The 144,179-nt window shown below is 36.3% G+C and overlaps 1 protein-coding gene and 1 long non-coding RNA gene across 6 annotated transcripts in view; both read right to left on the reverse strand.

Moving 5' to 3' along the window:
- Positions 1 to 61,381: 61,381 nt before the first annotated feature.
- LOC141379072 (uncharacterized) lies at positions 61,382 to 112,981 on the reverse strand. The gene is made up of 4 exons (XR_012395040.1): positions 112,895 to 112,981; positions 111,898 to 112,512; positions 73,597 to 73,735; positions 61,382 to 62,838 (listed from the first exon to the last, which is right to left on the reverse strand). It is a non-coding gene; the product is annotated as an uncharacterized lncRNA (long non-coding RNA).
- A 16,284-nt stretch (positions 112,982 to 129,265) lies between these two features.
- Positions 129,266 to 144,179, reverse strand: part of znf516 (zinc finger protein 516) — a 72,376-nt gene continuing 57,462 nt past the window's right edge. For 2 of the 5 annotated variants that reach the window (XM_073930385.1, XM_005169991.6), the window contains exons 3-6: positions 144,029 to 144,179; positions 136,376 to 136,480; positions 132,698 to 132,761; positions 129,266 to 131,470 (exon numbers count right to left, since the gene is read on the reverse strand). The exon at positions 144,029 to 144,179 is cut by the window's right edge and continues 1,082 nt beyond it. In XM_073930385.1, coding sequence (XP_073786486.1) covers positions 131,467 to 131,470; positions 132,698 to 132,761; positions 136,376 to 136,480; positions 144,029 to 144,179 — 324 coding nt within the window. In that variant the 3' untranslated portion in view covers positions 129,266 to 131,466. The remainder of the gene's footprint in view (positions 131,471 to 132,697; positions 132,762 to 136,375; positions 136,481 to 144,028) is intronic. The other 3 variants (XM_073930384.1, XM_005169989.6, NM_001159669.1) reach the window with 2 other exon arrangements.

Below are 144,179 nucleotides of genomic sequence, written 5' to 3' on the forward strand. Positions count from 1 at the left end.
AGGTTTTCGTTCCCAAACAAATGCTTTAGATGCCATTTATCAAATGCAAGTTTATGGACTGATTCTTTTACTATTTTAGACTCGTCATGATACTAAATTTGGTGCAATTTCACTGCACTTCACCAATGTTTAACGAGTGAAAACACAGACGAGCTATACACTGATGAATCGACTGATCTTCACGGCTTTAAAACATGTATCTGTGTTTGCACTCGTTGAAGATCCATGAACTGATTACCTTTACGGCCAATCACAGTCATTTTTGATGAGCACTGTTGAATGCTATGACAAATCAGCTGTTTAAGAACGCACTCAACAGCAATTAAATGTTAGCGGAAAATTGATGTTTTTAAAATTTCAGTACTGGGACAGCACTATTACAGACACAAGGACACAAGGATATACTACAGATGACTGCATTGTTTTATCGCTTACTGGGTTACATAGGCTGAAGAAGGGAAGCAACCCCACTGTGTTTACATGGTGCCATGAAGTCAAGTTCACTTAAGCGTATTACTCTTAAAGATATTATGATTTAGTTTGATGCCTAATATGCTTTTTATTGTTTAAATTAAACTTCATTCAATTATATTAAAGTGATGTTTAAACCATATTGGCACTTTAAAATCGTGGCAACAGTTGGAGGTTTGTAGTCCACAGCATGTTGCTGCAATGTTTACAGTGCTGATCCTATACTTCCTTTGTTTTTGTTTTTTTTTTGTTTTTTTTTGTTTTTAAATGGTGGCCGCTTGAAATAAGCATATGAAGCCAACATGTTTTACCAGAAATGTTGCCTTTCGTATCACGTCAGGTACATGATGAGCAAACCTACTTCTCAGGACTCTTTCTGTCAGATAACAACATAGGTAAACTTTTGGTTCCTCACTTATAATTTAATAATTACTGGATTCACTGGATATTGACTAAAAATTAAACAAAATAAAGACATGCCACTAGTTACACAGCCTGGCTTGTTGTGTGACATTTTAATATTTTACACGTTAAGTCAGTATGTTATCATTTACATTCGCTGTATAGTGAAATTAATTTAAAGTTACAGCCTATAAACAATAATAATGTGATTTTATCTATTAATATAAGGACATGACATGGTATACACTGGGATTAATTCAAATGTATTAACATATCCTAATATTAGGTTTAAAAGAGTTAAATATGTGGTTAGATTAGTAAAGAAAAAAGTTACCTTATAGCCAAAATGCTAAAAATAATCTATATTGATTTCGGTTAATTTTTGCGTAAAGAAAATGGAGCATTAAAATATGACAATTCTATTGTGTGTGTGCATGTAAAGTAATCCTTTAACCATAAGTTTCACATTTTCCCAGTAAAGTTTGAAAACTTTTTTTCTTATTTCAAGACTTTTAAATAATAAATTGAATATTTTTTGTCAGGTACTACAATCAAATGTTTCCGCATAAAATCTGTTTTGTTTATTCTGATGTACATTGCGGTGTTTATTATACCCCATACTAGTATGTATGTGTATTATTTTAGCAATAAGACAAAGAGAGAGTCTATAGAGATGAGATAGATAGAATAAAAAAGAAGCTGGGGAACATTATTAGCTAGAGAAGGTTTATTATTCTCTGCAGCACTCAATCAAACATTGGCCCTATGAACAGAGAGTAATGCAAGAGAATCAACCTCAGGGCTTCTGTCTGTCTCTCTCTCTGTCTCTCTCTTTTTTATTCCTTACAGTGTGTGAGTGGTATCCATCTGTCAACTGTCAGTGCCAGTGAGAGATATCCAGAGCTGTCACATCTTGTCAGCCCCGTGAGCTGACGCCTTTTGCAGCTGCCTGGCCAACACACACACACACACACACATACACACACACCGTCCCTGATGACGGCCAGCATGCAGCAGCACTAAATGGGGAAATAATGTGGCTGAGAGAACGAAAGCAGATAAAAGCCGTATGGAGAAAAAAAATTTAAAAAACGTGAGCCGGAAGAAAGATGGAGGGATGGCAGGAGCAGACAGATTGTACAGAGGGACGATGAGTCAGATCCCGGCTGCAGAACTCTGTAGATGAGAGACTGTGTTGGAGAACCATCAAAGTGGTGTGGACGGGGGGTTAGACGAGGGGCAGTGGGCATACGGGCGGCATGAGGAGGATTAACACAGAGAAAAGCTCAGAGATGACTGTTTGAATGGCCACAAGATGAAAGGGACGAATAGATATATGACAAATATATAGCCTGTCCCTCTTCGGCACGCATTGGTCGTCCGTTTCTCCTTCAGTCTGCAGATTAATGTTCTCGATAGAGTTTCTAAGACCCGCATGACTTTGGCGTTAGTCTGAATGGCTGTTAAACGGCTTGATGTAGCTATTTGGCTCTTGTCCCAGCTCTTAAAATGATCTCCTTCTCCTTGTCTACTTTCCATCATTAGTTTGGATGTTCACAGTATCTGGATAAATAAAAGCAAGATGGCCTCAGCGCCTTTAAAAACCCACTGTCGTCTTCCCAGCATGTATAGACAACCGAGCAAAAGATCGTTTGGGATTTTGGAAAGGAGCCAGGGGGGTGTTGAGAGATCAGAGCAGGACGTTCGAGGCTGACTTCCTGTCTTGACTTCACTCAACAGTAAGCGAGAAGTCAGGTGTGGCTGGAGAGAAACAAGGCTACAGCTTATGTTTATGACATCCATCTTTGGGGCCCAGATTTGTAAGCTTAGTTCACCCAAAAATGTACGTCCCTAATTGATTTACTCATGCTCTAGTCAGATTAAAGGTTACACTACACTTTGCATTCCATTTATTTCCATTCAGTAAAAATTCACTGTATGATGGAGCGTATCATTAGAAATATGCCCCTAAAATTGAAGATACTAAAGGCCCCCTTCATGAGTTTTTTGTCTCAAATTTATATAACATAATATAGCCAATATCTCACAAGCAGTGAAGTTCAAAATCACACTAGTACTGTAATTGTCACACACAGGGCACAGATCCGGCATTTTAATAAATTCTAAAAATATAAAATTATAATAATACAGTGCATCCGGGAAACATTCAAAGCACTTTTCCCCTTTTTTTATGTTACAGCCTTTTACAAAATAGCTAAATTCATTTATTTCCTTCAAGTCCTACACACAATACCCTATAATGACAATGGGAAAAGATTTGTTGAAATTGTTGCCAATTTATTAAAAATAAATCCCTGAAAAATCACCAGAACATAAGTATTCACAGCCTTTGCTCAAAACTTTGTTGATGCACTACTGGCAGCAATTATAGCATCAAGTCTTTTTGAATATGATGCCACAAGCTTGGCACACCTGTCTTTGGGAATTTTTGCACATTCCTCTTTGCAGTACCTCTCAAGCTCTATCAGGTTGGATGGGAAGCAACTGTGTACAGCTATTTTCAGATCTCTCCTGAGGTGTTCAATACGATTTAGGTCTGGGCTCTGGCTGGGCAACTCAAGGACAATCATGGAGTTGTTGTGAAGCCATTGATATTCTGGCGGTGGGCCTTGGGTCAATGTCCTGCTGAAAGATGAACCGTCGCCCCAGTCTGAGGTCAGGAGCTCTCTGAAGCAGGTTTTCATTCAGGTTGTATCTGTACATTGCTGCATTCATCTGTCCCTCTATCCTGACTAGTCTTCCAGTTCCTGCTGCTGAAAAACATCCCCACAGTATGATGCTGCCACCACCATGCTTTACTGTAGGGATGGTATTAGCCTAGTGCCTAGTTTTCTCCAAACATAAAGCCTGGCATTCACTATAAAGAGTTCAATTTTAGTCTCATCAGATTACAGAATTTAGTTTCTTATGGTCTGAGAGTTCTTTAGATGCTTTTTGGCAAATTCCAGGCAGGTAGTGGCTTCTGTCTGGCCACTGTACCATGCACGCCTGATTGGAGGATTGCTAGACAGATATTTGTCCTTCTGTAATGTTCTCCTCTCTCCACAGAAGAAAGCTGGAGCTCAGACAAAGTGAACATCGGGTTATAGATCACCTTCTTGACTAAGGCTCTTCTACCCTGATTCGGCCAGCTAGAAAGAGTCCTGGTGGTTCCAAACATTGTTCACTTATGGATAATGGAGGTCACTGTGCTCACTGGAACTTTCAGAGCAGCAAAAAAATTTCTGTAACCTTTCCCAGCCATGTGCCTTGAGACAATCCTGTCCCAGAGTTCTACAAACAATTCCTTTCTCTTCAGGCTTAGTTTGTGCTTTAACATGGACTGTCAACCCTTGACCTTATATAGACAGGTGTATGCCTTTTCAAATCATGTAGAATCTACTGAATTTACCACAGGTAAACCCCAATAGAGCTGCTAAAACATCTTAAGAATAATCAGTGAAAAGAGAATGTACCTGAGCTTAATTTAGAGCTTCACAGCAAAGGCTGTGAGTACTCATGTACATGTGATTTTTCAGGGTTTTTTTTTTTTTTTTTTTGCACAGTGAAGTTATGATTCTGAATTAATCAGTGTTTTAAATTAATCGGGTGAACCAATAGTTTAGTGGGTCATTCAGCAAGGCAGATGTTTTGATTAATTTCTAAATGAATCGCAGGACTCGGGGAACTGTTCATTAAGACATTTACATCCACCTACTGTCAGTTTCAGTTTATTATTATTTTTTTTATGAAAAAAAGGGACATCAAGGTGGTGCAGTGAGTTGCACAACTGCCTCATAGCAAGTCACTAGTTCAAGCCCCGTATAGGTCAGTTGGCACTTCTGTGTCAAATTTGTATGTTCTCCCCGTGTTCGAGTGGGTTTCCTCTGTGTGCTCTGGTTCCCCTACAGTCCAAAGACACGTAGTACAGGTGAATTCAATAAGCTAAGTTGGCTGTAGTGTATGAGTATGAAGAAGTGCTCCTTATGGATGTTTCAAATATCCCTGTAGTATTTAAATTTAGATTTTGTCTTTCCTGGATCATACAAAATAATGATTAGAAGAACTGTGTTATAGGCAACCCAAGCTCATTCTGAAAACGTAGCCCCGCGGACGTTTCTGGAGACTGCGATTTACGTGGCCAGAGGTACGTATGGCCGCATTTAGTTTTTTTCGATCGAACGCTATGGGGTGGTGTGACGACGCTCCTCTTCTTCGCACTCACCGGCTGATGGCTCACCTCTGTGTGTCCGCTTAGCTCGCAGTTACGTTGGCGAAGGTGAGCCCTGGAGAAGGAGGAGCCGGCCACGGTGATGACCGGGATCGAGTCCGGAGAAGAGCGGTTCCAGAAATCAGGTAAGATGAAAAACAGAATCTGAAAACGGGGTCAAAATCGGACAAGGGCTTTTGCTATTTTTTCTGGACGGCTTTTGCAAATTGTCGCTTAGGTTTAGGGAAGGAGGAGGAGGAGGAAGAGGAGGGCGGCTGGCCGCCCGGTCGATTGTTCAGCCAGTCAGTCAAACGGACGGTCGCTCCACAGCAGCCTCCGGCGGCTTTTCACGCGAGAACAGCGCGGGCGCGAACGGCACTTGCTCCCAAGAGGCGTTCGAGACTCGCTCGAAAACTGCTCGAATAGTTACCTCCCAGGACCTATTTCGCGGTCTGCAGAAACTTCCGTGGGGCTACGTTTCCACAATGAGCCTGGGTTGGTTATAGGCCTGTATTAGAAAGAGGATAATTAAAGTTTAAGAGACAATGTTGATTTACATGTTCGTTTTGTGACACTTGACAGTTCAAACTCAGCAAAGCTGCAGACAGAACTGAAGACAGTGTATATGTGTGTGTGTTAACAGGGCTGATGGGTGGTTGCCTTGACATTAAGATACACACACAGACACACATGCGCATGCACGCACACTTACACACACACACGCACACACACACATACACACACACATACACAAACACACACACAAAATGAACTTGAAATACAAAAAAAAATCTGACTCATACTTATGTGATGTGACTTATGAGATTTATGGGATGTGACTCATATTTATGAAGCACTTTTATGCTACTTATCATTTTTCTCTGGGTGATATATCCCTGGTCAAAAGCCAGGATCATAAAAACCCAATTTTTGGCCATTGAAATTGGTTCTCGTGACTTGGAATTTTACCACAGTGGGGGAGCCTGAGCTTGTTCATGCAGTTGGGCTGTACCAACTAGACTCACACTATGACTCACCTCCACACAGTGAACTGAACATCTTGAGAAGAACTCTGAATTTACTCATAGTTGAAGTTGGCAGGCTGGTGTGGGTTTTCCCTAGGATTAAAGAGGGTCATCTCTATGCACCTTTAGGTTGGGATGGGTCTATCACTCTGGTTTGTTTACTCACAGGCCAAATACCAATGCAGAGTACTAAGTTTTCTTGGGTCCTTATGAAGGGTGCTGGAAGTTGCTTTGACAGGGGACACTGTAGATCTACTGGTGGGAATTCAACACTCACATGGGCAAGAACAGGGATACCTGGAGATATATGATAGTGAAGAATGGTCTCCCCAATTTGAATCGAAGTGATGCTCTGTTGGTGGATTTCTTTGCTAGCCACAGTTTGTTGATAACAAACACCCTAATCAAACATAAGGGTTTTTATCCATGATTGTTTGGTCATTTCATCTGACCTTCTGCTGTGTGTATTGGACACTTAGGGTGACAGCTTTTCCCCACTCCACCCCACATCACCAACTGGTAGTGGACAGACCCAGCAAGACCAAACACACTGTGAGGGTCTGGTGGAACATCTAGTTAAATCATGTGTCAGAGAGATTTTTATTTATTTCCCCTGGGAGAGCTTTGATAAGATCCTGAGGGAGGCTGGAGATATGCAGTCCAAGTTGTTTAGTCAATCTTATCTTCCTCCATTGTCAATGTGACTCGTAGGAGCTGAATTGGTAAGGTCTCGGGTTCCTGTCATGGACACCAGAACTAAAGAATGCCGTCAAGGTTAAGAAGGAGTCCTACTCTGACTTGAGAAATTTGATGGTTACCAACCAGGAATTCTTTTAGGGGCTCACCAAACCCACACCCTGCATTCTGTGAGGGGTGATCTTGGAAGTATGGGATTCGAGACTCTCTATTAAGGGCTGTCTGGTCTCTGTATAACAGAAGCAGGAGATTTATTTCACATTGCCAGCAGTAACTTATTTTATTTACATTACATTATACACCGTACATATTTATAACTGGTTGGTATATATGTCTTCTGCAAGGCTGCAATGTATCCTATTTGCTTTATTGAGCCTGCACCTTCAATGTGTACTGGGATGGTTTGCATGTAAGTGTGTTGTGGTGGGGATGAGACTCGACACCTCCAAGTCAGAGGCCATGGTGTTTGACAGGAAAAAGGTCGGTTGCTCACTTCAAGGAGAGACCTTGCCTCTGGTGGAGAAGCTCAAGTAGGCCTCAAAGAAGACCCAGAACACACTGGAGGAACTATATTGCTTTGCTTTCTTGGAACTACCTTGGGATCCTCCTGGAAAAGCAGGAGAAAGTTTTTGGGGAGAGGGAAGTCTGGAGTTCCTTGCTGGGATTGCTGCAAGGGGAAAAAAAACTGAGGTGGAATCCTGCTCACAAATATTTTTCTACTTGAAAGAAACACATTTTTAATTAGTCTGTCATTAGCCGTGACTTCCTGAATGATTTTGTCAAAAAGTGAAGGTGGTACAAAATTTGATGGTGGTAGCCACCTGATAAAATAATGCCGGACAAAACCCTGTAAGCTTCGCTTTTGGTCTTTCTGCAAGTTTTATGTAGGTAAATTTGGGACTTTTAAGGCCAAAGAAACACAATCTAATGAATAATTTTAAACATTTTTTACTATTTAAATAGATTTTTTTTTTTTTTTTAAGGGAGCATACAATGATTTGTATTAGCAACACTTGTAATTTGCATTGTGGGATTGTGCACGTTTGTAAAGATTTACTACTTTTTAGGTGTTTTTTTTTTCTTCTTTATTTGTTTGAAATCTTAAATCACCATACACTTTAACTGAATCCAAAACAACACTCTGCAAAATCTCCTCTTTTGTGCAACACAGAAGGAAAAAATAGCTTTTTCTATGACAGTCAATGACAGTTTTTTTATGTTTGAGTGAACTATTCCTTTAATGTTTCTGAAGATTTAAGAGTATTTTTTTAAGGGTTAGAAAGTCTACAAGAAATAACTATAGATGTTTGTGTGGTTTGTACATGGAATAATGTGTGATTGTGCATATTTTCTTAAAGGCTCTCACATACACACGCACGCACCAGGAGGGATCTGAAGCCCACGCGACACAGACACCTCAACCGAATGTAAAACAAACACACTCGATTTCACTCTTCAAAAAGATGTTCACCACCTTCAAAGCCTTACGACGAAAGCAGAGCAGAACGCTCCAAAACACAGGCAACAAACAACTCGTTTATACATTCTCCTAATTCCTCTCCGACGGGCCTCGATGTCTTTCTTCAGCAACAGACTGCTGGGGATCACGGCTTCACTGTAGCGGTTTTAAGACTCTGCCGTCTCCCCTCCCCGCTCCTCTGCTATCACTGTGATAAACGCCGGAGCAAATTCAAAGCCAAACAAACACGGATTCAAAGAAAGATTTTCGTGGCAACTTAAGGAAAGCATGCGTTCATGACAACGTGTCGCCGGGGAGTTTGTTCAGTCGGTGCTCGCTCAGATAGACCCTGGCTGCTCATCCTGAGCGGGGAAGTGCATTTGCTTGATTATCATTAAAAAAAGAAAGATGATGTCTTCAGAAGTCAGCGGGGATATTTATCAGACTCGCAGTAGGAGACGTGATGGCGTGTCTCTTCTAATAGAACAGCCTCAAGGCTCTGGGCCTGTGTGCGCAGGTTATGATCCCATGTGAAGTGAATAAGTAAAGCGCTGACTGATCACATGTATTTACTTCATGTGTGCCTATTGTCCTGTAATGAATATCAATGAAAGAAAAGGCAAATGTGGATAGATAGTGTATGCTATTCAGATGAACATTACTGCAAACTTAAGTGGTGTAGAAGACATGACACAACAGATGAGCCATTTACCATTATAAACTGAATAACATACAAAACTCATAATAAACATACTCCTTCAATGAGGTAGCTTAGCTGGTTTAAACTGGTCTTACAGCCTGCTCTCAAACAAGTTTCTCAAAGTCCTGTTTCCACCAAGTATTAACATTACCAGCGCTCGTTCCCAGCAGGCACAAGACGTCAACATGACGTCAGATTGACGTTGTACCCCTATGTCGTGGAGACATTGCATTTTGTTTTGACAATGTCTAGTGATGTTACAGCTTGAAGTTGTGTGGACATTACCACTATAACGTCTATCAGACGTTGTCATGCCTGACAAATAAATGTCAGTATTTAATGTCAGTATAATGTTGGTTTAAGATGTTAGCTCAGCGTTGGATTTTGGTGACTTTCCAATGCCCCTTAAAGCAACCAAATATCAACGTCATTTGACATCGTTATTAGACTTCAAAAATAGAGTTGTCTTTAGACACTGGCTAGACATTGAATTTTGGTCATCTGATGTCACGACCTAAATCTAACCTCATATTAATGTCTTATGATGCTGTGGGTTTTAACACAAACTCACAGCTTTTAGCTACATTTTGTGGTTACAGTACAGTACAATTTAGTTCTGTACGCTTTTATGGCTGTTTCCACTATCAAAAGGTACTAAAAAGCTAATCATACTGTACCACTTTTTGAGCACCCTTTCCAAAATTTTGTGCACCCTAGCACAACAAAAGGGTACCAAAAGCGGAGCAAGTTGCACAACTGAACACTATTGGTTTACAGAGATAGGTCACTCACTCGTGCAACAAGCAAAGGAACCGCCCTTTTTAAAAACACAGCCGAGACATTACACCATAAAAAAATCTATACGTATAATAAGGAACCATGGTCAGGCCGAGCTCAAACAAACCTTGTCGTCGTCTGGATGAACAGCCACAAAGCCAAGTTGGCACCCTGTGCCTTGTAGTTTTGTACAAGGTCGTCTAAAGCGGGAGTGGTTTTGCTTTCTTGCTTGCCCTTGTACTTAAAATAGTGATCTTCCTGAGCTGATGATAATAACATGCGTGTGATTAGTCAAGTGCTTCTGTCATCCAATCCTTTCAGAAACAGGCAAATGCAAGAAAAAACAAAGGAGAAGCCAGAAAAAACAAAGGAGCAAATGATTGTTTTAGCAGCCTAAAATATGAACACACTGCCATGTTCAACTTTTATCATCTCCTTTAGAACTATTATGAACTCAATATGACAGAATTACTTTCTAACGAAAGGTTACAAGTGTTGGTAACGATTAAAGGGTCAGATGACAGGTTTGCTTTGACTGGGCAATATGTTTTGTGTTGTTTTTGTACCCAAACAAGGACTAAATCTATGCTGTGTGTGTTTTTTTTTTTTTGTTATTCGTAACATGTCGGAGACTGTAAGAGTCTGTATGTGTTCATATATGTTGTATTTATTTATTTTATGTAATTGAAGATGTTGCACAAGACTATTTTGGATCAATGATCTGCAGTTATAATCAAATCATGTTCATAGAAAGGTAAGAAATGAACATTTATACAGAACTATTTATGTGTATAAAACATCTGTTTTGTGTTTCACATATGATATGATGTATGCCTGATAAAGGTGACCCGTACTGACCTGTGGCCTTATCCATACATACATACATACAAGCATCGGATGTAAATCAGACAAGTATCAGATGCAAATTTGATTACTTAGTGGTCAAAAGTAGATAATCTTAAACTGTTTTAGGCTCTGTTTAAATCTGTATTTTACATACTCCATTTGTCAACAAATGAACAAAAAAATGCAATTTAATTGGGCGATGCGGTGGCGCAGTAGGTAGGGCTGTCGCCTCACAGCAAGAAGGTCGCTGGTTCGAGTCTTGGCTGGATCAGTTGCTGTTTCTGTGTGGAATTTGCATGTTCTTTGCATTTGTGTGGGCTTCCTCCGGGTGCTCCGGTTTCCCCCACAATCCAAAGACATGTGGTACATGTGAATTGGGTAGGCTAAATTGGCCATAGTATATGAGTGTAAATGAGTCTGTATAGATGTTTCCCAGAGATGTGTTGCAGCTGGAAGGGCATCTGCTGTGTGAAACATGTGCTGGATAAGTTGGCAGTTCATTCGCTGTGGAGACCCCGGATTAATAAAGGGACTAAGCTGAAAAGAAAATGAATGAATTAGTAAATGCATCCTAATTGCAGGTGTAACAAGGCCTAAGAATGATTTAAACAATTTTGGTGAGCAGGATTTGTCAAAACACTGCTTTACATTTCAATTTATTTATGACTTTGACATATTCATGTGTATTAATCATGAGAATGAGTGAATGCAAGATGTTATCTATTTGGAATTGGTTAAATGGAAGCAAATCATTTTTTTTAAGAAAATGATTTGCTTTTAATGCCTGAAATGTGTAAGTGTACCTATACAAAAAAGCCCTCAAATAGGTTGATAGTGTGTTTTGACTTGATGTAGGCCTGCTTTACTTTTCTGGATAATGATGGTGGCTAACTTAAACCTACCACAGTTTAAAAGTAACTGTGAATACCGTAGCAATTTTTCTTGAACATGTTTAATTGTGGCTAAATTTAAGATTACATTTCTGTGAATGAGAAATGAATTCATAATGATGTAATCAAAGTTAGCAAGATTTACAACGATTCCCTTTTTATTATGAGTGGTGTTCTCTTACAGTCTAGGAGCCGAAAGCTCCATAAATCACTCTATTTTTAAAGGGGTGTATATTTATTTTATTTCCACGACACACTTTTACTACCGCTTGCTCGAACTTCATACAAAACAAAAGGAAAAACAACATGACCTGTTATCAGTTCTTATTCAAAATCCCATACCTGTCTGATAGCAAATGTTCAGACAATAAAGAGAAGCTCACAAAGACGGAGAGGAGGGAGCGCCGCAGGAAAGTTCCACATGCAATCTTTTTTGTTTGTTTGCGAGTGTAAACGCAGTTGTGATGAAATATTGATGCTCCCATCCAAACTGTCTTGTAAGTCGTCTCCGTTCTTTCAGGCTTTCCATCTGTAGCACCTGAGGAAGAGGACGGGAACGCCGGGCTGTCAGGAGAGATGAGCTCACGCTCTCTGCGGCAGGCTGTCAAATGCGACACATCCTCTTCAAGAGCAAACTTCCGCTACTGCTCTATCTTTGTCTCTTTCTCGATGCGTGTTGCTGTTTCTCAGGCTGTACTTTTCTTTCCTTCTTTCTCTGTTGTTCTTTGCATTGGAAGACAATAGACAGCAGACTGTGGAAACCTGTGGAAACAAAGACATTCATCAATTGAAGGTAATACATGTTTTTCATTTAAAGTGACTCACCAAAGCACCTCACTTTCTTGCTCATTAAATCACAAGTAATCGAAGAGATCGAAGAAATTTTATATTTATATTAAATCAAAAACAAAAAGCCGTTTTCAAGCTTTTTGCTTTGCACATTCAAGTTTTCTGTTGTTTATATATATATAATTTTTAGTTTTGTTTTTTTACATTTTTCCAGAATGTTTTTTGTGATTTACAGAAAGCACAAAATGCCATAAGGTGTAGCAATAGTTTAGAATATATACATTTGTGCAAAATGTACAATTCAGGGATGCGTTTTCCAAACAATGGAATAACTTGCGGCTGAATTATCATAGTATGATCCACCATTTTGGAAAAGAACGTAGTGACGACTGTTTCGCAAAAAAAACGTAGTTTCAGCCAACATTAGTATTTGAAAATCCGGGAGATCTGGGGGGGTGAGGGTGAAGGGTGTTGTGTGCGAACTGAATAGCGGGGGGTGGGGGGGTGGTGTGCAGTTACGCGAACTGAAGACTGAGAAGCGAGGGGGTGGGGGGATGGGTCTGAAATACGTGAGACTGCCAGGAAAACTGGAGTGTTGGCAGGTATAGTCGCAGATCTGTCGTTTGAACCATGTTAGTTATAACGTTAAACATCCATAATGACCTTCTAACATGGTGGAGTAACTTCTTTAGAGAAATAAACTTTTTTTGTTTGGTGCAAATTACACACATTTAAAGAAATTGCAATATTAGTTTTGGTAAAACCATGCACTCGTTTTCCATATTGAGACCATTTCAATGTGGTGATGTCCCTGGCCCATGAACATTTCCTGCTTGTTATCAAACTATTTAATGACTGTAACAAGAGGCAATTAATTCATAACGGTAAAACAGCTATCAGAACCTTATTTGTCAATATGTGGCTCTTTTTTGGATTCTTGGAAGCTTTAGAAATTAAAAATGACAAACAGGAAATATGTTGGGACCATTGTTTTTGTTTACATCCCTCAAAATGGTCTATATGTAACCGAAACGGGACATATCGGGGCTGTGTTTCCTTTACAAATACTATTGGGAATATTCTATATTCTAATCTAAAATATAAAACTTCATAATCTTATATATAAATCATATAAATCATTAATGACTGTAATTTACAGTAGGCTATTTATTAAGAAATAAAGAAAAATCCTATTTAATAATACTACTATTAATAATGATAATAAAATAATAATAATTATTAATATTCTTAATATTATTATTATTATTATTACATAGCACCTTGTTTATTTATTTATTTATTTATTTATTTATATTTTATTTATTATAAAAGTCTACTTTTACAATTTGACACATTCAAACCACGGCAGAAATTTTCCAAACCAACAGACCCATGTCATATACAGACACAATTAACGTATGCTATTTGTTTTGAAGGCGTAATGTAAATTCTGCTTTAAGATAATAGGTCACATATAGCTTCTATCATAAGCCACGGCTGTGTTTAAAATGGCATAAATGTTTTCAAAGTGCACTACGAAGGGAACGAAATTGTCAATATGAAGATCACAAAAATTGAACTGTAAAAATACTTTGAAAGCAAATTACACCTAAAAGAGATGACCTTGATAATTTCTTAATCATTCCGAGTTCAAATGCTATATAAAATTTTTGGATTATTATAGTAGAAAAAAATAACATTTTGTGTAACCAGAAATTATATTATTAATATATTTTATGACAATTATTATTATTTTTTTTGTCATGGTAAAACAGTCTTATGACTGATTGGTATAAGGTCTAGTAAAAGTCATTTGTATATAAACTTAATTGGACGTAAGCCAGTAATTTAGAATAAAACACTTTATTATTTGCAATAATTGTGCAGCTTAATTTTTAAACAAACAAGTAAATACATTTTTTTTTCAAAATCACATTTAATTGAAATTAAAGTGCATGTGATCAATTCTTCTAAAAAAAGTGTCAGATTTGACTTTAAATTATCATTGATCTTTTAGAAGTTAATTGCAAATTGTAAATGAAAGGAAGCAGTATCTTTCAGAAAAAAAGACAATCTATTTAAATGATGCTGCTACTGATGAAAAAAAAAATCTCTTTGTGATCCCCCGGCCACATATTTGATGGAGTCCAAACCTTTAGCTCTCTACAGAAGAAAGTAAGTCATACAAGTCTAGAACAACACGAGGATGAGTAAATAATGACAAATTAAATATTTCTCCTTTTACATCTCGAACCAAATATATTCCGGCATATATACAGATTCAAAAGCAAACAAATTACAAAAAGACATGAAACGGCAACAAAAAAGACCTATACTTCAGCTCTCCTGACATCTCTCTATTTTCTTTGTTTGTGCTCTCCATTATATTACTGCCGACTATCATTTGCAAAAGTGTTGTCTGGCATTTGTGCTTTTCTCTATTGGCTTTGCATGCTTGGCTAGTTGCGTTTGAACCTCTCAGCAGAAGAGACCTAGGCCTTTTTTAATAAGGTCCCTCATGAGAAATCTTCCTCATCTGAGCAGGAGCATGTCTAGAGGGCAGTTAAAGAAGAGGAATAGAAGAGGTAACTGAAATAAAAAGATGAGGAGATATAGACAGAAAGGAGAGGAGAGACTGATGAGGGAATGGAGGAACGTGATGCGTGATTGAGTTTGTGCGTTTCTGCCTCTATGAGAGGTGAGAGCTGCTCTATCAGGGGACAGGAAAAGGCATTCAGAGTGTGACATGTTTGTCACGGTGGGCGACATTGGCATCTGTCACGCAACCTTTGGCAACACTTGCAATAACCCTCTCCGTTCCAGAGAGTACGAGACAAAAAGAGACTTTGAAAATGAGAGAGATTTCAGAGGTGAGCTGCAGTCGGAGTGTGCAGCACACGCTCAAGGGCTGCCATGCTTTTGGGAACTCAGGTTTCAATCCAACACTGGAAAACCTGACAAATTCAGATTATTTAAAATATTTGCGGAAATGTGATGCCTCAAAATGTTTGCATGAATTCATTTTTTAAAGTCTCAGTGTGTTAATTGTGCCTCTAGACTGTGTCTACTTACAACAAACAAAGCCGTAGAAGTCCTCTTCGTTACATCCTATGAGACTCTAGCAGAAATCAATATCTAAAGTATTCAAAACTTATTAACTGGGTAGTATTAAGCAGAGTAAAGACCCTTTCACACGGGAGTCATGAGTGTCTAGTTCATTTTCAATCGGAGAAATATGACAAGCACTGAACTGTGGGTGGTTTTGCTGGCTGTGCAACGCAGGTGGAGCGCAAGCAATGCTCCTGCAAATATTCTACTCCTTCTACAAGCATGGCAAATGAGGGCCAGCGTAGCCATATTTTTTAAAACTGATTAATAATAATCAAACATGTCAAATTTACTGATTATAACTGCAGATCAATGATGCTGTACTGTATACTGTAACATCTGTGATTATAACAAATAAATAAATAAATAAATAAATAAATAAATAAATAAATAAATAAATAAATATATAAATAAATAAATAAATAAATAAGTAAATGCAATATATATGAACTCATACAGACCCCTACGCTCTCCAATATGTCAGCAATTACAGAAAAACTACACAGCATACATTTAGTCCTTATCTGGGTTCAAACACAACACGTAATGTAGCTCACAGTCAGTGCAAACCTCCCACCTATATCTTTATTCTTCAGCAGGACATGTTGCCTCTTCTTAGAAAGTAATTCTGTCATTCCAAGTTTATAATAGTTCAAAAGGTGATGATAATAGTTAAACATGGCAGTTTATTTATCTTTTGCTGAAAAAATCATTTGCTCCTTGTTTTTTTCCGGCTTGCCATTTGTTTTTCAACGTGTCAGTCTGGTGTTTGTTTGTTTCTGACAGGATAGGATGTCAGAAGCACTTTAATAATCACATGCACATTATTATAATCAGCTCAGGAAGTTTGTTATTTTAAATATAGACCTGCTGCAAGTGCAAGCGAGAGAGCACAACCCCTCGTGCTTTAGACGGGCTCATAAAAAACTAAAGAGAACAGGGTAGAATCTGCTCTTCTGCTTGGCTTTGTGGCTGTTCATCAAGACGACCACAAGATTTGTTTGAGCTTGGGTTCACCATGGCTTGTTATTATATGTATATATTATTACGGTGTAATGTTTCAGCTGTGTATTTAAAACATGGCATTATAACAATAAAACATTGTAAATGTATAGGGAATTATGGCGGTTACTTTGTTTTCATTATTAGTTGTTGCACGAGTGATTAACCAGTAGCATTCAGCTGTGCATCTACAGTAACTCCGTCTTTTGGTACCCTTTTGCCATGCTAGGTACACTTTGCAAAGAAGATTCAAAAAGTGGTACGGTACGGTTCGCTTTTAGATACCTTTTAAGGATGGAAACGGCCATTAAAGTGTACAGAACCAAAACGTACCGTACCATACCATACCATTCAGTGAAAACGCACCATTTACGTACTATGAGGTACACATTACACTTTTTAGGTGTAAATATATACCTTTAAGGTACAAATGTGGACCTGATAGGTATAAAACTGTACCTTTTGAAAAGATACACCCTTAGTAACAGCTTTTGTACCTTCCTTTCTGATTATATATATAATATATATATAACAAAATAAGTTATTAAAAAAAATAGTTTAAATTTAGCCTATATAAATAGTTTACAACAATTTAGCAAAAATAAATATTTTTAAGTGTAATAAAAATAATGAGGTACAATAATGCATATGCATGAAATATGATGTAATCTTTTAGTAAGTTTTGGTAGGGAAACAAAGCAATAAAACGCATACTAAATATTTAGCACTTTGTGTTCCTGAAGAGAACAAAAGGGCCAAAATCATCGTCCCTTCCTTATTCATGGAAATGGAGAAGTGGGAGGGGGGCCGCTGTCAGGGAGAGACGTGGAGCGCTGGTCAGTATATCAGGGAGTTTTAATTAACAGCTCAGTGATGAGGATTGAAACAGCCCTCATGCCGTTTACCACTCTACAGGACTGGATCAAACCAAACACAACACAGAGGGGTTTAATAAGTGGGTCAGATAGTGTCTACGTGTTCAGAATGTACCATTATTTGAATAAATATATACAGTGCTCAGCATAAATGAGTACACCTTTTAAAAAAATGATATTTTAATCCATTTCTTAGTGAATAAAGATCATAAATTTTGATGAATTTGAACCAAAAATTTTTTATTAAACAGTTATATTCATTAAAATAATAGTTTGCTGACCAAACATCTTTAGGAATTGAAAGCTAATACATTTGTTTCTCTTGATTTTTACATAAAAAAAAAAAAAAAAAAGAATAATAATAATATATATATATATATATATATATATATATATATATATATATATATATATATATATATATATATATATATATATATATATATATATATATTATAATTATCATTTTTATTATTATTTTATTACTATATGTTGGGTAAAATTATTTTTACCCAACATATAGATTTGGGTGCATAAAGTTTTATTATTAATAATGCATACATTTGAAGTCACAATTATTAGCCCCCTGTTTATTTGTTCCCCAATTTTTGAGATAAGTTTTTTTCAACACATTTCTAAACATAATAATTTTAAAAACTCATTTCTAATAACTGATTTATTTTAAATTTGCTATGATGACAGTAATAAATGTTTTACTAGATTTGTTTCAAGACACTTATTAAAGTGACATTTAAAGGTTTAACTAGGTTAATTAGGGTAACTAGGCAGGATAGGGTAATTAGGCAAGTTATTGTATATCAATGGTTTGTTCTATAGACCATCAAAAAAAAAAAAATATATATATATATATATATAGCTTAAAAAGCCTAATAATTTTGACCTTAAAATTTTTTTTTTTTCTAGCCGAAATAAAACAAATAAGACTTTTTCCAGAAGAAAATATATTATTAGACATACTGTAAAAAAAAATTCCCATGCTCTGTTAAACATCATTTGGGAAATATTTAAAAAAGAAAGAAAAAAATCAAAGGGGGTTTAATAATTCTGATTTCAACTGTAGGTGAAGTTGCTTAATAATAATAATAATAATAATAATAATAATAATAATAATAATAATAATAATAATAATAATAATAACAATAATAACAATAATAATAATTGTACTAATGTTATGTTCTAATGTGATCATTAGTGCAACTGGGCATAATAATTATATACAAATAAAATAAAAATTGGACCCTAGTTTGATTTTAATAAATAGTCACATATTGTTCCTATTTATATTTAAATGAGTACCAGAAATAATGATTATTATGATATTCAGAAAACCATGAAAAAGCTTCACAGCAATCAGAAATAATAACAAAAATAATTACTTATTTATAGTTTTTTTTATTTGTTCATATTTGTATTATTGTTAAATATGAATGAATTAAAAATAAAACCGTATGACATATTTCAATAGTTAATCTTGCATAACATACTTAACATCTGTTTGTTCTAATATTATATCCTTAACAGTTTGCACTATTCTGTGTCCAGTTATCCTAAATGGTTTTCTCTCTCTCTCTCTCTCTCTCTCTCTCTCTCTCTCTCTTTCTCTCTCTCTCTCTTTCTCTCTCTCTGATGAACGGCTCCACTCAGCCATCTATAAAAGACTGGCACTGAAATCAGCGGCATTTGCATACGGTAATTATTCTGCGAATCAGGCTACCTTTATTACTACCACAGAAATCTACTGTCAGCAGACACACATACATCACTGCATTGGGGACATACAGTACGTGTAGATCTACATTACCGAACGGCCCACAAGAGAAAGATGGAGGAGACGCATGCATGCAGACATGCTTGCAATATTTTATATTATATTCATATTCAAATGAGCAGGCTAATTGAAAATACAGCAGAGATCAAAATAAGAGAAAAATGTAACTGTTTATGAATTCTGAACGGCATTTCTCAGTGAATGTAGCCATTAATATGTGTTTCATTTAAAAAACATAAAAATAAATTTAAAAAATCTGTAAATTAAGAGTTTGTATATATATATATATATACCTTGCGCCAAAGAAGGCCTATACACCTAAAATCTTTAAAAATAGAGAGATAATGCATTTAATATCAAATTAGTTATTGGAAAAAAACAAAAAAAACTTCTTTTAGATTTTAGATTTCTGATCAAGTGATGTCAGATTTATTAATGTAGTGAGTCATCTGATCTTCATTGAGCAGGTGTAATATTCATTAATTATTATTATTCGAATTCTTATATTCACTAACCTGCAGGCTTTATTTTGCTCACAGGGCTGAGAGAAAATAAATAAAAAGAGCAAATCTGCGGCAAAATAATGAACAAAAAGAGTGAGGCTATGGTTAAATAAACAAATGAAAAAAGTGTGACTGCTGAGAGTGCAAGCAGATAGGGAGACCGTCCCTCGCGGCCAAAAAACGGACCGGCCCACCGAGAATTTTCCCGGTCCTCCTGATTAGCCAATCCGGGCCTGATGCTGAGCACTGTATATATATTTTTTTATTCATAAATAATAGCTTTCATTATTCAAAATTGAATAAATATTGATATTGCCACGGCCATAGAAAGATCCAACAAAAAAACTCTCAATCTTACTGTTTAAAGTGCCTTTAGTTGTTGAGTAGGGCCACTGAAAACTTAATATTATTTTTAAATGTACTAATAATAATGAAAATAATCCTATATACAACTAAAATTGTGCAGCCAGGGATAAACAAAACTAATATAAATTGAGTTAATATTTTAAGATGCATAACAAAATAATACATAAATAAATAAATAAATAAATAAATAAATAAATAAATAAATAAATAAATAAATTATACAGTTGCAGTTGTAATTTTTACTATTTCTTTTAAACAATAATCCCCTTGAGTATTATTATATGGCTGAATTGTATACATTATTATTATTATTATTATTATTATTATTATTAAAAATAATAATATTAATAGTAGTTGCAGTATAAGTAGGTGCAATTATTGCAGTAATACATGATGATTTTAATATTTTAATATGTAAAATAATTGGACCATATTTTTAATATTATCTATATTTTTTATTATGTTTCTTAAGTTTTTTTTCATAATAATAATCATAGGAGAAAATTGTTTTTTTGTAAAAAAAAAAAAAAAAAAAAAAAAAAACTTTCTTTTTTTATTTGAAATAAAGAACAGCCAGGGTTGTAACTCAAAGAATGATTAGTTTTAAAGTTTAAAGTGCAGTTAATGAGTTTAATGAGTTTCTAGAGTTTTTAATAACTGACCATCAGACTATTTATACAAGTGTAATATTATACCGCACATGCTTTTAAACACACAACAGTGCATTTATGTCCGTTGTTGGTTGTGCATATATCTCACACATCCCTATAAAAAAAGGATGCAGTTTGCAGTCATTGTCACTAATGGTGTTTGCTTTGTGTGCCCTGGAGACGGTCTGATCATTTACTGACAACATCATTATCCGGAGCTTATTGATCCTGTCATACTGCTGGGAACAATAGCACATACACACACACACACACACACACACACACACACACACACACACACGCACGCACACACACACACACATACATACACACACACACACAGTCACTGCCTTGCTTTAATTAATAATTAAAGCGACACTGTTCATTTCAGAAATTGTCAGTAAACATCTTGCTCATGTTTTCATTGTCGTCAGCGTTAAACACAATCATTACAAGCAGTCGAACAAAGACGCAATACCGCATATTCTCCTGTGACTTTATCAGATATTGTGAGATCTGTCAATATTAACAAAGTCCAGTGGTGTGACCATCAAATCACTTGGCCTGCGGTGACGATACATTCAAGGTTCATGCAATGAAGGCTTTTGTCAGAAAGCATCATTTGAACCAGGCTGTTTCATAGATTTCTGATTTTGTCGTGTTGTTGTCGGTGTCATTTGTGGCTTTGGTAAAAATTGAATATAATGAAAGTTCAATTTACGTAAGGCATAATGTATAGTCAGCTGTTATTATTACGAAATAAACCCACAGGGTGATCAGAGCTATACAATACGCATGTCAATATCCACTGAGAAGAAATTACCTTATTGTGGCAGATGAAGTCATGTAGAAAAAAAGTGGTGAAAGTCAATATATTGTTATTACTCTATAGATGCCTGAAGAAATGTGTGTATTTGTGTATGCTTTAGAAATATATTCATTCACTTTCCTTCGGCTTAGTCCCTTTATTCATCAGGGTTTGCTACAGTGAAATGAATCACCAACCTATATAGCATATGTTTAATACAGTGGATGCCCTTCCAGCCGCAACCCAATAATGAGAAACACCTGTACACACTCATACATACATAGTTTATACCAATGTAGTTTATTCAATGGACCGTAAGGTGACAATAGCTGCTGTTCCCCTATTGCGCCTACAGGGAGCGAGCCAGGTGAGCCAAGGCCAGTTGCGTTTCCACTGTCTCTTCCAGGGCTTAATCGGGCCTAATCGAATACATTGGGCCAAAGAGGGCCAGTTGGGGCTTCGGGGCGGAGTAAAAAGAGAGGCGGACTTTGCCCGAGTCTGGTAAAAATGGCATGCCGTCATTACACTCGTTTTCTAATCACACACAATTACATGCGCCAAACAAACAAATAAAGAAAACATATAGCTGGTCAGTTTCAGATGGGATATTCCATAAAACACCTTTTAGGCTGGGGGCCTTTTTGCTTATGATTTCCGTTTGTTTCCCTTTTAAATATAAGGCTGTTGCATAAAATAATAAAGTTTTAATTTATAAGTAAGTTTTCTTTGCTGCATCCTCCTTGATGTTTCAATAATGCATAATAACATATTACACCATACATTACTTTACACCATATTAAAGACACAGCAGCCATTAAAGGTTGTCGAAAGTTTTTGTCAAGTTTAAAAGGTGTGTTATTTGTGTGCGTTTAGATGCCTGTATGTGTGTGAGAGACCGGCCAAAAGAGCCCTTGCTTGACAGCTCTTTTGATGCTGCCAGCAGCTCCTTTCATTTTATTTCAATTTATTTTAGAGATAATACACAATAAGAATACAACAAAAAAACAACAAATTACGTGTCCACTTTTGTAGGCTCAACACACTAGTGTCATATCTCGATAAAATAGCCAAAGCTGTATTGAAATAATTTAAAGAATTACAAATATCAGACATAATAAAATCACATGAATTAAATAAACCATTAGAAAGCAAACAAAAGCTACCCATAACAATGTAGGTGTATTCACAATACATAAATTAAACCGTTTTTAAGCCATTTATATTTTTCATTTTACAAAGGTCTATATGATAAAAAGATTTTAGATATTTTCTAAAAACAATAAGCAGCGGAGAAGGTTTAAAATATTATTTATAAAGTATTTGGATACGGTATTAATCAAATTGTAAAAACAGAGCATATTTGAGTGAGTGAAAGCCAGTCATCCAGTCCTGCGCAGCGCCGCTTTACAAACGCATTGGCGAAAACTGCAAATACAAAATGTGTTCTGTGTCCTCAAACAAGTGTTTATGTTTTTATATAGTTTATAGTGTTTATGTTTTATATAATTATATGTCCATTATCTGCCTGATTCCTGTTGAACTGGGTGGGTTGTGTAAAGTTTGATTCTGGGGACGTTCTGGTGCGGGGTTTGCATGATGCGCTGAGAGCTACTAGCCTGACAATGGAAACGTAACATGATTTTAGTCTCACCACTCAACCTTCCGGGCGATTGGCCCGGCCCGGCCCGGCCCGATAAAAGCCCTGGCTTGCACAGGCCAGACAATGGAAATGCAGCTAGTGCTAACCACTGAGCCACCGTGTCGCCTGCTTGAGAAATGCATGTCATAAAATGGCAGCTGTGATTGCCAGTATAGCCATTAACATGTACCTTTAAAAATACAGTACAAACCGTTGACAATTTTCAGATTTTTATGTTAAATTATATTTCTTTTTTTTCTTTTTTTTTTTTTGTAGCAGTGTTTCACAACCCTGTTCCTGAAGGCACACCAACAGTACCCATTTTCAACCTTTTTCTAATCAAACATACATGAATCAACTTATCAGAACTCCACAACCTAACATGACTGGTTCAGATAAGGGCAACCCAGGATCATTCTGAAAACCTACCACTATATACATTTCTGGAGAGCGCCAAATACATCCAAAGAGCTAAGTTTTTTTTTTGCAGTTTTTGTTTTCAAGAATCCACCAGAGGCAGCTGTGTGCACTTTTTCAGATCTCAAATTTCTCTCGTGAGTGCCATTCGTGCCTGCTGTTCTCACGTAAATCCATCAGAGGCCGCTGTCGACTGACTGACTGACTGACAGACTGACTGGCTGACTTACTGAATAACTGACTGATGGAACGACTGACCCACCTTCCTTCTTCCCTAAAACCAACTGTTACTGTTTTAAAAAGCACTGATTGACCTGCACCTACCAACTTCCCTAAACTCAACCAACAGTGTTTTCAAAAGCAATGCAAAAAAAGAAAAGCCCTTGCAACAGCCTGTTTTTTAACACGTTTTGAGATTTTACCACATTCTCACTCCATTATTTATTTATTAGCTTTTGTTTTTGTCTTACCTGCTTTCCGGAACCGTTCTTTACTGGACTTAAACCGTGTTGTTGTGGTCAACTCCGCTCTCCGTCTCAAGTCTGTTGACACACGAAGCGAGCTTCTGGACAAACTGGGACAGAGGAAAAGCCATCCATATAGAAGCAGTCAGCTGGTGCAAAAAGGAACATGTCGTTCGGCCCTATAGCATTTGTTTTAAAGGTGAAATGCAACCATAAGTTCCTCTGGGTATATAGATCACGATCTCTAAACATGTATAAAGGGGTACATTTTTAGAATCTTGGAAATGGTTCTAAAGAACGAAAAGTGTCAAGAAAATTTCCCCCTCAGCATTATAACCACTAGTCTAAACCACTTATACACTGCTTTTTTACTATATATTCTAACTCTTCCATCTAAATGTTCCAGCAGAAATCAAGTCGCAACCAACCAAGCAACCTTTTCAAATTCTTCCATCATCAAATTTTGGTGCACCATGGTCAATTTTTTGCCTCAGTTTCCTGTTCTTACCTGACAGGCATGCCACTGTGTTCTTCTGCTGCTGTAGCTCTTCTGTTTCAAGGTTGAACATGTTCAGAAATGTTCCTCTGCAGCCATTGGTGGTATGGTGTGATTATTTGATTTTTTTTCCTTTCCATCAGCTCAAAATAGTCTGTCCATTCTTCTTTGTCCACTGGCATCAACAAGGGAGTTTCAGCCACAGAACTGCTGCTCGCAGAGATATTTTCTCTTTTTCGGACCATTATCTATAAACCCTAGAGATGATTGTGTGTGAAAATCCCAGTCGATCAGCAGTTTCTAAAATACCCAAACCAGCCCATTCGGCCCCAACAAGGATGCCACATTAAAAGCTACTTTACTCTAATTTCTTTTGCATTTTGATGTCCAGTTTTGATGATCTTGACCACATACTGTACATGCCCAAATGCGCTGATTTGATTGGCTGTTTTGACATTTGCCTCATGATGTGGCTAATTAATATGTCTTGAGTTTTTATCGATTAGTTAGGTCTGTAGCGGTTTAGTTTTTATCTCTTAAAGGATGCTTGTGTGCACTCATCACAGGGTAGCGCCTCTCTGGACTTATTATGGGATGGCATGTCTTTATGGTCTGCAGCGAGTCCTATATTGCCTCAGAGTTGTCGCTTGAAACATGCGCTCATGGGACTCCAGTCCAGCAGTCTTACTATTAATACACACTGGAGAGTTTTGCTAACATTCATTTACTTTCTCTTTCTCTCTGTCTCATCCTAGCTATTCCACCTAGACTAGTAGCTCTCAATTTTTTTTTTCCTTCTTGTGTTACTATGAATATTCTCTACTATATATGTATTCTGCTTGGTCTGCTGTCACTGTAACACATTTTTGTAGAGGGAAGATAATGTAAATGTACTTCATTTAAAAACCTGCTAATTGGTTAACTGTAAATCAATTTTATACACAAGTGAATATATATGCGAACCTGTGAACTGTTAGGCACTAAATTAAACGTGATGCCATGATGTTTATTATCTTCACTCTCAGAAATAGAAAGTGATACATGTTACATTTAGGTTCAAAACTGTGTATGTTTTTTTGTGATGTTTTTGAAAGACGTTTTCAAGCCCATCAAAGCTGCATTAATTGACTTAAATAAAGTCAAACTGAGTTAAATATTGCTATAATTTAAAGCAACTGTTTGTTATACATTTTACTCCTAAAATGTTTTTATCCCTTTGAATGATCAGAATTTACATTACATCTGTGTTCAGTAGCTATGTTTCCATCCACCTATTTTTTTGCGCATTTAGGACATGTGGTTGATGGAAACAGCAATATGCATTCACATTTTCAAAATGTGCATGCACATAACTGAGTATGATAAACTTTTTATTTTTTTAGATATATAGATAGATTTTATAGAAGTATTCATAGCGCTTCACTTTTTTTCTACATTTTTTTTTATTTTACAGACTCAATCCAAAATGGATTAAATTAATTTATTTCTTCAACATTCTACACAAAATACCCCATAATGACAATTTGAAAAAAAAAAAAATTGGAAATTGTTGTAAATGTATTAGAAATATAAACTTTGAAAAGTCACATTTACATAAGTATTCACAACCTTTGCTCAATATTTTGTATTTGTAAGACTGTAAATATTTATGTACATGTGATTTTTCAGTAGTTTTTTTTATATTTCATAAATTTGCAACAGTTTCAAAAAATATTTTTCACATTGTCATTATGGGGTTTTTTTTGTGTGTAGAATTGTGAGGAAACAAATAAATTTGATCAACGTTGGAATACGGCTGTAACACAAAAAATGTGGAAAAAGTGAAGCGCTATGAATACTTTCCGGATGCACTGTAGATAGATAGATAGATAGATAGATAGATAGATAGATAGATAGATGGATAGATAGATAGATAGATAGATAGATAGATAGATAGATAGATAGATAGATAGATAGATAGATAGATAGATAGATAGCATCTTTTTACCATGCATTTAACAGAATTTTTACAGCTGTTTTTTTTTTTGCTCTCAGTCCTATGTTTTTTATTTTTTTATTTCTCCATCTTATATTCATTTGCTGTTTTCATTCATGCTCCCTCTATCCTCTTTTCTTGCACTCTGTTTGTTCTTGGATTTCTCTCTTGTTCTCTTTCCCTCTCCTCTAAATGGGAGAGAGGAGAGCTCATGGCCTATATAGAAATCCCAGTGGGAGTGTATGAATCGCGGATCCTCTCCGAGTAGCTGTTTTGTCATGTTTTATATCATTCAACTAATAAAAGGCAACTCCGTTTACTAACGACTGGGCGTCCCACAAGAGCATTGTTCTAAATGTACTGCAAACACAGTTGTTTGCTTCAGAACATGTTCTCTCTCTTTTTCTATCCCCCGATTTCCCCTTCTTTGCGCAATTTGCAGTCACGCTCTCTTTCTCTGTCTCGCTCTCTTGATTTTCCTCGCTCTTTAAAGTGCAGCGCTGAGATAAAGTGTAATTGAAGAGTACTGAGCTACCATCCTGCCAGATGAGGAGATTTGGCTCTGAAGAACAAGATCTTTAGAAACATGTTTGCTTTTTTTTTTTTTTTTTTTTTGCAGTGGAATTATCTTGTCCTTTTGTTTGCATGACTGTTGTGTGAGTTTCGCGTTGTTTTCTGATTTCTTCAGGGCATGGTCAAGATCCGCTTTCTGAAATGGGCTAAGATGTCGTTTGCCCTACAGACTGCATTTATATGACGCGTCTGATTATTTGCAAAGCAGCAAACCCAAGTGAAGCCTTTCTGAAAGACGTTAAACAATATTCCGTCATTCCCAGAGGGGATGCGTTGCTCTTTTATGTCTGAGAAGATGTAATGGAGTTCTCAGTTGTGTTTCCTTTAAGCTTCGCTTCGCTTGTGATGTTTCTCTTCTTGTAATGCATTACATGGAAGCAATTAATCGAACAAGGATGCGTTGAATTTATCAAAATCGATGCATTGAGTTGATCAAAATTGACAGTTGAAGACATTTACGATGTTACGAAAGATAATTGTTTATAATCCCATCAGGCACACAATGTCATATGATGTTGATCTTTAGTTCTATTTTGATTGTGACATCAAGTGACCAAAAATTTACAGCAATTTTCTGTGTAATACTGACGTCTGGTGTTGATATTTGGTAGGTTTTAGGCATTAACTAACTAAAATCCAACATAATTTTAACGTTATGATATTGCATCCATACAATGTCAAAGCCTAACATCAGTAGACATTTATCTTTGTTTAGTTTTATGTTGTGTAATTATCTAACTAAAATTCAAAATAATTTTATTGTCATAATTGAATATCCATACAATGTCAAAATCTAACATCATTAGCCGTTGATCTTTGGTTGATCTTATGTTGTGTATTGAATTAACTAAAATTCTTTTTGATGTTAAAGTCTGACCTCAAACTGATGTAGGGTTGGGCGATGTCAACCAATTAGGCATCGTACGATGTCTAATGTGAAACATCGAGATTTTTTTTTATGTTACAGCCTTAATTCAAAATGGATGAAATGAATTTATTTCCTCAACATTCTACACACAATAGCCCATAATGACAATGTGAAAAAAGATTTTTTAAATTGTTGTAAATGTATTGTTGAACTGATGTAGGGTAGGGCGATGTCAACCAATTTGGCATTGTACCATGTCTAATGTGAAACATTAGATAGACAAAGCCATTGTCATCGTAGGTGGTGGTGAATGAATTATTTAAGAATAATTCATAAATTTATAACATATTACTTATTTGTAGCCTACCGTTTTAACTACCTGACCCACATGGTCTTTGTTTTACCCATAACCAAATCATAAATAAATAAAGATATGTTACACACAAATTACCACCTGCCAATCACTTTTTCTGTGGAACTGAATAGGCAGAGTGGTCAACAAACTTGGTTGGTAAAAAAGGTGCACAACCAACAGGAACCAACCAACAGTATCTGAGTTTTCAATAAAGTTACAAAGTACAAAGGTGAAAGCGGAAGATTGAAGCAGTGTTCTGACGCAGTGGCACGTTACCTGATAAATTTAAAGACTGAAGAGTCTTTAGATGGAGACAAGATTAATTAAATAGCATGTTTAACAACTTTGTGTGTGTGGTGACATGATGTGTGTTTTCAGGGGTATAGTGTTGACGAAGATCCGTTAAAAAAAAAAAAAAGCTAGGTGAAACGTCAGTGTGGACATTGAACATTTGATCATTAATCATCATAAAATGCCATTTTAAAACGAAAACGAATAGGTATTAGTGTAAATGGGGCTTAAGTGTGTATTTTTCAAGAGCGGGTTGCTGCTGTGACAGTGTCAGGGCAGAGGATCGCGATGCTGACTCTGCTGAGTCTGTCAATTCCATTTTAGTTCGCCACATTTTAGTGTTTTTTAATCATTTTAGTTTTAGTCTAGTTTTAGTTGAGTAAATTACATAAGATTTTAGTTGACTAAATCTACTGTACTCTTATCATGATGAAATTGCATCCCGCGTCTACTGTTTATCAGTTACTTTTCAATTGTATGTGTGCACCATGCATCACACACCAAGATTATTTCTGATTGTAAATTTTTCAGAAAACATCCTGCAATCACACTTTCGTCTCATTTTTATTAGTCAATGAAAATGTCAGTATATTTTTATTATAGTTGTAGTCATCATCACTTGGTGACGAATGACAAAAATTTACACTATGTTGGACTCCAATGTCAATTTTACGCCTGTGTGATGTCCAGTGCCTGCTCTGTCCATTCTTCTTGTTACAGAAATTAAATTTGTCTACAACACTGGTGACATAAATGCAATCATACTGAAGAACAATTAGAAAAAAAATATATATAATACTAGCACCACAAGACAACCACATACATCTTAGCTCCATACATAGTACTACAGATCATTCTCAGCAAATGCCTTATTCACATCAAACCATGATCTGAATCAGGACAACAACCACAAATAACCTTTTATAAGCACTTGTTTTGGCTCTAGGAATTAGCTCTACGTCCTGATGGTAACATTTCAAAATCGCAATTGCTGTTTTTTACATAAAGGGGTCAAATAAAATCTGCATTGAATGTAGACAATATTATATGTCAGAATACTCTCAATTAATGATCTACACTCACTGTACACTTTATTAGGTACACCTTACTAGTATCAGGTTGGACCCCATTTTGCCTTCAGAACTGCCTTGATTCTTTGTGGCATAGATTCAAAAAGGTACTGGAAATATTGCTCAGAGATTTTGGTCCATATTGACATAATAGCATCACGCAGTTCCTGCGAATTTGTTGGATGCACATCCATGATGCAAATCTCCCATTCCCCCTCATCCCAGAGGTGCTCTCTTGGATTGAGATGTAGTGTCCCTTTATTAATCTGTGGTCACCACAGCAAAATGAACCGCCAACTTATCCAGCATGTATTTTTTTACACAGCGGATGCTCTTCCAGCTGCAACCCATCTCTGAAAAACAAAAATATTTCTTCAGTACCAATAATAAATGACACAAAGTTCTCATCTCATTTTAATATTATTGCAATCATATTTCAAAATGTACCTATAAGTGACCCTGGACCATCGTGAGTTTACATTTTTGAATTTGTGTTATCTGAAAATGTTTGGGTTTCCCAGAGATGGGTTGCAGCAGGAAGGGCATCCACTCCGTAAAAACGTGCTGGTTTAGTTGGCGGTTCATTCCGCTGTGGCGTGCCCGGATTAATAAAGGGACTAAGCCTACAAGAAATTAATGAATGAATGAAAAAGTTTGTAAGAAATGCAAAATATTTGAAAATTTAAAATGTGGGAGTTAAAAAATCTAAATAATGAGAAAATTACATAACAATATGAATGTTAATAATCAAAAAAAAAATTGTGTTTAGCTGTGCATTTACCGAATGAGAACTGTAATACGTCAGACATTCATAATAATTTTTATTTCCTTGTTTCTGTTATTCGTGTTTATGTAAAGCACTTTGAATTACCATTGTGTATGAAATATAAATAAAATAAACTTACCTATACTATAAATAAACTTGCCTTGCCTAAAATATATTTCCATTAAGCTTACTTAAAATATTTTAACCTTAACAGACTAGACATTTTAAGTTTAATATTAAAATAATACATAAAGATAAAGATTTAAATATACTACATGTGTATTTTAAACAACTAATTTGAACTATCATGGTTACTGCAACTCAAAATTTCTCAGTTGTATTCAATTTCATGTATGAGGATCTGATTTATGTGTATAAATGTGCAACCAAAGGTTATTTTGGCATTTAATATTTTTTATATATTATGCAGGTTTTGTTTATACAATGTTTAGAGTCTATTTGCATCACAGTATTTGAGAAACCATTGAGATATTATACAGATTTTGAGAAATGTTTTGTCTCAGCGACGGATCACTGAATTGCTTGAACTAACAGCTCAGAATTCAAGGGAATTTACTTAAGGACACAGAGAGAGAGAGAGAGAGACAAAAACCATCAGACTGAAAGAGAAAGAGGGAGAGTTTAGATGCAGCCCAATCAATATGTCAGTCAAAGGCAGCTTTGATTGATTTTTGTGAGTGTGTGTGTGTATGTGTGTGTGTGTGTGTGTGTGAACTAAAATGTAAGGGAATGCATACAAGAGCACAAAAATGAGAGCAAAATTCTCAGAACCTCAAATACCCTCCTAATCCACTTAACCCAACACCGACTAAGCAGAGAAAACTCGCAATACCCTTAAATGAAGAATCTCTGCAAATCTCTTGTTTTTTTCCACACCTGTCCCTGTTTCCATTTGGACCAGGTGTGGGATAAAAATCTGTGCTTCTCTGTCCAAGTGACCCTGAGTCTTTCTCCTGTCTCAGCGGCGGTTTTAAAGAGAGCTTGGAGAGCTTTATTGCTAAGTGGGCCTAGGCACAGTAAAGTGGCCGGTGACTGTGTTTAACAGGACCATTAAGAACAGACAGAGCGATCAATACGGTGAGGGAACAGGAGAGAAAGGAGATGTGTAGTTAGTGCATGACTGTCCCGAGGTGTCGGCAAATCTTAAACACAACGATCCCTCTCTCGTCCTATTATTCTTTAATATACCTGACTCCGCTACAATTAAAGCAAACCCTCAAAGGCAATAATGCGCACTGACCGTAAAACTGAACATGTCAACCTTTCTTTATGTTTGATTTGCAATCGGATATTTCGTAAATCACCTTATAAATGCAGTCAATTCATTCTTAATTAGAGTACAGTGTGATTGAGTCTTTAAACAATCTGGGTTGGGTTGGATTCACAAGATTACAGATGTGTTTCAGATGTTTACAGATTAATCTCTATTTAGCAAATGTAGTTACTGATCAATTTATTTATGTACAGTATACACTTAAATAGTTTTGAAATTTGAAAAGTTTTGTTTATTTACACTTTAAATTTGACTGATCTATGCTCTGGCTGTCACGATCAAAAGCAATAAAACCATCATAGATCACTGAAGAACATTTACATGTACATGAACTACAATCCTGTCTCATATGAACTACAAGTCCTATCATGCAACACACATACAGACACCTGTTTCAGGTGTCCATTGGTTAGACTCACACAGCTGATGCTGCTCAAAGACTGATTACAAGGACTATAAAAACAGTACAAACACACACACTGAGTCTTGTTATACTGATGTTGAACATTAAGATGCAGTTTCCTTGCCTTGCCTTCTGTGTTTGAACCTTGCTTTGTTTTGTTTGTTATAAGTTGTCTGCTGCCTGCCTTTTGACCATCTGCCTGTTATTTGACTAAGACTCTGGATTCCCTGTATACAGATGTCACTACTTCAATTTGTTCCCTTTGCCGCTATTCTTACCGCTGCCGCGGCGGTAGTTAGTGCGCCAGCAGCTTTTGACCCCTTGGCTTTAACCACAGATTTTCAGCTTTGTCTTTTCACAATACTAGATAAACGGTACTGTATGTGTACCTTATGTGATATGATGTGTTCAAATAAAATATAATTTTTTTTTAGCTTTCTTAGTGATAAACATGCTTTTACACTATACTGTAGGTTTTAGAAAAGATACAATACATGGTGAGAAGTATAGCCCTAGGCTGCAAAAAGCAAATATAATAACTAAGTTCTTTACCCATTATAGTGCCCTAATAAATTGCGTTGAGGTGAAAAGAATGCTTTGATTTGTTCATTGCTATGTTATTACCTCAAATCTTAAACATGCACATATGAAAACCGCGGCACAGCACACACTTCAAAATAATGTGTAGTGTATAATAATAATAGTTTCCCAAAATCCTCGCTAGCCAACTAAGGTCGCAAGTTCAATCTGTTTGCTCCTGTGTTGACTGTTGCTTGCCTGACCATCTCTGTATAATAAACCCTGCATTTGGATCCTCATTTTGGATCCTCACTTCACATAACAGAGATGGTGATTGATGTTGAAAAGTTTAACACATTACATTTTATTGACATTTTTGAAACAGTATATCGTCTGGGTTGGTCAAATAAATTACAAACAATAAGCAAAACAATAAAATAATAAATTATATAATAATAATAATAATAATTAATAATAAGCTGCCAGTTAAAGGGTCCGCATTCAATTTGCAATAAATGTCTGAATAATATGCGATAGCTATCGGTCACTCTGGTGTGATCTGACCAGGAGCGGGTGGTCTAACAATAAAGCGTTTCCCATGTCCCGACATTATTTTGGAACAGCATATCTGTGATTTTCTCATTGTTCTTGAGCACCGGTACAGCCAGATTTTTATTTTTTTATTTATTTATTTTTTGTCTCACAGTAGGTGAGTGCATTTTAGCCACTGCTGCATTTTTTGTCATTAGTGCAGTTTTAGTCAATAGGTGCCATTCACACTAGTGTATTTTTAGTCACTAGTGTATATTTAGTCAATAAGTGCCATTCACATTAGTGCATTATTAGTCATCAGCGCATTTTAGTCAATAGGTGCCATTTACCACAGTAGTTACAGTATAAATAGGTGCCGTTTACATTAGTGCATTATTAGTCACTAGTGCTTTTTAGTAAAAAAACTAAAAGTCTGGACAAGGAGTATTTTCATTCTAGAACAAAATGCACTAGTGTAAATGCAGCCACAGTTTACGCAAATTTGGACTTCAGCAACCCAGCATTGTATAGAATGTAAGTGTAAACACCAGCCAAGTGTGAGCCATCAAAATAAAGTGTAACTCCCCCCAAATAAGAAGCATGTATGGATAAATAATTCACAGTAAGATCAATAACATTTCATTTGAGCTTTTCCAACATCTCTCAAGAGTAAAAAAAGCAGAGCCTATAGCATTTTCTCTATATCACAACCATAAACACATTCATGATTGTGTTTTGCTCTGATTTTGCAGGAAAAGAAATACAACAAATATATTTCCAATTATTAGACTAAGAGATAAATCCATGCGGCCCCACTGCAGTCTTTTTTTTTTCTGTCCAGCCCTGCCTTTTCTTCAGTGGAAGCTTGAATAACTCTCAACACTGTGTTTTTAGATGCTACAGACTCCACCAGCACCACCGCCAGCGTTTGTATCTGTACAGTATATGTGTGTGCGAAGGAGACCGGTAAAGAGTGTGCCTGCCTGTTTGACTGTTTACGTGCAGCGCTGGAGCTGATATATTTATTTCTATCTCTCCCGCTTCCTCAGAGGGTGGTGTATGAAGCTGTGTTTGCCTGCGGCAGATCCCCCTGGCAGTCTCTGAGAGCTGCCATCTTCTTCTGCCAGCCCTCCATTAGGCCTGTAAGGTGTGTCAGTCAGCGCTCGTACACAGGGGCTTATGGGAAAGACTGCGGGGTAGTGAGAAGTGAACGCTAACTTGTAACTCACACACACACACACACACACACACACACCACTCACCCACACATGCCAGCGTGTGTCAAATTAGGACAAGCAGGGGACAATTAAACTCTGTGTCTCTCACACAAACACATATACACAGAGTTGGCTGTGGATGTGCTTGTCTCAGGACTCATACTCTTGTCTTCTCCTCTCTTTTTCCAGGTGATTATATGTACTGACTACTGCAACTCTACAGTAACACGGTGTCCTAACCGGCTCCGATCAGCCGCGCTTCTAGACTGTTTACAGTGGGTGGCCAAAGTGAGGTGTGTGATTTGTCATGGTCTGTCAAGTATAAAACTAAGGTATAAAAATGTTTAGTGAGTTTGTATGACAAGTCGATGGGTATATACTCTTCACTTTTCATTTTTTTTTTTTTTTTGTATTTAGGGCATATTTTAGCAGTTTATCTATTCTCTGAGAACAGAATATTCACTGTAAAAAATGCTGGGTTTAACATAATCACTTTGTTTTAAGACAACATGAAGGAATTAAGTTAGCTTATTTGTTTTTACAAATTTAAGTGGATTTAACATAAAACAATTAAGTTGTCCTGCAAAAAAAGTGTTGTTTCAGCTCATTTTAAATAAGTTGTTTGAACAAACTACAAATGTAATTAATTAATTTTATATGGACACTGATATGAATATGACTAAGACAATACTTTGATTAATAGTCTACTGTCTATTAACAGCGATTTTTGATTAATTTAATCCAACTAAGGTCATAATCAAACAAAACAGAAATCTGATTAAGACGTGTGAAGTATGCTGATTTTAATCACATTATTAAAGTGCAGTACAGACATGTAAACACCTTAATTGTTGTGTAGGATTTTCGCCACATTTTTCAACAGGGTAGTCTATACACACATGGCAGTTTCCCACTATTCTCTGCACCTACAGAGTTGCAAAATGCAGAAGTTTTTTAGTTTTTTTTTCTCCTCCATACGGCATGCGATATCAAATTCCAGTAAAACTACACTCTTCCTGCAGTTCATACTCAAATCTAATATCCCGCTTGTCAAGGGGCCATGCATGAAATGTTCCTGAATGAAAGTGAAAGTGCCAAAACACATTTAAAGTCGGCAATGAAAAAGGAAACACCCACAATTACAGGAAACTCTAGAGGAAATGTGGAAATTCTGGAGACGAATGACATTAATAGAATTATGTGCTATAACATGTAAAACAGGATCATGAAAGGAACATTCGAAAGGCAACTCATGTAAAGACCTTAATCATATTATTGTCTTACTCAGATCAAGAGAAATAATTTAATTACTGATGTCCATGTAAACGTACACTTTAAAAAAAAATAAAAATCTGTAATTTTACAATTTATTTCTGACAACTAGGAAGCTGTTTACTGTAAAATAACGGGCATTAAATTACAGAAATTTCCTTAAATTTAAATTTCTGGTAAATTTCTGTAATTCAACCTCTTGTCATTTTACAGTAAATTTTTGTCATTCAACGGCCGTTACTACACTTATTTTATTTTATTTTTTTCAGCACACCAGCTGCCGGGAATAAACCGTAAAAGTATGTATTTTTTAAAAGTAATTTGTGAGTTTTCTTATTTATTCATTTATTGAATTTATCTATTTATTTATTTATTTATTTATTTATTTATTTAGTTAGTTAGTTAGTTAGTTAGTTAGTTAGTTAGTTAGTTAGTTAGTTAGTTAGTTAGTTAGTTAGTTAGTTTGATATTTAGTTAATTTGTAACATTTGTAACTTCATTTGTTTAAAATTGTATTTCAGTTACCAAAAACCATTTTAATATTAAATGATAACAACAACTCTGTTATGTTTGGTATTGCTAGAACCATGCTCTGACCTTAATTTACATTTTTATAATAAAAAATAAAACGAATTTACCAAATTAAATAAATCTATGTTAGTTTTAGCTTCGGCATTTAAATGTGATTCATAATACATACAATAGATAATACTGTATATGTAAGTCAACTGGGGTCCCAAAAAAAAAAAAAAAAAACATAAAATAAAATAACAGCCATTAAATTACAGAAATAAACTGTAAAAAAAAATATATATATATATATATATTAAATGACCAAAATTTCCTTAAATTAAAATTTCAGTAATTTAATATTCATTATTTTACAGTTTTTTCGGCACCCTAGCTGCCGGAAATAAACCGTAATTTTTTATTTTTTTTTTAACAGTATTTAATTCAACATCACATAGTGCCATAGTGCCAGTCCAATTATAAAAGAAGATGCTTCAACCCCCGGTTTGTGGATTTAAATCAGATTGATTTTGTACATTGACATAACAGATGTCCATACAGATGTGTAAATTAACTTGTATCCTGTCACATTTGCCGTGCAAAAAATGTGCAAAGCTAAATGTGTGTGATTATGACAACATTGTGCGTGACTCATAGGTGCAGAAACAAGTATATGAAATAACCGCTGAGAAAGTTCTTACTATAGTAAAACAAAACTGCTGCATTTTTGTCTGTCACTGTGCTGTTTATCACTGGAGTTATTCATGGCTGTGACATGCATGTGGGAATGGTGGGTGGGGAGAATTAGCTCATTTGCATTAAAGGCATAGGCAACAAAAATAGTTACAATATACATATCAAACCGGTATAATAAATAATCTCATCTGTATTTTGACCTGAACGTTTCCAGACACATTCTGGAGACACAAATCCTAAATTTAAATCCTAAAAAGAGGTGCCCTTATAATACCCAAAATATCATTGCAATATTTGTTTTATCTCACTTTTTTTTGTATTTGGTTAATATTATTTTGTTTATAAAAATGTTTTAATTCAATAATCATTATATATTGTTAACAATAATGTTGTATTAGTAAATGTTAAAATTAAAATTAGCTTTTAGCTGCTCTTGTATAATTCCTCATCAATCCATGTTAACAGATGTAGTTTACTCATGTTAACACAATATCTGTGACTTTGGAGTTGTTCGTGCCATGCTCTATTGTTAAAGCTGTGCTAAATAATAAGAGTAACAACCTTGGCAATGACAGAGGCAGTTTCTACTGTGAGCTGCACAACTTCACCTGAGTTTGAGAACAATAACATTATTCAGCCAAATTCTGCCAAAGTCTGCTTACTCTACTTAAAAAAGCACTTGCCGTCTTACAGACAGGGAAAAAGAGAGCTACCTCGGAAAAGTGGCTTACACCTGTGAGTTTGCTGAAAAGAAAAATCTCAGTGTCATCTCTCAGCAAGATATGTGCAGTTCAGCTGCTCGTGTTAGCTTGAAGAAGATGTGTAATGGTTTGTTGAAGTTCGTTTTAGAGGTCTTGTATTGTAGCAAGTGTCCCAGACTGCATTTACATTTAGATTTAATCATTTAGCGAATGCTTTTATCCAAAGCAACTTACAAATGGACAATAGAAGCAAATAAAAATCAACAAAACAGCAACGATATGTAGGTGCTGTGATAAGTCCCAGTTAGTCTAATGTAGTGCACTGAGCAAAACATTTTTTCCTCTGAAGATTCAAAACATTCAGCCTGTCTGGTTGATTTCTAGACAAACTGTTCCACTAGCATGGAAAAGTAAAAATTAAGATCTTGAAAAGTGATTCTTTGACCACCTTTTTCATTACATAAATGCTTTTTCTTTCTTTCTTTCTTTCTTTCTTTCTTTCTTTCTTTCTTTCTTTCTTTCTTTCTTTCTTTCTTTCTTTCATTCCTAACAAGCGTTATGGGTGTTTCATAGAAATATAATGCACTTTTAAACCCAGGTGCATCGTGACTCGTGTATTCAGCATTGAACACTATTGTATTATAAATGGGATTGCTTATGTTTTTTTTATTGTAAAGTATTAGGTCAGTATAAAATATAAATTTTTAATACAATAAAATATATTTAATATCAATAAATTAGGTAATTATCATGGCAACTATCATGTAATATCTTGGTATCCACCCTTTGGCCATCCACCCTCAATCAAGTTTGGTCTGTGGCCCGTCATAAGAACAAGTTTGGGCACCCCTGGTCTATATTATGATATATATATATATATATATATATATATATATATATATATATATATATATATATATATATATATATATATATATATATATATATATATATATATATATATATATATATATATATTTCTGTAATAGAAAAAGTGCTGTTATCTTGTGTTTTCCTCATCAGTGGTCCCTCGTTTATCGTGGGGGTTACGTTCTAAAAAAAATCTGCGATAAGAGAAATCTGCGAAGTAGTCAGCTTTATTTTTTACAATTATTATAGATGTTTTAAGGCTGTTAAACCCCTCACTAGATGGTTTATACACTTTTCTCAGGCATTAACATTTTCACACTTTTTTATCTTCTTTAAAAAGAAAGTTCAAACTTTCGTAGAAAAAAAGTCCAATATTATAAAATGAAACCAAAGATCCAAACCTGTTGCCAGAAGCAAACATTTATTGCTGTCAGCAAAAGGTTCATAAAGCTTTTTTAGCTTTTATGTGGATAATGTTAGCATCCAGCATAATGTTCTTTTTTCCTGCAGTCACAGATCCACAAAGTGAAAACAGACTCCATCTTTAAGGGTGTCGCACAGAGGATGTGCTGGACAAATGACATTTGAAAGTATACACTGGATGTGCATATTTGCATGTTATTTAAAATAAAATTATTCAGATGGCACAGCAGAACTATGTACAGTGTCCTGAGTCGTAACTGGGCACCGCATTAGCCTGCTGATATAAACTTATGTTTACAATTCTAAAATGCATGGCGCCATTGCGTTGACACTCTTTACAATGGTCATGCTGCAGTTTTGAATCCTTGATGGAACTCACACTGCTAGCGATCAGCAATTTTTGTTAATTTGGGAAGCTAAACGCATTCTGTACTGTGCAGGAGACATGGAGGAGATTGATTGACAATGGTCTACAGCCAATCAGGACACAGAACACAATGCGCTGTAAAAAAAAAAAAAAATATATATATATATATATATATATATATATATATATATATATATATATATATAWAAAAAAAAAAWATATATATATATATATATATATATATATATATATATATATATATATATATATATATAAATAATAAGCATGTCAAATTGCACTAAAATAGTTCCCATAACAGTGTAATATTCAACATTGAATAATTAACATTTCTGGACTACCAAATTATCATATTGGGTGATTAATTTATGAAGGGTCATATGACATTAAATGCTGGAATAATTAGTGTTGGAAAATCTTTAAAAAAAACAATAAATGCTTTCAAAATCTATTTTCTAATAACTGCCGTATTTCTCAATCTTCACAAAGGTGTGGACAGTATTTACATTTTTAAGAAAACGATTCCTTTAAATGATGTACTGTATACAAGCAGTAAAACTGTTTTGATTAGTTTGTTTTCCCCCTGAAGTATATGTGGGTGGTCTTGGTACTTGTTTGCCATTACTATTTGAGAGCCAGTACATCAGGAGTCAAGCAGAACAATGCAAACGAGTTTCGAATGGAAAACTTTCGTATCCTCTTCACACATTTACAGCGTCTCTACAGTCTCAACGCTCAAACTCATGACAGATCTCACTCTGTCTCCATCTGTGTCTCTCCCAGTCTCTTTTTCTCTCTTTCCCTGCGGAGGAGGCCTGCCACATCTCTCCTCTCTCTTGTTCTTCACTGTTGTTCATGGATGTGGGGGCAGTACAGTATCAGATAACTTTATCCTGGGCCCATGCCAGTATTTTGCGCACGCAAACGCGCACATACACACACACCAGCTGTGTGGGTGACTCGGCTCCCAGGCAACGGCAGGAGGTCAGGTAGTCCTTTGCATTGCATGCTGGGAGTGTAGGAGTGTGGGGGTGTGTGACAAGTTATTTCAGCTTTTGTTTAAAAAACATGGGCAACAGTTTTGCTAAATGTCCAAAAAGAGTCGCACACGAGTCCTCAAGTTGAACGCTTCAACTTTACGTTTCGCCTATTTATTGAAAGTTTCGACACTTTCAATTTGAATGTGTTAATTGTACTTTAGACATGTAAACAACATTTATTTTTATATAGTAATCTCTCATCAAAATTTAATTTGAAGATTAATTCAATTAGGCTGTTCAATCTATTAATGTTGTAATAATAATACCTTACCTGGGGGGAATCTCCACCATTGTGCAACATCCACCTGGATGATGTGACGGCACCAGACCGCACACCACAGACCAGCTTATTGGTGGAGAGGAGACAGAGTGATGAAGCCAATTGACTCTTCACTAAGCCGCACCCCAAAACCGCCACCCACCAATCGTGGCTTAGCAACCATAGCTACGCGCAGGAGCTCTGTCAAACTTTCGAGCGAGGGAAACAGGCCAAAGCACTGTGCATATGGATTGTGCAAATCTGATACCCGGTATCCTAAAAGTTTGGACAGCTCTGTGAGGGGCACTAAAGGCTGGGTTAATTGATTGTTTCGATATTCCTGACACATTCAGTCATAGACGGCAATAACTCACACACCTCTTACCCTACAAAGATCTAAACTGTGTTTCCTACAAAAATGCAAAGCAAAATACAATGCAAAGTTATGTTTCACAGCAGTCTTTTTTTTTCCGCTCGATATTATGAGCACTGCTCCATTTAAACCCTCGCCATAGTAGTCATACTAATAACAGCAGTCATATTTCCATCTGATTCAAGCTATGAATATTTAAAATTGCATATCAACAGAATAAAACCGAAATGTGATCACAATCTGAACACTTGCAATCAATATACTTCATCCGTCGCTGTTTTTTAGTATTTTATTAGCTTCATGTCCATGTCAGAGCTACAATTTACCAATGTTTTCGTCTGTATTTTGGAGATTTAGTCATTGGCGACGGTGTTATACCGGGTTAGTGTCTGCTTTTATATTTGGCGTCGGATTAATATTTGCTGGTAGGGAAAATCTATTTGTTCACTTTTGCTATTTATACTTTGATTTGCATTTCAATTCATTTATTTATTTCTTCCACTTAGATTAGAATAGAAACTGTAAAAAGAGCACACAAACATACTGACAGTAATTGGTACTGTACATTGTTTTAGGTCAATAATGCTAGCATTCGACACAAATCCATCAATTTCCCCTTTCTGGCTGCTCTTTCTATGAATGAATTATGTAGAAGCACTGTCCATGCGTGTTTTTTCGTGGGTTAGTAACACTATACTTCATTGCATAACAATTAATCTATCAGGCTTTTCAGTTATTAGTATAGTTATTTCAGTTAATTAAATCACAGTTTAATTTGTTATTTATTTATTTTTAATTTAATTCTTATTAAATTATTTTTTTAATTTCAAATCTCCTGCTGTGCATGAACTAAGCTGTTGAATGGTCAGTGTATGAGGCGGCTAGGCTAACCTAGCTTCAATTTGACTAAATTATTTTCTAATTGATTGCCTATTATATTGTGAATGTACCCCTGTAATGCACACAGCAGTCCTTTTCTGTCTGGCTTTCTTGGATATCTCACCTGTTTGCCAAAAAATTACTAATTATATCCCAGGTAATGTCTGACACTGCCACATACCCATTGTAATAGACGTGTCAGGCATGAAGGCTTGACAGGTGTAGCAACAGTAACTAAGGAGGGTGGGGCTTAGCGAAGAGTTATGATATGGAGATGGTTAGGAGGCCAGTGGGAAAATTTGGCCAGGATTATACCCCTATTATTTTTTGAATGACATCCTGGGATTTTTTACCTCCTCAGTTTAATGTTGCTCACTGAGCAGTATAAAGTCCCCATCAATATACTGGGGCATTACAACCCACATAGATGGCAGGTTGAGTGCCCCCTGCTGGTCCCACTAACACAGCAACATCCTAGCTTTCCCATGTTGTTTGCCATCCAGCTACTGACCAAGCATAACCCTGCTTAGCTTCAGTGGGTGACCATGTGAGAGTTGCAGAGAGCTAGCTGCCGGCTAGCTGTTGACAAATAATAATTCATTTTATTTGTAAATGGCACCTTTCTTGACACCCAAGGTCACCTTACAACATGCATTAACAGCCATACCAGAACAAATTAAACCAATAAAACATTGTCAAACTAAATTTTAAATGCATGTAAGGAGTTGCAGGTAAAACACATCGTGAGTATAAAATAACATCATAAAAGATAGTCTTGCTTAAAGAAAGCCTGCTTAAAAAGATGGGTCTTGAGAGGAGACTTAAGGGTGTGAAGACTATCACTACTCCTTAGGTCTAGGGGAAGCAAGTTCCATAGTCGAGGAGCCGTGGAGCCAAAAGATCTGCCTCCTGTTGTGCTTAATCAAGTGCAAGGTGGCACCAGGGATAAAGAGTTGGCTGATCCAAGAGTGCGAGAAGAGGTATAAATATGTAGGAGTTTGGTGAGATGTTGTGGAGCAAGATTATGAATTGCCTTGAAAATGAGAAATAGTATTTTAAAATCAATACAAAACTTTACCGTAGGCCAGTGAACCTGATAAAGAAGTGGTTTGACATGCTCCTGAGATGAAATCCTAGAGATGACACAAGCTGCATGGTTCTGAGCCAGTTAGAGTTTATGGAGAAGTTTAGAAGGAAGCCCAGTGAGAAGTGTATTCAAGATGTGAAGTAACTAATGCTAAATTAACTAAATTACTGTGTTATTGGTTGTGAATGAAGGGCAGAGACGAGTGATATCACACAAGTGGAAATTTGCAGTACGCATAATATTATTGATGTGACCTTCAAGCAAGAGTGTGCTATCCTAAATGACACCCAAACTCGCAAACAAACAGTCATTTAGGGATCATTTTATGCTATTTTGTAGGTTTTATGTTACTTGTACACATCAAATATCTCACTTTTCATACTGTGCTTAACCTCAGGTTATTTCTAAACTCACTTTTAACCCTGGGTAAAGATCAATTTTGCACCAGTAATTTTAGACAGGGTTAAGAAAGAGCAGAGTTAGTACCGCATGTATGCTGTTAACCCAGCATTGCAGCCCCCATACCAGTGTTTACTTGCTGCTGGATGCTTGGTGACAGAGACAGCCAATCAGAAAATGAGCAGTGACGATTACATCATGTCATGAAACACGGTGGTCATAGAATAATAATTCCATACATCCAAAGTGTTTTACACAATTTTAAGTGGGATCTCCTCATCCACCACCAGTGTGCAGCATCCACCTGGATGACACGACAGCAGCCATATTGGCGGAGAGGAGACACAATTCTGTTATGGGAATGGTTTGAAGGCAATGATGGACAGAGGCCACTTTGAAGGATCTCCAAGGGTTTTAAAAAGTCAAGACCTCAGTTTAACGTCTCATTCGAAAGCAGTACAGAGTCCCCATCAATATACTGGAGCATTAGGTCCCACAAAGACCACAAGTTGAGATCTCAAAAACACCACTACACACCACTCTGGCACCACGTAGCTTTTCCATGTGGTCTCCTATCCAGGTATTGACCAGGCAAAACCTGGTTAGCTTCGGTGGGGGACCATGTGAGAGTTGGAAAGAGCTAGCTGCCAGTGCTTGTGGTGTAATTAGCTTATTAAAGGGATAACTAAGTAAAAACTTCAAATGTAAAAAATATCAAAAGACTGCTGCCTGCCGTTCATCCAATCAGCAACAGTGACACTGCAAATTCGCAATTAAGAAGACTGACTATGAATTTTGGAATGTACAGTGTGAAAATCTGCTAATGAAAAAACAGGATTATTCTTTAACCCCTGGTATAGCTGAAAAATGATTACAGAAAACCCAGTGTTCTGTTTATTCAGGGTTTAGGATGACCCAGTGTTAACAATTTCAAGTGTAAAGCCCTAAGTAGGGTTTGGGTGTGTAGAGTGTTATTTTAGATTTTGTTTAAAAAACAAACAAACATCTGCCATGTTTTTTAATAATGTCAAGCTGAGCACTTTAACTTTTATTCAACTCTTGATTGAAAGTTATGACACTTCTTTTTATGACATGTGTTTTTTTTTCTTTTTTTTTTGTCAGGGCGAAGAACAGACAAGACGTCTAAGTGAATTCAGTTTGAACTGGCTGCTCTTTCAGCTGTCCTGAGTTCTTCATGAAGTCTTTGTACTAATCCATCACACAGGACTATCACGCTGATATATGACGTCCATTTCGCTCACAGCATAACCCCCGTTGGTCACATAAGGTTCATATGGCATCGTCAGCTTTGCTTTATAATTATCAAAACCTCGTCTGATCCCGCTGTTCACATCTTCCTAAATATTGATTTGTCTGAGGAGCCCTGCTAAATCAGTCAGTGCATTCAGAGCATTGATTATGGGTGGTAACAAAGGGGGAAATTCATTTGGAAAGAATTGTTTCCATTACCATGACAACCAACCATTCTTTAAAAAAAAAGGTCTGTGGCCTTCAGGTCAGGTTTGGATGAGGGTTTGGACAGGTTGATTTCGCTCAGCCTTGCCCAAAGCAATGTCACATTTGAATGCAAGGATGCTTGATTTATTTTTCCATTGAATTTAATCATATTTATAAACCACATTTCATTTTGCATAGGCTTCTGCGTATTAGCAGCTTTTTATTTACAATTATTTTGCTTGCTGTTTAAGGACCCATATATTAACTGCAAGACTACATACCATCCCTGCAGGCAGAGGACATCAACATGAAGTCATACTGATGTGGTATCCCAACATACCCCAATGTTGTAGGAATGTTGGATTTTGTTTGGAAATGAAAATTAGGTTGAACCCAACATCAGACCGACGTCAATGTCCAACCTAAAATCAACCAATTATCAACCTAATCATGTTACACCTTGACATTGTGTGGATGTTATCACTATGACATCTATCAGACATTGGATTTTGGTCACTTTCCAACACAACCTAAAATCTCCCAAATATTAATGTAATTTAAAGACGTTAATGGCTGTCAAAGTAGCATTGTCCTTGGACACTGGCTAGACATTGAATTTTGGTCACCTGACGCCATGACCTAAATCTAACCTAATATTAACACGTTATGGTGTTGTTTGCTTTTATGCTTTTTAAAATGAATTGATCAATATGAAATTAAAAAAAACTGATGAAGAAGAAGCTAACTTACTCAACTAGAACAAGTGAACTAATTAAATGTTGATTCTACAAATATGTATTTGACTATACAGGTGTTAAAGGAGTTGATATTCCCTGTTTATTGCCTTATCCAAAAGCAGACAATTAACAAAAATGGCAATTTCTTAGCTTTGTGTTGTTGTTTATTCATAAAACTGAATATTGATCCTGGAAATTAAAAAAAAATAAATAAATAAAAAAACTAAATGTTGGGAAAAGGGTTAACATTTGGGTTGATGATAAGCAAACAGTTAGTTTCTATAATCAGAGGGTCGATGAGGGAAAAGTGGACAGAAATCAAGGTTTGAATGAGGTCTTTGTTATTTATGCAAGGTTGCTGGAAGGGAGTGTCTTAGAAACACCAAGGCATGTGGTTTGCTCCTGGTCAGCAGTGGTCAGAATTTATCTAAAGTTGTCTACAAATTGGTGACAGGGAATATCATAGACCTATTGCTTTACAAAGACAGTAAAGAAGATCGTTCACACTTTATTTTGATGGTCTGTTTGTTGAATTCAAGTTACATTGCATCTACAGTACATCCCACCTTATTCTCATTAGATTGTTACCAAAAGATCTTGTCTGATCCAAGCCAATAGAAGGTCTATTGTGGTACAAGTCACACAACATTTTATTGATGGTAATAGGAGAAATCTTCTGCATATGAGGTCGTATTGCTGCAGTCCAATCTGAGTGCCTTTGATGCCCCCTGTCCGCTGTTGAAAGCAATGGCCTTGCAGTTGTCAAAACTTGATTTATAGAAGTGGAAAAATGTTACTTGATCTGATAAGTCTGCTTGCTTTTACCATCATCTGACATCGTTTGTGTACATTTACATGATTTACATGTGGAGTTGTTGGAAAAGGAAAGACCAACAAGAAGCTTTTGGAGGGAGTGTGATGATTTAGGTAAAGACACTAGCTACCTAATTGTCAGACACTTTGTCATGTTTTTCAATTTAGTGTATTACTCCTGTCAGTGTATGCATCAGTTGGAGCTCCTTTCTGCCAACTAAGAATGTTGTAGAATGCATAAGAAATTACATACTGTTATCTGGTGTTTGTCAGTTTTTGATTGTTTTGATTTTAACTTTCAGGTTGTTATAAGGTTTTGGCTTTATATGTAAACCTTTTGCTCCAACGCCCACACCACCCACTCCCAGCAAAGCTTGGCAATAGATGGCGAGCACTCTAATGAGGAGGTTTAAAACTGTGGTCTCTATTGTCTGTTGATGGAGAACCTCTTGACATCAGGGGAGTGAGCTTTACCTGCACAGCACTCACTGCTAGACATTACAGTTACCCCCCAAATCTCACTCCCGTTTAGATCATGGCACCAAGGCAATCCTTTCGGTCCGACAACCACTTGGCTGCTATGAATGGGGCTCAAACCAGACATGGGAGGCAAGTGCTTTAATTAGGAGGCTATAGACCACACTTGCACATGTCTTAATAATATTTCAGCAAAATGTCCTATGCAGAGGAGGTTGGAGACAGCTTCATATGGGTGGGACTTGAGCTCTAAGTGTGCTGTACATACCTCCTGGGGTTTATATTTATTTAATGTCTTGCTTGTGACATGAATAGAGTTCAGTCTATTGTTTCTATGAATATCTACACCTACCCCAAACCAAAAACTAACCTCACAGTAAGCTATTATGTTTTATTAATGTCTACTACACCTACACCAACCCTAAACCCAGCCTATTGCAGTGTAAGTCCCTCCCACTTAGAGGTCTCAGCAATACATACTTGGATAATTTCACACAGGTCAGGGGTGCCCAAACTCTGCTCTAAAGGGCCATTGTCCTGCAGAGTTTACCTCCAAACTCAACTAGACAAACCTGAACCAACCAATCAAGGTCTTTCTAGTCACAGAATCTTCCAGGCAGGTGCGTTGAGGAAAGTTAGAGTTAAACTCTGCAGGACATTGACCGCCCAGAACCAAGTTTAAGTACCCCTGAGCTAGATTATCTAGGCTAGTAATGTTAACAAATACCTATCTAAGGATTGTTTCAGACTACTTTTGAAGATTAGGCACAGAAATGTGAAAATCTTCACCTTACTTTGAGATGATATTCTCAATGAGTTTGACCTTTGAACTTGACTCCAAGTCCCAGTTTATCAAGAAATTGCTTTTAAATATTGCTTTGATTTCTTTTTTAACCTTTTTGAGACTTTTATTTCAGTATGTTGATGCACTTCCAAGTGAAACTAATTATTTAGCAAGGATGAGGCTTTCTTTTTACACAACATTATCTCTTATGGTGTGTTAACACCAGACCCACATGAAGCATCAATCGTGAGTGGTTTACATTTTAAGTCGGGGAAGTCCAGCTGCCGACACCAGACAACAGCTCATCAAACTGGCTCGGCTCAGCCAGAAGTACCGCTGAAAGCTTTTATCATCCAGGTATAGTTTCTGGAAAAGTTTAGCATTTAGTGGATTCAGAAACATCTCTGAGTGAATATACACTGTTTTTCAGCCTTCCTTCAGCACGTAAAGCACAGCTACTCTCTCAGTAAAATCCATGTTAGCCATTTAGCAACAAAACTAGAGTCACCGGGCAGACAGTAACTTAGCCCATGACGAGAATCCGCATCTACTGTGAAGTGAAGGGATTTATTCTTACAAGCCGTGTCTGGTGTGAATGGCATGTAAGAGCGTTGTGGTTAAGAATAAATAGGCTGAAGCCATTAAACTGATGTCTACAGAAAAAAGACCACCACTCAAAATGCAGAAGCAAATGATCAGACATTAAGGATTAAACAAACAGTTTTTTTTTTTTTTTTCAGTGGATTAACTAGCTTGGATTAATTGTTCATCTAAAGCACATTTTAGTTCCAACCCTAATTACACCTGATCAAACTAGTTTAGGCTTAGTAAAGGTTAGTCAAGACTACCTTTAGGCTTGTTTGAAACCTACAGGTAAGTGTGTTGAAGCAAGTTTGAAACTAAACTGTGCAGGACAGCGGCCCTCTGAGAACTGAATTTGACACCACTGACCTAAAGCATATCAATGCAGGCTAACAAAATGAATATTGTACTATGTCAAGTTTTTACAGTTTAATTCATACAAACTGACTAAAACCATAAAACTCTAGTTGTAATGGGTAAAATGGTAGTAATATGCCATTACTGATGTAAAATGAGCTGCAAATGGTTGACTTTAAAATCTATCTTGACCAGGAACAACATCACTTAATTTCATCAAATCATCTGACTACACTTTACATTACACATTACAGATCATTAAAAACAAAATTTAAAAACAAATATTGTTTTCTAGACTGGAATCTAGTTGCTTAAACAAAATACTTCAGCTTGCAGAAATGGCAACAGTGGCATTGCTCAGTAACTCTTGTTTTAAATCCACAATGCGGTGACTGGAGGCCATTGCTTCTTCAGCACATCTAGTGTCTGTCTAAGGGTCACCATGGCAACCGGGGGCCCAGAATGCCTCGAACTGCTCCTGACTGCCACCTGATGGCTGGGCCAAACACCTTCATTCACTGAATTAATTACTGTGCGTTTAACAAAGGGACCATAGTGTTACAGCAGCGGCTGTAGTTCAAGAACAAGACAGTTCTACAAAGTGGCCTTTGTTAGAAGAGTCGCAGTTGGTTTGAGTATCCAAAAAATAACAGATGGATTCAACTCTTTAAGCCTTGGGCAACAAACACGTCCCATTAAGTTCTGTCCCTCTATCACAAACACACACACACAAAAACCCTGCAGCTGTCCTACTCTGCCAAACTCCATGTGTTGCTGTAGATTCTGATAGTCTCTCTCTTTTTAAGCCTCTGGACATGTCTCTGTCTTCACTGAGGGACTGAAAGAAGAAGCTGTCATTGAGTTCTTGATGGCTGTACGCTAATTGCTGACCCTAACAGGTCCAATTAGAAGCTACAAGCGCCCCGCATAGGCCCAAGGGACTACACATCCCAGCATGCTGAGCACTGACACTCTCAGAGTGACATGAACAAGACAGCAACCAGACGTTCGGGCTTTCTTCTTTTCCCACCATGCTTTTCTTCATCGTAAGTCACAGGCTAGTTGTGAGGGCTGAAAAGCACATCCAAGTGACTTTTTATGGGCTGTAGATGCAGCTGTAGTAGGGGGTTTTCGCGCTTTTGTATAAACAGAGATGATGAAATAGTTGAGTATCAATCGTTTTGAAAAGTACATGAATACTAGTCAGTTTTACAGCTTTGTCGCTTGTGATTACGAAAAGAGAGCAGAGCAGTAAAACAGTAATATGGCTAAATGCCACAGGAATAGAAGTCCTGGAACTTTACACTTTTTTTGTTCAACCTTTAAATACACTCACTGGCCACTTTATTAGGAACACCTTACTAATACTGGGTTGCTCCCCCTTTTGCCTTCAAAACTGCTTTAATGTCTTACTGTCTGTGGCGTATATTCAACAAGGTACTGAAAATATGCTTCATAAATGTTGGTCCATATTGACATGATTATCTTTGCTGCATATTTGTCGGCTGCACATCCATGATGTGAATCTTCCTTTCCAGCACATCCCAAAGGTGCTCCATTGGATTGAGTTCTGGTGACTGTGGAGGGCATTTGTGTACAGTGAACTCATTATTACATGATGCGTTATCCTGCTGGAAGTGGTCATCAGAAGATGGGTACACTGTGGTCATAAAAGGATGGACATGGTCAGCAACAATACTCAGGTAGGCTGTGGCATTGACATGATTATCAATTGGTTCTAATAGGCCTAAAATGTACACCACCACCACCAGCCACAGTCATTGATACAAGGCAGGATGGAGCTATGATATCATGTTGATGCCAAATTCTGACCCTACCATTCAAATGTAGCAGCAGAAATCGAGATTTATCAGACCAGGCTACGATTTACATTTACAATCTTCTATTGTCCAATTTTAGTGAGCCTGTGCAAATTGTAGCCTTGATTTCCTGTTCTTAGCTAACATGAGTGGCACTTCTGCTACTTTAGCCCATCTGCCTTATGGTTTGATGTGTTGTGCATTCAGAGATGCTTTTCTGCATACCTCAGTTGTAACTAGTGGCTATTTGAGTTACTGTTGCCTTTCTGTCAGCTTGAACCAATCTGACCAATCCCCTCTGACCTCTGGCATCAACATGGCATTTGCACCCACAGAACTGCCGCTCAATGGATATTTTTTTCTTTTTCGGACTATTCTCTGTAAACCCTAGAGATGGTTGAGCGTGAAAATTCCAGTAGATCAGCAGTTTCTGAAATACTCAACCATGCGAATTTGTTATTTATATGTTAATATGTTACTCAACCATGTTATTCTGAAATAACAACCACGCCACGTTCAAAATCACTTAAAATATCTTTCTTCTCCATTCTGATGCTCGGTTTGAACTGCAGCAGATTTTCTTGACCATGTCTGTCATACTTTATAAAGCGACCGGTGAGTGTATAATATAATATAATATAATATAATATAATATAATATAATATAATATAATATAATATAATATAATATGATATAATATAATATAATATAATATAATATAATATAATATAATATAATATAATATAATAAATATAATAATTTATTTTCTTTTCAGGTTTGTCACTTCATTAATCCAGGGTCACCACAGCGGAATGAACCGCCAATATATTCAGCACGTTCTACGCAGTTGATGCCCTTCCAGCTGCAACCCATCTCTGGGAAACATCCATACACACTCATTCACACTTTTTACACTTTGGACAATTTAGCCTACCAAATTCACCTATATTGCAAGTCTTTGGACTGTGGGGGAAACCGGAGCACCCGAGAACATACAGAGAGAACATGCAAACTCCAATTAGAAACACCAACTGACCCAGCCGAGCTCGAACCAGTGACCTTCTTGCTGTGAGCACAGCACTACCTACTGTGCCACTGCATCACATAATATAATATAATATAATATAATATAATATAATATAATATAATATAATATAATATAATATAATATAATATAATATAATATAATATAATATGTGTCATTGTAGATTTTACTTGACATTGCCAAGTGGAAAAGTCAAAAATCTATTTTAAATACATTATTGATTGTTATCCAATTATTACTAATATTATATTTTATATGAATCATACTTAAATGAAATGTAGATTTATTTGTAAATGTAACACATTTAAATAAATTTTATTATTATTAATTTTTACTTTTAACATCTATGCACTGTGACTCTTAAGGGTAGCAGTAGTCAACCAGTCACAGCAGATCTTGTCAATTAAGAAAGCACTTGCTTGTATATGTAAAATGTGCATTATGTCTACTAGTTTGACAGAGCTGTCCTGATGGACCTTTTCTGGTACCGTCTATCTGTGATGCTGATCTAGCGCTCTCCAGCAGGCCCATATGGATCCCATTATGTCTGGGCTCTGTCAGAGAGGAATTACAGGGCATCAGGCATGAGAACATGATGACCGTATCAAAACGTTGTCATGTCCTCTCTGCAGAGCTCTGATGCGGGACGCACACATGCTCAGACGTTGCCCCAGATTGCAGCATGGTCGCTGTCCACACGATTCGCAAGCAAATCAATAGCATTATGTCTCATAGCCCCTCACAATCTGTACATCACAGACAAGTCCCCGGGGTCTGGAAACAAACAACTGCGAACGGAAGAAAAGCGGCCTAAAACTGTTTAAAAATTCTTCAAGACCTACAGTATAACTCTCTCATATCCAATCTTTCCAATTTGAAAATCCATCTCGCCTCTCTTGTTCCTCGCTCGAGCTCTGAGGCTGTTGAAAAATTCATTCAAGGGACACTGTTTGTTGATTGATTCTCAATATGGAAAATGAATCCGAAAATCGTATAGATATTTTATTAGATGTGAACGTTTAATAGTTTAATCTTGAAATAACATAACTGATTGAGCCGTTGAAGCTCATGCGGTATTACATTATGTATAGATGATAAATCACGCCGGCTGCGCAGTTAGAGGGAAAGCCGGAGATGTTAACGCACAAAAGAGGAAAGAGTTGAGAGATCAGCCCCATTTACAAACACCTTGTTTAGTTTGCCGTGTTTACCGAGCGGCAGCACGTTGATTCTCCTGACATTGACGCATCGCCCTGGAATAAAGAAGAAGAAGCGGAATAGATAAATAACACAACAGCGACACAGCTCCGTAATCCCTTTTGTTTCGCTGGATTTGTTCCTCTCATACGCTAAAGCAAACAATCCCCCGTAAAAAAAAAAAAAAAAAAACTTGGCTTGGAACTTTCCCCCCTCCCTTTACGCCCGTGTGTGAGAGAAAAAGATATTTAGTGACTTTGATATGTAAAGCTACAAAATCTTACCTGAGGCTACACAATCATCTCTCTTCCACAATCCAGTCAAATCAGGAGAGAGAGCGAGAACAAAAGAGATAGGATAGGACACCGAAGAGCAATGCAAATCTCGCTTTCTGATGAGAACAACAAAGAAGGGGGGAAAAAAGGAGTGAAAGGGATGGATGAGGAGATTAAAGGGAAGACAAAACCCACATTTGGCCGAGGCTGGATTGGAAACACCGCTCTCTCTCTCTCTCTCTTTCAGTACATCTCTCTGAGATTTCCATTAGAAGCACGTTATTAAATGCAAAGGGTTAAAAGCGAGCGCTGTGAGGTGAAAGTGGACAATAGACTAAATGCTACATGCGCTCAGGGCAACACATCAGACTAATTTAACAGAGCATGCCTCTGTGATGTAGAGGTCAGATCCAGAGAGTTGTGCGTCCTGAAGCCTACAATGCTTTTTTTTCTCTCTCTTAATGAAACGGGCAATGGGAAAAAATGCCCAGCCATTTAAAAGCGCCTGACCTCAGACTTTAACACAGCACTTGTAAATTAGCCGCACAGACAGCCTTAGCCGAAAGGTCACCGGCGTGTTTTTTTCTTTGACATAATCTAAAACGGAGGGTCTGAAATTAGCTTTAACCTCCCGAATGACACGTTTATTTACATAACCGCTATGGACAGAGCAAGCGCTTGTACGCTAGATCAAAATCAACACATTGTTTTTGCCACGTCGCGAGCAGTCGCCCAGTGACCATCTCGGAGCGGCCTGGGGATATTTGTTGTCAAGATGAGAGCTCGCAAAAGGGCTTCAAATAATCTAATCTGGTGCATCTAAGTGTGTTCTGTCCTAACGCGCCTCTGACCCCATTCTGTTCCTGAGGATCCTGGTGGTGGGGGCTGAGGGGGGCTCATGAGCCCCATGCTAATCCGCAGAGTCAATAGCGTCACGAATAAACCGGTGGCGCGGAGGTGGCACAATCGCGACTTGGCTTGACTCTAATGCCAGTGTCTCCTCAGGGGAAGGACTTTATTTCGCCGTCGTTAAGGGAGAGTTTCGGAAAAACATTAGCGTCAAAGCGCGTGAACAGCAGCGAGGAAGAGCGCAAGGAGAAAAGCTGTCACAGCAGTTCTAGTCTCTGCGATTGCATGAGGGCGACCTGCAGTTTTAACTCTGTCACGGCGAGAGTCTGGAGTTTTCTTGCATCTTTCTGCTTTTTTTTGATGGCGCATGTGAAATGCAAGAAGAAACGTGTCGGCTTGGCACACCATCCGTGTCCGCTGGGCCTTTGCGAGATGACCTTTGACTGGTGAATGTCGGACTGTTTTTTTAAGCATTATATGCATTAATTTGAGTGATTATTCATATTAGTGCATGTTCACATGGACTTGACTGCTTTTTGTTGTTTGTTTGCTTCCTTGAGGATGCCAAAGACCTTTATGCTGGGCATTTTTTTTTTTACTGTCACTACTAGTGACACTCTTGGTTCACTGAAATGACTATGAAATTCTTGTTTATTTCTTGTCATATTCATTTTTTTATTTTATGTATTTTTTTATTGATTGAATTAGTGATTAATGATTTAAAAGTAACGTTTTTAAATTAAACGTAAATAAACACGTGTGTGTGTGTGTGTGTGTGTGTGTGTGTGTGCGTGTGTGTGTGTGTGTGTGTGTGTGTGTGTGTGTGTGTGTTTTTCAACACATTTCTAAGATAAAAAAAAAGAAAAAAAGAAAAAAAATTAGTTCAAATGTTGTAGGTTAAAACTTATTTTTGCAATATTGTGTTCAAATTTAATTGCATTAACTTTCAATTTCTAAATATGTTTGGTCAATTATTATTTTAATAAATATATATTTTTAATAAATCTTGTTTTGTTTAAATGCACCGAAATACATTGCCTATATTCACTGAGAAATAAATAAAAAATATTCATATTTATATATCAGGGTTATTCCACCGAATATTGATTACATAACTCTTTTAGAAATGAACATAAGTAATGGTCTTAAAATTAATAAAAAGGGAGTTAGAGATTTAATTTTGAAAACTTTTTTTGACAGTTATAAAAATGCAATATTTTCAATGTTTAAAATGTTAAGTGGACCAAAAAAACTGCAACAATAATTAATGAGTAAAGCAAACAAAAATGCTATTATATTGTATTATATTATTCAGTTTTCTTTGGCTTAGTCCCTTTCTTCATCAGGGGTCACCACAGTGAAAGGAACCGCCAACTTATCCAGCATATGTTTTACGCAGCGTATGCTCTTACAGCTGCAACCCAGTACTGGGAAACACCCACCCACACACATACACACACACACACACACACACACACACACATAAAATACAGCCAATTTAGTTTATTCAATTCACCTGTACCGCACGTTTTTGGACTGTGGGGGAAACCGGAGAACCTGGAGAAAACTCACGCAGAAATGCCAACTGACCCAGCCTGGACGTGAACCAGCAACCTTCTTGCTGTGAGGAGGCACTGCTAACAACTGAGCCACCATGTCGCCCCTTATATTATATTATATTATATTATATTATATTATATTATATTATATTATATTATATTATATTATATTATATTATATTATATTAAATTATATTTATTTGGAAAATATATTGCTATTTTGTAATAAAAAATAAACAATAATTAAAAATAAATACACTTATGATTTAAAATGCCATATGTATTAGAGTCCTTCTACCGTTCACTGAAAACAATTAATTTGAAGTTAAACATTAGCATGCTGTGGTCATCAAATAAATATATTATTTTGTTTCCTATTATAATTGGCGCCTTATCGTGTTATCCATGGCGACCGATGATAAAGAAACAAATAATCTGAAGAAAAATTAATGTTTTTGATTATTTTATATACTAATTTTATTTAAATACTAAATTTCTAGTATTAATTATACTATTATTAATTATATACCATTATTAAATTAATATTATACACCATTTAGAACCCACATTTAGATTAGCATAGCTCACTAACAAGGGGGCACATGACACACTCAGATAGACTGTAAGTGTGTCTTTTTCATACATGTAGCAAGCTCTGCATCTCCTTGTGATTGATTAGATGAGTGAGTAATGTGTGTGTGAGTGTGTTTAACAGTTAGCGCAGCAGGGAGTGGACAGAAGGGCCAAGTGTGACAGGTGGACAGGCGTGATAAGGAGAGAGCGGAGCGGCCCAGCGCTCAGCAGAAGCAGAGCCCAGGAGAATATCCAGCCAAAAGCAGCTAATAGCTGATACTCATCAGAGATAGAGCCGCTGAAGATTTCCTGTCTCTGTGGAATAGTCTGTTCATTCAGTGCCGGCCCCAAATTCTCCTCCTTGAAAATGTGCTGTAGTTTTGTGTAGTCGTGACAAGATGTTGATAATCACATTTTTTACAAAAGGACAATTAAAGACTGGAGGAACGTGGTGGTATTGTCACATCGGGGCCTTATAAAGTGGCATTTTTGTTATTAGATTGTTTTACATTTACACTATGATGTGTCTGATTGACCATGGGAAATTAAAATTAAAAATTAAATCTTTCATTGGACTTTTTATGGTTCCGCTAGATAGGAATAAGATCAGATGGAGAGCAAATTGAGATTTTTCTTCTTTTCACATATTACACCAAAGAATAAGATCTCAGTTATAAAAAAAAAAGCTGCAAGAAATCACAGAGTTGGTATAGATTTTGCTTTCTCTGTGATTCAGGTTAAGTTTATTCACATTTTTTAATGTGGGTTTTATGTGTTTGGTTGATTTGCGATACTTGCACGGAACTTGCAAGAATTCATGTGTAAGCATAGGTAAGCTGATATCTTAACAAATTGTAGGTTTTCTGTCTGTGTTGTTTATTTATGTTTAGAAAGTGTAAAAGTTTTGTATGTGCTCCATGTTTATTATTTATGTATAGAGAACTGATACTTATCAAACTAGGGAAAATTAATAAATGAAGAGTTCACAGTCCTTAAGTGCCGTCTGAAATGTTCTTCTAAAATGAGCATTTTTCTGAGAGCTTTGTGTGTGGGTAATTCAGTATTTTTTCTTTTATGGCAATAGGTTATTTTCGTTGCCTTTCCTGAAGCTGAGCAGGGCTGAGTCTGATCATTACCTAGATTGGAAATCACATGGGAAAACTAGGTTGCTGTTGGAAATGGTGTTAGTGAGTCCAGCAAGGGGTGCTCAACCTGCGATCTGTGTGAGTCCTAATTCCCTAGTAAAGTGAAGGGGATGCTATACTGTCAGTGAGCGCCATCTTTCAGATGAGACTGGTTAAACCAAGGTCCTGACTCTCTGTGGTCATAAAAAATCCCATGGCAATAATTGTAAAGAGTAGGGGGTGTAACCTTAGTGTCCTGGCCTGGCCCTTAGCAATCATGGAGTCAAAATATACTTTTTTTGGAGAAAATTTTAAACAGTCTTTTAAGACTTTTGCATTTGAACTCTTCAAATATCAATTTCTAGTTGCATTATAGTCAATACATATCTTCATAATTTTTTAATATACATATATATTTTATGCAATTATAACTCGTTGTTTGCTTTTACACTCAAATATTTGCCACTTAAATGCCTTATAACAGTGGTCCACAACCACCGGGCCATGGACCGGTACCGGGCCGCACAAAAAATCATTAATTATTTCCGTTTTACTTATTATCTGAGTCTAAAAGATCTTTCATTTTGAAAAGACTTTTAATTTGGAAAATGACCGTGTTCTCTTGGTTATATCTCGGTCACCTGAGCGCCCAAATTTACCCAAAAAACAGTAAAATGAGTAAGTTTCATTGCTAAGTGGAAAAGTTAATGACATGCGAACTGCCAATGAATGGATCCGATAACCATTTGTCAACAAATCAGGTGAATCCACCATGGCTGTTCAAGAAGATCAACTGATGGAGACCGCAAATGATGGTGGCCTTTTAGGGGCCATTTGCATATTGCATCTTTTGTAGAGTTTGTGCAAGTCCGTTGTTTCAAAAGGTGGTGTTCGGCTTGCATTCACTATCTACGTGACGTGCTCGCTCATTCCGACGCACCCAGTAAATCAGGGGTGTCCAAACTTTTTGGGCCGAGGGCCAGATGCAAAAAAACAAACGTTGTTGCGGGCCAAATTTTACATACATCACACAGACACGTATATATATATATATATATATATATATATATATATATATATATATATATATATATATATATATATATATATATATATATATAAATACAGTTGAAGTCAGAATTGTTAGCCCCCCTAAATTATTAGCCCCCGTTTATTTTTTCCCCAATTTCTGTTTAACGGAGAGAAGATTTTTTTTCCACACATTTCTAAACATATTAGTTTAAGTAACTTATTTCTAATTACTGATTTATTTTATCTTTGCCATTATGACAGTAAATAATATTTGACTTGATATTTTTAAGACACTTCAATACAGCTTAAAGTGACATTTAAAGGCTTAACTAGGTTAATCAAGTTAACTAGTTAAGGTATTTAGGCAAGTTATTTTATAACAATGGTTTGTTCTGAAGACTAAAAAGGCTAATAATTTTGACCTTAAAATGGTTCATAAAAAAATTTAAACCGCTTTTTATTCAAGCCGAAATAAAACAAAAGTCTTTCTCCAAAAGAAAAAATATTATCAGACATACGGTAAAAATGTCCTTGCTCTGTTAAACATCATTTGGGAAATATTTAAAAAAGAAGAAATAAATCAAAGAGGGGCTAATAATTCAGACTTCAACTGTAGATAGATAGATAGATAGATAGATAGATAGATAGATAGATAGATAGATAGATAGATAGATAGATAGATCATAACAAGAACTGCTGCTTAATTGAATGCATATAATAGCGACACCCGGTGGTTATTTATTGAATTACGTTCATTTTTGTATAGCGGGCCAGATTCTATTGATATTTATAAAAAGCCTTGCGGGCCGCCACAAAACTGATTGCGGGCCGCAGATGGCTCGCGGGCCGTAGTTTGGACACGCCTGCAGTAAATGAATTCCACGACCGCACCAAGAGTCACGTGACAAGAACTGACCAATCAGCTTTAGCTTGTATTAAATATACACATTTCGGTACACTAATAATCTCAGACTAACACAGAACACCCAAACACTGCAGTATTTTGTAATTTTTATTCATAAATAAAACTTGTATCAAAGCTGCAGCAATGAGAAAAAAATGGTTAATGATCACCAAGCAACCTACGAACCCCCCAACACCCTGGTAAAATTGTTAAGCATTGCGTGTCCACTGTCATAAAAAGGTTGAGGACCACTGCTTTATAAAACAAATTTAGTATAAAATATGAATATTAGTTCAATGGTTTAATTAAACTCACGAGGTCATTAAAAGCAAATATTGTCAAATGTCCCCGCTTACATCACTTTTGGCTTCTTCTGTATGAGAACTTTATAATTGTTGTTGCTGTTCATCTCTTTAATTGTTTCTCCTCGACAAGAATAAGACAAATTTCCGCTACTCTGATTTTCTAGACTTTCCAAAAAAGAAATCACACATTTGAAATGAAAAGTGTACAATCAAAGGTAAGTAATTTCACTGAGCTCAAGTGATTCTTATTAAATTCAGAACAAATGATGCTACTCCAATTACAATAATTTTCACAGCACTGTGCTTACAAATGTCAACAATTTGACTCGTTTCTATTTTTATTCCTTAAAGGACGTGTCTTTACACTGCCTAGCCCACACTTGCTGCATAAACTCCATCCCAGCCCCTGTGAATTCAAGTAACTGCCCTGTCTATAAGACAAAAACATGCAACTTAATGAGATTTTCAGGTATGAAAAGACTGTGATTTTGATTGATATGTATTTACTTCTGCATCAAACGGATTGAATGAAGGATCAGATCGGAGCTTGTTTGTGTCGAGTCGAATGATGTTTACGGTACAGTATCGTTCGAGCTTAGTGATTTATCACAAACGTGGCAAACAGTGAGTCAGTCAGCAGTGTGGGTGGCAATGTGTCACCAACACACAGCGCCATCTGCTAGGAGTTTGTTCAACAAAGATCGATTGTGCTTCGAGACGCTCCCTCTCTCAGTCGGATTCTCTCCTGTGTTCGTTCTCTCACCTCCTCTCCTCTCCTTTCCTCTACTCCGCACAGAGGAGGACGTGCGATGCCAAAATAAGAACGAGATGTTGGAAGGCAGCGAAGAGGAAAAATGATCGGTTTGTCCTTTCATTGGGAGCGGTCCAAATCTGTAGCTTCATCTCAAAAGTTTGTTTCCGCAGTTGGTCATTGCTTATAAAGCCGTTAAACGCACACATAACATCCCCTAGAGGTCAGTCCAAGCAATTTGACGCGTGACTTTCAAAAAAAGCACTGTTTAGCTTACAAAAATACATCATTGTGCCCCTTGGAGAGGGTCAAGTACAAATGGTCGGATCTCTGGAGACGAAGCTCAGCTCTAAGCACTTCCTGCAGAAATCAAGATCTACGATACATGTCGGCCATTATGTGAGACGTACGAGGTAAAATTGCTAATGTAAAATTGGTAATGTGATTAGAACGGTCCCTGGCAGGCGAGACCAGGGCAGCGGTAAACAAGCCAGCGCTCCTTATGTGTAAGTGAAGACGATGGAGGAGACACAGACTCGACATGAATAACTTCAACCCGGCCTGTTTGCCCTGGAGCTAGAGGTCAGGACCCGTTTGGAAACAGCGTGTTACGGCGTTCGGACATACTTGTGCGGGTGCCGGACCAGTCTTCTGTGTTTTATGCCCTTTAGCTTCTTACAAGTCACCGAGGATAGCAACCGACATCATCTTTAGCGCCAAGACAGGGGATCGGTTTGTTGACAGAGCCGTCCATACATACGCCAGATTGGGATCTGTGGCCTCGGTAAAGCCAAGGGTCCTACCCTCATCAGACTCGCAGCGGTGACCCTCATTTTGGTGTTTACGCCCAGGCAGGTGTGCCCATGATTGCAGGGTGCGTGAACTGGCATCCATCAGGGCGTACGTTCCCTTAGCATGAATGTAAAAGAGCCTACAGCCTGTGGGTGAGGCCCTTGTCTGTTCACCTGCCAAAGGAGGGCAGAGAGGGGGCTATAAGCACAGAAGGCCTCCTTTGCCCTGGTGTTCCTGGTGGCCCATAGGGTCAAGGTCCATTGTTTAGCTCTCTTAAAGGACTATGGGTATGTGTTGGTGTTTGTTTAGTTTTATTGTCACAGCTTTGTGTCAAATGCAGCATTTGATTGCAAGGATACTAGAGTTTGAAGTGAGAAGTGAATGATTCTTGTTAGTTCTCTCTTTAGTCTTTGCTTGAAATTAAGAAGTGTCGACTCTGTGTTTTAAAGTTTTTCAGTCATTGTTTGTGAGCCAAACAAAATTTAATCTGGAAAGCCATGTTGGAGTCTTCCCAGAGAGCACATATTCGGAAATGGGGCTCCAGAATTGGGCCCGAAAATGCATCTTTATTCTAAGTTGTATTGGTGAATCGCTGCACAATTTAGTGGGTTTAATAATAATCTGCCAATTGGGTAAGTAAAATAATCTTGTATATTGTCATTTTATCATATTATTTAGCTTGTTTTATGGAAATGTTCACTTAATTTGGACATTATTTCTGAAAACAAAGCAATATTTGTGTATAAAATGCTTGTTTTTAGATATTTAGACTAGAAACAAGATGAAAACTGTTTTTTTGTTTTTCTTTTGCAGTAATTAATTACAGCCCTGTATCTGAAAAAAGTTTGATCAACATTAATAATAATCTGCCAATGGGGTAAGCAAAATAATCTTGTAATATTATTTTATAATAATATTTTTTAGCTTGTTTTATAGAAATGTTGACTTAATTTTACAGAGATACGTCACTCACTGGTGGACAAGTCAGAATAGAAACAAAGAAACCGCCATGTTTTAAATACACAACCAAGATATTATATATATCTTGGGGGGGTGTAACATTTTTTTTTTTTATAAAAAGTCTTAAAATAAAAAATTACTGTACTGTAACACTCAGTGGAAATGAGCCATAGGAGAATCTTTTATGAATCAGGATAATGTATTGTGTACCCAACTATGTTTTTAGAATAATGTGTGTGCGTGTACAATATGCAAACAAGATGGAACAACACCTTATTTTTTCCATTTCAAACAATGTCTGTTACCCCACCCTCACTGCTGACGATGATGGGAATTTGATTTGCAAACTTACAAAAGAAAGTGTAATAGCCTGCATATTGTAGTCATTAGAACTGTTTTTCTGGTTATTTCCTCAGGGACGGAATGGAAAGATACAGAGGGAACGAGAATAATAAATGCAAATTATGAATCCCTTTACCAAACAACGGTAAGAGCATCATTTTTTTCCCTCCCCGGTTTTTTCTAACACCCAAAAACCTCACCACTTCCTGCCTCTCCTTGGGGAAACGGCCACACTTCTCCAGTCCGCCTATGAACAAACATCTGCCGAGAAACACGGAAACGTTCCCCTGATGATTTGTTTCCAGCAGATCCCCTCATCCCATGTGCTGTTTAATCACGTGTTAAAACTGGCGACAACAGAGCAAGTCCCAGCAATCAGAAACTAGACAAAAAGTCAAATTTGCAGATTTTTAATGAAGTTTTTTTTTCTCTCTCTCTCTTGATGTACTCTCAGCAGCACCGCGATCCTTCTCCGTTAATTCAGTTCCTAAACACCTGCTTTTGCACCTTTGATAATTATGGCTGGAACGTTTGTTAATCCGCTCTAATAGTGCTCAAGCTGAGTCCGTTTGCAGCTAATAATTACGGCAGTCGGCATGGGGTTTGGCTCGTCTCTGGTGTAGCCTGTGTGATACAATACCGATCACAGCTAGCGAACTAACATCTCGACTGGGATAAGTCGACATCACGTCCCTGCCTCTTCCTACAGCTGTCTCTTAAAACTCAGCGCACTCTAAATGCAATATTCATCCCTCTTTTGGGACATTTATTTTGGAGATATTAGTGCAAACTTGACCTTAAAAAGAGATGAATTAATAGGATGGAAATATATCAGGAAAAATAAACGGATTCTTGAAGCCCTGAAGGAAGAGCAAACAAATCATTGGCACAGATCTCACCTTTGGGAGTTGTCATACTTTGCGTTTCTTTTTTTCTTCTTCTACTCTCCCTCTCTTCTTCCTTTCTGCAAAAAAAAAAAAAAAAAGTTAGCAAGCGCTTGCATATCATCATTAGTGTGGCTGCGGCTCCTTCAGAGATCAAATGCTGTTTTCTCAGCACTAGCAGAAAGTCTGTTGGTTTTAAACTCCAGAGGGTTTGCCCCGAGGCATTAAAAACATAGGAATGTCAATCTGTGCATGTCGAAAGCACTCTCACAGGCTGCTAGATAAAAAACGGCGATCATTTAAATGGTAAATAGTCTAAATGTTTGGCGTTTGAAGAGTGGAGGAATGCCAAAATAGATGCTGCTATGGTTCATAGGGAAGCAACGAGGGGCAAAGAGGCTTCTGCCTACCGTTTCATACGCTATGGCTAATCGTGCGTGTATCGGAGCGTCTGATCGTTAGTGTTGAATTGAAAGGAGAGTTCTAAGGCCGGATTTCCAGTCTTAGATCTTTCTGTATTGACATGTTGCAGCGGTGCAGACGAGAAAATGCAGGCAGCAAAACACAGTAAAGAGGAGATTCTCCAGTGATTTTGTGCTGACTGCGAATGCTTTAATATCTGGAAGATGAAAAAAAAAAAATCCTGAGGTGCAATCAGTGAGTGTGGAACATATTGTAGAGCTACAATGAGAAAAACAGAGTGATCTGTGCAGTATTGAGTACTGGTAAATGTTAAAGGTCACACTTTATCTTAGAAATAATTCTTGCTATTAGCAAACAGTTAACTATGAGTTTTATCTAATAAACTCTAAATTTGCGACTTTTTATTAGTTATGAATGTAGTAGTTTGGGTTTAGGTATTTGGTAGGGGTGTAGAAGAAAATCATTCACAATATGCACTGTATAAGTACAAACTAACAGCCAATATCTTAATGTAGGCAGATAATAAATCAAATCAAATCACGCCTTTATTTGTCACATACGTTTTCGCATAGTGTGTGTGACATATGTTTTGCATAATAAGTTACTAGTTAACAGTAAGAATTGATACTTAAACTAAAGTGTTTTAAAGGGCACATATTTTATCATTTTTGTAAGATGTAAGATACATTTTTGATGTCTCCTTAATGTGTCTGTAAAGTTTCAGCTTAAAAAACCCATGAGATTAGTTATGATAACCTTCAGAATATGCTCATTTTGGTGTCTCCCCGCTTCTTCACTGCTCCCATGTGTATGTCTGCTATTCGTGCGTTACGTCAGATAAACAGCAGTCAGTGATGAAAACGGACACAGATGAAGCTGAAATACAGTTCATTAGTCAAAAATACCAAGTAAGTTTATTTAATATATTTTAGTTTATTCAAGCCTTTCTGAAATGATGAGTCATACACTAATGCCAATTGCAGTATACACACACACACAAATCTATGTGCCCATTTACTGAAAGCATTAATATAGTGGTTAAAAAATAAATAGTGATTTCATTGTCTTAAATACAAACATGCGCTGTTTTAAAAAGTTTTTAACTTTTGCTGAAGTTTAAAGTTTAATAAAAGTTTATTAAAAATCACATAAAGTTGAAACATATTTTTAAATCCCAGTTTATTTGCAAATAAATATTCTGTGGACGTATATATATGTTAGTATAGAAACATGGAGCCTCTGAATCTATTTGGTGGGCAGGGAAAATCACACTCCTACGTAACACTGCCTATTTTAACATTAATGAATTAAAAAAAAAAAAGACTAATTGTGTTTATATCACTCCAATATAACAGTGGACACACTATACCTACACACAGTTCATAAAAGGTCAAAAAGTCTGATTTTGAATAAAACAAAAATAACAAAAAAAGTTTTTAGATATTTTATACATCACTATGGAACTTTGAGACTGTGGAGAGAGAGAAAAAACAAACATTCTGGGCTCAAATCAAATCAAAATCAAATCAATTCACTTTTATTGTCACATCATCAGCAGCAAGTGTGCTATGATTAGTGAAAAGCTTAGGTGCTGGCTCCAGACAGTACAAATACAACTACAGTGCAAAATACAGACTGTGCAAAATACAACAACATACTCCCAAAAAAACAGGACAATATAAAATTGACAGCGATATGTACAATGAATAGGTGTACACGTAGTTGTAGGCAGTATTGTTTTAAGTATGGGTTGGTTAAAGTGCAGTGCATGCTACATATTGATGGTGTGCAGTGAGGGGTATGGAAGAGTCTGTGTGAGGTGTGTTAAGTGTTCATCAGCCTGATAGTCTGAGGGAAGAAGCTCTCCTTCAATCGGCTAGTGCGTGACCGGATGCTGCGGAACAGTCTGTCTGAGGGTAGCAGAGAGAAAAGTCTATGGCTTGGGTGTCTGGAGTTGCTTATGATTCTCTTGGCTTTCCTTATGCACCGCCTGGTGTAGATGTCCTGGAGGGAGAAAAGCTCACCTCCTACTACGCGTCCAGCAGTTCGCACAATCCTATGTAGGCCTTTGCAATTGCTGCTGGTGCTGTTTCCATACCAGGTGGTGATACGGCCAGACAGGATGCTCTCCACAGTGCAGGTGTAGAATGAGCGGAGGATAAGGGGGCTCATTCCAAACTTTAGAGACGTCTGAGGAAGAAGAGGCGTTGTTGTGCCTTCCTCAGCACTGCGTCTGTGTTAGCAGTCCATGTCAAAACCTCAGCTTTGTGTACTCTAAAAACTTGAAAGTGCTGTCTCTCTACTGATGTACTGTTTATGGTGATGCAGTGTGTTCTCTCTTCTCTTTCCTGAAATCCACCACCAGCTCCTTGGTTTTGCTGATGTTTAGTGAGAGGTGGTTTTCCTGACACCACTGCGTCAGAGTGTGCACCTCCTCTCTGAAGGCCGTCTCATTATTATCTGTGATTAGACCCACCACCGTTGTGTCATCAGCAAATTTAACGATGATGTTGGAGCTGTGTTTGGCTGTACAGTCATGTGTGTACAGGGAGTACAGGAGTGAGCTGAGAACACAGCCCCGCTCTGCAGAAGACAAAAAAATTTAAGTAAATAAATAAGTGATAAAAAAATTAAAATTTAGTCTTGATTAAAGGGCAATCCTATCAACTAAGTTAAAGAAAAAGTGTTAAGTTTTGAGCATTAAAACAATAAAAAGTTGTGTTTTTAAGAGTCTGATATTTTAGATCATGCTAAATATGTTGTTTCAGTTTCAGTGTGTGTTCAAATAAAGGAAATTTTTAATTAGGTATTACTTACTTCCAAGGCCGTTTATATCGAAGTTCATATCTCACAATGTTGGTTTTTCATAAGATATAATTTTTATGAGGTGGGTCGTTAGCCCAACGTTCAACCCCCAACTTGGAGGACCAGACATATACACATACTCTACAGACAATTTAGCTTACCCAACTCACCTATATGCATGTCTTTGGACTTGTGGGGGAAACTGGAGCACCTGAAGGAAACCCAAGTGAACACAGGGAGACATGCAAACTCTACACAGAAATGGCAACTGACCCAGCCGGGACAGGAACCAGCTACCTTCTTGCTGTGTGGTGACAGTGCTACCCACTTCGCAGCTGTGCCACCCAATTTGTTATTACCAATGTAATTTTTAATAATAAATGTTATAAGTGTATGTGTGTGTGTTTGTACCTTGCACTTTGGGGACTTAATGTACCCACAAGTATAGCCATACCAGTACGTTTTGACAATGTAGAGACATGTTTTTGGTCCCCATGAGGAAAATGGCTCATAAATCACAGAGAATTGAGTATTTTGAAAATCTAAAAATTCCGAATGTTTCCGGTGATGTTTAGGGTTATGGGGATCTAAAGTCTAGATAGGATAAAGCTGCGGATATGAATATAAATCTAGCAATAGTTTTTGACACTGTATAACAACAAATATATATTTTTTCTTTACTGTGACGGATGGGTTTAGGGTTAGGTTAGGGATAGAGATTAATAAAATACAATTTATTGGGTAATTTAATAAACTGTATCTGATCTAGCAACAACCAGTTAAGGGTATGGTTGGGATGGGGGGATAGAGCATACAGTTTGCACAGTAAGTACCTTGGATGTGTATTTGATTTTGGTTTCACTTCATATTAAGTGACCTTAAATACTATTTACTTGCATCAAAATATAAATACAATGTAATTAATGTGTTCATAATGTATTGCAGAACACTACGCTATTGAGGTAAGATATGGGTTAAGGCTGATTTATTGTTCTGCATCAAGTCCACGCGTATGCATCAGCGCAGCCTGCACAGGGACGCATAAACTTCGCTTCGCTGTACCCTCTCAAAAAATGTAACTACATATTGCAACGATGCATAAAGCAAGCTTTGTCATTGGTAGGTTTGGTTGCACCGACGAGTGTGGGTGGCCGTGAGAGCCGTGTGAACCCAGTGGAGCAAGTGTTTTCAAGTGTGAAGTTTCATGAAGAAGCTTCAGATGGAAAGTTTTGTTTTGTGTTTACCTTATGATTAATGTTATTGCGCATCTGCTGGTTCCAGAATCAAAATGAACGAGTTTGAGCCACTTGTACATTATGGTAGCGCTCAGAAAAAATAAATAAATAAAAAATTAACCAGTAAATAAACTTGACACAGAGGAACATAAACCCCTACTGCCAGCTAGTGTTTTGGAAGTGTTATTGCAGAAGAACACTAACAGAACGCTGAAGTATAAATGCATGGCAACATGCAAGGCATGCACCGTTGGTTACGCCAATCACTCAACACTGAAGTAAAAACCAGGCTTTATGATTTAAGGAATGGTCAATAGTGTAATTATAAATTTAATTACAAAAATTAATTACAGATGTAATTACGTGCAGGTATTTAATTAAACTTAAGTACAATGTAAAAACATATATTATAACAATATGTAGATATTAAAGCTACTTAATACAAAGTGGGACCTACTTTATTACATCTTAATTAACATAGGACTCCTTGCTTGACACCTCTGGATACAACCACTCTTTACAAGACAATGTTTGGGGGAAGTTACGGTTAGAGAGTAAAAAAGAAGACTAAAAACACATCTTACACCACTTCATAAACTACGACTCTTCATTATTTTAAAATGTGAGTGGACGCAATAAAAAAGAAGTATGTGCTTTTGTGCCGGTTTAAAAATGCACAAGAGAGAAAGACGCAAAGGAGACAAAAATACGAGGGGTACGAGTCTGAGGCTGCGGTACGACTCCGGCCTGCTGTCCTCTCCGTGTCCTTTCCCAGCGGCTCAGAGTCACGCATCACTCATGGTGTCACAGTGAACTCCAGATGCTCTCACCCAGGAGAACCATCCCACCCCTCTCATCCCTCTTCATTCCCTCCAACAATTTAGTAATGAAATATTGATTTTTAGTTAGATTCATATTGATGCTATTAGCTTTGCATTGATAAATCACAGCTCTGTGCCCGTCGGTGGCAGAGCAAGTGTTTGCGGTGCAGTGCCGGGGAGATTACAATCAAGCCATTGATGTGTTAATTTGATGGATATCTTTGATTTCTGTGTCTTTTTTTCCTCCGCCGTCCTCTATTTCCACGAACCAAGTTTCATAACAATGCTTTAGCACAAATCACACATAGCTAGATTTATGGGACGTGCTGTCCATTGGAGCGCCTGCAGCTTCTCCACACTCTCTAAGTGTGTATTCAGCCACACCTTTGGTTTCTAATGTCTGTCTGTTCGTCTGTCTATACTGAAATGAAAACCTGAAGATAAAAACTGGCTTTGTAGGCCTGATTGTAAAGGTCGAAAATGTTTTAAATATAGACAGAGTAACTTAAAAAGACTACCATAGTTCTACAAATTAGTATTTATTAGCATTAATTGGCAATGTTACCACCTGCAGTGTGCCACTTTATGTTTGAAATTCTAACTATTGATTCATATTGATGCTATTATCTTTGCATTGATAAATCACAGTTCTGTGTCTGTCAGTGCAGAGAAAGTGTTTGCCGGGGTGATTACAATCAAGCCATTGATTTGTTAATATAATGGATATCTTTGATTTCTGTGTTGTTGTTTTTTTAATGCTGTCCCATGATGGCTGAGAGATCTTAAAGCACTGCAAGCACATGCAAATTGTCTATACACTAAAAAAATGCATCAGTTTGGCAACACAGATGCTACAATCAAATACAGAAGTCACAGCAAACAAGATTTACATATTTGATTGTTATGCTTAAGGTGAATTAACCTGCTTAATCTAGTGTTTAAAAAAATGGTTTTGGAAACCTGACTGATTTTCTGATTATCTGACCATTTGCTTTTGTGTTTGGAGTGGCGTTCCTTTTGTTGATGTCAACCTGAGGGCTTTCGTAGCAACTGCATATACCCTTTCTTACTAGTTTGTGCTTTAGGGAATGATGTAAGAACCCATACCCCCAACCCCGAACCCTAAAGGGCGTCACACACCGGATACCTTATGAAATTGAAAATAGTCACATCAATCTTTCGCCAAAAGAGTTCAGTGGCTGAACAACACTTCTGTGCACATAACCCCTTAGTAAAACAACAAAATTTACAGAAGCTTTGCGAGACTAAACTAGTTTTAAATTATAACATTACCTGTGTAAAAGAAATACTTCAGCCATGGGGTCTTTCCTCCAGCGTGCAAAACTAACTCCAATATTAATTCAGGATTTTTTTTACTGCTGTCACGTGAATGTGAAGCATGTGGACGTGCAAATAGTGGATCTGTCTGCATGAATGGGGTGCACAGTTGTACAAATTTACATTTGTTGACAAACAATTTGGACTATTTATCAGAATTAATGGAATTTTCGGCCTGCCAAATTTTAATTGGATGAACATTTTTTTTTTGTCTTATGCCTTACCCAGAATATAAAAATACATATAAACACATTTAGATCATTTACTTTAATCATTACTATTGGAATGTGAAGAGACTTTCAACCAGCACAGCAAAAATGGTAGGTAGGAACAATCGCTATGGCCATTCAAGTACTTATAGAATACTGGTAGTTTGACTCAAATCTTCACAGCTCTGAAAATACCACAATGCTTCAATGTTTCAGTGCGATGCAAAAAGTGTAAACAGGAAATGTTTCTGTATTTGGTTGTGCTTCAAGGATTTGCAGTGCATTTCAGTATTTGTGTTTGCATGTTGTTGATGCAGCATGTATGTAGTCAAACTATTTAATTTTTTTCAAAAACTTGCTAGAGTTTTTTTTTTTTTTTTATTTGCCTGTTTTCTTAAAGTGCATGTGAAACAGAGGTTTGAGACTTATTTAAGTATGATGATGTACTTCCAGGGCGAGACTTTCTTTTTGCGCATAATTTACTCATAGCAAACAAAAAGTAAGAGGGGAATGGTTTAGAAAATCGTTGCTGTAGCCTTCAAACTGACGTCAACAGAAAAAGACCACTATACAAATACAGCAGCAAATGGTCAGAATTTGATTAAAGACTACCAAATTTTTTTCTTTTAGTGGATTAACTTGTTATTAATAAAATAAACACATATTAATTGTTCAGCTAAATAATGACAAACTTCCACTAGCAAAATTAACATGATAAATTTTGATTTCACACAGGCTTTAGGTTGCAGCATGTTGAGCTTTCTTGGCCACCATGCCGTCCTCTATTTTCACAAACCGAGTTTCATAACAGTGTTTTAGCACAAATCACACACAGCTGGATTTATGAGACTCGCTGTCCATTGGAGCGCCTGCAGCTTCTCCACACTCTTAGTGTGTGTTTGTGGGAAGGTGATATCATACTCTTCGCCTCAAATCACCCACGCAGTATTTGAGTGTCAGCCTGCACACATCCCAATTAAAGCCCTTAGAGGAGAAGAAGAGGTGAAGCTAAAACTCCAAGCCCTTTTAGTGTGTCTCCACCCACAGAACGTTTCTATAAACACAGCTGAGCAATAACCGAACATCCGCAGTTCATGTAACTTGATTAAATGCATAATATTTTAATTAAAGGCAGTCTGCGCAGATGTATTTCTTCTAAAACAAATAAGCAAGGCGACTGTTGGTTGACGTGCACAGTTAGCAAGACGCTTTGGTCTAAAAGCACCTGTTAAATTAATTCATTTGATTTAAAAACATCTTTGTGAATAATTAATTATCATGCAGTTGTATAATATATAATTCTGATTGGATTAGTCGCTGTGAAATGCAGATAAAAGCATAACTGGGACCACAGATCATACTGTTAAACAAACTTGGCTGACGTGAGGTGAGTAATATTTCAGTCACAGATGCTAAAAAAGAGCAACGATATTCTCACAAATAATGTCTGAACTGGCCAAACATAGCTGTTTAAAGTGCCCATATTATGGATTTTTGAAAATTACCTTTTACACAGCGTGCAACACAGCTATAAGTGATTGAAAAGATTCAGTTTTTAAATGTGAAAGTGTACCATGTATAAAGTTATTGACTCTCAAAAAGAAAGAGTCGAATCATTAAGTTAAAACGAATCACCCTACAAACGGATTTTAGGCATTTTGTTTTGATGTCTGAGTAAAACGTCACTTTCCTAGTTTGTGTGTTTAGGCTTGGTCAAAGCACTGTTGTGGATTTTGGGGATCATATACAATGGGGGGGGTGGGGGGGTAACAGTGTAGCCCCAACATTTTGCTGTGTTCCTGTGGTTTTATGGATTCGCAGGCTATCGAATTAGCCTTTTATTAGGCTTTTGATTACTATCAAAGAAAGGATCAGTACAAAAGTATGGCGGCTGAGAGAGCTTAACATGCTGCAATTTAAGAAAACACATGCAATTACAAAAAACAACAAATTAAGAAAAGATCTTCATTCGTTTGAGAGCACACGTGCTGCAAATCCTCGTAATGCATACACATAAAAAGAAACGTGCTGCATTTTCACACAGCAAAGACAATTTACAAAAACGTGCTGCATTTTCTCACAAACCCAAAAACAACAGAACACAACAGAAATGTTTCGAGAAGACCCAAAACTTGACAGAAGCGGCTGTGCTGTGACTATTGCTCAGTGAAGTTGTAGGTGATCTTTGAAAGGTGAGTTTTTTGTTTATTTTTATATCCGGATTGCTTTGTTGTTTGTATTTTATAAGCCTAAATAACTATAACCTAAATTGCCAGGTCCATCATGTTTTAAAATCCCATAGAAACATTTTCATTGTGTTCCATGCTATTTAAAAGTGTTGTGAGAATATGCAGCGCGTTTTTTTAAGTTGTTTGAGTTGTGAGAAAATGCTGCATGTTTTATTAAATTGTTCATGTGCTGTCAAACGGATAAAAAATTTTTCTAAATTTGCTTAAGTTTTTTTGTAATTGTGCATATTGTCTATTGATGTAGATGACAGTCCTTGACAAGGACTTTTTATTCCTCCTAGTTTATTTGGGCCTATTTTCTCCCTTTGATTCACAACTGTAAATGTGATAATAATGATTCAGTTCTTGATTTTGTAGAATGCAAAATAGGTATTTAGTAGTGTGGATTGTATTTGCTCCGTGCAGCTTGTATAGTCACTGGTTAACCAGCTAAAACAACTTTTACACTAAACATGGAAAGCATTGCGCTGCACAATGAAACCCATTTATTTAAATGGCTGGAGCTTTTTATTTATTTATTTATTTATTTATTTATTTATTTATTTATTTATTTATTTATTTATTTATTTAGTTAGTTAGTTAGTTAGTTAGTTAGTTAGTTAGTTAGTCATTTTTTGCTGCTCCAACCAAACTGCACACACAGCAGAGCACAATTCCGACAAGTTTGGTTGCACATTGTGTTCAAATTATTTCAATTTTTGCTGCTGCCTAGAAATGGATTGATAAAAATATATATGTCTGTTATTGTTGATGATGAAGATGCTATGATGAAGAATACAGAAATATGCTGGTGCAATGAGTAAATATCTCACGGCAATCCGTAACTTTTTTGATTTAGAGGCTAATACACATGAATTTGTACAATCTTATTCTTACAATTTAGAACGATTTGCTTATCGCCCCATGACGGTGTGGTTTAGGGGTGGGGATGGGTGCCATGTCTCCATTAAAAAAAAAAAAAAAATATATATATATATATATACATTTTACATACATTGTATGAACTTGTTATGAACAAATTTGTACAAATTAGCCACTAAACTGACAAAATGTAAAATAGTTACGTTTCCTCATGAGATCAGGGTGGCTCTTAAGTGGCACTTAATACTATTTGTACCATTTAAAATTAGATTTGTTCCCGTTAGTTGCCACATTAGTTGGTGAAGCAAGTGATTATTATATTTTTAACAAGAAATCTGTGCTTTACTTTGATTGATTGATTACATTTTACATGTATAAAAAATGTATATTAAATGCATATGTTATATATTTGCTAACATGAATAAACAATGAACAACACATTTATCCCAGTATTTATTTATCTTTGTTAATGTTAGTTAATGAAAATAGAGCTGTTACTCATAGTACATTAACTATTAAGCACAACTTAGAATTTTAATAATGCATTAATACATGTTAAACTATAATGCCAAAAAAAAAAAAAAACATTAAATTACTGTTGGAAGAAATGTGTAATTTTGTTTGCTATATGATAATAAAATGCCAAAAATACGGTTTAAATATCTCTTCACGAAGAAGATATAAATATTACTACAGGTAACCAGAACCTGCCACCAGTGCTCAAAAGTAAAACATCCGCAGGAGCCAATATAGAGGAATTACATTTTCCGCAATGCCACTCAGTTAGAATTTAGTTTAATTGAAAATTATGATGTCTACATACAACAGTCCCCTCTCATAAGTGTATGTAAAATGTATAGGGGTAAATAAATGTAGGTTGTTAAATGTAATGCCTGCCTGTTTCTCTTCCTCTTTGACCCGTCCAGGCAAGTGGAAGTTCACAGTCTCCGAGGCACCAGATTACACCATTGATCCAAACCCAAAATGGCTCCATGTCTGGCATTTTCAGAGGCCGTGTCGTCCAATCGGCCCCAAACTAAAAGAGACAAATACGACTGGAATAAGGTATCTGCCTCATTATGAGGCTCCACAGATCAGAGCTTAAACAGTTTAGACTGATTCACTGACCAACAAAATAGCGCCAGGGCTTCAGCTCAATAATACTCTGCTGCTTACTTTCTGAGGCACCGTTTACACTAGTGCGATTTTGCTTTAACATGGCATTTAAAAATAAAAAAAGACCATTGTCTATACTGGCATTTCCACTGCATTTCAGAAAAGCCATCCATCCACACTACATGACCAAAAAGGCTGCTAGAAAGCAAAAGTGGCTTTGAGGTAATGCTTTATAAAAAGTAGTGATAAATTCCCATACAAGAGAAAAAAATAAGCTTGTTCTAGGTTTGCAACAAATCCTTTAAATGTTGCATATATTCATAAATAAAAATCCCAAGATATGTTTCCATACAATTATAGTACAAAAGTGTGTAGGCCTGTATTGTTCTTATGAACAGCGTCTAATATTTAAAATGTGTTAAAGGGGGAAAAGTCATGTTTAATTTAGCACCAAATCTTTTCATTTGAACCAGTTTTATGTGAACTCTTCCTTCAACTCTGCTAACATTGCAAGAATTAGATGCTTTGTTTCCAGTGAGGACTTAGATAAGCTTGTTCATACTTTTATCACCAGCAGAGCGGATTATTGTAATGGACTCCTCATTGGCCTTCCCCAAAAGACAGTCAGACAGTTGCAGCTCATCCAGAACGCTGTGGCTAGGATTCTGACCAGAACCAGAAAAGCCATGAGTTCAGTTAAAGAAGTGTGAATCCACCTTCAGCTACTGCTGTGTGCCTCCCACTGCTGGAATCAGCTTTCAGAAATGATCAGATGTGCTCCAACATTAGGCACACTCAAATAAAGACTTAAAACGCATCTGTTTAGCTCTGCTTTTACTGAATGATCACTTTCATTCTTGTTAATGTAAAGCACTTTGAATCATCATTGTGTATAAAATGTGTTGTATAAAAAATATGCCTTGCCTTGCCTAATGTCACTTAAAGTTATTTAATGTCCATTAAGTTAAGTTAGATAGTTAGCCCTACTGAAAAAGCGAATAGCTCTAAGCTGTTTGAATGGTTTTAACTGGTTGACCAGGCTGGTTTTTGAGAGGGTTTAGTCACTTCCAGGTTTATTTTGGATGGGGTTTGGCCACTATGTTTGTAAAAACGCAACTTGTGACCTTAGTTGGCTAACGATGGTTTTCGTAAATGCACCCCAGGCTGGTTTTAGAGAGTTTTAGATAGTTTTCTTTTGCCATTTACAAGCTGTTTTGGGTCACTTATAGGCTGGTCTTAGCTGGTAAGGCTTGGAGACCAGCTCCAAAAGCTCCAAAGCTTGTAAAAAAAAAAAAAAAAAAAAAAAATAGCAAAAAACAAAACGGCAAAAAAAATGACACTTAATTATAATAATATTGATAACAATAATAATTATAATAATAATCATCATCATCACCATCTTCATCATCATTAATATTATTAATGTTATTATTAAAGTAGAATTGTTTTCATTACCTAATAAATAATATACCAAATTATAAAAAAATAGCCTCATTATTTATTTATTCATAAGATTTATATATAATATTAGAATATGTGTTAGCTTTTGTAAGTAATTTTATTTTAATTGAATAGAACATGTAATATTCTCAATAATATTTGTAAAGGAAACATAGGCCCTATATCTGCCATTTATATTTATTTCAACTAATATGGAACATGAGTGCATTTTTTAGCAAAACTATAATTGGATTTTTTTTAAGGCAAGGCAATGCAAGTTTATTTATATAGCACATTTTATACACAGTGGTAATTCAAAGTTTTTTTTTTACATAATAATAAATAAATAAAAAAGAACAAACAATAAAATTATTAAAAACAGATTAAAATGTGTTAAAAGAATGAAAAAAAAGAAAGACCTAATAGTGCGATATGTCATACGTAGCACAGTGCTTATTCAGTGAAGGCACAGCTAAACAGATGTGTTATCAGTCGTGATTTGAATGTGCCTAATGTGGGAGCACATCTGATCAATTCTGGAAGCTGATTCCAGCAGCGAGGGGCATGGTAGCAGAAAGCAGATTCACCCTGCTGTGACTGAATTCTTGGAATGTCTAGTTCATTTGATCTTAATGATCTGAGTGATCTGTTGGGTTTGTATTCAGTGAGCAAATCTGTAATGTATTGAGGTCCAAGGCCATTTAGTGATTTATAGACAAGTAACATTATTTTAAAATCTATTCCAAAAGTAGCTGGGAGTAAAGACCTGAGGACAGGTGTGATGTGCTCTGATTCTGTGCTCTTTTTGTGCTCTGGCTGCAGCATTCTGGATGAGCTGCAACAGTCTAGCTGTCTTTTTGGGAAGGCCAGTGAAGAGGCTGTTACAGTAATCCACCCTGCTGCTGATAAAAGCATGAACATGTTTCTCGAAGTCCTCACTGAAAACAAAGCTGGAAACAATTCCTGCAATGTTTTTGAGATGATAGTATGCTTATTTTCTAACTGCTTTAACATTTATTGTGTTTTTATATAAAAAAATATAAGTTGCACAAATAAATTAGGAGGTTCTTTTCTAATAAAAAGGTTGTTACCTCCCCGTTTAGAGCATCATTATGGTTGTTACATTATATTGTTACATTATGGTAGTTTACATTATATCTAACATGGTTCAAACGATGGATCTGCAAAAGGGTTTTGGAAAACACTCATCACTACAACGTTCTTTTCCCAAACTCTGCATCGAACTATGATAGTTCATCAGCAAGTTACGTCATTGCTTGGGAAACGCACCCCTGGGGTCCGTTCTTCGTACGTGGATTACTCAGTTAGCTGGATTTGGATATTGACGATTTGACACGATCCAGGATCGTTTCGTTCTTCAAAGCTGATCCGAGAGTTGTTGTCATGGCAACAGATCTGCTAGGTCAAACCTGATCGGGAGCAGGTTCAAATCATATAAACAGGATTAGATCGGCTCAGTTCAAGCAAAGATAATACAGAAAGTATGTACCGAGTTCTGATATTTTCTTACAGTAGTAGTTATATACACTTGGGAAAATAGTAAATATTTTTTAACTATATATATAAAAGTTATAGTAATAAATAAAATAAATAAAGTTATACATATTAATAAAACGTATGCAATCTGCACCCTCGAAATGAAATACAAAGACTGCCACCTGGTGGTGCAAAGAGAAAACTTATTGATATGAACTTTTTAGATCGCTTTAGTACAAATTGTGTATAATAGAAATGCACTATATGTGACTTTTTTAAAAGCAATAATACATTTATGCAGTCATAAACATGTTTTGACAGTTAATATGCCAGTGATGCTTCACAAAAGTTGCAGACGCCTTTACCAATATCAAAATGCTTTTGGAAACAACCAGTTATTCTTTACACCGATTTAAAAAACGGCTACTATAATAAAGAAAATCTTTTCTAAATTAAGAAATAAATACATTGATTTGCATTGAAATACATGATGAATACTCTTGTCTTGACACATGAAAGTGTAAAGCCTGCAGCTCACAACAAATGTGAAGTTACTGCGTGTCATATTTAACAAGCCGTTTACTGCTAATTTTATGTAATTTTGCTCACATGGATAATTGAATATTAATCAGATGATGTCATTACGCTGCTGTGCCGTCAGCCAATCGTTGCATTGCTGATCATGATTTCGAGGATCGATAGATCTGTCCTTAACAACAAACGCAGCGATCTCAGATCAGTTCATCCAGACATTCTAATCTGATTCGCGAACTTGTTTGAAGAACCAAATTAGCGAGAGATCAGTTATCAAGATTAAAAGATCCAGGATCTGACAAATCATCTTAGATCATTTAAGCGAGGTACGAAGAACGGACCCCAGGTTGACCAAATAGCTTAAAACCAACCAAATAGCTTAGCATTGTTTAATCTCTTTTTTTCAGCTTGGAAAGTTAACTAGCTTGTTAGCTATTGTAGTTAAATGTAAATGTCACTAACAAAGGGAGTTGAATTAATTTAATATTAGCCTACCCTGCGATACAAGTCAGTGTTGTTAATTTGTTATTTAGATATCATGATTAATATTATATCCACCATATCCTCAATAAGTGTTTGTCCTTTCTTGTTCAAAATGTATCAAAAACATCTTAGAACAAGTTATTCTGTTACTAAAAGACAGCATTAGTAACAGCACCTAGGGGGATGGGGCTTAAAGCAATATGTTAGCTAAGAATAGCTAGACATCAATACCTTAAATGTCTGAATTTTGGTCCACTGAAACAAAATAAAATGGGGTTTTCAGCATTCCAGCATTTCTCAACTTTATATTTGAGAGTCAAAAACTATATTGGTGATAAACTGTATAAGTAACTGTAGAGAAGCAAATGTTGTGTGTTTTTATCAAAAACCCCATATAACTGCCATGTCTAAAAAAAAGTTAGCATTTATTAGCATTTTAGCATTAACTGCAGGTTGTTAGCACCCGTAGTGTGTTTATGCTTCACATTTGAAATGCTAACCATTGAAAACGCTTTAGCATGGCCATAACTGACGGCTTCTCTCGCAGGTAAAGATGGAGTGGTTGCCTTGCTGTTGTGCTGGTATCAGACATGGGCTCTTCATCAGATGACTAATGGAGTTGTGCAGCTAACCAGGAGGCCCAAGGCTGTTTGTTAGCTCTTAACAAGGTGAACCAGCTCCTACAGAACAGCACACTAGCGCTGAAGGATTTATTATAGATCTACGTGTCCGCGGGCCATGAACGTTAGTGCCGGGCTCATTGTAGTGGGTCCACCACACTAGCTGAGGGTTTAGATCATTATTGCCTCATTGTTTTGATACAATTTCGGAGAGCAGATGATGGATGGACAGATAATCGGATGGGTAAAGGAGTTTTGGAGACCTAGCACATGAGAGTAATGGATGGATTGTCAACACACATGGAAAAGATAGAGAAAAATGAGTTCAGGGCATATTTAGAGGGGGCATTGTAGCAGTTTTCTGACTTTACATAAATCTGCACTGTTAAAAAAAATCTGTTAAATTTATGAAAAAAATACGGAAGTTTATAGAACTGTTAAAATTTACAGAAAATAATCGTATTTCATCAACTGATACATTGTTCAGTTCTCAAAAACGTAGCTTAGTGCATAAAAATGTAAAGTCATTAAATGCACTAATGTGATCATGTGTGTTTACAATTAGCAAACAGATTTTCAATGCATTAACTACACAGTTGCCTTTTAACAAAGTCTTAGTTCATCTTGGTCTTGCACCCAGATGCTACTATCCTCCGCAATGGTGACACAACAAACGTTTTACAATATTTTGCTGTTTTTTTTTCTTGATTTTATGGTAAAATACCGGCAGCTGTGGTTGCCAGTATTCTACTGTTTTCAACATTTTACATTCATAAATTCAGTTCACAGAATTTTTTTTTTATTTATTAAAAATACATTCTACAGTCTGTAGTCTTCATCAAACACATTTAACCTCTCAAGTCCCAGAGCAAAATCCTGACTAGTGTCCTCAATACAGAGGGTTGAACACTCAGACAGTAATGAAGTTAATGAGATAATTAAGTATCTAATTAAAGGAGGATTGAGAATTATTGATAAACAACTGTTAACAAGCAGAATCACTGAAGGAAAGAGAAGCACAAATTACAGCCAAAACCAAAGATGAAATCAACTGAGAATAAAACTTTAAAGAAAATAATAATGAATTAATATAAAACAAATTACACAATTAAAATGTAATTTCTCAAGATCTCAGCAGAGATCATTAAACAACTTCACAAACATCAAGAGCTTCACTTATTACTGACTTTATTTTTGTCACATAAACAAAAGCTCTTAAAGGGCCATGAAACCCTCTTGTTTCGGCAGGATGTTTTCACACCTCTACTTTGGAAGAAAAAGTCAGAAAAGTGGGCGTGTCCAGCTCTGTACAGGGGGAGTGTCGGAGGAGCAATAGAGAGATGGTCTGTAAAAAATTTGCACAAAAATGGGAGTGTCGATTTGGGCACGCGCTGATTTTCAAAACACACACACACACACACACACGCACACGCACACACACACACACACACACACACACACACACACACACACACACACACACAGGGGGGAAAGACTGACATGAACATCAGTAATCAAATTATTTGACAAATTATTAAATAGTGGACTTTAACTGCAGTTTGGCTCTTTCATTCAGGGAATTCACTCATGCCCCTCGTGACAAATGAGATATTTGATTCGAGGAACTGCTCTAAACGTGTATTTTTCATGCAATGTTTGATACCGCAAGGCGAATGAGAAAAAAAAAAAAAAAACCTCTGCATTTCTTGGTAACTTAGATGCACTCTGTAGGTAGCGTCAGAAAGCCATGTGTGTTATTCCTGTCAGAAAATGCAGCGAAAATCCTAAACTGGAAACTGGAAGTACGAATTTGCTCGAAATAACACAAAAACAACCAACTTTCACTTTTTAGTGTAATATATGTGTCTTAATTTTTTAGCACCGTCGGACACAAATATGACTGTCAACAGCTCAAAAAAATGTGTTTTGGTGTTTTGTGACCCTTTAATTAAATTTTTGTTGTTCATTTGAAGTCACCATGATGGAGGACAGAGTCTGCTTTAGTTGGTCTCTTCAACTATTTGTTCTAGTTTGTAACACTAGTTTTTAATGTCCATTAATGTCCGTAACACTAGTTTTTATTTTGGTTGCTATAATTTATTGTGTTAATCACACTATTAGTATAGCATGAAAAAAAAGTCTGATAAGATTAATATTGCAAAAAGCAATCTTGTGCACTCATTGAATATCTTGTTAGTTATAAGTGAGAAATGAATACCATATGTAAATGAAACCACGTGACCTACAGCAGTCAATGGCTGTTTAACAGGTCTAAAAACAACATTCACGATGAGAATGTTTGATTTATGGCAGAACTTAAAACACACAGACATCAACAATTAGTCTTTGAGTCTCAACAATGGTGACAAACAATAAATAAAAATCAATCCAAAACAAAACAATAACAAACAAAACAAATCTACTCTGATATTACTGAATGAATGAATTAAGCAGCTTTTTTAGCAACGATGGTTGAGGTTCATATCCTGATTCTTGATGTCTGTGCGTCATAATGTGCAGCTGGAGATCTCAAGGTTTTGTGCATGAAACTAATTAAATTTTAATTTCTTATTAATTCCTTGATAATTGTTTGTTGAACCTCCAAGCTGTAACATATCCCAAACAATATCAAATAAAACTATTTTCTACGGCTTAACTTATTAAATACTAGAAATTATATCTGTAACGATAAAGTACACACAGTATAGGTTCTCATTGCCTTTCTTGCTATAACTAATGAGTTTCAGAAATACAATTAAGGCTTGGTTGTGTTTAAAAGATGCAAAGCAACGTGTGCTCATGCTTCATTATATATAGCTTCTCTGCTAACCTGAAAACGACTTTCATATTTCCTAGTTCCTCGGAAGGCCCGCCCTCAAGAGGCTCTGTTTGGTCAGCTATAATGTGCTGTGATTTTTGCTGTCTCTTTTATAACATTACATCGCCTCTGGCCACACCCCTTCACTGCAAGGGGTGTATGTGCGTAACCTGAAGGGTTTATGACATTATTAACCCGGATGTTTTTTTTGTAGTCCCCAAACTTCCTTCGGTGTAGGCTTTGCTAAGCTAACTCTGTTAAAGCCAATAGCTGCGTCCCAAATCGCATACTTATGCACTATTCTACGCCATTTTATAGTATGAATAGTGTAAGTAGTGTGTTCACACTGAAAATTCTAAAAATAATAAGTGCACTTTAATTACCCAGATGATGCACTCATTCAGCCGCTAAAATGAAGTGTATAATGATGGACACTTCACGCCTCAACGAACGCAGGTTTGCTTACGTAACGGAAGGGGCGGAGCTATCGGAAGCACATGTTGAATAACTTTATTTATTGTGGATGGTGAAAGCAAAATTCTCCTACGAGAGTGATTATAGCGCCTCCCGATGGTGAATACGGCAGTACTTACGGCATGTATTATTTGATAATTCAGTTGTTTATTTCACTGATTTGGCAACCGTCATCAGGGAAACGGTTTGAATTTCCGCTTAGTAAAAAAAAACATTAGTGTGCCATTTGGGACAACAGTACATACATATACTATCCTGTTGAGTGTGTAAATGCATAAGTACATAGTGCATGAGTGCATAGTGTATAGTGTGCCATTTGGGACGCAGCTAATGTCTCCCTTTACATTGAACTTTAAGCATCTTAGATTTAAAGACATTGTTTATGTTCACACAGCTACATTACGCAACAACTAAAGTTTAAAATATGATGTCGTAGTGAACCATCCCTTTAAGAAAGTTCATCCAGTTTTGTGACCTTATCTAAGGTAAGGACTATTTATGCTTTATAAATCCCTAATAAATGACAATTAGAGGCTCCGCAAATGAGCAATACATATATAAATATAACAAAATATAACAAAAAATTGGATAAAACAACAACATTAAAATAAGTTAACAAGATATTATGATACAACATTTCAATGTTATTTAGCGATGTTTAAATTGTGTTTTATTTGTGTATCTTTAAAGGAATAGAAATTGATAAAGTATTTTTTTCTCTCTTTTTTCTTGATTAAAATATAACTGAGCCTTTAATTGTCATTTATAAGGCATTTAAAAAGCATAAATAGTCCTCACTTTAGATTAGGTCACAGAAAGTTATGAAATTGAGTTAATAAAGCATTTATTAACATACAATTAACATATTACAATATAACTATTATTATATGGCTGAATAATAAGATCAATAATAATTTAAATAATTTATTGAATGACCTATAAAAAACACCAACTACTCTCAAATAACTGGTTTGTAAATAATGCAATACTTAATTTAGTAATAATAAAAAAAAATAACAAAGTATGAAAATACAATTATTAAGCACATTTTATACAGTTGAAGTCAGAATTATTAGCCCCCTTAATTTTTTACCCAATTTCCGTTTAAAAGAAAGATTTTTCTCAACACATTTTTAAACATAATAGTTAGAATAACTCATTTCTAATAACTGATTTCTTTTATCTTTGCCATGATGACAGTAAATTTTATTTGACTAGATATTTTTCAAGACACATCTATACAGCTTAAAGTGACATTTAAAGGCTTAACTAGGTTATTTAGCTTAACTAGGCAGGTTAGGGTAATTAGGGAAGTTATTGTATAACAATAGTTTGTTCTGTAGACTAAATAAATAAATAACTAAAGGTGGCAAAACATTTTTAACCTGTTTAAAAACTGCTTTTATTCTAGCCAAAATAAAACACATAAGACTTTCTTCAGAAAAAAAAAAAAAAAACTATTATACTGTGAAAATTTCCTTGCTCTGTTAAACATAATTTGGGAAATATTTAAAAAAGAAAAAAAATCAAAGGAGGGCAAATTATTCTGACTTCAACTTTAGTCAAGAGTAAAGCATTTGTATCTGTATTTATAAACTGCTTACTAACATCTATTAGTGTACAGTTATTTTTTAACAGGTAATGAATTAACTACAGTGTATGCTATTGCTAAATAAATGATTCATAGTGTGTTGTTATAAAGTGTTACGCTGAAGTTTGATGATTTTACATAAATCTGTGGTTAACACTTTCCTAATTATATCAATATTTTTTAAGCTGACAAAATGTACTGTTTATGATATTTAAACAGCATTCAGGTTTTATTTGTTTATTATTATTATTATTATTATTATTATTATTATCAGTAGTAGTAGTATTTAATTCATTTTGAAATACCATATTTTTTACATTTTAATTATAAAGTATTTAAATAATAAGATGCAATATTTTTTTTTACATTTTCTTAAAAAATGTTTTATTCAAAATTGTTAACAGGAGTTATGATGTTATCACTGACAGGGTCCTAAAATTCAGCAGTGTGCTTTATTATTATTAATATTTATTCATTTATTTATTCATTCATTTTCTTTTCTTCAGTATTATTTTTATTATTATTTAGATTTGTATATTTAATCTAATTTAAGCGGTGGCGCAGTGGATAGCACGTTCACCTCACAGCAAGAAGGTCACTGGTTCGAGCCTCGCCTGGGTCAGTTGGCATTTCTGTGTGGAGTTTGCATGTTCTCCCCTTGTTTGTGTTGGTTTCCTCCAGGTGCTCTGCTTTTCCACAAAAGTCCAAGATGTGGTACAGGTGAATTAGGTATGCTATAATTGACCGTAGTGTATGAATGTGTGAATGAGTGTGTATGTGTTTCCCAGTAATGAGTTGCAGCTGGAAGGGCATTCGCTGTGTAAAACATATGCTAGATAAGTTGGCGTTTCATTCCGCTGTGGCGACCCCAGATTAATGAAGGGACTAAGCCGACAAGAAAATGAATGAATGAATGTATATATATATTTAATGAATATATTAAATCATTCCTCATTTATTTCAATTTATTTTGTTTTATTTTATCTTATTTAAAACCAATCATTGAAAATTTCCCACTGCAATCCTTCTCCTATCATGTCCTTTTGTCCCTTAGTCAATACAATCAGCGGGTGTCATGCAGCGGTCAGTCTGCTCTCCAGGAGGGGCAAAAGCTATGAGAGGTATAAGGGGTGGGTGTGGGGGGTTAGCGTTGTGCTTTAAGCGACGCTAATCACCGTGCTCACTGTCAATCGCCTGCCAATATTACAGGCCCCCGTCCCCATCTGTCAGAAGTGGGGCCTGATGGCTCCCTCGTTAGCGCCGATCACCTGCCCTCAGCCGGAGCGCCTGTGCTAACATCCATCACTCACCCGCGCCGTCTAATGGCCTGCGTTCAATTGTCTCCTTTAGCCTGGCCGCTACAAAGTTAGTAGAGCACAGGGGGGGAGGAAAGGTGGGCCGCGACAGAAGCAGCTCAAACATTTCAGGCACGCGGCACTGGTGTAATGAGCCATGGCAGCTGGATATACCTGTGCATGCTTTGATAAAGGTGAGCTGACACACCAGGGCCAGATAGGCACTTTGGTGTCGCAGACATATGTCTATCTATCACCGCAGAGCGCTGGAGGGGAGAGGGAGAGAGAGAGAGAAAGGGAAGAGCTGGAAAAAGCCAATAGGGAGGAAATGGTGTGAGAACAGCTGCTAGTATTTTGTAGTCATCAGTACGTACAAGCAAGCGCTCTCCAAATTGGACATTCATGGCTAGAAGGCTCCTGATCTCAGTTTCCCCCCTCTAACAATCCTCCGAAAGCGAGAGCAAGATGATAAACTGCGAAGAGCATCTACAAGCTATTTCTCTTGTGTGGGCCTTCTGTGTGTGGCAAGCCGTTTCGAGTTTTTTCAAGCACAGGACGTGCAGTGTTGATGTGGATGATTCAGTTTTTACTAGGTGAAATGGCCATTCTTAAAATTATAATTAGAATGCTACTAGTTACAATGAGCACTTTTGCATTATCCTGCAAATAATATCTCAAATAACAGTTGTACAGTGCCTGAGAGAGCTCAAACACGCTGCAAGTTAATAAAATGTAAGTACATATGGAAACAAAACAGTACCAAACTGATAAAACCAACCCAGGCTCATTCTGATTACGTACCCCTATATATATATTTCTAGAGAGAGCAAAATACGTCCCAGGAGCTACGTTTTTTGCATTTTTTTGTTTTCATGAATTCGCCAGAGACCACTGTGTACGGGTTTTCAGATATCAAATTTCTCTCACGAGTGCCATTTGCGCATGCTCTCCTTGCATAAATCCACCAGAGGCCGTTGTCTATTAACTAACTGACTGACTGACCAACCGACCAATCCCCCAGCCTTTTAAAAAGCACCAAACTGGTAGCAGCGGGAAAGCCGTCCACATGCAGGTAAGCAGTCAGCTGGTAAGCGAGAAAAGGAACAGCATCTTACCACCACGTAGCATTCGTTTTAAAGATGAAATGCAACCATACATAGTTCTGACTACATACTTTGTGATCTCCATCTACTTTAGCGCAACGTTTTCCGAATGAGCCTATGTTGGATAAAACATCAACTTAAAACACATAGAAACACATAGAAACATGTTGCAAATAGTGCAGACCATAATAGAAATATGTCGGGGGACCCCAAAAATAAACAAATCTGGCTGCTTCCTGTTTAGAGTCAGCGATGTTGAAAGGAAAGTTTTTGTTTTTCGTTATTGCTAATAATAACATTCTCTAACTTACAGTTGTTTTGAAAGTAACTCTTGCTAACGGCATTCAAATAATGTTTCTTTTAATGTTAATTAAGCAATTTGTGAAATTATTAGGGCTTAAAATCTACAAACAACAAGGAACCATACAATTAAGATGTAAGAAATAATCAAATATAAACAATTTGTTTAGGTTTAGGGCTAGGAGCTGTGTTACGCACTCATAAATGTGTTCATAGTGTAATGCAAATAAAATAGTTTTGACTATCTACTTTAGAAAAAGTTACACCCCAAAAATTGCTAAATATATTACCCAAAATGTCATAATTTTACAGCCACATATCGACACCAAATGGTTCTCATTTACGTGACGAGAAGGTGGCCTAAACAAATGTCAGTAGCTATTTTTCCATCCAAAGATACAAATTAAATTTCTGCGCGAAACTGGAATATTGCATATAATACATGCAAATAAAGCAGTGTTTTCCAAACAGTCAAGGAGAACAAAATTGTCACTTACTAATTAACTAGTGCCAAATATCAAAAGTAAAAATGGAATTTGCTGTGGTTGGAGAAGCTCCATTATTCTTTTCTTTATTATTTATTAAATAAAGAAAAGATTGACGTAGAAGACAGCATGCTCCTCAGAAGACAGCATGCCGACGTACAATAAACATGGTGGCGTTTAAAGGCATTAGATGCAGAGCACAGACGCTCTTAACAGTTCTGGAGGTAATTGATAATTAACAACCCTAATACTGAAATGGTTATGGCGTTTTAAAATCACCAAAAAAACATTTTTAATGTGTTACAGTGTGCTCAGCCTGCTGGTTTAAAAGTGTTTTCATCGTAGTCTATGCGCATCATTGCTTATGGAATAAAAAGTTTATCCTACTCAGTTATGCGCATATGTTTTTTACCCACATTTTTGCCATGAACCACGAGTCAGTCAGTCAGTCGACAGTGACCTCTGGTGGATTTACAAGAGATGGGCAGGCGCAAATGGCACTTGCATACACAGTGGCCTCCAGTTAAATTGCAAAAACAAAGACTGCAAAAAAATTTACCTCCTGACCCATATTTGTCATTCTCTAGAAATGTATACAGGGGTACATTTTCAGAATGAGCCTGGGTTGACAATTATAGACCAGACTTACCAGTTTAAATATTTCTGTAAGCAATGATGACATTATTGGTATCAATTGTTAACATCTTTTATGTTATGAAAAATCATAATTAAAAAAAAAATCAATAATTTCCAGTAGAATATACACTAGCTTACTAGCATATGTTTAGTAGTAACTCACTGTAAATAAATTACAGCAAAATACTGTATTTACACTTACAGCACCATTCCTGATATCAAGAATTTACAGAAACTGTAACTGTTGATGTCAAGAATTCAAATACTGTGAATGAATAAAAGTCACAGTGGCTTGCCATACTCTGCATCATTGTGTTTCTTTCCTTTTTGTCCGAAAAAGGAAAAGAGGGAAGCAAACATTTAGGGGTGCAGTGTACCATGCTGGACTGATGCAATACATTGTCTTTGTGGGACTGAAGCGCTGGAGCCGCTGGACTGTGGCTCTGCTCACCAGCCGTGAGATGATTAATTCAAACTTAACAGCAGAGAAGACACTAATATTCATCACCTCTGCTGCATTCCTCTCTAACGGCAGCCTACAGCTCTCCTAATTCATCAGCACAGACTACAGCCCAGCAAAGCTGCAAAACAACACTGATGCACAGAGAAAACAATGCAGAACTCGCATAGTAGATGCTCTGGCAGGGTGTCTCAGATCGCTACTGTATGCTTCAATTGTGCGAGGGTTTTCAAGTGTTATTGTATCTTTTTTATTGTGATTAGGTGTTATTTTTAGTATGTTTTTTTTATATTAGTTTTTAAGACAATAATGATTTTGTTCTGAATCAGTTTTATTTCTGGTGTTTTAAAATATATAAAATAAAGCGTAAAAAAAAGAATTCATTTTAAATGAAATCAGTTGGCTAGATGGGCATCCACTGCACTGCATAAAATATATGATGGAATAATTGGCGGTTCATTCTGCTGTAGTGACCTCTGATATATCAGACACTAAGCCGAAGGAAAATGAATAAATGAAATCAGAGGGAGAAGGAGAAAAAATGTTACCTTTAAAGTGCTTAGGTATTATTAAATTTCAATTACTTATTCATTTCATTTTAATATTTAGTTTATATTAATTAATAGTTTTTAGTTTTAGTTAAAACATGACATTATTCAACCCTTGTGCAATGTTCAAATTTACTACCCTTTTTGTAGGGTATCGTTGAGATTTTATTTATTTATTTTTTTTTTTGTTTTTTCAAAGCATTTTCTCAAAATAAGATTTATCACCAAAAATCATTCTGCTAGATGAAACACAGAAACAGTTATGGCCAAATCGTCACCTTACAATTATAAGGTTTTATCTGACGTTTTTGTCAAAATTGATTTATTGACATATTCTTATTAAATGACAACTTATTTACATTATTGGATTTTTTTTTTTTTTATAAGTTGTTTACATTTTAAGACTTTTTATTTAAAAAACAAATGTCACACACATACTGTTTGCTATGGAATGCAAAAACCTTGAAGCTCAATATCTCAAAATTATTCAGAACGTAGATAGAACCTTATAATTCCAAGGTGACAAAATTAAGACTCAAAATCATCCCAAAGAGGATGAAAACTTCCTCAACAGTACATAAGGTTTATCAATATGACAAACAATTAATTGTTGTATAAAAATAATTTAATGTTCTATACTTTGTAAGTTTAAAAACCGAAGGATGTGTAATGTAGTGTAAGGTGTAAAGGAGTAATGTAACAATCAAATTTATGATTTATTTTAATGCTTTGTAAAAATACATATTATAATGCCTTTTGTTAATATTTGTTTTACATAAAATGTTTTTCATTCATTTATTTTCCTTCGACTTAGTCCCTGATTTATCAGTGGTTGCCACAGTAGAATGAACCGCCATTTAATATTTTTGTTGTTGTTGTTGTTTATTATGTTTATACAATTTTATATTGTGTATCTATTAATTGTTATATGTTATTTTTAGTTTATTTGGCTCACTTGGAATTTTAATTAAAGAATGAAAATGTTATATTATTGTCAACTATTGGTGAAATAGCATATATCAAGCATTTGGCATTTATTTATTTTTATGTTTAAGTTTATTCATTTAATAACATTTTTTTTGTATCATTTTAACTAGCATAGTTAGGAAAATATGCAAAAAAAAAAATGCAGAGCAAAGAACAATTATTTTATTTTTCATACTCCAAGTTTTGTTTTACAGAAATTTTTTAACACATTTCCAAACATAATAGTTTTAATAACTTATTTGTGATAACTGATTTATTTATTTTTTGTCTTGTTATCAGTGCATAATATTTTACTTGATATTTTTTTAAAGATACTAGTATTCAGCTTAAAGTGTAATTTAAAGGTTTAATTAAGTTAATTAGGTTAACTAGGCAAGTTAGAGCAATTAAGCATGTCTGTAGCCAATCAAAATATATACAGAATTATTAGCCCCCTTTTGATGTTATTTTTCTCTTTTAAATATTTCCTAAATAGTTTTAAACAGAGCAAGGAAATTTTTACAGTATGTCTGATAATATTGTTTTTTTCTTCTGAAGAAAGTCTTATTTGTTTTATTTCGGCTAGAATAAAAGTAGTTATTAATTTTTTAAAACCCATTTTTGGGACAAAGTTATTAGCCCATTTAAGCTATTTTTTTTCTACAGATCAAACCATCAATATACAATAACTGGCCTAATTACCCTAACCTGCCTAGTTAACCTTATTGACCCAGTTAAGCCTTTAAATGTTACTTTAAGCTGTATAAAAGTGTTTTGAAAAATACCAAATAAAATATTATTTACTGTCATCATGGCAAAGATAAAATAAATCAGTTATTAGAAATATTTTTTTTAAACTAATATGCTTAGAAATGTGCTGAAACAATCTTTCCTCCATTAAACAGAAATTAGTGAAAAAAAATAAACATGGTCGCTAATAATTCAGGGGGGCTAATAATTCTGACTTCAACTATATATATATATATATATATATATATATATATATATATCGATTGGCTACAGACATGCTTTTTTTACATAAAAAGTTTTTTTTTTCTATAACATTTATTCATGTCTATATGAATATTGTTTCTTGTTCAAATTAAGCATACAAGGCTGTGCTAATTATTTTGTCCAGTGCAGCTGTTAATTTTTTGTAACTAATATAAATTGTACACTTTATATGAATTACTGAATTATATTTGTTGAATTGTATAACCTATGATTTAGTATTTGTCCTTCAAGGCTTAATTTCAAATTTAAAGAAAACAGACAATGAAAAAATGAGTTTAATAAACACTGAAAAATGTTTCACTGAATATATATCACAAATAGAAATATATTTTACATTTAATATATTACATTTTTTATGTAACTGTTTCTTTTTCAACAATGTAAAATTGAACATTTCATCTCAATGTCAAAAATGCTTCTAAATCACCACATTGACACACATCTTTTTACTTTCAGGTTTCTGCTCAATTTTGTGTGGTGCAGCATTATTTAGTCAAATAAGTTCATTCCCGCTGTTAATGGAGCAGTCCCGCGGAATGACAAAGAAAACTGATCCTGATTGGTCCTAATGCGTGCATTCGAAATGCTGATTGACTCACAGAAATAACTTTCCAGAGCCAAGCTAGAGTAAAAATAAATTTGTTTTTTAAATAAAAAGTCGTAAAATGTAAACATCTTCTAAAAAAAACTTGCACAATGTAAAGTTGTCATTTAATATGAATATGTGAATAACTCAAATTTGACAAAAAAGTGTCAGATAGAACCTTATAATTCTAAAGTGGTAAGTTATGCATGTTATCTGTAGATAACATGTTCAGTCTAATTTATAAACGTTCGCACAACATTTAAGGCAGTTTTACATCTTCACTTTGCATTAACAAAGAGCTGTTACAGTTACAGTCAAAGTAACAGTGTTACAGTTATACGTCAAATCTTCATGCATGTTTGTTTTTAAACAATATGATTAAAAACATGAATGTAAATATAAACTGAATCTGGATCTCTGTGCAGTTCATTTCATGATAGATCCAATATTCTGAATTGCAATATGTCATTTAAATTACCATGCACAAAAACCTCAGTTATCCGAAAAACCGAGACTAACTTTACTTCCACACGTGAGGTTACGCTAAAAAACAAGCAGCATTGTGCTTTTTTTGCTCCTTTGAAAATAAATCCCATTAGTCTACGCGACATCATACACTATTGTGCATCTCTTTTGTTTCATGCCATTCAGCTCGAATGAGATATAGATCATCTGAATCGCGATCACTGAATGGAAGGATTGTTAGCATGTAAATTCACCTCTTAAATTAGCACCTTTCATTGTGTAATCAAGTTCAGCTTCGTGCTGAAAAATAAGACTTTAAGGTTCTGAATCCTGTGTTGCTATAGAAATCTTTCTCTCTCTCTCTTTTTTCTCAGTACAATCCCTCTCCTCATCAGACGAAGAAAATACCTCACTTTGTTCTGTTGTGCTTTGCATTGTTGTTAGCCTTCCATTCAAACAAAGGAGACATTTTATGGTGCAAACGATCTATTCAGTGTTGCCTCCTCTCATAACTCCTCTCAGAAACAGCCTTTTATGCTGGAGAAACACCCTCGTATGTTAAACAGACAAAAAAAGAAGCCAAATCCCTTCTTCCAAGATGAAGGAAAAAAAAAGAAAGAAAAGAAACGCGCATTTAGCCGAGAGCTATTTTTCTCGTTTTGTCACAAGGGAGCGAGGGTTTACACGTGCCTCAACATGGCGGCCTTGACCGCGTATGAAGTAGGAGAAAAAGTGCTGACTTCATCTCCACTTTCCTTTTCTCTCGGTAGCCAGATAATCTCATCAGCACTGCTTCTCTTCAGCATCTGTTTCGGTTATGATGGCCACCTGTCCTGTTGTCCCTCGAGACAGCGAGATGGGACAGACAATTCACACATGTAGAATGCCAAAATATGGTGTTGGTGTTCACACTGAAATCTTTTGCTTTTTTCTTTGTGTGTGTGTGTTTATGAGTGTGCGTGTGTGTTGTTGTTGTTCTCAAGACATGTATATTCTTCACCTGTGGTCTGCAGGCAGGGTGTTTTATTGTTCGCAATATGTCTCGTTCGTTTATCTTTTTGGTTTAACTGTATTACATGGTGCGTTTTAGGATTGAAATAATTTCTCTTTTTTCTGCGCAGTCTGAGAGAGGGATCTAAAACAAACCAAAAAAGTTTTCTTCTGGATTGATAATTTTAGTTGTAGATAGTAATGAAATGTTCATCAAATTGTAGTTTCAAGTTGAGCTGAATCATGTAGTCAAGCTGTATTCTTTTTGTTGTGCATTATGGGCCTATATGAATCAAATGGTTTTATAAGTCACAACTTAATATTTTTTTCTATGTTATATCCACACAATTTATAAGTTAAGTTGCATTATCATGTGAGACAAAAGGAAAAGGCTGCATTTAATGTTGTTGTTTTTTAATAGTAGTTTAAAAAAACTTTTTATATAAAACGTGTCTGTATATACAGTAGAAGTAAAATTATTAGCCCTTCTTTGAATTTTTTTTTTTCTTTTTAAAATATTTTCAAAATGATGTTTTTACAGAGCAAGGACATTTTCACAGAATGTCTAATAATATTTTGACTTCTGGAGAAAGTCTCATTTGTTTTATTTTGGGCGAATGAAAGCAGTTTTTAATTTTTTTTTTAATAATCGTTTTAAGATCAAAATTATTAGCCCTTTTAAGCTATATATATATATATATATATATATATATATATATATATATATATATATATATATATATATATATATATATATTGATATTCTACAGAACAAACCATTGTTATACAATGACTTAACAAATTACCCTAACCTGCTTAGATAACCTTATTAAACTGGTTAAACCTTTAAATTTACTTTAAGCTGTATTGAAGTTGCTTGAAAAACATCTACTAAAATATTAGTTAATGTCACCATGACAAAGATAAAATAAATCAGTTATTAGAAGTAAGTTTTTAAAAATATTATGTTTTGAAATGTCTTAAAAAAATCTTCTCATCTTTAAACAGAAATCGGGGAAAAATTAAACAGCGGGGCTAATAATTCTGACTTTAACTCTATCGTCAACTCAGAATTATAGCGTTCTATCTGCATTCTAAATGATTTTAACACTTGCTTCGAATGTTATCTCTTAATTGAGTGGATATTATCAGTGTTAATCTGCAGGTAGGTATGGACCAGTTGGGGCCTTCTGCGCCTACTAGTGGGCTGTTATCATTCATCCACATGGTTAAGCAGTTAAACTAATAGAGAAGACTCCAGATCCACATCTGTTTTTACATTACTGTGATGCTTGGGTTTAGGGTTGGGGTAGGGGTAGACATTAATAAAATACAATACATGGGAAAAGTAATAAATAATATACATTTAAAAACATTACAATGTAAATAAGCTGTAATTTAATTAGAACTCAATTAGGGCAAAAATGTCAAGGTGACAATATATATACATATTCCACCCAAAGGAAAAATACCACTGACTAAACTAAACTAAACCAAACTCATAATATTTCATATGTCTTTATATTTTTGTTGCATTTTCATAAATAGATAATAGAGTACTTTGACAGTTTTTTATTCCTTTCAGTTATTCCTTGACAGTTAACTGTCATTATATACACTACAATGTTTTTTGCTGCTTGCTCGAACTACTTATTTAAAATGAGTTGAAACAACACAATTCTTGATATTTTGGGGATAACTTTACTGTTTTACGTTTAATCTACTTACAGTTATTGCATTAATTTAATTGATTTGTGTTGAGACAACATAAATTGTGTGAAACCCTGCATTCTTTACATATTAGTATGTTCAAATATGCAATATGTATGCTGAAATGTATGAATGTAACAGGAAGAAATGTGCAGGAAAATTTATTTTAGTGACGATATTGAATCAGAAGCCTATTGTGAGTCTCAAAAATCCAACCCAGGCTTATTCTGAAAACATACATCCACATACATTTTTGGAGACCAGGAAATATGTCCCAGGAGGTACTTTCATTTGCAGTTTTTTTTTTCGTGAATCCATGAGAGACAGCTGTGTACACTTTTTGAGATCTCAAATTTATCTCATAAGCGCCATTCACGCCTGCTGTTCTCGCATAATCAAACCAGAGGCCGCTGTTGACTGACTGAATAACTGACTGACTGACTGACCGATCGACTGACCCACCGTTTTCCTTACCTAAACCCAACCAATTGTATTGATTACATTAATTGACCCGCTCACCCACTTCCCTAAAATTTTCAAAAGCAATCCAGAAAAAGAAAAGCCCTCACCTAATTTTTACCACGTTTTCAGATTTTACCACATTCTCACCCTGCTATTTACTTGTTTATTTATTTATTTCTTTTTTTTTTTTGGCTTCTGTTTTTGTCCTGCTTTTTGGAACTATTCTTCACCGGACTCAAACCCCATCACCATGGTCAACTTCTCTCTGCATTTAAAGTCAGCCGACGTGCATGGTGAGCTAACTAGACAAACTGGTTACAGCGGGAAAGCTGTCCATGCTGAGGTAAGCGGTCAGCTGGTAACCACGAAAAGGAATGGCATCATACCACCCCGTAGCGTTCGTTTAATAAATTAAATGCAGCCATATGTACCTCTGGCTACATAATTCATGGTCTCCAGAAATGTATATAGGGCTACGTTTTTAAAATGAGCCTATGTTGAAACAATCTCAGTCCTTCCTCTAAACATAACAATTTCTTTAAATTATGTGTTGTGACAAGTGCAGTCACATTAATTTAAACGGAAAAAACACTTTACAAAAAACACTCAAAATTAATTAAATCTCAGTCATTTGAGCCATTTGAATCTCTTTGGCTCCAGACTTTCGGTCTTATTCACTTCTATTAGTTTTTAAACGTTAAAAACAGCTTGTTATGCTCCTTGATGTTGAAAATGATTTTATTCTGCTTTGTTTGTATAGTTATGGACACTCTTGTTTGTAGAGCAAGTAGTTTGGCAGTTTATTATTCCTAGTCATTTCTCCCATAGGCAACTGAATCGGAAGTTTTAATACAATTGCAAAAATGGGCACACTTCCACATTTTATAAAAAGGTCAATAAAACAGAATGGTGTGGGTTTTATGAATCTTTTATTTATATTTTAAAACTGACTTAATGTTTTTTAAACTTTAATCAAATAAGTAAATACATCTTAATAATTCTACATTTTTAAACTACATGATTTTACCTTATTCTCAAAAGCACATTCTCAGTGTGTTTAAACACACATGTAAAATGTCTAAATCGAATTGTCCTCCAGATACAGAGAGGAAATCAATTCCTGTCAGTCAGACTTCTCTCTTCCACTCTCTCTGTTTAGTAACTTCTTTAAATGCTGACAATCTTGTGAAGCTCAAGAAGGTGAAAATGGCAAACGATGTGAGACCAGCTGAATATTTCAAACCCATTCACAAGCATTCTCCAAATGCATTTGAAGCATTTCTTTTTTTATTTTAAACCTACTGACATTTCCCAGCACTGGTAATTAAAAAAACATTAGATAATGACCCAACAGTTCAATGCTCTTCTTATTTATTCAGAATAAATGAATAAACACATTTATTATTAAAAAGAGAAAGATACTTTATATGACCTTTTTACAGTTTGAACGCAAAATATATTTAAAAAAAAACAGATGGTTTTGAGCATTGCACAATGACTAAAAATTCACCCTTGAAATATTTGATTCTGATTGGTCGATCACAAAATTCTACAGTTGTGTGCTTTGCATAATGACCATTTAAACACTTATTCTGGGTTCAGATTACATGTAATCAGCCTGATTTTTACATAAAGTGCATATTATTTCATAAATATTTCATAACGGATGAAATTCTTTGAAACAGAATGTCCTGAATGAAACACTTCATGTGTATCTGTCTTGCGAACTCTCATTCAGCCTTTAAATAAAATGTATTATTATTATTATTATTATTATTATTATTATTCATTATTTTAGCTTTCATAAGGGTGTTTATGAATGCCCTTATTGTGCAATGTTGTGCTTTTGATTGGATTGGTTTAGTGATTTGGGGGCCCCGTTTTTCAGTTTTATAGACCCTGTGTAATGTTTATACTCAAACCAATCCATCTTTTTTAAACATTTTTCTCCACTATTTTCATAGCGGACTTGATGCCACTGGAAGTCTTTTATCCACTCTTGGACAAGTGTAAATGATGGATTAACATTCAGCACATGATCACTACAAAGATGTGCCATTATTTGTAACTTTAGGTAAATCTGTCAGTGTTATTTTCATTCTCTCATCTTCAGCGCTTCACATTTTCGCAGTTGTAGCTCCTGTCATCTGAAGGCAAAAGGTATTGACTGAGTGATTAACAGCTAATATTAACCAATTATTCGCGTTCAGTTCTAGAGCATTGTGAGCTTTTTACTTCAGGAAGTTCTCATAACAGCTGTTTTAGCCTGTTCCTGAGTGCTGCTTTTAGGTGTAAAGATGCATTCTGCATAAGTGTCTCTTAAATCCGCACACGCGGTGAGGATTTTGCAATGAAAACTATGAAAATGTGTGCACTACAGTGAACTCCAACCAAACTCTTGTGTTCTCCACCAGCTATGGGAAATGCCATTAGAACAACACAGATTACTGTGCCTATTCATGCCAAAGTCCCGCAGGAAAAAAGTGATTGACAGGTGGTTATTTGTTTGTAACTTTATTTATTTATGGATTGGTTATGGATAAAGCAAAGACCATGTGGGTCAGGTAGTGAAAACGGTAGGCTACAATTAATTAATTTGTTATGAATTAATTGATATTAAACAACAACCCCTACCCCCGCCTATGACAACGATGGCATCGTCCATCTCGATGTTTCACATTAGACATCGTACAATGCCTAATTGGTCAACATCGCCCAACCCTAGTACATATCATCATAAAAACAACACAGACAGACACACACATTGCTGTACATCACAATTTATATTGAAAAGTAAGATTACACAGAAAAACATTCCATTGAGCACATTTAGTTCACCTGCACAATAGTGTTGATTTATGAATGGTTATTCATTTGTTAATGTCAATGTTTCTGCCGGAGATCTAGTTTACATCGCTTTGCCATGTTACTTACACGCGAAAATGGTGTCTATGTGGTAAAAGACAAGTTGATGTCATAGCGTACAGTGTTACAGATAAAATGAGACCATAAACTGATAAAAAAGTCAAAAGTTATAGTTACTAAAAACTAACAAAGCAGTCAAGTCTTTTGACCTAAGCTGTCATTGCTATCGATCAATCATAGTAGTTACTTCCTACTTTCAATATTTTGACTGATGGAGAATTTAGTCAATGGTTGCGTGATTCATTCGACATATGAACTTCTATTGGTCGGTTCACAGCTTCTATTACTGTGTTATTGCACAAATTAACAGCTCTTCATATTTTGTGGTTCGTGTTTTTATTTCCCCGTTTATTGATGCTTTTTAATTGTATCATAGGACCTTAATCTTTCATCCATCAACTTTCAACCTTAAAAGTTCCAAAAAGTGACTTTTATTAAGATTTTTATAAAGATATTGTCTGGGTTGGTGTTTTTTTTTTTTTTTGTGTGTGTACAGAATTGTGTACTGAGGTCAGATTGCTTATGTTTAATGTGCCGGCAGTAGCATCGCACATAAGAATTAAACATATAAAGTACATACTGGGAGTTGGGTCCCAAATGACACTACACACAATGCACTTACAGGTATGCCCTCAACTATGTAAAAGTTTATTCTTGTCCAAATAGAACAATATATATATATATATATATATATATATATATATATATATATATATATATATATATATTCAGAGGTTTCAGTTTTTGCTATTCTTATTGTAGTTGAACAATTGTAATCAGCAGATATCCACAGCGTGCTACATGTATAGTGCATCCAAACTATTTAGCTAAAGAAATGTATCTTGTATAACAGTGAATCTAGCTTTCTGCAACTTCAAGGGAGTCGAAGCAAAATATGATGAAACTTGCTAGATAAATGAGGTACTTTTATGTTACACTATTTGCTATTAATAGTGCTCACTATTTATTCAGAGGTTACAAGCAATTGCTTTCCAAAATGTTTACTTTTTTAAAAATATCTGTTATGAGAGGGAAAAGCAACAAGCTTTGTCTCATCTCTGATTCTGATTAGCTGTCAGTTAGGCTAAAAAAAGAGTTATTTGATAACATTGGTTTTGGCTAGTTCAAGCTAGCCAGTAAAACAGAACGCAGTACATAAAATATTAATATTCTTTTAAAATTGTTTAATTTTATTATGGATTTTCTTTCTCCAGTTCCTAGAAACAGACCTTGACAGTTTCCTAGTCTTTCGTAGTTTTTGAACAGTTAAATGTGATTACTGATAAAATGACAACATAGGCTCATTCTGAAAACGTAGCCCTATACTGTACACATTTCTGGAAATCGTGAATTATGTAGCCTGAAGTACGTACAACTGCATTTCATCTTTAAAATGAATGCTACAGGGTGGTATGATTCTTTTCACTCTTACCAGTTAACCGCTTACCTCCGTATGGACGGCTTTACCACTGTTACTAGTTTTAAGAGTTTACACATAGCTTGTGATTTATAAAAAGCTTGTTTGGCATACTGTCCAGGGATAGAGTCCTGAGTTCAAGGGCTCCACGAGTCCAGGGCTCCCTCCCTTTTGCGGGTGAGGGGTCAACTGGGTCAATCATGAGCACATGCTCCTCTTGAAATTAGTCTAATATTAAACTTCACTTCTCCAGTAGCTCGACATGTACATTGGTGGACTTGAAAAGTAGAGAGGAATTGACCATGATTAGGGGGTTTGAGTCCAGAAATGAACGGTTCCAGAAAGCAGGTAAGACAAAAACAGAAGCCAAAAAAAATGAAATAAACAAGTAAATAACAAGGTGAGAATGTGGTAAAATCTGAAAACATGGTAAAAAACAGACGAGGGCTTTTGTTTTTTCTGGATTGCTAAAAACCATTGGTTGGGTTTAGGGAAGTGCATGGGCAAGCGGGTCAATCAGTTCTTTTGAAAACAGTATCGGTTGGGTTTAGGGAAGAACGAGGGCGGGTCAGTCGGTCAGTCATTCAGTCATTTGACAGCGACCTCTGGTGGATTTATGCCAGAAAATCAGGCACGAATGCCACTCATGAAAGAAATTTGAGATCTCAAAAAGCGTACACAGCGGCCTCTGGTGAATTTGTGAAAACAAAAACTGCAAAAAAAAAAAAAAAAACAAGTAAATGTATATAGCAATATGTTTTCAGTATGAGCCAGGGTTGTAAATTAATCAGTTTAATTTAGACTGATGTGCCAATGTGTTCAAAATTCAAATATTTTTAGTTGTAATTGTAAAAAAATATATAAATTAATAAATTGCTCACCAAATAATCTAACAGTTGTGTAAGATGTATTTTCAACAATAGAAAAAAATGTTTTTATTATTATAACATTATATATATAACACAGCAAGAAGGTCGCTGGTTCGAGTCTCAGCTGGGTCAGTTGGCGTTTCTGTGCGGAGTTTGTATATTCTTCCTGTGTTTGCGTGGTTTTCCTCCGGGTGCTCTGGTTTTCCCCACAGTCCAAAGACATGCGGTACAGGCGAACTGAATAAACTTAATTGGCCATAGTGTATGAGTGTGAATGACTGTGTATGGATGTTTCCCAGTACTTGGTTGCAGCTGGAAGGGCATCAGCTGTGTTAAACATATGCTGGATAAGTTGTTCAGTTCACTGTGGCGACCCCTGATGAATAAAGGGACTAAGCTAAAGGAAAATGAATGAATGAACATTATCCTTTTTACCTATCATTGCTAAATATTTACAACAGTTTTACAATCGGCCTTCGAGAGTGGCACTTCCCAGCCTTGAAGTTTCACTCGATCGCCTTACATTTCAAAACACTGTTTAAAATCAGCAATTATCTATTATTTCTTCCTTTATCTGGTTTTGTTAGTCTATCATCGCAGCGGCTCGTACACCTGCTTTTCCCCCATTGTTACCGATGGGTCGTGTGCTATCATTCGGCAACAATAGCTGCCTTTTAACTCACCGAAATAGCTTGGGAGTGACACATTAACACAGGTGTTCCTCTCACAGGCTAAGTGCTCCACGAGGTGAAAGGCCTTTAAGTACCTGTTGATAGGTGACAGGGAGGGACATGTTAATAAATACTGTTAGGCTGCGGAGAAGGGCCTGGTGTAATCGTGTGCAGTAAGTCAGATTGCTGTCTGGCTCTTCGGCAACAGTAAAGAGTTAATGACACGCTGTGCCAACCGAACGCCTCCTCTGCCTCGCCTCTCTATTGTAAAGGCCCCGCGCAACACAAAGCTGAGGAGAGGGATGAGCGGAGAGAGGCGGCGTGCCTGCCGATGAACAGGAAATGAAACAAAGAGAGGATGGCCTGATAGCAGTGATTATTACCCAAAATATCATATAAAGATGGCAGTGAGCGCGAGGGGGAGGACTAGCGTGCCGCCCACTTAGCCTCACATAATGAAAACGTGCAAGGTGCGAACATGGGCCTGAATCATGTGTGTATGTGTGTGTGTGTGTGTGTGTGTGTGTGTGTGTGTGTGTGTGTCTGTGTGTGTGTGTGTGTGTGTGTGTGAAAGAGATTGAGGGGGCGGGTGGGATAAATGCTAGGAATGCAAGTGTATTTTTTCGTGAATCCGCCAGAATATCAAGGTTACCAGAATTCATTTGTCCTTTTGCCATGCTTCGGGTTTACCCTGGAGACATGGACCATGGGTGACCCTTTTAAAAATGTAGTTAATCTGGATGTGAAATGCAGACCAAATTATATATATGTACAGTTAAAGTCAGAATTATTAGCCCCCTTGTTTTTTGTTCCTTTTTTTAAATGATGTTTAACAGAGCAAGGACATTTTCACAGTATGTCTGATAATATTTTTCTTCTGGAGAAACTCTTATATGTTTTATTTCGGCTAGAATAAAAGCAGTTTTTTTTTTTTTAACCATTTTAAGGTCAAAATTATTAACCCTTTAAATGCCACTTCAAGCTGTATAAAAATGGCCTTGAAAATATATAGTAAAATATAATTTACTGTCATCATGGTAAAGGTAAAATACATCAGTTATTAGAGATGAGTTATTAAAACTATTATGTTTAGAAATGTGTAAAAAAAAAAATTGTCTCACCGTTTAACAGAAATTGGGGAAAATATAAACAGGGGGGAAATAATTCAGGGAGATTAATAATTCTGACTTCAACTGTGTAAATATGCAACAGTTTTGTTAGGTTCTTGAATCTGATTGGCTGATAGCTGTGCAATATTCTGCCAGTAACAGCACTGGTCCAGCCTCTTAACCGTTCACCCTTTTGTATTACTCCACCCACATACAGCAACAAGCAGAGCAAACTCTACAGTTTGACAAATATTGCTGCTTTTCCCCACCTGGAATTTGCCAAAAGGCATCTGAAGGACTCTCAGAATATAGGAAATGTATGAGTTTAGAAGCTGGAAATGAACCAGCATTTAGTCTCTGATGAGACTTAAATTCAACTCTTTGGAGTGAATGCCATACGTTACATTTGTAGAAAAACAGGCACCGCTCATCACCAGGCTAATACCATCCGTACAGTCACAGTCAGCATGGTGGCAGCATCATGCTTTGGGTATGTTTTTCAGCAGCAGGAACTGGAAGACTAGTCAGGATAGAGAGAAAGATGAATGCAGCAATGTACAGAGACATCCTGAATGAAAACCTGCTTCAGAGTGCTGTTGACCTCAGACTGGGGTGACGGTTCATCTTTCAGCAGGACAATCACCCAAAACACACCGCCAGAATATCAATGGAATGGCTTCACAACAACTCGGTGAATGTCCTTAAATGGCCCAGCTAGAACCCAGATCTAAATCCTATTAAACATGTCTGGAGAGATCTGAAAAGGGCCGTACATTGGCCCTTCCCATCCAACCTGATAGAGCTTGAGAGGTACTGCAAAGAGAAATGGGCAAAAATTATACGTATAATTATAAGTATAATTGACGTCAATTGAAATTATTTATACAGTGCATCCAGAAAGTATTCATAGCGCTTCACTTTTTCAACATTTTTTATGTTACAGCCTTATTCCAAAATGGATTACATTAATGTATGTCCTCAAAATTCTACACATCATAAAACATAATGACAATGTGAAAAAAAAAGACTTTTTGAAATTGTTTCAAATTTATTAAAAATATATATATTTTAATAAAATGACATTAATGTGTTTATACGATTTTTCAGATTTTTTATTTTTAACAAATTTGCAACAATTGGCTGTAACATAAAAAATGTTGAAAAAGTGAAGCGATATGAATACTTCCCGGATGCACTGTATAAATCATTTCAATTTACGTCAATTATACTGACTTTAAACATTGAGTAATATTTTGTATAACTTAAATATAGTTGAAACCTGGTTAGTTTAAAATGACTTTAAGCATCATAAAAACAAGAAATCCTATTCATCTTTACAGAGACCTGTTGTGTGCTTGAGTTGCATGATTGAAGAAAGATTTTCAATGTGATTTATTCATGGATATGTTTTTCAGTTTAAGTCTCCACTTAAAATCAACCAGAATTACTCAAATTCAAAAATATTGGACCGTTGCTGCAGATTTTATTTTGTTGTTAATCTGGCTGTGAAATGCACACATTATTAAAAGGCACTTTGCTGTGTTTAAATGAAGTTGAATCAATTTAACTATACACGTTATTCCAACTTATTTTATCTTAGCATTTAAACTGATTTACATTTATTAAATTAAAAAATATAGCTGAAACCTGATTAACAGTAAAACAAACAAAAAAAGCTGATGTTGCCATAATCTTTCGATACTGTCATCTATTTTTATTTTTTATAATATATAGTGACTTCACTTGCTGTAGTTTGAATGAAGGAGCTGGTCAGTCTGATTCTGATTCATAGATTTTCAGATTAACTCTCCATTAACTTCTTTAAGAAATAGTTCCCCCAAAAAATGAAAATGTACCCACACTCAATTTGTTCCATATTTTTAGGAGTTTCTTTTTTGAGTAATTTTTATTTATTTTTGTATTATTATTATTATTATTATTATTATTATTAATGCTGGAAACCTGTAACCCCTCACTTTTATAGAAAAAGAAAATACTGTGAATGTCAATGGTTAAATGTTTCCAGCATTTTTTTCTAAATATCTTTGTTTGTGTTTAACAGAAGAAAGGAACTCAAACAGGTTTGTGACAAGTGAAGGATGAGTAAATGATGATAGATTTCAATTTTGGGTATCTGATTAACATTTTATTGATAAAATGTACAATTTGTACAAATTGAAACATTGAAAATGTGATCATTATTATCTGTTGTCTGCTAAAAACAAATTCCTATTCTTTAAGATCTATGATTTAAGGAATCATGAATGTACAGTTGAATCCAATTGTAAAATCATCAGCCCCCCCCCCCCCCCCCCCCAGAATAAATAGCCCCCTGTTTATTTTTCCCCAATTTCTGTTTAATAGAATTTTTTCAACACATTTCTAAACATATTAGTTTTAATAACTCATTTCTAAAAACTGATTTATTTTATCTTTGTCATGATGACAGTAAATAATATTTTTCTAGATATTTTTCAAGACACTTCTATTCAGCTTAAATAGACCTTTAATGGCTTAACTAGGTTAATAAGGTTAACTAGGCAGGTTAGGATAATTAGGCAAGTTATTGTATAATGATGGTGTGTTCTGTAGACTATCAAAAAATAGCTTAAAGGGGCTAATAATTTTAACATTAAAATAGCTTTAAACATATTAAAAACTGCTTTTATTCTAGCCTAAATAAAACAAATAAAGCTTTCTCCAGAAGAAAAAATATTATCAGACACACTTTTAGGAAATATTTAAAAAAGAAAAATAATTCAAAAGGGAGCTAATGATTCTGATTTCAACTGTATAAAAATAGACTGAAATATGCTTGAAAATTGTGATTTTGGCAACAATCGGTGCTTAAAAATATTAAAGTTGATTGTCCCATAACTTTACTAAATTTAAATATAACCATTCAAGGTGTGAATGTAGTTGTGTGTGTGCAAGTGTGTTCTTGTGAATGAGAGCAATGGGGCAGGTGGAATAAATGCTAGGAATGCAAGTGTATTTTTCGTGAATCCGCCACAATATCAAGGTTACCAGAATTCATTTGTCCCTTTGCCATTCTTCTGGTTTACCCTGGAGACATGGACCACGGGTGCACCTTTTAAAAATGTAGTTAATCTGGAAGTGAAACGTACACTGACTTGCTGTGCCCTTGTAATGTGTTGCTCGAATGAAGGAGTCGATCAATCTGCTTTTGATTCATGGACATATTTTTCAGATTAACTCTCTGCTGCCATTAGAGTCCCCGGGACAAGTTACGGCGTAGCATTTCCTGTTTATGGTGTTATTACCATGAATTAACAGCTCTCGCTCTTCCGAACAAATGAAATCCAGAGTAAGCTGACTTTAAATCGATAGTTTTCATCTGAAGTTGGGTCGAGCTGAAACAGTGCCACAGTCAATAAGCAATGTGGATAAATCTTCAGATTACGAGTCGGACATGTGTGAGCTGTGACCTTATTTAAGCTTAAGTAAACATGAGGTCTTATGCATATTTCTAATACTTTTGAGTTTAATTGGACGAGTAGCACCTGCGACTGCGCACTTTGTATTAATATGCCAAGTTACTATGTTGCTTGGCAACTCTGAAGAGCCAACAGTGAATAACTTGAAGGAAAAATAGTTTATTAATGGGGTTTGCCATAGGCAAAGTCCATTCTTACTATTGTGGTTTATTATTCTTCTTCCTTCTTCTTCTTCTTCTTCTTCTTCTTCTTCCGTACACTTTTTCGGCGCGTAACTAGTCCCGCAGCTTTCGTCCCAGACCCTTGAAAGTGGGCTCAAATCGTGCGGCTTTATCGGGAATGGTGTGCTATGACTTTTGTAAGGGGTGGGTGGTTTTGGGGCCCCGCAGGGGCCCCAAAACCACCCCCCAAAACGCATTGACTTAACATTACGCCCAACTTTGACAGATTATAGCGCCAAGTGTGAAATTCATAGAAATATGGGATTCACATCATCTGTAGGGGGTTGCAGCCTAAGCGAGAACATACCCCGCAAGGGGGTATAAGTTGCACCCCTGGGGCTCTAGGACGTCCCAAAGTGCTCCCATTGACTTACATTGGCCCATTGACTCCCATTCATTTTCTAGACACTCGTAGATACTATTCCCGGAAATCGCCGTAGCGCCAACAGTGAATATCGTAGAGACATGGGATTCGCGACATCTCGAAAGGGTTATAGGAGGCTTCAAACCACACCCCGAAAGGCGGTAAATGTTGTACCCCTGGGGAGCTAGGACGTCCCAAAGTCTCCATTGACTTTACATGGAGCCGAACTTTAACCAATCACTGCGTCCATTGTGAATTTCATAGAAATATGGGATTCACAACATCTGTAGGGGGTTGCAGCCTAAGTGAGAACATACCCCGAAAGGGGGTATAGGTCGCACCCCTGGGGCTCTAGGACGTCCCAAAGTGGTCCCCATTGACTTTACATTGCCCATTGATTCCCATTCATTACATTGACTCCCATTATAAATGTCATATGTCAATCACAGTACATGGCAGTGTCATACTGACTTGGGGGTTGTCTTATTTGACTTAGGCAACCAATCAGCATCTCAATATGATATTTGACCTCACAAGCCACGCCCCCCCAAACCACTTAAAGACCCTTAATAACTGCCCCATTGACTTAACATGGGGTGGGACGTCCCATTGCACATCCCATTGACTTCCATTATAAATGTCACACATCAATAACATTACATAGCAGTATCGTACAGACATGGGGGTGGGCTCATTTGACTCAGGCAACCAATCAGCATCACTCTATGATAATGAAGCTCACAAGCCACGCCCCCAAATTGATCCCATTGACTTCTATTATTATAAGGCTAGATGCATATCTTTGCATTGCAGTGTCATATAGGCTTAGGGGTTGGCTCATTGGACTCAGACAACCAATGAGCATCTCAATATGGTAATGAAGCTCACAAGCCACGCCCCCAAACTGGTCCCATAGACTGCCATTGTAACTGGTCTACATGCATATCTTTGCTTAGCAGTGTCCTATTGACTTGGGGGTTGGCTCATCTGACTAAGACAACCAATGAGCATCTCAATATGATAATGAAGCTCACAAGCCACGCCCCCAAACTGGTCCCATAGACTGCCATTAAAATAGGCCTAGATGCATATCTTTGCATAGCAGTATCATAGAGACATGGGGGTTGGTTTATTTGACTTGGACAGCCAACCACATTCAAGTTCACTCTGTAACCTCGCCCATAGCAACAAAACAGAGTACCCTAGCAACCATTCATCAACAGCTATATCTCGGCATCAGAACATCGTAGAGACTTGGGGATTGGCTCGTTTGACTCATGCTAGCAAACGGAACTTCCTATATGCTACACATGCTAGCAGTGACTAGCTACATGCTAATATTGACTAGCCAAGTACTGTAACTTGCTAGAAATGCTCACTAAGTATAAATATTTCATCAGGCATGTATGTGAGGCTTGCCTAGTAACCACCCAAGGTACCCTAGCAACTGCCTAGCAACCACCCAAATTACCCTAGTAACCGCCTAGCAACCACCTAGCAACCGCCTAGTAACGCCTTAGTAAGGGCCTAGCGACCACTCAGGACACCCTAGCAACCGCCTAGCAACGCCTTAGCAACCACTTAGAATACCCTAGCAACCACCTAGCAACACCTTAGCAACCACTTAGGACACCTTAGCAACCGCCTAGCAACACCTTAGCAACCACCTAGCAACCACTTAGGACACCCTAGCAACCGCCTAGCAACGCCTTAGCAACCACCTAGCAACACCTTAGCAACCACTTAGAAAACACTTAGGACACCTTAGCAACCGCCTAGCAACGCCTTAGCAACCACTTAGAATACCCTAGCAACCACCTAGCAACACCTTAGCAACCACCTAGCAACCACTTAGGACACCTTAGCAACCGCCTAGCAACACCTTAGCAACCACCTAGCAACCACTCAGAACACCCTAGCAACCGCCTAGCAACCACCTAGCAACCACTCAGAACCCCCTAGCAACCGCCTAGCAACACCTTAGCAACCACTTAGCAACCACTCAGAACACCCTAGCAACCACCTAGCAACCACTCAGGACACCCTAGCAACCGCCTAGCAACATCTTAGCAACCACCATTTCTTACCTTTCCAGTGCTATTGCCCAGTTTAGTACCATTTTGTACCCCATCGATTTGCCACGCAAACCCCATTCACATTTCCTTTAGGAAATGTACAATTCTAGTTCTGATTATTATTCATAAACTACATATTGTGAAGTTTTATTACTATTATTGGTTATATGATGGCATATTATTTGCATCCTGATTTGGTTAATAATAATGAAGTTTTTCAATATCAGCTTCAGTTTTTTTTATTTTATTTTTTTTATAAAATAATATGATTAGATTGTAATTAAAAGATAATATTAAGTAGTATTTATCAGTTACATTTTCTTCCAGATTTGGTTAATACCGATTAATTTGTTTTAGTATATCAGCTGCTTTAAGACATTTGCAGTCACTTTATGTGTTTTTTTTTTTCTTTAATAGAGACTATGCATTCACAAATTGAACTACATATTGTGAAGTATAATTACTATTATTGGTTTTATAATAACATACTGGATTTTCATCCTGGTTTGGTTGACACTAATGGTTTTATTTTCTAGTATATCAGCTTCTTGAAGTCATTTTCAGTCACTTTCTGTGATTTTTTTTTTTTTTTATAAAATATTATGATTAGATTATAATTAGAATATAATATTAAGAAGTATTTATCAATTAGTTAAAGCTGACAAATTTGTTGTAGTATATCAGCTTCTTCATAGGTTATGTATTCATCAATTAAACAACATATTGTGAAGTATTATGACTATTATTGGTTATATGATGGGATATTAGATTTGCATCCAGATTTTGGTTATTCATTCATTTATTTTCTTTTCGGATTAGTCCCTTTATTAATTTAGGGTCGCCACAGCGCAATGAACCGCCAGCTAATCCAGCACGTTTTTACACAGCGGATGCCCCTCCTGCCGCAACCATTCACTGGGAAACATCCATACACTCTAATCCACTACGGACAATTTAGCTTACCCAATTCACCTCTACCACGTCTTTTGGACGTGTGGGGACAACCGGAGCACCTGGAGGAAACATGCAAACTCCACGCAGAAATGCTAACTGACCCAGCCAAGGCTTGAACCAGCAACTTTCTTGCTGTAAGGGGACAGCAATACCTATTGTGCCACTGCATTACGCCCCCGATTTGGTTAATACTGATGAATTTGTTCTAGTCAGCTTCTTCAAGACATCTCCAGTCACTTTATGTGTTTTTTTTTTTCTTTAATATAATCTGTGTATTTGTAAGTTGAACTACATATTGTGAAGTATTATTACTATTATTGATTGGTTCAAGCCTCGGCTGGGTTATTTGGCATTTCTGTGTGGAGTTTTCATATTCTCCCTGCGTTTGCGAGGGTTTCGTCCGGGTGCTTCGGTTTCCTCCACAGTCCAAAGATTTGCGCTACAGGTGAATTGGGTAGGATAAATTGTCCATAGTGTATGAGTGTGAATGAGTGAGTATGGATGTTTCCCAGAGATGGGTTGCAGCTAGAGGGGCATCCGCTGCGTAAAACACAAGCTGGATAAGTTGGCGGTTCATTCCTCGGTGGCGACCCCTGATTAATAAAGGGATTTAGTAAAAAAAAAATGAATGAATGAATGAATGAATAAATGAATGATTGATTTTATGTAGGCATATTAGATTTTCATCTCGATTCAGTTCAAACTAATGAATTTGTTCTAGTATATCAAGACATTTTTAGTCACTTTCTGTTTTTTTATTTAATGTATGTGTTCATAAATTGAACTACGTATTGAAAGGTATAATAATAATAATAATAATAATAATAATAATAATAATAATAATCATCATCATCATCATCATCATCATTATTATTATTATTGATTTTATGTAGGCATATTGTATTTTTATCCCGATTTGGTTAATATTGATGAATGTGTTCTAGCATTTCAGCTTCTTCAAAACATTTCCAGTCAAAATGTATTATTATTATTGTAGCATATTATTATAGTAGTATATAAGCTTCCTCGAGACATTTTTGATTTCTGTGTATATTTTTAAATATAAGATATGTATTTATAAATTGAACTACTTATTAAGGATTATTAATCAATTGCATGTTTATCCTGATTTGGTTAACACTGATGACTTTATGCCACTGTATATCAGCTTCTTTGGGACTTTTCCAGTCATGTTTTGTGTGTGTGTGTGTGCTTTCTTTTTAATATATGTACTTTATTTTGAATTAGACAAAATGGTAAATGAATCAAGCAGAGTGATTTGTAAATAATTGAAAAACAAATGGCTCAAAAAGAATGATTTGGTCACAAGTCAAGCATTTTGGCTAGCTTAACAATGACATGATCTAGCCAGTAAAACAGAATGCAGAGCATAATTAGGAAAAAAAAAAAGTTATTCATTATGGATGGATGTTTTTCCATACCTGGAAAAATGCCTTGACAATTCCATGGCCTTTCCAGGATTTCCGATCAAGTCATTCTTGTTTACTGGAAAATATATTTTATCAGTTTGATTTATTTATTTATTTATTTATTTATTTTATATATATACAAATGCGTTATTATTATTTTAATTATATTTTATTATTGTTCATTTTTAATGCTCATCAATAGAAATGTCTACACAATAATATATTTCATGGCAGAGCAAATTTAGAAAAACAAAAAGGATGGATTTGGCTTCCATTGCTGGAAAACCACTTATAGACCTTGGCTCAGAAAATTCACAGCTATTTGTAATAAAATTTCATTTTGATTCAGTTTGATTTGGTCAACCTATTGTAACAAACCAATTCAAACCAACCAATCATATAAAATATTTAAATATATATATATATATTACTATTTAAATACATAACATATCTGGTCCCATTTTGTATTAAGTTGCCTTAACTACTATGTACTTACATAAAATATAAATACAATGTACTTAATTTGTTAATATTTTATCGCATAACACTTCTAGTGCTATTGAGGTGGGATATGGGCAAGATTAGGGAAAGGTTTGGGCGTGTGGGTAAGTTTAAGGGTGGGTTTATGTGAAAGGGATGGTCAACAGTGTTATTATGAATGTAATTGCAAAAAATAATAATACTTACATATATAATTACATGGATGCATTTAATCAAGAATGTATTCACACAATTAGCACATTGTAACAAATTATTAATGTTAGTGTAAGTACATATTAGTTAAGGCCACTTAATATAAAGTGGGACCAATGATGATACACACACACACACACACACACACACACACACACACACACACACACACACACACACACACACACACACACACGCGCACAGTTGAAGTCAGAATTATTATTCCCCCCTTTGATTTTCTTTTTAAATTTTCCAAAATAATGTTTAAGCAAGGAAATTTCCCAGTATATCTGATAATATTTTTTCTTCTGGAGAAAGTCTTATTTAATTTATTTACACTAGAATAAAAGCAGTTTTCATTTTTTTAAACACCTTTTAAAGGTCAAAACTATTAGCCCCTTTAAGCTGTATATATATATTTTTTCTCAATAGTCTACAGAACAAACCATTGTAATACAATAACTTGCCTAATTACCCGAACCTGCCTAGTTAACTTAATTAACCCAGTTAAGCCTTTAAATGTCACTTTAAGCTGTACTGAAGTGTCTTAAAATATATATAATAAAATATTATTTATCAATGCAAAGATAAAATAAATCAGTTATTAGAAATGAGTTATGAAAATTATTATGTTAAGAAATGTGTTGAATTTTTTTTAATCTCTATTAAACAAGAATTGTGGAAAAAATAAACAGTGGGGCGAATAATTCTGACTTTAACTGTATTTGTACTCAAGGCCAGGAAAGCACCATTTCTTAAAGTTTCCATGACATTTCCAGGTTTTCCATGACTGCAAGTTGAGGAATGACTGACAAAAAAAGTTCTATGCCTTCAATTTTACCTATGACATTTCTAAAATTGAAACCTGAAAACTTCAATTGCAACATGAGTGTGAACTCCCTCTTTTACCTGCCGTCTGTTCCCGCAGTCTGACCTCCTTGTATAAGGTGTTCTATTATCTTTTAAAACGATGGGCAGATTCTATTTCCTGTCCATCAATCAGCCACTTAAAATGTACTATGCTTGAGATTATGACGAGCAAATTACACATACAAGAGCTCTCAGCTTCAAAATGGTTATGAGAGTCGTTAAGAGTGTAATTAACCTTGTGTTAAGTGGCATTTACTAATGATTAATGTGCAGTATTATAAAGGCAGATTGTTTCCTAAAATGAATACCTCGAACATAGCCAGTTTAAGGCTAATTGATCCAGACATCAATAACCCGATGTGGGATCAATTACAGTGCCTATTATCAGAGCGACAGGAGAACGGCCCAGCTTTTAGTTGACACAAATGGCTTACTTACCAAGTGATATACATTTATTGTGCCATATTTGCTGACAATACATTGCGCCGAGGCTACAGTTTTTGCTAAAAACTGAGCTATGTATTGGGAGAGTTGGCTATACCGAAATACCTCAGTGTCTTGGAGAGTCGTCGCGTCGAATCTTGATGAAAAGAGGCATGTGAGGACTCTGTCTCTCTCTCCTTGTTTTTCGTCCGCTCCGCTGACCCGCTGTTAAGCCCTGTATTTGTGTAGCTTCTGCTATGTGTGAGGCCTCTGCCCCTCTGTCCCTTTCTTTCTCTCGTCCTCTCTGTCTCCCCCTTTTGCTCGCTCTGGGTTTACATGAGTCCCGTGCGTGTGTGTTTGTGTGTGTGTGTGAGGCCCTGGCCTCTCAGTCTGCCTTTCACTGAGCAAGATGCCTGTCATTCTAATCAGCCGGCTGCCCATCTCTTCTACCACCAGCTGGCTGAGTCAACAAGAGAGAGGGCGAGTGTCTGAGTTGACTGGGCTGCCAAAGAACATATGCCCCTGTAACGGTATCTACTCCCTGAGCCCTGAGCGCTGGAACTCACGGTCTTCTCTAGCTGGCAGGGCCGTCTATGATCCGTGTCTGTTAAACCCATGTCTGACTGACACTGCCAGTGAGCTGGGTCCTGACACGCTGACGCTCAGCCGATCTGACACGCCGCCGCTGGATTCCTCCATCCGCTGTGGTGAAGAAGCATGGGCTGGGAGGTAAAGGGGGGGCTAGGATGGCATAGACAGTCAGATTTTAGACAAATAAAGAAGATACGACAAGCTTGGATGGTCAAAATGACATCCTACAAACTCAAATGTAAAAATTAAGCTCCTTTTGAGGTGACAACAAATTAAAATTAAAAGTAGGCTAAATGGGATGGTTCACTCGAATTGAAAATTCAGTCATCATTTATAGGTATTTATTTTCTATCTGCTATGGGTGTGAGGTTTTCAGCTTTCTTCAAAATATCTTATTTTGTGTTCAACACAAGAAAGAAACTCAAAGATGTATAATCATTCAAGGGTGAATAGGCCTAAAAACTTGGAAACATTAAGCCATTTTTAAACAGTGCAACAAAAGACACAAGTAAAAAGAAATAAAACAACTCACCTGTGCTTTTTTGTAAACTGTGAAGCGAATCCTGACCTCTCTGAGAAGAAATTTCTAGAGGCAGTTTTGACTGAAACAACCTCCAGCCCTCAAATAAGCCGCTTCAGGGCTCTCTGCTTACCGTAGCGCGCCATCTCCTGGTTGCCTTCCTAACTGTCAATAAGACGTTGGTGGTTATTTTGAGGAAATATCAAATACTACAAAAAATATTTTAGGTTTGCTGACTTAAATATTTAAATACAAAACGTTTAGCTGTTGTCAAGTTTCAAGATATGCAGTTCAAAAGGCTAGCCTGCTTGAAAAGTTTCTTGGTAAGTCGAAACTATGTTTCTTATGACATTATAAATTTCATATCCCTTTACTTAAAACCTATTTGGGGCTGGAAAATGTTTTAAGAAGTTCGAGCGTCATGTTTGTTTCATAAACTTCAGCTTAGCAATATAATGTACGTCATTTAGGGAGCGTTTAATCCGCTGAAGACAACCGTGTAAAAACTCTAGCGCAATGATGGTAGTTATATAGCCGTAGGTTCAGTTCACCTTCATAAAGTCACTCTTGGCTCATTAAAGGTTCTCCCATTAACAATAATCCTTCAGCATTTGGCTTAAGGTATTTGGGCAAAGGAGAAGCACGCAAATGCTCCGCTTTGTCGACTTTACGGCAACACTGGAATACATTAAACTCCTGCGCCCTTCTCCATAACTGTTTCCCGCTGTGAGTAATTAGCATTTCTGGGGTGAAAGATTCCAGCATGATTGTCAAGTGTATTACAAAAGACTCAAATTACTCAGGTTTCGTTTTTACCCCCCTTCTTCTTCTTTTTTTTTTTTTTTTTTTTTGCGGGTATTTATCTAAGGACTGACAAAGTCTGCTTCTGTTCCTTGTAAACGAGAAGTGGAGTGAGAATAAAATCTTGGATTTATGACAATTTTGAGAGAATGCATATAGAAAAATGCATTTATGGGATGAGAATTAAATATTAGACACCTTTACATGAACATTCCGTTAAGGGAATACATTAATATATGACGCACCAGTAATTTTGAGCAATAAAATGCTAATAATAATAATAATAATAATAATAATAATAATAATAATCGTAATAATAATAATAATGTGAAAATCAAACTATTGCTGTTTGTTTTGCTGTTTCATCCCATAAATTGGACATAAATTGCATAAGAAAGAAAGAAAGAAAGAAAGAAAGAAAGAAAGAAAATACTTGAGTTTGATACAAGAGTTTCTGTATTGGGCAGGTCATATATTTTTAGAATGATTGCAGCTGTACTTGTATTTATATGTATTTATTGTTTATGTTCTATAGTGAAAATTGCATTGTTGTTTTTTTGACAGTAGTGTGTTGTACTGTGTATAATTTTTAACAGTAAAATGGATATGTTTTAACGAAATATTTTTAACAGAAATTTCAGATTATTATAATCTGTCCTTATAGTGCATTGAAAGTTTAGATGTTTGTCAACCAATATGAAATGTATTCTTTCCATAATCAAAGCAGTTGACAAGCTCATATTCACAGCTTTATATGTAGAAAGTACAATATTCCTGCTGTCACATGAAGAAAACATTACAGCCTGAAAAATAAATTGGACCCATTTCACATTTTCGGGTATCTCTGGAAGTCATCAGTTATGTATTTTTATGTATATATTAGTCCCTGTATTAATCTGACATCGCCACAGCGGAATGAACCACCAACTTTTTTACGCAGCAGATGCCCTTTCAGCCGCAACCCATCTCCAGGAAACATCCACACACACTCATTCACGCTCATACACTACAGACAATTTAGCCTATACCCAATCAATTCACCTGTCCCGCATGTCTTTGGACTGTGGGGGAAACTGGAGCACCCGGAGGAAACTCACGCGAATGCAGGGAGAACATGCAAACTCCACACAGAAACGCCAACTGACTCAGCCAAGGGTCGAACCAGCAACCTTCTTGCTGTGAGGCGACAGCTATATATGTTTTTTTTTTTTTTTTGTCCTTTTTGCTTAAAGAATAAAAGTAAAACTCCACTACACTGCAAAAAAATGCTTTTCTTGTCTTGTTTCAGATTTAAAAACTCTTAAATCAAGAAGAATTTTCTAGACAGGCAAAATATTGTCTTGTTTTAAAAAAAAAAAGCCAAAATGAAGTTGGGTTTTCCTTAAAACAAGCAAAATAATCATAATTGTATGTAATACAATGTAATAATTGTGCTTATCCCATTGGCAGATTTAACTTTTTAAAGGAAATACTCACTTAATATTGGCTTATTATTTCTGAAAACAAGACAAATGCTTCTTGATATAAGAATTGGTAGATATCTGTACAAGAAACAAAGCAAAAAAAACATTTTTTTTTCACAACTTTAAAAAAGGAAACAATTGTAAAGACTGATAACGGCAGCCAAAAGAGAGAATAACATCAAATTTACTGTTCTGAACATAGACAATACATTATAGAAGAACTTCACATAAGCTGTAATTCTTTTTTTTTTTTTTTTTTGTAATTTGATGCAAAGATTATATAATGTAAACTCATTCATCATTTATTTTCTTTTCGGCTTAGTCCCTTTATTAATCTAGGGTCGCTACAGTGGAATGAACCGCCAACTTATCCAGCATAGGTTTTACGCAGTGCAGGCCCTTCCAGCCGCAACCTATCTCTGGGAAACATTTATACACACTCATTTACACTCATACACTTTGGACAATTTAGCCTACACAATTCACCTTTATCGCATGTCTTTGGACTGTGGGGGAAACCAGAGCACCCGGAGGAAACACACGCAAACGCAGGGAGAACATGCAAACTCCACACAGAAACGTCAACTGACCCAGCCAAGGCTCGAATCAGCAACCTTCTTGCTGTGAGGCGACAGCACTACCTATTGCGCCACTGCATCGCCTATATAATGTAAACTATAGGTTTATAAATTAGATATTAATAATAAAAAAAAGATATTAAAAACTTTCAAGGAATCAAGATTCTGATTATCGTTAAATGTGTCATCACTGTAAAAAGGGTCTATAATGGCCAATGGTGTCAAATTAGGGACCAATCAGTGTTTGAAATTAAAGAGGTTCTGCAAATGTTGTATTTTCAACCTAGGATCATTCTGATTACATACGTACCAGAAGTATCTCACATTTCGCATCTGCTGTTCTTACGTAAATCTACCAGAGGCCGCTGTCGACTGGCTGACTTTCTGACTGACCAACCGATCGATTCCCTCACCCTACCCTTTCCCTTAACCTAGCCAATAGCATTTTAAAAAGCAACAAGTTTGGGTTGAATTTGCCAAATTTCACTCAAATTTGAGTTGAAACAACCCAGCATTATTTTAAAGTTTTACTTTACAGTACAGTATTTGAAAACCATTTAGATTCCACCTGGAATGTGGACAACTTGCTTTAAAGACAGACAAAATGAGCCTGGTTGGTTCTGTTGCCAGAGGCTATTCATCATGTGTCCACTAAACATCTAGTTAAATACATCAGCATTACTTATCTACTTATGCTATTGTTAACATCACTGTTTGTTTAGTGATTGTTCCTCCTTCTTCCCGCTCATTACCAACTCAACGCATGGGAAGAGGCCTAATCAGAAATTCCACTCCACTTGGTCTGAGAGAGTCGAGTCTTCCTATCACAGTTGCCAATACTGCGGGCCGTGCCTATAAAGAAGTCCCTAAAGAAAATTACACAAGAGTTTAAACCTTCAGGCTAATAGCATTGGCACAGACACTTTGCCAATATACATTTATCACCTTCAGCTCCGGCTGGGCCAAAGGTAGTGGGCCAGAGTCATGTCCTTCTTAGGGGTGTCTGGTTGGAAGATTGGACTGTCCGTCATCATTGGCTCTGCCCATTTCCCATGAGTGTACGGAAGGTTGAAGAGTTGTTTGTGTTGAAGGCGAAGTGATTGAACCATTGTCCTTACACCACTCTGACTTTGAGAACATCAGTTCTAGGGCATTGTTAGATATCTTTGCGCCACCAGCTTTGAGACCACCGTTGACAGAAGAGGACAAGGGAGTTATAAATGGTACACGAGACTGTTTATAACCTCGCCAGTCCATTCATCTTAACTTCTGCTTGTCTAGATGAACAAATGACACACGAATCTGTTGGGCGAACTCGAAGAGCAGTAAAATTAGCTCTTTTGACTAATCCCGTGCTAGTCGCTTTAGTCGAACACTGGACGGTTTGTTAAGAGCGTCTGACTGATATCCCGGGCTCTGTATTATGGGATTTACTTTAAACGGCTTCTTTAAAAAAAGGTTCTGTTTCTCTTTGCTATTTTGTCCTTTTGTCACAGAATAGACTATACTGGTACTCTTGCAATACTTCTGAAGGATTTCTGCCAAAAGCGTAGCATTAGTTTAAGCTCTAGGATCCAGCTACATACATCAACTGTTAAGTATCAGTAAAAAAAAAAGAAAAAGAAGGAAATTAATGGGGAAGGGGGATGTATGAAATGTCTTTAACGTTAATGCTAATCACTTTTTGCCTATTAAGCACAAATTAGTGAGGGTGATGTTAAATGTCACTGGATGTCCTGGGAACCATTTGCACTTTTGAGAGTGCAGACCTACTGAATAGCTTCTGATTAGCATACTTTAGATATGGTTTAATTCTCTCCTCTGCTGATATGAGTCACGAATCACACAGAGCCATAAAGCTTTGACAACGATGCTAAAAGACAAAGGCTGCTGGCTGTCAGAAAATATACAGGACAGGTTAATACAGTATGTGAGATTGGGGTTGTTCTTCTTTAAGGTATATGTTGCTGACTCTGGTGTTGGTGGAAACAAAGTCACTTATATTTAGGGCCGTAGCCAGTGTGGGAGTTCGGGTGGTTCGAAAGACCCAATCCTTAATGACAAAGGTCCAGAATTTGTCACATACATGAGCTCATTTGTTCTATTTTGACTGCTCCATCACTATAGATTGTGAAAATATCCCATTCGAAAAAGGCTTTAAGACTAAGTGGAATCCTCTGTTGACTGTTACATCAGTGTGACTTGCAAACTAAGGTTAAGTCGATAGACGATGCCATCATCCATCGTCGATGGCGGATAGACAACACGATGCTGAGCCGGCATCGTGATCCTCCACCCCGCCCTCTTCGCAGCAGCAACACGTTCGCAAAAACTTAGGCCCCGTTTACACTAATACGTCTTATTAATTAGGCCCCGTTTACACTAATACGTCTTTTTAGTGTAGGAACAATGTTTTACAATGACATTTTAGAACGAAAACGATCCACATCCACACTGTGTTTTCCCTAGCATTTCTCAACAGCTTTCCATACCGCTGAAAACACACATCACGTGACCACACACTCTGGCATGCACTTCAGCAGTATATGTACACGTCTGAGCTCCAGGCAATATGGGGTGCTACCCCACAAAATCATTTTAGTATTATTATTTAGAATTATTTCCAAATTGAGCTATTCCAGACATCTGTGAAAATGTATTAATATTGCTATATATAAAAATATCTGAAAAACTAAATCTTGCATTGTTTGATATTGTGCAACTCTGATTATTATTACTGATAATGGGCATAAAAAAAGAATTGTGTCAATATTAAGAATTATTAAGCATTTCTAAAAAAACTAATTTAATGAAAAATAAAACATAAAAAAATATGTTTTATACTTTTTTTTTAATTTAGAGTTTTAAGAATGAAATAAGTGTTAATAATCTATTAGTGTTTTAGAATATTGAAAAAGTGAGCAGTAGATGATGGCAAAGGTGATCAGGGCTCAACATTAACCTTTTGGCTTACCAGCCACTATGGCTAGTTTTCTAAGGCCCTGGTTACACTAATGCGTTTTAGTTTGAAAACGTTTTAGATCAAAAACAATCCGCTGAACATATCTCCGTACACACTATGCCACCAAAAATGTATATCACGGGACCATTTGCGCACTCTGGGCATGCGCGTTCTAGAGAATATATGCAGCTGCTGTAGTAAGAAAGGCAGAGTTTAACTGCACAATGGCTAAAAATGCCTAAAAAAATGACTAAAACAGACAATAGTGTAAACAACGCTCCCATTTCTGTGTCCATGTTGTTTACAGTGATGGCTGGTCTGTCGTTTTCCAGTAGGGCTAAAGCCATGTGTTATAGTCATGTGATAGGGGCTTGACTAATAAGGGAAGGATACGCAATGACACAAAAGCCCCAATCGGGTAGCGAATCTCAGCAGCCTGCCTCCGTTTTCAGATGTCTGCGTTTTCCCCCATCCACACTGAGACAGACCAGCAGCGTTTCAAAATGAAAACGGCCTCTCCAGCGTTTCCAAAACGCTCCGTTTTCGGCGCTTGAAAACTCTGGCGTAGTGTGGATGGATTGCGTAACCGTAGCAACACTTATGCGTTTACAAACTAAAACCATTAGTGTAAACAGGGCCTAAGTTACTAGCCACTCTGCATTTTCACTAGCCACAATTTTTCACTTTGGCATGCTAAAATTACTTAATGTTTAAGTATTGCTTGATTTAGGTTATTTTAAACCCCTCTGACCACCCAAATAAATATATGCATAGTTTACCAGGTGCTATACAGTAAGTTCAAATAACAAATAATACACGCAAAGCGACTGGGAGCTTTGTCCTCATTCATTTAACTTTTTTAATGTTGTGTCATGCTGCTCAAGCACGCATGAGCAAACATTGGGTTTTAGGGAGTTTTGTATTGTTGTATTGCATTTGTGTGACTTTTAAGTAAACTAGAATTAAAAAAATTATATTTAACCTGCCAAAGGGGCTAGTGGGAGTGTCTGTCTAACCCGCCACAGCTTAAATCTACTGGCATTTGGTGGGTGTTAATGTCAAACCCTGGAGGTAGTCTATATTAAAAGTAGGAACACATTAATGAATCTCTGTGGTTGACAAAATGCATTAAATCATTCTATATGCTAGTTGATCCAAATTTATCCAAATGAAAATAAAGGATGATTTATCAGCATTAAATTAATTTAAGCATTATAATATCATGGAAATTTCCTAGTACTGGGCTACAGCTGCAAGGGCATTCGCTACGTAAAACATATGCTGGAATATTTTGCAGTTAATTCCATTATGGGAATCTCTGAAATAGAGACCAAGCCAAATTTTTATAAATATCATAAAAATTGATGTTGTGAGATTACCTAAAATGATTTAGTATTGCTAAAGATATACTAAACATAAGTTGTTGATAAAAATAATACAATAGACAATATACTGTATTAAATTGGTAAAGAAATGGTATTTTAAAATTGAAAGAATGTTATGCTACTGCATTTGTATGTCCATAAATAATTAATTCAATTTAATTTATACTTTATAACATTTTTATTTTTAACTAAGGGATTTAATATTAGGCATGTCCCGATCAGGTTTTTTAGCCCTCGATTTCATTCAATTTTGAGTGTCTATTGACACAGAAACTTAATCCGATACTACTATAATACATAAAAAAAGAAAAAAGAAGAGCGAGGAAACAGATCCAGATGTTTCTTACTTTTTTATTTAACTGACCTTATTTTAACATTTAACAACTCTGTTAACAAACAGAGCACTTGTGTGAGGTAGTTTGAACAACCAAGTAATAAATAACATCAATCGTTCACTTTTGGACTTGTTGTGTGCAACAGTAAATATATATATATATAAAAAAAATCTAATATAAAAACAAAGTCCTGATCGGGAGGAGTGTGATTGAATCTGGAAACCCCTATTTAATATGAAGATTAACTTTTTAAAAGTGAATAATACGTTTCAGTGTCTTTTAGTTAAAATGTCATTCACATGCCAGCACGTCTTACATTTAGACAATTTCAATCCATCCATAATTAAGAGCCTCCTCAACAAGAGACTTCATTTTCTTGGCCGCCAGATTCCAGCATTTGACAATGGCGATGCTAAAGAGACCAGAAGAGAGTGTCTGAGTCCCTGATGACTAGCGTTCGCTCTCTCAGCTGTTTGGCTGTAAATAATCGTTGATATGCATAAACAGCTCTCTCCATTCATTACTGTCAGCATAGTGAGGGGCCTGCAGGCAGAGGTCGTCCGCCAGGGGTCCACTTTCCGCTCTCAACCCCGCGGTACCCGTCACTCCAACCTGCTCCGCCGGTGCCCTAAACCCTCCATTAGCAAGGCTCTGGGTCGTGACCTCGCTGTGGCATTTGCAATTCCAGATCGTTTGATTAGCAGCGTATTTACATATTTCCCGCCACAGACACTGCTGGGGTGTCGGAAACACTTGAAGTGTTGTAATTTTCTCTGGCCTTTTTTTTTTTTTTTTTGTCGTGTGGCGATCGAGGCCCACGCACACACACAAATACACACATGCACTTCTTTTCTACTCACCTCCAATGACAGTGACAGCGTCCTTCGCTTTCCTACGACAGCTCCACGGTTCGGCTCTGACCCTGGAGAAGTGCCCAGTGAAGTGGATCACAGTACCGTCTAAATGCCCCAAAGATGGGTGGCCTCTTGCCTTTTAAATCTGGTCTGATTAAAGGCACTGAGTTTTTAATGCATTAATCGGATTTTACCAATGACCACTTTTCATTAGGAAACTAGAAAAAAGTACTACACCCTGCCATAACTGCTATAGACTTGGGTTTGTTTATTTGTTTGTTTGTTTTTTCAGTCACACTTTATTTTAAAGTCATTTTTGCTATTAACAAGCCATTAAGACTTAAAAAAAAAAAAAAAATGTTACTTTGTTGCTTATTAACATTTAGTAAGGTAGTAGTTGGGTTCAGGTATTGGGTAGGATTAAGGATGAAGGATATGATCATACTTTAGAAGTACTAATAAACAGGCAATGTCTTAATGTAATAAGACATGTTGATCTAATTTTTTGCACTCCAAATACTGTACATTGTTAACAACAGTTTGGTCAGATTGGTTCTGTAGATATGCGGTGTAGAATATTTGTAAATGCAGTTGTCAGTTACTTTCATCAGAAGTTCATTTTGTAGGGTTTGTTTGATTAACAATTTAAAAAAATTAATTAATTCATTCTTTTCGGCTTAGTCCCTTTATTAATATAGGGTCGCCACTGTGGAATGAACCGGCAACTTATCCAGCATATGTTTAACGCAGCAGATGCCCTTCAAGCTGCAATCCATCTCTGGGAAATTTAAAAAAGAAATTTAGATAAAAACACTCTGTTAGTTTGGTAAATCTGAGTTAGTGTGAATGCTGAGTCTGTTATGCATGAATTAGATTTCAGGAGTTAATTTGACAGTGGCAACCCCTGATAAATCAGGGACTAAGCGGAAAGATAATGAGTGAGTGAGTGAGTGAGTGAGTGAATTAGATTTTACCAGGGTCATATAGAATCTTAACTCAGGCTTATTCTAAAAATGTACCTCTATATACATTTCTGGAGACTGCGAAATACATCCCAGGGGGGTAATTTTTTTTGCAAATTTTGTTTTCGTAAATACACGAGAGGCTGTGCTGTGTACGCTTTTTCAGATCTCAAACTTCTCTTGCGAGTGCCATTCACGGCTCCTGTTCTCGCATAAGCCCACCAAAGGCCACCGTTAACTGACTGTTTGACTGACTGACCAATTGACTGACCTCCTTCTCCTTCCCTAAACCTAACCAACTGTACTGATTGACCCGCCCGCCCACTTCACTAAACCCAACCAACAATTTCAAAAACAATCCAGAAAAAGAAAAGCCCTTGTCTGATTTTGACCACATTTTCAGATTTTACTACATTCTCATCCTATTATTTACTTGTTTATTTAATTTATTGGATTCTGTTTTTGTCTTACCTACTTTCTTTAACCGTTCTTCACCAGACTCGAACCCCATCGTCGTGGTTAACTCCTCTCTGCTCAAGTCCACTGACGTACATAGCGAGCTAATGGGTCAAACTGGTTACAGTGGGAAATCTGTCCATACAGAGGTACGCGGTCAGCAGGTAAGCATGAAAAGGAATGGTGTTATACCACCCAGTAGCGTTCATTTAAAAAATGAAATGCAGCCATTCGTACCTCTGGTCAGGGCCGGAGTGGGACTCCTCTTTAGCTCTGGAGTTTCAAGCCCTAGACCAGCCCACCTCAGTCGACAACTGACTATATTAAAATAACGTTATTTCCAATTGAGTTTCAAATGACACTAACACTTCTTTTTCAAGGACACAGCTGCTTCAGAACTTCAAATGTTTTTCATAAATATTCATTCATTCACTTTCTTGTCGGCTTAGTACCATTATTAATCTGAGGTCACCACAGTGGAATGAACCGCCAACTTATCTAGCAAATTTTTACGCAGCGGATGCCCTTCCAGCCGCAACCCATCTCTGGGAACATCCACACACACACACTCATACACTACAGACAAATGTAACCCAAACAGTATCATATGTCTTAAAAATGAAAAAAATATATATTTTGTCCCGGTGAGGTTTGAACTCGAATCGGCGGCATCATAGCGCAACATGTTAACCACTAGGCCAAGATGGCACTGTTAAGATGATGTGTTATCTGCTGCTATTGATGTCTACTCTTTTTTTTCCCTTTTTAGATTTCTGATCAAGTTATGTCAGATTTATTAATGTAGTGAATCATCTGATTTTCATTGAGCAGGTGTAATATTCATTAATATTAATTAATATTCACTAAGGTGCCGCTGTTTGGGGTGGAATAATAGTTACATCATCATTAACCTGCGGGCTGCATTTTGCTCTTGGGGCTGCAAGAAAATAAATAAAAAAGAGCGGGGCTGTGGCAAAATAATGAATAAAAATAGTGTGGCTATGGTCAAATAAATAAATAAATGAAAAAAGTGCAACTGCTGAGAGTTCAAGCAGATAGGGACACCAGCCCTCGTGGCTAAAAAATGGAACGGCCCACTGGGAATTCTCCCGGTGCTCCCGATTAGCCAATCCGGGCCTGCCTCTGGTTAGATAAATCGTGGTCTCCAGAAACGTATTCTCTCTCAGAAATAAAGGTGCGCAAGCTGTCATTGGGGTGGTACCTTTTCAAAAGGTACACATTTGTACTTAAAGAGTCCATATTGGTACCTCAAAAGTATATTTTAGTACCTAAAAAAATTAAGAGGAACACGTTTGTACTTTTTAGCTACTAATATGTACCTTTGAGGTACCAATATGGACCTTTTAGGTACAAATGTGTATCTTTTGAAAAGGTGCCACCCCTGTGACAGCTCGCGTACCTTTATTTCTGAGAGTGTATGTTGCAGAATCTGCTAACCTTAAAATATTATGAATAATTTAGAATTATTTTGAACCACTTGTTTTATAAGCAAAGCTTCGGTTGAATAAAAGATACACTAAAGACAAATTGTATTGTACAAAAATGATTTGCATATTAATCAATAATATGTTTAATAATATATTCAATAGTACTTTTTTGCAACCCAGGCTCATTCTGATAACATACCCCTATATTTCTAAAGGCAGCAAAATCCAGGAGCTATGCTTTTTTTCCAGTTTTTGTTTTTGCGAATCCATCAGAGGCTGTTCTATACACTTTACAGACCTAAAATTTCTCTTGCAAGTGCCATTCGCGTAAATCCACCAGAAGCCGCTGTCGACTGGCTGACTTTCTGACTGACCAACCGATACCCCCACCCTCCCCCTACCCTAAACCCAACCGATAGCATTTTAAAAAGCACCGATTGAAAAGCACCTTTTCAGTTTTCACAACATTATCACCCTGTTATTTACTTGTTTGTTTTATTTTTTTAGCTTTTGTTTTTGTCTTACCTGCTTTCTTGAACCGTTCTTCGCCAGACTTTATCCTCATTGTTGCGGTTAACTCCTCTCTGCATTTCCAGTCCGCAGACATACGTGTCGAGCTACCTGACAAACTGGTAACAGCGGAAAAGCCGTTCACATACAGGTAAACGGTCAGCTGGCAAGCATGAAAAGGAACGGCTTTATACCGCCCTGTGACTTTCGTTTTAAAGATGAAATGCAGCCATACATAGGCCTGGTTACATAATTCATGATCTCCAGAAACATATAGAGGGCTACATTTTTAGAATGAGCCTATGTTTATTTTTTGTGAGACACTGCTCGCTGCAGAGCCACTTGGGCTCCAATGAGGGAGAGCTTGAGCTCCAACCCCTCCTAAAGCTGTTTTAATGCGTACACCCACCTCACTCCTAACCCCAACCGCCAGTAATATTACTTGTAGAAGAAGTGTAAGGAAGGAGGAGCTGGAGCTCAAGCTACCCCTTGCTGGAGCTCAGCTCTGCCCAAGCAGCTGTGCAGTAAATACCACTTGTTTTTTGTTGAATCAGAATCCTTTTCCAGTCATCTCAATTTACTTTAGTCAAACTGACAAGAAACATTACACTAAACCTGATTAACTTATTGAAATAAGTAGCATAAAACATGTGTCATAACTTTTTTTAAAATATTTTTTTTACAGTGTACTGGAATTAATATAAAAACATAACAAATATATATTTACACGCAAACAAAGAAATAGACTAGATTTCTATTCGGAAAATCTGTGGAAAACTTCAGAGTTTTCTTTAGATTTAAGCAGGGGCTAGTTCTGTGTGGGGTAATGGGTTTTACCAGTGACTTTGAAGTTTTGTGAACCAATGACAATGAAGTTTTTTTTTCAGTCACACTTTACAATTAGGTTTATGTATTTGCTATAACTAACTAAGAATGAACAATACTTATACATCAATTATTAATCAGTTGTTATTGTTAACATTAGCATACATTATCTAACGTTAACAAAAATGATTAAATACTGACATATATTGCTCATTGTTTGTGTCTATAATGACAGCAAATACGTTCAGTAACAAACTAATGGAACTTTATTGTGAAGTGTTACCCTCTTTAATAAATGAAATTGTCCCATATCTCTCCTAGGGAATTGATATAAAAGATTATAACTTTGCCAGTGTTATGTTATGAAAGAGCAATAAAAAGGCAATATCTTTTTCTTTCTGTCTTTTCTGAGAAAAGCATGCTCTTTCCAGTTGATGGTAAGTTACTATATTATGTATTTATTTATTTATTTAATTTGGTTATATATGCTTTATTTAAATTTAACTGTGATCTATAGAACAGCGCCCCGCAGAGGTTTGCTTGTGGTCAGAGGTCTATTGTGTGGCTAGTAGATCAGACACACTCCTGCAGTTGTTTAGCAATGTAATCCCAAGTCATTTGTCACAGCGGAGAGCATCAGCAGTAGCTATGCATGCACAAGAGGAGATCAATGCAATTAGCATCCATTTCAATGCAAGGGACTTCAATAGTAATGTAAGTGAGCACGCAACAGAGAAGGGGTCAGAGAGAAAAAGAGGCACAGAAAGAGATGTGTCTGTTCGAGTAAAGTGCAATTTAGAGTATATTATAATTTGGCTAATGTGTGTGTTTTAAACACTTTATACCTATACAAATGGTAAAGGTTCATCATTAATGTAGATAATAGTATTTCTGTGCTGCAATGCAGTGTCTTGAATGACAGTTTGCATGAATAGACTTTCTGCCTATATGTTTATACCACTGATAAAAATGCATTTCAATGTACAGAGATACATTTAATCACTCATTTTTAAGTGTTTGCTCCTTAATTGTTTTATTTTCATTTTCCTTTTTAACAATATACACTATATAAAACAACCCAGGCTCATTCTGAAAACGTACGGGTGTATACATTTCTGGAGAGTGCGAAATAAGTCCCAGGAGCTAATTTATTTTATTTTTTTGCAGTTTTTGTAAATCCACCAGAGGGCGCTGTCGACTGACAGATCGACTGACCGATCCTCTTTCTTCCCTGAACCCAACCGACAGTTTTAAAAAGCAATACAGAAACAGAAAAATCCATACCTGATTTTCACCACATTTTCAGATTTTACCACATTCTCACCCTATTATTTACTTGTTTATTTTATTTTTTTCTGTTTTTGTCTTACATGTTTTCTGGAACTGTTCCTCACCGGATTCGAACCCTGTCGTCATGGTCAACTCCTCTCTGCATCTTAAGTCCGCCAGCATACATGCCAACAGCCAGAAAGCCGTCCACAGAGGTAAACGGTCAGCTGGTCAGCGCAAAAAGGAACCACCACATAGCAATTCTTTCAAAGATGAAATGCAGCCATACGTACTTCTCGCTACATAATTCACGATCTCCAGGAATTGGGCTACTTTTTCAGATAGAGCTTGTGTTCATGTAAAATGCATTACAAAGTATTGGTGTGGATATTTTTAAGTCACTTGTGCAGTAAATATTTCTGTTATACAAAAAAATTATCCAGCATTTTTGTTGTTGTAGTTTGTTAAGAAACATCACAAAACAAATCACTAAAAAACGTACTTAATTCAAATAAAGCCAAATATAACATGCATATCTGTAGTATTAATAAAAATTTTTAAGTTTACACTTCAATATATGAGACTTATGCCATTAGTTTATAGGATTCAACAGTTGGATTTTGGAAGGGTCAAACTTTATTTTAATGGTCCTTTTGTTGAATTCAAGTTACATTGCATCTACATGCCAATTAATTCTCATTAGATTATAAGTAGACTGTTAGGTTGGGGTTAGGGTTATTGTAAATTGACATGTACTTGCAAAGTTTCTTATAGTCAGTTAAATGGCTGTTTAGCAGTGTCAACAGATATTAAGGAGACAGTCTACTAATGCTCAAATCAAAACAAAGTATTACCTTCGGAAGTAAAAATTATTTAATTATATATTTTACACCATACACTATCAGAAATAAAGGTACAAAATCTGTCACTGGGGTGGCACCTTTTCAAACAGTTCCTAACAGGTCCTTAAAGGTATATATTAATACCTAAAAGTACAAATGTTTACCTCACAGTAACTTAAAAGTACAAAAGTGTACCTTTTCAAAAGGTATCATCACAGTGATAGATTTTGTATCTTTATTTCTGAGAGTGTAGGCTATTATTTTATTAAGTGATTGTACTGTATATACTTTTGTTAATTGGCATTTATTAATTTACTTAGCACTTTGCTTTACAGAAAACTCCAATCAGTGAGCAAAACAAACTAGAGACTTGCACTGTAGCTCTATCATGCTTTGAGTCAAAACAGAAAGTAGTTCAGATATACTTTGTAAAAAGTCATTATACATGATGAACCTAACCAGCTACCACATTATAAAATTATAAAAGACTTAGATTGGAAGCAATGAAGTCTAAAAAAAATAATAGACAATAGACAGATGTTCTCATCTGTTTCCTTACAAGCTTTTTAAATAAAGTATAAAAAAAAAAAAAAAAAAAAAAAAAAAAATTCTAAAACGTACTCCTACATTTCTGGAGATCACAAATTATTTAGCCAAAGATACATATGGCTGCATTTCGTCTTTAAAACGAATGCTACAGGGTGGTATGATGCTGTTCATTTTTGTGCTTAACAGCTGACCTCTTACCTCCATATGGATGGCTTTTCTGCTGTTACATTTGTCCAGTTTGTCCACTAACTTGAGACACAGAGAAGTTCACTGCAACAACAGGGTTCAAGTCTGACAAATAATGGTTCCAGAAAGCAAGACAAAAATAAAAAAGCCCAAAAGTAAAATAAACAATAAATAACGGTGAGAATGTGGTAAAATCTTAAAATGTGGAAAAAATCAGGCTGCCGCAAGGGTTTTTTTTTTTGATTGCTTTTAAAAAAAACACTGTTGGTTGGGTTTAGGGAAGGAGAAGGTTGGGTGAGTAAATCAGTCGACAGTGACCTCTGGTGAATTTACTCGAGATGGGCATGTACAAATGGCACTTGCAAGAGAAATTTGACATCAGACCTCAGTTGGATTTGCGGAAACAAAAACTGCAAAACTGCATAACTCCTGGGACGTATTTGCCACTCTCCAGAAAGAAGTGTATGGAAGGGCAACACGGTGGCTCAGTGGAGAGCACTGTCACTATGTGTCACTGTCACAGCAAGAAGGTTGCTGGTTCGAGTCCCGACTGGGTCAGTTGGTGTTTCTGTGTGGAGTTTGCATGTTCTCCTCGTGTTTAGGTGGGTGTGCTCCAGTTTTCCCCACAGTCCAATTTATCCAACATGATATATTGATTAAATTGGCGGTTCACTCGGCTGTGGGGAAGGCTAGATTAAGTAATTTGTGATGTTTCATTGGAAAAGCTGAGCAAAAGATTTATAATGTGTTGCTTTCACAAATTCTGCTATAATAGCATTATTATTTTTTTATATTTTAATAATTTTTTAATATATATATTTTTATATTATTTTTTTTTTTTTTATTGCTAACTTGTGAAAAGTTTTTAGTTTATGTAAACTGAAACACTCAATATTCCTGATTGTTCCATAACGCTGACTGGGAAACACTGGTCTAGCTTAATATTAACACAATGTAGTCCAAGTAAAGAGTAAAGTTTAATTTAAGCAGTTCAAAACCTTAACAATGGACAATGTATGAGATGGAAATGATCCGAGGATGACAGCTGACTTTTTTTTGTACTTAATTGAACAAAATATATGTGGAGGGAAGAAAAGAAAGTTTTTAAACCACACAAAATACATTCCATACATTCAACTACTACTTCTATTCAAACCACAAAATTAATAGTGTTACATAAAGAAAAAAAACAATCCAATTGCAAATTAATTCATAACATGCTATTCGGTTTTCTTAGGTCTTCTGCTCTAGTACTCAGGGGTTTTAATTTAATAAAAGCTAACAGGAAAAGCTATTCATGTTTCTTGTGTACTAATACCAATTAAAAGAAAAAAAAAATCAATGATTTACTGTTAGTTAGTAAATTACAATTAATCAGTCGCATTTCACCTAATGCAACTTTCAAGACATTAACTGCAGGAACATGGAGACCCAATAGAGCAACCAAGATTTAAGTGCTCAAAGGCAGTGGTGATGGAACCGTGTTCACTATAACTCAGTTCTTGGGCCACTGCTAGAACCTGCAACATGTTTCTGTTTGACTGCTCAGCATCAACACAAATTCACATTGGAGGTTCTTCTAAAACAAACAAAAATATATGTAGGATCAGATTTCTTGGTTTAGTTTCCAACACAAGGATTTAGGCAACAATAAAACTCTAGATAGATTTTGTCGTTGTTGTTCATAACTGTTGTACATATTTGAATGTAATTAGCCATTCACAGATGTGCTGAACTATATCCGTTAATAACTAATTACCATATACAACACCCATAGAAATATATGGCCCGGAATTTCTTTGCTTTTAGGCTTTTTACCTCTAAAAATATGGCATTCTAAAGCTTTATTAAGTAATATTATAAAACACACTAAATCCCAAAATCTAGTGCTGTACTATGTACTAGTTTCTCTATGATGCAATAATTTAAACGATTATACAACATTGCAACTCTGCATGTTAAGATTAAAATAGATCCTTCTTCAAAAACTTGAGCATTTTAACATGGCTTTAAACCTGATGTGCCATTGAATTATCAGTCTTTCTTGTTTGAGATACAATTATTCAGAATCCACTGAGGCAAACATCTGATGGAAAAACAAAAAAGAGAAACACTTGTGTAGGCTACGTCTAAAAAATAAAATAAGCGCAGACACAAATAATATTCCTGACTTTGTTGGAACAATCAGATGACACTAAAGCAAAATATGGCATGTGTCCTTAAGCTCGAAACTCTTTAGAGAAATTGCTTATGAATATGACACCCATGTAACATTACAGCTGCGCTTACACAAATACTTTAAATCCTAGGTATAACAGAACACAGAAGTGTTTAGGACATATTTTGATGACAGTGCCAAGTGTTTGTCCAACCAGAGACAAAACACACTCATCTATATATGTATATATATATAGGCCTACAATCAGTAGAACTCAAATCCAAGTACTGAATTTTACTGCATTTGTCCTTTCCGTGCAGTTATGCACTGGTGTGAATGAATGCAGGCTTTGGAATTAGGTCTAACTCAAGTCCTGAGAAGTAGAATGTGGAAATCACAATCGCACACGCACGCATGAACTACACTCACTGCATACTAAGGCTATTTTGATTAACAACTAGTCATTTCGGGGAACTCGGAGGCAGCATTTCAAGTTTAGGGGATCAGCTGAAGTCCTTGGGTTTGACTGTCATTCTCCATCAGCTCTGACCTCATGTTGAGGAGGCTTTAGCCCTCAAGTGTTTCAGAAGTTCTGGATAAAGGAGGTGTAAACGTGCCACAAACCTGTCGTTGGCCTTTTCTGCATGGTTTCGTTTGAATCTAGAGCTTTGTGTCAGGTGGTAATAAAAAGGAAATAGGGAAAGTCGAGCTAAACTAAAAACACAAAAAAATCCAATGCCGCACATTACACAACATCTTTCTTAAAAGTTGCATCCAACAGTTTTTGATGGACATCTTATAGACTTTATTCGAGCTGGTCATGAGGAGGTGCTTGAAGGGATCCAGGGGGGTCCATGGGTTCATTGGTAGGGACTTGGCGGAGTCTCCTGTCCGGGTACTGCGCGTTGTCGAAGGCTAGACGGTGCACGGTCTGAACATGAGTCTTCAGGTTACCTTTCTGCGAGGCGCTGTAAGGACAGTATCGGCACTGGAAAGGTCGCTCACCTGAAACGGACACACAAAAAAACAAGATGAGGTCAGAGCCTGGACCTGAAGGTGAGAGCTGATCCGAGGTTGGAACTAGAGAGAAGAGAGAGGTGACGTGGCTGTGATGTCGGAGGGCTGGCTTTGAGAGCGCTGCCTTCTCAATTCAGAGGAAAGAACAGAGGCAGGTTGGGAAGGTGGGGGGGAGGGGCCGTGGCATGATTGATGGGCTGATGACATGCCATATGGAGACGGTTGACTGTTCCCCCCGAGGGGACGTCAGCCTTTTGTTTTCTGTTTCTGTCAGCTGTTCGTACAAACACACAAACTCACAGACACAGGAATCTCTGCCTGCCTGCCTTCCCTTGAGCAATAAGACGTCACACCGACGGTAGATGTCGAAAGTCTGGGCATATCAAGTTTTGCAGGGAGAGGCCAACTTGACAACCACACACAGACCTAGTTTCTCCTTCTGCCCATGTCTGTTTGGGGCTCAAGACTGGAATAATTGTCAGAGTCCCAGTTTCGGTGTTTAATTAGACTGATGTACAACGTTGTCCTCGTGCAATCACATAAAAATATCCCCCCACACCTGAGCAAAACAAATGAGTCTGCCATTCAATTTCTCCGTATTATTATTTTTGAAAAATGAATGAATTATCCACTAGGAAATAATTGTCATTCCGAAGGGCTGAAAAAGGGGTATTATCATAAATCATGCCTCATAAAAAAATGAAGACAGACACAATTAATCAGGACGATCTGAGGCTGGGTTGCGCTTGCTGCCTGATAAGGTCTGCGGCACAGTAAGAGCTCATCCAGGGGCACAGTGGTTCCCTAGAGGAGTGGGAAGTGAAACCCCGATCCAAAACAGAACCCACCAAATTACATTAAAGGTTATTGTCAGAACATCACCAAGAGTGCGGCACAAATTTAATTTGACCTTTACTCTCGGCCTGCTTTTGCCATTTGTAATATGCAACACATGCAAAGGGGGTAATTCATTAAGGGTGGGCCTCCCCGCTGCAGCACTGCGCATCTCCGCTTGTTAAGGTACAGTAGATACGAAATGCGATTCATTTGATCCTCTTTGTTTCTACAGTTTTCTGCATGGTAACAATGATGGCAGGTAGAAACTGCACATCACAGAATGAAGAAAGGTGAAGAAATGATTGACAGGACAGAAACTTTGAAAAAAACAAGATACACACAAATAATGCAAACAACCGAACGAAAAGTGAAACATACTTGTTTGGGGGCTTCTGTAGAGGATGGACTCCAGTTCCCATGAGTCCATTGGACTCAAACATCACTGTGGGAGCAAGGTGGCCGGGTTAAAAAGAGGAAATCAAATTTAAAATGTTGCAAAAATTGGAACTCGTTCCCTTGTTCTGTCATCCAGCAGGGTGCAAACATCAAAATAAACATTTATCCTGTTTACTTTTTAATCACATGTTAATTGTAAACGATTCATTGGTGCACATTGATGTGCCTATCAAATTGCTTTGCTTTTTGGCTGATGTCACCAAGCCCACTTCAGAAATATTAAGGCCCAATACCAGTTCTACCCCTTAGCCCTTTCCCTTACCCCTCGTTTTGTACATTTACGTGAAGGGGTAGGGGTGTCTCAATTCTCTTTAGCTTGAAGGCGTAGGGCAGAAGGGAAGAGCTAGATATCCCTTGAAACAGAGATTTTTTAGGACCAAACTCAAAACCAAGGGGTAAGAAAATTTCCCAGACTACAACATCTACAACAGCAGCATGGCTGCACACGGACGTAAAGAGATGCACAAATTAGTATTTTATTTTGTCATTCTTACATAGTTTTACAACAAACAGGCACATGTTTTAATATATTCTTAACCGCGTTTGTGTTTTACAATCATGTTTAAAAAAAAAAAAAAAAAACTATGCTAAATTTTGCTATTTATAATACATAATAATAACTCTTGTGTAGCAGTCCCACAACATTCTGTCACTCGATGACACTTGAATACCCTGTCAGAGAAGTCTAGTGGCTGGGATTGAGCTTTTTACAGTGTCCCATTTCTTTGGGGTAAATTTTGAAATCCTTCCCCTTCACACTCAAGGTCCAAGGTGTAGGGGTACAAAAATAAAATTGGGATTGGGCTTAAGACAACTTGCACAACCCAGTCAGTAGAATTCCTTGTGTCTAGGACTTACATCAAATTACAGAAGTACATTAGTGGCTAATTCCATTTCTCATTGATGTGAATGACATTTTTGCCTTTTCTGGTCACTTTCAAGTCAAGTATTGAGCATCCTCAAAGCAAGAATCCATTAAAAGACCTAAGGTGCAAGCCCAGAATCCACCCGCTCATCGAGCATTAGCCGTAAAGGCCTTGAATTAGCATCACCAGTTAGCGTGGCCGTGGTAGACAGTGAACTGAAACTACCAATTTAAAGTGACACACAGAGTTAGTGTGCATGCTAATGGAGGCCGGGGGCCCCTGCCCCACTTCATTTGGAAGCTCAAACTGAAGAGAGCAATCACTGATGACGTTGATTGTAAGTCTATGTGCATAGAGAAAGAGAGCTCCATAAAATGTAGCATTTGGCCTCTGTCACTGGGGATCAGTCTGGCTAGCGTGCACAACCTTCATACACTCTTCAAAAAAATCTGATCTGAGCGGACCCTGCACCCCATTAAAAAGAAGAAACCATATTTATCTGAATGATACAAGACCTTTTTATATTACTAAACAGCAGCTACTGTACATGCTAATGATGTGCAGTAGCACCTTTCCCATAGTAAACAGGACGTAAATATTCATTCCGAAGGTGATTTCAGTTTGTGGAACATGAATTGTTTCATGGCAATGAATTATAAGCCTCCAGTTCTTTAGTATTCAAAATAACGTAAACATAATAAATCCTTAATGAAGTTGTGCGCCGTTTTATGTCATGCGAAAGTTTGTTGTCGAACATGAATGATGGACATAATCTTGTCTGTGATGAAATGAAAAAGACCCCCTGATTGAGTAGGTGGGTGTGTGGGTGTGCGGTTTGACGAGAAGACAAGGGCAAACTGTCACATTTTCTCAGTGAGCATTTGACGCATATCATACTGGACTGGTGACTGCTCAGCTTATTAGCATGCACAATTACAGCTCCATAAGTGACATCTGATTAATAATGTATACAATTTTCACAGGTCAGAGTCACACGCAAACATGTTTGCGGTGGAAGAAAAAAAAAAAGAAAGACTCTCATCCAAGGACAGAGAGCGATCACTTGTTTTATACAAACACACTTGCAGGTAAACACATGCATGCACATTTTTAAATACATATAGAAATTTTGTGTGATTAAATATAAATCAGTTTTCAATAAAAAAAAAAAATGTAAACACCGCAAATTATTGAATAAAATATCTTATGGTATCTTGAAAGTAATATTTATTATATTTTTAGTGATTTATTATGTTTATAGTGAATCGCCCAAACACTTTCATGTACAATCACATTAAAATTATGTAAAATAAACATGATATATATTTTTGGAATGTTTTTTGGAATTTTTAAAAAATGTTTTAATGTTTAAATGTTTTAAATGTTTAATTTTTTTGTGTTCACATATGTTGGAATTTGATTTTAATGTGAAGTCTGTGTTCTTTTAAAGGAATTTATTAGATAAAGTGATATTTTAATAATATACAGTATATCCGAAAAGTGTTCATAGCTCTTCAATTTTACCACATTTTTTATGTTACAGTCTTATTCCAAAATGGATTAAATAAATTTATTTCCTCAAAATTCTACACACAATACCCCATATTGACAATGTAGAAAAAAAATGTTTTTTAAAATTGTTGCAAATTTATTAAAAGTAAAAAACCTGAAAAATCCCATGTACAGAAGTATTCACATCCTTTGCTCAATACGCAATTACACCCTTATGTCTTTTGGAATATGATGCCACAAGCTTGGCACAGCTGTCTTTGGGAATTTTTTCCCATTCCCCTTTGAAGTACCTCTAAAGCTCTATCAGGTTGGATAGTAAGTGACGGTGTACAGCCATTTTCAGATCTCTCCAAAAATGCCACTATGCTTATTGGAACTTTCAGAGCAGCGGAAATTATTCTGTAACCTTCCCCAGCCTTGTGCCTTAAGAAAATCCTTTCTAGGATGTCTACAGACAATTCCTTTGTCTTCAAGCTTGGTTTGTGCTTTGACATGCACTGTCAACCCTGGGACCTTATTTAACAGGTGTATGCCTTTTCAAATCATCTACAATCAACTGAATTTACCACAGGTGAACTCCAATTAAGCTACTGAAACATTTCAAGAATGATCAGAGGAAACAGAATGAACTTGAGCTCAATTTAAAGCTTCAAGGCAAATGGCTGTACACCTTCACTTACCATCCAACCTGATAGAGCTTGAGAGGTACTGCAAAGAAGAATGGGCAAAAATTCTCAAAGACAGCTGTGCCAAGCTTGTGGCATCATATTCCAAAAGACATTAGCGTGTAACTGCGTATTTAGCAAAGGCTGTAAATACTTCTATACATGTGATTTTTCAGCTTTTTTATTTTTAATAAATTTGCAACAATTTTTATTTTTTTTCACATTGTCATTATAGGATATTGTGTAGAATTTTGAGGAAATAAATGATTTTAATACTTTTTGGAATAAGGCTGTAACATAAAAATATGTGGAAAAAAGTGAAGCTCTATGAATACTTTCCGGATGCACTGTAAAGTGATATTTCCATTATATTGTAAATATGTATTGCTATAATTTATGAAAATCCCAAACAAATGTGAAACCAAAGCTGTAATTTTAATTAGAAAAAGTGTTTTGGGATTGGAAAGACTTCTAAAAAAAGCATAGATAAGTTAGTAGTCCAGTTAGTAGCTTTGCAAAGCTGGTATGTATGCTTGCTTTAACTGTGTGTTTCTCACCTGTGTGTGATCTCATGTGTGTGCGGTAATGGCTGGGTTGGTTGAAGCTCTTCCTGCACACCGGACACACGTACTCCCCCTGCTGAGACCCTGACCTCGCCAACCCTACAGTTCACACAGACAGACAAAGAAAGAGAAATTAAAATAAATAGGAAAAACATGTTGGTGAACGCAAACGGAACAGAAAGAGAGGTTACGAGATGGAGACAGACACACACACACACACACACATAGAGAGAGAGAGCATCATTAGTATGTTTTATGTGTCATTATGGGAGGCTACCTTCAGGGCTTGGATGGGGAGCTGTCACGACGCATCACGAGAGCATCTCCGACAGCCTGACATGAACACAGGCCCATGTGACCGCATAAATTACACTGAATTAAAAGCCTTGCCCTGTGATGTGCCCCCATCTGCGCTACCATGTCACATGTCAGGTGTGCTGCTTTCCCCTTCCTCCCTCTCTCCTTGTCTCCTTCCCTCTCGCTGCTCTTTTCCTGCCCGTCGCTCTAGCTATGTCAGCCCTCGTCCGCGTGGGGGGATTTACTCGGACACGTGTGTGCGCGTGTGTGTCAGTGAAGGACGCTGAAGTAACAGAAGTGGATGTGGGACCTGAAGCAACCAGCATCTAGTTTTCCTTCGGGGCGTTTTAAGAATGTGCGCTGAAATGCTGTCCCTTTGGCTCCTGTCCGTCACCTGGCACTGGTGGTCCTACCTGCTCCGACCCCTAAGGGCCTGCTTTGTCGGTGACTGAGAGTGTTGGTGGCAGTGGTAAGCAAGGCTACGTTTAGTAAACATGAGTCCATGAGTTATTACCATACAGAAGCGACGCAACAGGAAAAGCATCGGACAGCACAAACAAAAGGAAAGTCTAATATCGGAAAGGTCACTTTATTGTATGTGACTCAAAGGGCTAAAGAGAGCGCTGATGAAATCAGGCTAGACAGTTGACAGAAATTTCTGCTGTCTTTCCGCAGAACTACACTCACTAAAGCTGGCCAACTGGACCACCGCCTGGCAAAATGTCCTCAAATGAAGTGGAACGGGAAAAAAATGCATTCTAAAATATTTTTTTTAAAGCAGCTGGTGGCTTAATTTGACTCCTTTTGCTCTTTCGCTCATTCGCTTGTTGAGTTGGCTACTTTGCATATTTGTGGCGTCGAGGCACTGTAGCCCCTCAGAGAGTGCCTGGTGTGCTGTTATGATGTTTAAGGCTCGCGATGCCTCTCAGCGATAGCTGTCTGAAATGTTTTTACACACGTTTGCAGGTTACACGATGATGAAGAGATTACTCAATAGTTCCATTAACCTTTGCATGTGCGCATGCTGGCACAACTGCGTGTGTGCGTGCGGGGTGCTACGTGCCATTTTAGCCCTCGCCGTTCTCATTTGTCATTTCAGCTCAGGAGTAAATGTAGTTAATGCGCCTTTCCTGAATAATTCAGGTACTGTGACCTGACAACCATTTTTCAGTCTGTCAATCTTTACCTGTTTGCAGATATTGCATCGGTTGTGTGAATTTAGCATAGGTGAATAAATTCTGACTTGTAGGGCGAATATAAAACATCAAATTTTGGTTTATGCATCAAATTAAAAACTGTAATGTGATGATATATATATATATATATATATATATATATATATATATATATATATATATATATATATATATATATATATATATATATATATATACAGTTCTGTCTGGTTCTTGAATCTGACTGGCTGATAGCCGTGTGATATTCTGCAATGTCAGAACTTGTACACCCTTGTGTATTACTTGGCCCACATAGAGTGACAGCAGATCAATAAACTCACTACAGTTTGAAAAAAAGTTGCAGCTGTTGGACAACATAGTGAAGTTTTGAGGCTTTTTTAAGGCATGAATGTAGTTGTTTAGATTGCAACTTTGCAGTTTATTAATAAAGTATAGTGCCTATTTTAAATATTTATCATTTAAAAGCTGAGCAGAGCAAAGACAATTGACATTGAGGAGAAAAACTCAAACTCGTAATTTCAAACTACAGCTGAAGTAATCATTGTTTAACAGGTAAGTTAAATTCGATCTCTCTCTTTTGTAGTGCTGTATTTATACCATAGTAATTCTAGTGTATTGGGTGTGAGGTGGGACTTACACATCAGGGATATATGTATTTTGTGTTGGCCACACTTTGCATTACCCTGAGATACTTTTTGGTTGGCCATCGGTTAGTCTAATGAGTCTCCTGTTTTTATTACTGCATACTAGTTTAGTAAACAGAAAAAAAAGAAGAAATGCACACGTGTTTTAGTGTTTTTCCATTTCACAAACAGTAATCTGGTAGTGTTTGCGTTATTTGGCTTTTTTTTTTTTCGAGGTTAATTATTGTGATATCTAGATTGCAACAAAGAAATCCTGGGAAATCTCTATAGACTAATGGCATTTCATGCCGTTCAGCCTTATAATCTTAAAATGTTAAAAATTGAAATCACCTTTTGACATAAGTTTAGACATTACGCTAGAGAATCATTCAATTACCAGCTCTAAAGTGGCGTTGGTGGATTAGCATCCGTTTCTGCTGTTCTGACGTCAGTGGCAGATGAAATTAGTTACTTATGCAAAAAGATTTGATTTTACTTTTATATACATGACTATGCCATCAAACTGTTGTGTAAATGCAATATTACACTTGCAGCAGTGCCATATGGCTGTATATTGTCACTGGTGGGACACTAAAACAATTGGCCTGCGTCCTCAATCCAACACACGCCTCCCACCATTGCTGATATACAGCTATGTAGCACTGTGTGTGTGTGTGTGTGTGTGTGTGTGTGTGTGTGTGTGTGTGTGTGTGTGTGTGTGTGTGTGTGTGTGTGTATGTGTATAGAAAGTACATGCAATGCACGTGTTTAATGCTTAATATTAATTTTGTTACAATAAAACGTAAAAAAAAAAATATCAAGGAAAAAATTGTCTTAAAATTCAGCTTGAAAAAAAGAAGTATCGTAATTGTTTTTAAATTACAAGTGTTAATAAAGATTCTTTATGCTCATGTTAGATGACACCAAAGGTTGTCTAAATGTAAAAATAGTACATAAATGAAATTAATGAATGAGTAAATGAATGAATGAATGAATGAATGAATGAATGAATGAATGAATTAAATAAATATTATCTGATGTTGGCTGATATAAACAATGTAGCACTAATTCAGTGATAATACATGCTGGGTTTTCTGTTCCACTAAAAATCCAATTATTTTTTGGCATGTTTTGTGAATTTTAGGGATAGTTCATTCAACACTTAACATTTTGCCATTATTTACCCACCTTTTACTTGTCACAAACCTGTTTAAGTTTCTTTCCCCTGGTAAACACAAAATAAGATTAAAACCAGTGTTCATTGACTCCAATAACATATGCTTGATGAAGTCACAGGTTATTGGTTTCCATCTTCTTTTAAGTTCAGCAGAAGAAAAAAAACTCATTAGGGTTTGGAATAATTTTAGGGTAAATAAATATTTAGCAAAAGTTCCCTTTAAGGTTATTTATAAGCTAGCTTCAAAACAAAACATTTAAATTATACAGTCTGCTCTGTTCAAGAGCACAGGCTTAGCCTTACTATTAGACTCTGGCTATTTGAAGCTATCTAATATGCAACTATAACAAGCACAATGTTGTTTTGTCACGGAGCTGTGATATAAAGAACATGCTGACTATTTGAAAGAAAAAAGGGTGAGGAGCTGCTCAAAATGATCCATCCTATTTTCCGGTTTCCGTGAACTGTTGCATGTTTCAAGGCACTTTCATGTTTTATTTGTACTCTCTAGTGTTCAACCACAACTGTAGTTCAATTATAAGGTTTCTTAATCTTGACTTGGATATGCAAATGATGGATTTGACTTAATAAATACACTTTAGCTTTTTGCCCTATTTAATGATTGAAGAGTCACAATCGGAACAGGAGAATATTGAAGTGTGCACTAAGCCATTGCCAAGCTAATTCAGATTATTGTATGTCATCAGTTTTAAAAGAGGAGAAATATGCTGAAAATACACCATAGTGTATGGCAGCATAATTATTTAAAATGAAATTGAGATTACAATACAGCAAAAATGTTGTTATTCATGCACGTCTTGTCAGGTAAGCATGTCTCTGTGATCAAAGGTATGTCTTGTGAAGGACAGAGGGCACTCACAAATGGAAACTGCAAATATGCCGCAAATAAGAGATGCATGAAATTCAACAGAACAAAATGTAACCAAAGCCTATTAAAAGGCAAGCCTAAAACCTTCAACTTAAAAAGCATAATCGTTAATGTTCTTGCTAGGTCCAAACCTATTGAAGGCAAGCCTGAAATCATTAGGCTAAAAAAAACATAACAGCTAATGCTGTTGCTACCTCTATGGCAGTATGCAGGGAAGGAGGGTAAAAGTTGCTATGTGATTGACTAAGACTTCATTCATTCATTCATTTTCTTGTCGGCTTAGTCACTTTATTAATCCGGGGTCTCCAAGTTTTTACGCAGCGGATGCCCTTCCAGCCGCAACCCATCTCTGGGAAACATCCACACACACATTCATACACACACTCATACACTACGGATTTAGCCTACCCAATTAACCTATACCGCATGTCTTTGGACCGTGGGGGAAACCGGAGCACCCGGAGGAAACCCACGAGAAGGCAGGGAGAACATGCAAACTCCTCACAGAAACGCCAACTGAGCCGAGGTTCGAACCAGTGACCCAGCGACCTTCTAGCTGTGAGGCGACAGCACTACCTACTGATACAGCACTACCTCGCCCTGACTAAGACTTGCTTAGACTTAATACCAAATAATAATACACATTGACAAAACTCTCGACTGAAGTTACGAGGTGAGTCTTAGGTAGAAATATGTTATTAAATGTGGTATTTTCACATGCTTTCAGATCAGAAGTAACACAGAAATATAGCTTACTAAGAAGATACAAAAACAGCTATTGAATCACAGATGATAAAATTGTCCATTATTATGTTTTTGTGTAGCTTGTCAGTGAGATCTGTCTAGTAAAGTAGCTTAATTTGAAGGCAGGTTCTGAAGATTTACAGCTGATTACTTCAGTGCCCAAACGCACATGACAATCAACTTTGATAAATCGATCAGCCCTACCATAGAGAGGTGTCAATATTGAAAAACCTACGATATATACATGGTCATTGTACCATCAGTACTGATTCCCCCTCATTTAAACATGCTTTCCAGTTATCCAGTCACAAGCGGTTGGTCAAAATGAATTACTATTTGACCACATGAGTGTTTATATTTTGAATGCGATCTGATCAGATACTTGTTCAACTTCCTCTAGAAACGGTTAAAAGCTTTTTAAAGCCAATTTACACCAGTACTTGGTATTGTCCTCTTGTGATTGAATTGACAACAAAGCATCTTAAAGGGTTAGTTTACCCAAAAATTCAAATGATGTTATTATTTACTCACCCTCATGTTGTTCCAAACCCCTGATATTATTTGGTTTTCGGAATATGAATTAATATATTTACACTGTAAAAAAAATCTTGCAGTTGGGGGGCCAGAAAAAAGTCAAATAATGGCCATTAAATTACAAAAATTTATCATAAAATAACAGCTGTTGAATTACAGAAATTTAAATTTAAGGAAATTTCTGTCATTTAATATCCGTTATTTCACTGTAAATTTATTTAATTTATTGGCCGTTATTTTATGTTTTTTTTCCGACACCCCAGCTTTAGCGTATAGGTAATATCTAACAGCTCCCTCCTCCTCCATAGACAGCAAGGTTTTTTGTAATTCAAAGTCCAGATATGTACCAAAAAATCCTCAAAACTAGAGCTGTGCATTTAATAAAATCGAATCACAATTGAAATTTGAAATGTTGCGATAAGCTAAATGCAACAGGCTGTGATATGAAATATGTATTATTTCATTTCCCCCACCCAGAGCAAATGCCTGACTGCCGTCTGTGTGTAATAGTGATACTAGCCGATTAAGTGACCACACTTTCACTCTGCCCAAGCAGATTTGTGCTGAACCGAACTATGCAGAACGCCCACAATAAAAAAAATTAAATAAAAAAAAAACAAACTGGAAAGCTTGGACAATTGGGATAGTGGCGTCTGCTGCATGAGAAGCAATAATAGACAAAGTAATATCTAAGAAAATCAGGACATCGGTAATTCAAGAATATTTTGGTTTTAAAGTCACAGACACCAAACAAAACCATATGATTTTTAAGAGCTGTCGCAGAATTGTTGCCACAGCCTGCAGATTATTTAAAATCTTGACTACAAAATTAAATCAGTCGGAAAAATTGCAATTAGATATTTTCCCAAAATCGCACAACCCTACTTAAAACAGACTTTATGCAATCAGAAATTTATACAATGAGAATACTTTTGTATGCACATAAAACAAAAATAATAACTTTATTCAACAGTTTTTTCTCCTCAGTGGCATTACATTGCACACGTTCACAAGCCCCGTCTATTGATGTTTGGCTAATAAGTTGTTATTTTTGATTTATGTGTGCACCAAAGTATTCTAGTAGCATGACTATATTTCAGTTGTACAACTTTTGGACTGTTTTGGGAATTTTTTTTTTGTGTACCTTTCTTGTTTTTGTACCTTTTGTAACTTCTGTTTAGGAACCTTGCTGTCTGTGGAGGATAAGGGAGCTCTCAGATTTATCTTTTCTTTATTCATCTTTTTACATAAAGACAAAGGATGAACAAATGCCTCAAGGCTTTGGAACAACATCATTATGGTGAGAGATTATTAACATAATTTTCCTTTTTGGATGAACTTTTTAGCACTTTTTAGTTTAAACCTCCCTCTTTTGGGACACTTCAAAGGAGCCAAATACATTTGTAATAAGACTGACGAAAAGGAATCTTAACCCTTGTCTACTGTTCAAATTGACTACCCTTTTGATATGTTCATGGCTATTTTTACCCCGTGACTTCCATTATAATGACATTTTTGACAGTATATAATCATGCATTCTTGACTGTTGCTCATTTGTGCTGTTGGGAAGAGGTAAAATGTGTATTTTTTTTACTGTTGATCATCAGTTAACCCTGTAGCCTGTGCAAGAAAAAAAAAAAGTTTCTGGCTTTTATATGGAGTTCTATGGAGTGCTTTTTTGCTCTGCAACTGATGATCAACAGTAAAAATTAAAAGTTTTACCTCGTCCCAACAGGGAAACCCAGCAACAATCAAGAATTCATGATTATATGGGGTCATGGCTTTACAATGAAAAAAATGTCATTATAACGGAAGTCAATAGTGCAAAAACAGCCTCCAACATAACGAAAGGGTTTGTAAATTTGAGTGCTACTGAACTTTTTGTACATATTTAAAGCATTTTCCTAAAAAATGTTTCCAAATAAAAAACTAAAATCATTCCATTTGCTAATCCGAAAAAAGTTGTGACCAAATTAAGACTAAAAATCACCCCAGAGTGGACGAAAACATCCCCAACAGCACACAAGAAATAATACAAGGTAAACAATAAATAAAAGGTATAAACAGGGCCAATATTAGGTTGATGTGTCATTTCATTAGACTATAAAATGTATATTATTCATTGTAAAATAAAAGCTTACTGGATTAAAAAAAAAAACAGCATTATATAATACTGAAATATTTTACCTGCTTGCTCTGTCATGGCACTACTGTAGCCCCAGTGGTGGTAGAGGGCAGCAAGATCGTGAGGGTTACAGTTCTTTAAAAAACTCAGGATGTCCGTCACACCTTCTGCACCATCGGCTGTTGACTGTCTCTTGGACTGAGAGTGAGGTGA

This window comes from Danio rerio, chromosome 19 (genome assembly GCF_049306965.1).
Source record: "Danio rerio strain Tuebingen ecotype United States chromosome 19, GRCz12tu, whole genome shotgun sequence".
In the NCBI taxonomy this organism is placed as follows: domain Eukaryota; kingdom Metazoa; phylum Chordata; class Actinopteri; order Cypriniformes; family Danionidae; genus Danio; species Danio rerio.